The following is a 144179-nucleotide window of genomic DNA, read 5'->3' on the forward strand; positions in this document are numbered from 1 at the left end:
GTGGTGTAGGTATTTCCATATTTTAGAGATAGCGGTATAGATAGTTCCATGTTTATACACATGGCTGTTTAAATATTTCCATGTGTATACGGATGGCAGTGAAGATATTTCCATGTTTATACAGATGGAGTTGTAGATATTTCCAAGTTTATACAGATGACTGTGTAGATATTTCCATGTTTATACAGATGGCGGTGTAGATATTTCCATGTTTATACAGATGGCGGTGTAGATATTTAAATGTTCATACAGATGGTGGTGTAGATATTTCAATGTTTATACGGATGGCGGTGTAGATATTTCCATGTTTATGCAGAGGTCGGTGTAGATATTTCCATGTTTATGCAGATGGCGGTGTAGATATTCCCAAGTTTACAGAGATGGCGGTGCAGATATTTACATGTTTATACAGATACCGGTGTAGGTACTTCCATGTTTATACAGATAACGGTGTTGATATTTCCATGTTTATCGGGATAGCGGTGTAATTATTTCCATGTTTATAGAGATAGCGGTGTAGATATTTCCATGTTTATACAGAAGGCTCTGTAAATATTTCCGTGTTTATACAGATGGTGGTGTAGATATTTCCATATTTATTCAGATGACTGTGTAGGTATTTCCATCTGTATACAGATGGCAGTGTAGATATTTCCATGTTTATAGAGATGGCGTTGTAGATATGTCCATGTTTATACAGATAGCAGTGTAGACATTTCCGTGTTTATAGAGATAGCAGTGCAGATATTTCCTTGTTTATACAGATAGCAGGTGTAGATATTTCGATGTTTACAGAGATATCGTTATAGTTATTTCAATGTTTATACAGATAACGGTGTAGGTATTTGCATGTTTACACAGATAGCGGTGTAGATATTTCCATGTGTATATAGATGGCGGTGTAGGTATTTCCTTGTTTATACAGATAGCGGTGTAGATATTTTTATGTTTATAGAGGTAGCGGTGTAGATATTCCCAGGTTCATACAGATAGCGGTGTAGGTATTTCCATGTTTATAGACATAGAGGTGTAGATATTACCATGTTTATACAGATAGCGGTGTAGATATTTCCATGTATATACAGGTAGCGGTGTAGATATTTCCACGTTTATACAGATAGTGGTGTAGATATTTCCACGTTTATAGAGATAGCGGTGTAGATGTTTCCACATCTATACACATAGCGGTGTAGATATTTCCACATTTATACACATAGTGGTGTAGAAATTTCCTCGGATATAGAGATAGCGGTGTAGATATTTCAACGTTTGTTGACATAGCGGTGTAGATATTTCCACGTTTATACAGATAGCGGTTTAGATATTTCCATGTTTATAGAGACCGCGGTGTAGATATTTCCACGTTTATAGAGATAGCCGTGTAGATATTTCCATGTTTATGGAGGTAGCGTTGTAGATATTCCTATGTTCATACAAATAGCAGCGTATATGTATCCATGTTTATAGAGATAGCAGTGTAGATATTTCCATGTTTATAGAGACAGCGTTGTAGATATTTCCACGTTTATAGAGATAGTGGTTTAGGTATTTCCACATTTATACAGAAAGTGGTGTAGATATTTCCACGTATACAGAGATAGCGGTGTAGGTATTTCCACGTTTATACAGATAGCGGTGCAGATACTTCCACGTTTTTACAGATACCGGTGTAGATATTTCCACCTTTATAGAGATAGCAGTGTAGATATGTCCATGTTTATAGAGACAGCATTGTAGGTATTTCCACATTTATACTGAAAGTGGTGTAGATATTTCCACGTTTATACAGACATCTGTGTAGATATTTCCACGTTCATAGAGATAGCGGTGTAGTTATTTCCATGTTTATAGAGACAGTGGTGTAGATATTTCCACGTTTACAGAGATAGCGGTGTAGATATTTCCATGTTTATAGAGACAGCGATGTAGTTATTTCCATGTTTATGCAGATTGCTTTGAAGATATTACCATGTTTATAGAAGCAGCGGTGTAGATATTTCCATGTTTATACGGATAGCGGTGTAGATATTTCAATGTTTATATAGATAGCGGTGTAGATATTTCCATGTTTATATAGGTCGCGGTGTAGTTATTTCCATGTTTATAGAGATGACTGTGTATATATTTCCAAGTTTACACAGATTACGGTGGAGATATTTCCATGTTTATACAGATGGCGGTGTAGATATTACCATGTTTATACAGATAGCGGTTTAGATTTTTCCAAGTTTTTACAGAGAGTGGTGTAGATGTTTCCATATTGATACAGATAGCGGTGTAGGTATTTCCATATTTATATAGATACCGGTGTAGACCTTTCCATGTTTATACAGTTAGCGGTGTAGATATTTCCATGTTTATAGAGATAGCATTGTAGTTATTTCCATATTTATACATACAGCGGTGTAGGTATTTCCATGTTTATGCAGAGATCGGTGTAGATATTTCTATGTTTATACAGACAGTGGTGTAGGTATTTCCATGTTTATAGAGATAGCGGTGTAGATATTTCCATGTTTACAAAGATAGCGGTGTAGATATTTTCATGTGTATACAGTTGGCAGTGAAGATATTTCCATGTTTATACAGATGGAGGTGTAGATATTTCCATGTTTATACAGATGGAGGTGTAGTTATTTCCATGTTTATACAGATGACTGTGTAGGTATTTGCATGTTTTTACAGCTGGCGGTGTAGATCCTTCCATATGTATACATATAGAGGTGTAGATATTTCCATGTTTATACAGATAGCGGTGTAGATATTTCTATCTTTATACAGATAGTGGTGTAGGTATTTCCATATTTTAGAGATAGCGGTATAGATAGTTCCATGTTTATACACATGGCTGTTTAAATATTTCCATGTGTATACGGATGGCAGCGAAGATATTTCCATGTTTATACAGATGGAGTTGTAGATATTTCCAAGTTTATACAGATGACTGTGTAGATATTTCCATGTTTATACAGATGGCCGTGTAGATATTTCCATGTTTATACAGATGGCGGTGTAGATATTTAAATGTTCATACAGATGGTGGTGTAGATATTTCAATGTTTATACGGATGGCGGTGTAGATATTTCCATGTTTATGCAGAGGTCGGTGTAGATATTTCCATGTTTATGCAGATGGCGGTGTAGATATTCCCAAGTTTACAGAGATGGCGGTGCAGATATTTACATGTTTATACAGATACCGGTGTAGGTACTTCCATGTTTATACAGATAACGGTGTTGATATTTCCATGTTTATCGGGATAGCGGTGTAATTATTTCCATGTTTATAGAGATAGCGGTGTAGATATTTCCATGTTTATACAGAAGGCTCTGTAAATATTTCCGTGTTTATACAGATGGTGGTGTAGATATTTCCATATTTATTCAGATGACTGTGTAGGTATTTCCATCTGTATACAGATGGCAGTGTAGATATTTCCATGTTTATAGAGATGGCGTTGTAGATATGTCCATGTTTATACAGATAGCAGTGTAGACATTTCCGTGTTTATAGAGATAGCAGTGCAGATATTTCCTTGTTTATACAGATAGCAGGTGTAGATATTTCGATGTTTACAGAGATATCGTTATAGTTATTTCAATGTTTATACAGATAACAGTGTAGGTATTTGCATGTTTACACAGATAGCGGTGTAGATATTTCCATGTGTATATAGATGGCGGTGTAGGTATTTCCTTGTTTATACAGATAGCGGTGTAGATATTTTTATGTTTATAGAGGTAGCGGTGTAGATATTCCCAGGTTCATACAGATAGCGGTGTAGGTATTTCCATGTTTATAGACATAGAGGTGTAGATATTACCATGTTTATACAGATAGCGGTGTAGATATTTCCATGTATATACAGGTAGCGGTGTAGATATTTCCACGTTTATACAGATAGTGGTGTAGATATTTCCACGTTTATAGAGATAGCGGTGTAGATGTTTCCACATCTATACACATAGCGGTGTAGATATTTCCACATTTATACACATAGTGGTGTAGAAATTTCCTCGGATATAGAGATAGCGGTGTAGATATTTCAACGTTTGTTGACATAGCGGTGTAGATATTTCCACGTTTATACAGATAGCGGTTTAGATATTTCCATGTTTATAGAGACCGCGGTGTAGATATTTCCACGTTTATAGAGATAGCCGTGTAGATATTTCCATGTTTATGGAGGTAGCGTTGTAGATATTCCTATGTTCATACAAATAGCAGCGTATATGTATCCATGTTTATAGAGATAGCAGTGTAGATATTTCCATGTTTATAGAGACAGCGTTGTAGATATTTCCACGTTTATAGAGATAGTGGTTTAGGTATTTCCACATTTATACAGAAAGTGGTGTAGATATTTCCACGTTTACAGAGATAGCGGTGTAGGTATTTCCACGTTTATACAGATAGCGGTGCAGATACTTCCACGTTTTTACAGATACCGGTGTAGATATTTCCACCTTTATAGAGATAGCAGTGTAGATATGTCCATGTTTATAGAGACAGCATTGTAGGTATTTCCACATTTATACTGAAAGTGGTGTAGATATTTCCACGTTTATACAGACATCTGTGTAGATATTTCCACGTTCATAGAGATAGCGGTGTAGTTATTTCCATGTTTATAGAGACAGTGGTGTAGATATTTCCACGTTTACAGAGATAGCGGTGTAGATATTTCCATGTTTATAGAGACAGCGATGTAGTTATTTCCATGTTTATGCAGATTGCTTTGAAGATATTACCATGTTTATAGAAGCAGCGGTGTAGATATTTCCATGTTTATACGGATAGCGGTGTAGATATTTCAATGTTTATATAGATAGCGGTGTAGATATTTCCATGTTTATATAGGTCGCGGTGTAGTTATTTCCATGTTTATAGAGATGACTGTGTATATATTTCCAAGTTTACACAGATTACGGTGGAGATATTTCCATGTTTATACAGATGGCGGTGTAGATATTACCATGTTTATACAGATAGCGGTTTAGATTTTTCCAAGTTTTTACAGAGAGTGGTGTAGATGTTTCCATATTGATACAGATAGCGGTGTAGGTATTTCCATATTTATATAGATACCGGTGTAGACCTTTCCATGTTTATACAGTTAGCGGTGTAGATATTTCCATGTTTATAGAGATAGCATTGTAGTTATTTCCATATTTATACATACAGCGGTGTAGGTATTTCCATGTTTATGCAGAGAGCGGTGTAGATATTTCTATGTTTATACAGACAGTGGTGTAGGTATTTCCATGTTTATAGAGATAGCGGTGTAGATATTTCCATGTTTACAAAGATAGCGGTGTAGATATTTTCATGTGTATACAGTTGGCAGTGAAGATATTTCCATGTTTATACAGATGGAGGTGTAGATATTTCCATGTTTATACAGATGGAGGTGTAGTTATTTCCATGTTTATACAGATGACTGTGTAGGTATTTGCATGTTTTTACAGCTGGCGGTGTAGATCCTTCCATATGTATACATATAGAGGTGTAGATATTTCCATGTTTATACAGATAGCGGTGTAGATATTTCTATCTTTATACAGATAGTGGTGTAGGTATTTCCATATTTTAGAGATAGCGGTATAGATAGTTCCATGTTTATACACATGGCTGTTTAAATATTTCCATGTGTATACGGATGGCAGCGAAGATATTTCCATGTTTATACAGATGGAGTTGTAGATATTTCCAAGTTTATACAGATGACTGTGTAGATATTTCCATGTTTATACAGATGGCCGTGTAGATATTTCCATGTTTATACAGATGGCGGTGTAGATATTTAAATGTTCATACAGATGGTGGTGTAGATATTTCAATGTTTATACGGATGGCGGTGTAGATATTTCCATGTTTATGCAGAGGTCGGTGTAGATATTTCCATGTTTATGCAGATGGCGGTGTAGATATTCCCAAGTTTACAGAGATGGCGGTGCAGATATTTACATGTTTATACAGATACCGGTGTAGGTACTTCCATGTTTATACAGATAACGGTGTTGATATTTCCATGTTTATCGGGATAGCGGTGTAATTATTTCCATGTTTATAGAGATAGCGGTGTAGATATTTCCATGTTTATACAGAAGGCTCTGTAAATATTTCCGTGTTTATACAGATGGTGGTGTAGATATTTCCATATTTATTCAGATGACTGTGTAGGTATTTCCATCTGTATACAGATGGCAGTGTAGATATTTCCATGTTTATAGAGATGGCGTTGTAGATATGTCCATGTTTATACAGATAGCAGTGTAGACATTTCCGTGTTTATAGAGATAGCAGTGCAGATATTTCCTTGTTTATACAGATAGCAGGTGTAGATATTTCGATGTTTACAGAGATATCGTTATAGTTATTTCAATGTTTATACAGATAACGGTGTAGGTATTTGCATGTTTACACAGATAGCGGTGTAGATATTTCCATGTGTATATAGATGGCGGTGTAGGTATTTCCTTGTTTATACAGATAGCGGTGTAGATATTTTTATGTTTATAGAGGTAGCGGTGTAGATATTCCCAGGTTCATACAGATAGCGGTGTAGGTATTTCCATGTTTATAGACATAGAGGTGTAGATATTACCATGTTTATACAGATAGCGGTGTAGATATTTCCATGTATATACAGGTAGCGGTGTAGATATTTCCACGTTTATACAGATAGTGGTGTAGATATTTCCACGTTTATAGAGATAGCGGTGTAGATGTTTCCACATCTATACACATAGCGGTGTAGATATTTCCACATTTATACACATAGTGGTGTAGAAATTTCCTCGGATATAGAGATAGCGGTGTAGATATTTCAACGTTTGTTGACATAGCGGTGTAGATATTTCCACGTTTATACAGATAGCGGTTTAGATATTTCCATGTTTATAGAGACCGCGGTGTAGATATTTCCACGTTTATAGAGATAGCCGTGTAGATATTTCCATGTTTATGGAGGTAGCGTTGTAGATATTCCTATGTTCATACAAATAGCAGCGTATATGTATCCATGTTTATAGAGATAGCAGTGTAGATATTTCCATGTTTATAGAGACAGCGTTGTAGATATTTCCACGTTTATAGAGATAGTGGTTTAGGTATTTCCACATTTATACAGAAAGTGGTGTAGATATTTCCACGTTTACAGAGATAGCGGTGTAGGTATTTCCACGTTTATACAGATAGCGGTGCAGATACTTCCACGTTTTTACAGATACCGGTGTAGATATTTCCACCTTTATAGAGATAGCAGTGTAGATATGTCCATGTTTATAGAGACAGCATTGTAGATATTTCCACATTTATACTGAAAGTGGTGTAGATATTTCCACGTTTATACAGACATCTGTGTAGATATTTCCACGTTCATAGAGATAGCGGTGTAGTTATTTCCATGTTTATAGAGACAGTGGTGTAGATATTTCCACGTTTACAGAGATAGCGGTGTAGATATTTCCATGTTTATAGAGACAGCGATGTAGTTATTTCCATGTTTATGCAGATTGCTTTGAAGATATTACCATGTTTATAGAAGCAGCGGTGTAGATATTTCCATGTTTATACGGATAGCAGTGTAGATATTTCAATGTTTATATAGATAGCGGTGTAGATATTTCCATGTTTATATAGGTCGCGGTGTAGTTATTTCCATGTTTATAGAGATGACTGTGTATATATTTCCAAGTTTACACAGATTACGGTGGAGATATTTCCATGTTTATACAGATGGCGGTGTAGATATTACCATGTTTATACAGATAGCGGTTTAGATTTTTCCAAGTTTTTACAGAGAGTGGTGTAGATGTTTCCATATTGATACAGATAGCGGTGTAGGTATTTCCATATTTATATAGATACCGGTGTAGACCTTTCCATGTTTATACAGTTAGCGGTGTAGATATTTCCATGTTTATAGAGATAGCATTGTAGTTATTTCCATATTTATACATACAGCGGTGTAGATATTTCCATGTTTATACAGATAGCGGTGTAGATATTTCTATGTTTATACAGACAGTGGTGTAGGTATTTCCATGTTTATAGAGATAGCGGTGTAGATATTTCCATGTTTACAAAGATAGCGGTGTAGATATTTTCATGTGTATACAGTTGGCAGTGAAGATATTTCCATGTTTATACAGATGGAGGTGTAGATATTTCCATGTTTATACAGATGGAGGTGTAGTTATTTCCATGTTTATACAGATGACTGTGTAGGTATTTGCATGTTTTTACAGCTGGCGGTGTAGATCCTTCCATATTTATACATATAGAGGTGTAGATATTTCCATGTTTATACAGATAGCGGTGTAGATATTTCTATCTTTATACAGATAGTGGTGTAGGTATTTCCATATTTTAGAGATAGCGGTATAGATAGTTCCATGTTTATACACATGGCTGTTTAAATATTTCCATGTGTATACGGATGGCAGCGAAGATATTTCCATGTTTATACAGATGGAGTTGTAGATATTTCCAAGTTTATACAGATGACTGTGTAGATATTTCCATGTTTATACAGATGGCCGTGTAGATATTTCCATGTTTATACAGATGGCGGTGTAGATATTTAAATGTTCATACAGATGGTGGTGTAGATATTTCAATGTTTATACGGATGGCGGTGTAGATATTTCCATGTTTATGCAGAGGTCGGTGTAGATATTTCCATGTTTATGCAGATGGCGGTGTAGATATTCCCAAGTTTACAGAGATGGCGGTGCAGATATTTACATGTTTATACAGATACCGGTGTAGGTACTTCCATGTTTATACAGATAACGGTGTTGATATTTCCATGTTTATCGGGATAGCGGTGTAATTATTTCCATGTTTATAGAGATAGCGGTGTAGATATTTCCATGTTTATACAGAAGGCTCTGTAAATATTTCCGTGTTTATACAGATGGTGGTGTAGATATTTCCATATTTATTCAGATGACTGTGTAGGTATTTCCATCTGTATACAGATGGCAGTGTAGATATTTCCATGTTTATAGAGATGGCGTTGTAGATATGTCCATGTTTATACAGATAGCAGTGTAGACATTTCCGTGTTTATAGAGATAGCAGTGCAGATATTTCCTTGTTTATACAGATAGCAGGTGTAGATATTTCGATGTTTACAGAGATATCGTTATAGTTATTTCAATGTTTATACAGATAACGGTGTAGGTATTTGCATGTTTACACAGATAGCGGTGTAGATATTTCCATGTGTATATAGATGGCGGTGTAGGTATTTCCTTGTTTATACAGATAGCGGTGTAGATATTTTTATGTTTATAGAGGTAGCGGTGTAGATATTCCCAGGTTCATACAGATAGCGGTGTAGGTATTTCCATGTTTATAGACATAGAGGTGTAGATATTACCATGTTTATACAGATAGCGGTGTAGATATTTCCATGTATATACAGGTAGCGGTGTAGATATTTCCACGTTTATACAGATAGTGGTGTAGATATTTCCACGTTTATAGAGATAGCGGTGTAGATGTTTCCACATCTATACACATAGCGGTGTAGATATTTCCACATTTATACACATAGTGGTGTAGAAATTTCCTCGGATATAGAGATAGCGGTGTAGATATTTCAACGTTTGTTGACATAGCGGTGTAGATATTTCCACGTTTATACAGATAGCGGTTTAGATATTTCCATGTTTATAGAGACCGCGGTGTAGATATTTCCACGTTTATAGAGATAGCCGTGTAGATATTTCCATGTTTATGGAGGTAGCGTTGTAGATATTCCTATGTTCATACAAATAGCAGCGTATATGTATCCATGTTTATAGAGATAGCAGTGTAGATATTTCCATGTTTATAGAGACAGCGTTGTAGATATTTCCACGTTTATACAGATAGTGGTTTAGGTATTTCCACATTTATACAGAAAGTGGTGTAGATATTTCCACGTTTACAGAGATAGCGGTGTAGGTATTTCCACGTTTATACAGATAGCGGTGCAGATACTTCCACGTTTTTACAGATACCGGTGTAGATATTTCCACCTTTATAGAGATAGCAGTGTAGATATGTCCATGTTTATAGAGACAGCATTGTAGATATTTCCACATTTATACTGAAAGTGGTGTAGATATTTCCACGTTTATACAGACATCTGTGTAGATATTTCCACGTTCATAGAGATAGCGGTGTAGTTATTTCCATGTTTATAGAGACAGTGGTGTAGATATTTCCACGTTTACAGAGATAGCGGTGTAGATATTTCCATGTTTATAGAGACAGCGATGTAGTTATTTCCATGTTTATGCAGATTGCTTTGAAGATATTACCATGTTTATAGAAGCAGCGGTGTAGATATTTCCATGTTTATACGGATAGCGGTGTAGATATTTCAATGTTTATATAGATAGCGGTGTAGATATTTCCATGTTTATATAGGTCGCGGTGTAGTTATTTCCATGTTTATAGAGATGACTGTGTATATATTTCCAAGTTTACACAGATTACGGTGGAGATATTTCCATGTTTATACAGATGGCGGTGTAGATATTACCATGTTTATACAGATAGCGGTTTAGATTTTTCCAAGTTTTTACAGAGAGTGGTGTAGATGTTTCCATATTGATACAGATAGCGGTGTAGGTATTTCCATATTTATATAGATACCGGTGTAGACCTTTCCATGTTTATACAGTTAGCGGTGTAGATATTTCCATGTTTATAGAGATAGCATTGTAGTTATTTCCATATTTATACATACAGCGGTGTAGGTATTTCCATGTTTATGCAGTTAGCGGTGTAGATATTTCTATGTTTATACAGACTGTGGTGTAGGTATTTCCATGTTTATAGAGATAGCGGTGTAGATATTTCCATGTTTACAAAGATAGCGGTGTAGATATTTTCATGTGTATACAGTTGGCAGTGAAGATATTTCCATGTTTATACAGATGGAGGTGTAGATATTTCCATGTTTATACAGATGGAGGTGTAGTTATTTCCATGTTTATACAGATGACTGTGTAGGTATTTGCATGTTTTTACAGCTGGCGGTGTAGATCCTTCCATATTTATACATATAGAGGTGTAGATAATTCCTTGTTTATACAGATAGCGGTGTAGATATTTCTATCTTTATACAGATAGTGGTGTAGGTATTTCCATATTTTAGAGATAGCGGTATAGATAGTTCCATGTTTATACACATGGCTGTTTAAATATTTCCATGTGTATACGGATGGCAGTGAAGATATTTCCATGTTTATACAGATGGAGTTGTAGATATTTCCAAGTTTATACAGATGACTGTGTAGATATTTCCATGTTTATACAGATGGCCGTGTAGATATTTCCATGTTTATACAGATGGCGGTGTAGATATTTAAATGTTCATACAGATGGTGGTGTAGATATTTCAATGTTTATACGGATGGCGGTGTAGATATTTCCATGTTTATGCAGAGGTCGGTGTAGATATTTCCATGTTTATGCAGATGGCGGTGTAGATATTCCCAAGTTTACAGAGATGGCGGTGCAGATATTTACATGTTTATACAGATACCGGTGTAGGTACTTCCATGTTTATACAGATAACGGTGTTGATATTTCCATGTTTATCGGGATAGCGGTGTAATTATTTCCATGTTTATAGACATAGCGGTGTAGATATTTCCATGTTTATACAGAAGGCTCTGTAAATATTTCCGTGTTTATACAGATGGTGGTGTAGATATTTCCATATTTATTCAGATGACTGTGTAGGTATTTCCATCTGTATACAGATGGCAGTGTAGATATTTCCATGTTTATAGAGATGGCGTTGTAGATATGTCCATGTTTATACAGATAGCAGTGTAGACATTTCCGTGTTTATAGAGATAGCAGTGCAGATATTTCCTTGTTTATACAGATAGCAGGTGTAGATATTTCGATGTTTACAGAGATATCGTTATAGTTATTTCAATGTTTATACAGATAACGGTGTAGGTATTTGCATGTTTACACAGATAGCGGTGTAGATATTTCCATGTGTATATAGATGGCGGTGTAGGTATTTCCTTGTTTATACAGATAGCGGTGTAGATATTTTTATGTTTATAGAGGTAGCGGTGTAGATATTCCCAGGTTCATACAGATAGCGGTGTAGGTATTTCCATGTTTATAGACATAGAGGTGTAGATATTACCATGTTTATACAGATAGCGGTGTAGATATTTCCATGTATATACAGGTAGCGGTGTAGATATTTCCACGTTTATACAGATAGTGGTGTAGATATTTCCACGTTTATAGAGATAGCGGTGTAGATGTTTCCACATCTATACACATAGCGGTGTAGATATTTCCACATTTATACACATAGTGGTGTAGAAATTTCCTCGGATATAGAGATAGCGGTGTAGATATTTCAACGTTTGTTGACATAGCGGTGTAGATATTTCCACGTTTATACAGATAGCGGTTTAGATATTTCCATGTTTATAGAGACCGCGGTGTAGATATTTCCACGTTTATAGAGATAGCCGTGTAGATATTTCCATGTTTATGGAGGTAGCGTTGTAGATATTCCTATGTTCATACAAATAGCAGCGTATATGTATCCATGTTTATAGAGATAGCAGTGTAGATATTTCCATGTTTATAGAGACAGCGTTGTAGATATTTCCACGTTTATACAGATAGTGGTTTAGGTATTTCCACATTTATACAGAAAGTGGTGTAGATATTTCCACGTTTACAGAGATAGCGGTGTAGGTATTTCCACGTTTATACAGATAGCGGTGCAGATACTTCCACGTTTTTACAGATACCGGTGTAGATATTTCCACCTTTATAGAGATAGCAGTGTAGATATGTCCATGTTTATAGAGACAGCACTGTAGATATTTCCACATTTATACTGAAAGTGGTGTAGATATTTCCACGTTTATACAGACATCTGTGTAGATATTTCCACGTTTACAGAGATAGCGGTGTAGATATTTCCATGTTTATAGAGACAGCGATGTAGTTATTTCCATGTTTATGCAGATTGCTTTGAAGATATTACCATGTTTATAGAAGCAGCGGTGTAGATATTTCCATGTTTATACGGATAGCGGTGTAGATATTTCAATGTTTATATAGATAGCGGTGTAGATATTTCCATGTTTATATAGGTCGCGGTGTAGTTATTTCCATGTTTATAGAGATGACTGTGTATATATTTCCAAGTTTACACAGATTACGGTGGAGATATTTCCATGTTTATACAGATGGCGGTGTAGATATTACCATGTTTATACAGATAGCGGTTTAGATTTTTCCAAGTTTTTACAGAGAGTGGTGTAGATGTTTCCATATTGATACAGATAGCGGTGTAGGTATTTCCATATTTATATAGATACCGGTGTAGACCTTTCCATGTTTATACAGTTAGCGGTGTAGATATTTCCATGTTTATAGAGATAGCATTGTAGTTATTTCCATATTTATACATACAGCGGTGTAGGTATTTCCATGTTTATGCAGTTAGCGGTGTAGATATTTCTATGTTTATACAGACTGTGGTGTAGGTATTTCCATGTTTATAGAGATAGCGGTGTAGATATTTCCATGTTTACAAAGATAGCGGTGTAGATATTTTCATGTGTATACAGTTGGCAGTGAAGATATTTCCATGTTTATACAGATGGAGGTGTAGATATTTCCATGTTTATACAGATGGAGGTGTAGTTATTTCCATGTTTATACAGATGACTGTGTAGGTATTTGCATGTTTTTACAGCTGGCGGTGTAGATCCTTCCATATTTATACATATAGAGGTGTAGATATTTCCATGTTTATACAGATAGCGGTGTAGATATTTCTATCTTTATACAGATAGTGGTGTAGGTATTTCCATATTTTAGAGATAGCGGTATAGATAGTTCCATGTTTATACACATGGCTGTTTAAATATTTCCATGTGTATACGGATGGCAGTGAAGATATTTCCATGTTTATACAGATGGAGTTGTAGATATTTCCAAGTTTATACAGATGACTGTGTAGATATTTCCATGTTTATACAGATGGCCGTGTAGATATTTCCATGTTTATACAGATGGCGGTGTAGATATTTAAATGTTCATACAGATGGTGGTGTAGATATTTCAATGTTTATACGGATGGCGGTGTAGATATTTCCATGTTTATGCAGAGGTCGGTGTAGATATTTCCATGTTTATGCAGATGGCGGTGTAGATATTCCCAAGTTTACAGAGATGGCGGTGCAGATATTTACATGTTTATACAGATACCGGTGTAGGTACTTCCATGTTTATACAGATAACGGTGTTGATATTTCCATGTTTATCGGGATAGCGGTGTAATTATTTCCATGTTTATAGACATAGCGGTGTAGATATTTCCATGTTTATACAGAAGGCTCTGTAAATATTTCCGTGTTTATACAGATGGTGGTGTAGATATTTCCATATTTATTCAGATGACTGTGTAGGTATTTCCATCTGTATACAGATGGCAGTGTAGATATTTCCATGTTTATAGAGATGGCGTTGTAGATATGTCCATGTTTATACAGATAGCAGTGTAGACATTTCCGTGTTTATAGAGATAGCAGTGCAGATATTTCCTTGTTTATACAGATAGCAGGTGTAGATATTTCGATGTTTACAGAGATATCGTTATAGTTATTTCAATGTTTATACAGATAACGGTGTAGGTATTTGCATGTTTACACAGATAGCGGTGTAGATATTTCCATGTGTATATAGATGGCGGTGTAGGTATTTCCTTGTTTATACAGATAGCGGTGTAGATATTTTTATGTTTATAGAGGTAGCGGTGTAGATATTCCCAGGTTCATACAGATAGCGGTGTAGGTATTTCCATGTTTATAGACATAGAGGTGTAGATATTACCATGTTTATACAGATAGCGGTGTAGATATTTCCATGTATATACAGGTAGCGGTGTAGATATTTCCACGTTTATACAGATAGTGGTGTAGATATTTCCACGTTTATAGAGATAGCGGTGTAGATGTTTCCACATCTATACATATAGCGGTGTAGATATTTCCACATTTATACACATAGTGGTGTAGAAATTTCCTCGGATATAGAGATAGCGGTGTAGATATTTCAACGTTTGTTGACATAGCGGTGTAGATATTTCCACGTTTATACAGATAGCGGTTTAGATATTTCCATGTTTATAGAGACCGCGGTGTAGATATTTCCACGTTTATAGAGATAGCCGTGTAGATATTTCCATGTTTATGGAGGTAGCGTTGTAGATATTCCTATGTTCATACAAATAGCAGCGTATATGTATCCATGTTTATAGAGATAGCAGTGTAGATATTTCCATGTTTATAGAGACAGCGTTGTAGATATTTCCACGTTTATAGAGATAGTGGTTTAGGTATTTCCACATTTATACAGAAAGTGGTGTAGATATTTCCACGTTTACAGAGATAGCGGTGTAGGTATTTCCACGTTTATACAGATAGCGGTGCAGATACTTCCACGTTTTTACAGATACCGGTGTAGATATTTCCACCTTTATAGAGATAGCAGTGTAGATATGTCCATGTTTATAGAGACAGCATTGTAGATATTTCCACATTTATACTGAAAGTGGTGTAGATATTTCCACGTTTATACAGACATCTGTGTAGATATTTCCACGTTCATAGAGATAGCGGTGTAGTTATTTCCATGTTTATAGAGACACTGGTGTAGATATTTCCACGTTTACAGAGATAGCGGTGTAGATATTTCCATGTTTATAGAGACAGCGATGTAGTTATTTCCATGTTTATGCAGATTGCTTTGAAGATATTACCATGTTTATAGAAGCAGCGGTGTAGATATTTCCATGTTTATACGGATAGCGGTGTAGATATTTCAATGTTTATATAGATAGCGGTGTAGATATTTCCATGTTTATATAGGTCGCGGTGTAGTTATTTCCATGTTTATAGAGATGACTGTGTATATATTTCCAAGTTTACACAGATTACGGTGGAGATATTTCCATGTTTATACAGATGGCGGTGTAGATATTACCATGTTTATACAGATAGCGGTTTAGATTTTTCCAAGTTTTTACAGAGAGTGGTGTAGATGTTTCCATATTGATACAGATAGCGGTGTAGGTATTTCCATATTTATATAGATACCGGTGTAGACCTTTCCATGTTTATACAGTTAGCGGTGTAGATATTTCCATGTTTATAGAGATAGCATTGTAGTTATTTCCATATTTATACATACAGCGGTGTAGATATTTCCATGTTTATACAGATAGCGGTGTAGATATTTCTATGTTTATACAGACAGTGGTGTAGGTATTTCCATGTTTATAGAGATAGCGGTGTAGATATTTCCATGTTTACAAAGATAGCGGTGTAGATATTTTCATGTGTATACAGTTGGCAGTGAAGATATTTCCATGTTTATACAGATGGAGGTGTAGATATTTCCATGTTTATACAGATGGAGGTGTAGTTATTTCCATGTTTATACAGATGACTGTGTAGGTATTTGCATGTTTTTACAGCTGGCGGTGTAGATCCTTCCATATTTATACATATAGAGGTGTAGATATTTCCATGTTTATACAGATAGCGGTGTAGATATTTCTATCTTTATACAGATAGTGGTGTAGGTATTTCCATATTTTAGAGATAGCGGTATAGATATTTCCATGTTTATACACATGGCTGTTTAAATATTTCCATGTGTATACGGATGGCAGTGAAGATATTTCCATGTTTATACAGATGGAGTTGTAGATATTTCCAAGTTTATACAGATGACTGTGTAGATATTTCCATGTTTATACAGATGGCGGTGTAGATATTTCCATGTTTATACAGATGGCGGTGTAGATATTTAAATGTTCATACAGATGGTGGTGTAGATATTTCAATGTTTATACGGATGGCGGTGTAGATATTTCCATGTTTATGCAGAGGTCGGTGTAGATATTTCCATGTTTATGCAGATGGCGGTGTAGATATTCCCAAGTTTACAGAGATGGCGGTGCAGATATTTACATGTTTATACAGATACCGGTGTAGGTACTTCCATGTTTATACAGATAACGGTGTTGATATTTCCATGTTTATCGGGATAGCGGTGTAATTATTTCCATGTTTATAGAGATAGCGGTGTAGATATTTCCATGTTTATACAGAAGGCTCTGTAAATATTTCCGTGTTTATACAGATGGTGGTGTAGATATTTCCATATTTATTCAGATGACTGTGTAGGTATTTCCATCTGTATACAGATGGCAGTGTAGATATTTCCATGTTTATAGAGATGGCGTTGTAGATATGTCCATGTTTATACAGATAGCAGTGTAGACATTTCCGTGTTTATAGAGATAGCAGTGCAGATATTTCCTTGTTTATACAGATAGCAGGTGTAGATATTTCGATGTTTACAGAGATATCGTTATAGTTATTTCAATGTTTATACAGATAACGGTGTAGGTATTTGCATGTTTACACAGATAGCGGTGTAGATATTTCCATGTGTATATAGATGGCGGTGTAGGTATTTCCTTGTTTATACAGATAGCGGTGTAGATATTTTTATGTTCATAGAGGTAGCGGTGTAGATATTCCCAGGTTCATACAGATAGCGGTGTAGGTATTTTCATGTTTATAGACATAGAGGTGTAGATATTACCATGTTTATACAGATAGCGGTGTAGATATTTCCATGTATATACAGGTAGCGGTGTAGATATTTCCACGTTTATACAGATAGTGGTGTAGATATTTCCACGTTTATAGAGATAGCGGTGTAGATGTTTCCACATCTATACACATAGCGGTGTAGATATTTCCACATTTATACACATAGTGGTGTAGAAATTTCCTCGGATATAGAGATAGCGGTGTAGATATTTCAACGTTTGTTGACATAGCGGTGTAGATATTTCCACGTTTATACAGATAGCGGTTTAGATATTTCCATGTTTATAGAGACCGCGGTGTAGATATTTCCACGTTTATAGAGATAGCCGTGTAGATATTTCCATGTTTATGGAGGTAGCGTTGTAGATATTCCTATGTTCATACAAATAGCAGCGTATATGTATCCATGTTTATAGAGATAGCAGTGTAGATATTTCCATGTTTATAGAGACAGCGTTGTAGATATTTCCACGTTTATACAGATAGTGGTTTAGGTATTTCCACATTTATACAGAAAGTGGTGTAGATATTTCCACGTTTACAGAGATAGCGGTGTAGGTATTTCCACGTTTATACAGATAGCGGTGCAGATACTTCCACGTTTTTACAGATACCGGTGTAGATATTTCCACCTTTATAGAGATAGCAGTGTAGATATGTCCATGTTTATAGAGACAGCATTGTAGATATTTCCACATTTATACTGAAAGTGGTGTAGATATTTCCACGTTTATACAGACATCTGTGTAGATATTTCCACGTTCATAGAGATAGCGGTGTAGTTATTTCCATGTTTATAGAGACAGTGGTGTAGATATTTCCACGTTTACAGAGATAGCGGTGTAGATATTTCCATGTTTATAGAGACAGCGATGAAGTTATTTCCATGTTTATGCAGATAGCTTTGAAGATATTACCATGTTTATAGAAGCAGCGGTGTAGATATTTCCATGTTTATATAGGTCGCGGTGTAGTTATTTCCATGTTTATAGAGATGACTGTGTATATATTTCCAAGTTTACACAGATTACGGTGGAGATATTTCCGTGTTTATACAGATGGCGGTGTAGATATTACCATGTTTATACAGATAGCGGTTTAGATTTTTCCAAGTTTTTACAGAGAGTGGTGTAGATGTTTCCATATTGATACAGATAGCGGTGTAGGTATTTCCATATTTATATAGATACCGGTGTAGACCTTTCCATGTTTATACAGTTAGCGGTGTAGATATTTCCATGTTTATAGAGATAGCATTGTAGTTATTTCCATATTTATACATACAGCGGTGTAGGTATTTCCATGTTTATGCAGAGAGCGGTGTAGATATTTCTATGTTTATACAGACAGTGGTGTAGGTATTTCCATGTTTATAGAGATAGCGGTGTAGATATTTCCATGTTTACAAAGATAGCGGTGTAGATATTTTCATGTGTATACAGTTGGCAGTGAAGATATTTCCATGTTTATACAGATGGAGGTGTAGATATTTCCATGTTTATACAGATGGAGGTGTAGTTATTTCCATGTTTATACAGATGACTGTGTAGGTATTTGCATGTTTTTACAGCTGGCGGTGTAGATCCTTCCATATGTATACATATAGAGGTGTAGATATTTCCATGTTTATACAGATAGCGGTGTAGATATTTCTATCTTTATACAGATAGTGGTGTAGGTATTTCCATATTTTAGAGATAGCGGTATAGATAGTTCCATGTTTATACACATGGCTGTTTAAATATTTCCATGTGTATACGGATGGCAGTGAAGATATTTCCATGTTTATACAGATGGAGTTGTAGATATTTCCAAGTTTATACAGATGACTGTGTAGATATTTCCATGTTTATACAGATGGCCATGTAGATATTTCCATGTTTATACAGATGGCGGTGTAGATATTTAAATGTTCATACAGATGGTGGTGTAGATATTTCAATGTTTATACGGATGGCGGTGTAGATATTTCCATGTTTATGCAGAGGTCGGTGTAGATATTTCCATGTTTATGCAGATGGCGGTGTAGATATTCCCAAGTTTACAGAGATGGCGGTGCAGATATTTACATGTTTATACAGATACCGGTGTAGGTACTTCCATGTTTATACAGATAACGGTGTTGATATTTCCATGTTTATCGGGATAGCGGTGTAATTATTTCCATGTTTATAGAGATAGCGGTGTAGATATTTCCATGTTTATACAGAAGGCTCTGTAAATATTTCCGTGTTTATACAGATGGTGGTGTAGATATTTCCATATTTATTCAGATGACTGTGTAGGTATTTCCATCTGTATACAGATGGCAGTGTAGATATTTCCATGTTTATAGAGATGGCGTTGTAGATATGTCCATGTTTATACAGATAGCAGTGTAGACATTTCCGTGTTTATAGAGATAGCAGTGCAGATATTTCCTTGTTTATACAGATAGCAGGTGTAGATATTTCGATGTTTACAGAGATATCGTTATAGTTATTTCAATGTTTATACAGATAACGGTGTAGGTATTTGCATGTTTACACAGATAGCGGTGTAGATATTTCCATGTGTATATAGATGGCGGTGTAGGTATTTCCTTGTTTATACAGATAGCGGTGTAGATATTTTTATGTTTATAGAGGTAGCGGTGTAGATATTCCCAGGTTCATACAGATAGCGGTGTAGGTATTTCCATGTTTATAGACATAGAGGTGTAGATATTACCATGTTTATACAGATAGCGGTGTAGATATTTCCATGTATATACAGGTAGCGGTGTAGATATTTCCACGTTTATACAGATAGTGGTGTAGATATTTCCACGTTTATAGAGATAGCGGTGTAGATGTTTCCACATCTATACACATAGCGGTGTAGATATTTCCACATTTATACACATAGTGGTGTAGAAATTTCCTCGGATATAGAGATAGCGGTGTAGATATTTCAACGTTTGTTGACATAGCGGTGTAGATATTTCCACGTTTATACAGATAGCGGTTTAGATATTTCCATGTTTATAGAGACCGCGGTGTAGATATTTCCACGTTTATAGAGATAGCCGTGTAGATATTTCCATGTTTATGGAGGTAGCGTTGTAGATATTCCTATGTTCATACAAATAGCAGCGTATATGTATCCATGTTTATAGAGATAGCAGTGTAGATATTTCCATGTTTATAGAGACAGCGTTGTAGATATTTCCACGTTTATACAGATAGTGGTTTAGGTATTTCCACATTTATACAGAAAGTGGTGTAGATATTTCCACGTTTACAGAGATAGCGGTGTAGGTATTTCCACGTTTATACAGATAGCGGTGCAGATACTTCCACGTTTTTACAGATACCGGTGTAGATATTTCCACCTTTATAGAGATAGCAGTGTAGATATGTCCATGTTTATAGAGACAGCATTGTAGATATTTCCACATTTATACTGAAAGTGGTGTAGATATTTCCACGTTTATACAGACATCTGTGTAGATATTTCCACGTTCATAGAGATAGCGGTGTAGTTATTTCCATGTTTATAGAGACAGTGGTGTAGATATTTCCACGTTTACAGAGATAGCGGTGTAGATATTTCCATGTTTATAGAGACAGCGATGAAGTTATTTCCATGTTTATGCAGATAGCTTTGAAGATATTACCATGTTTATAGAAGCAGCGGTGTAGATATTTCCATGTTTATATAGGTCGCGGTGTAGTTATTTCCATGTTTATAGAGATGACTGTGTATATATTTCCAAGTTTACACAGATTACGGTGGAGATATTTCCGTGTTTATACAGATGGCGGTGTAGATATTACCATGTTTATACAGATAGCGGTTTAGATTTTTCCAAGTTTTTACAGAGAGTGGTGTAGATGTTTCCATATTGATACAGATAGCGGTGTAGGTATTTCCATATTTATATAGATACCGGTGTAGACCTTTCCATGTTTATACAGTTAGCGGTGTAGATATTTCCATGTTTATAGAGATAGCATTGTAGTTATTTCCATATTGATACATACAGCGGTGTAGATATTTCCATGTTTATACAGAGAGCGGTGTAGATATTTCTATGTTTATACAGACAGTGGTGTAGGTATTTCCATGTTTATAGAGATAGCGGTGTAGATATTTCCATGTTTACAAAGATAGCGGTGTAGCTATTTTCATGTGTATACAGTTGGCAGTGAAGATATTTCCATGTTTATACAGATGGAGGTGTAGATATTTCCATGTTTATACAGATGGAGGTGTAGTTATTTCCATGTTTATACAGATGACTGTGTAGGTATTTGCATGTTTTTACAGCTGGCGGTGTAGATCCTTCCATATTTATACATATAGAGGTGTAGATATTTCCATGTTTATACAGATAGCGGTGTAGATATTTCTATCTTTATACAGATAGTGGTGTAGGTATTTCCATATTTTAGAGATAGCGGTATAGATATTTCCATGTTTATACACATGGCTGTTTAAATATTTCCATGTGTATACGGATGGCAGTGAAGATATTTCCATGTTTATACAGATGGAGTTGTAGATATTTCCAAGTTTATACAGATGACTGTGTAGATATTTCCATGTTTATACAGATGGCGGTGTAGATATTTCCATGTTTATACAGATGGCGGTGTAGATATTTAAATGTTCATACAGATGGTGGTGTAGATATTTCAATGTTTATACGGATGGCGGTGTAGATATTTCCATGTTTATGCAGAGGTCGGTGTAGATATTTCCATGTTTATGCAGATGGCGGTGTAGATATTCCCAAGTTTACAGAGATGGCGGTGCAGATATTTACATGTTTATACAGATACCGGTGTAGGTACTTCCATGTTTATACAGATAACGGTGTTGATATTTCCATGTTTATCGGGATAGCGGTGTAATTATTTCCATGTTTATAGAGATAGCGGTGTAGATATTTCCATGTTTATACAGAAGGCTCTGTAAATATTTCCGTGTTTATACAGATGGTGGTGTAGATATTTCCATATTTATTCAGATGACTGTGTAGGTATTTCCATCTGTATACAGATGGCAGTGTAGATATTTCCATGTTTATAGAGATGGCGTTGTAGATATGTCCATGTTTATACAGATAGCAGTGTAGACATTTCCGTGTTTATAGAGATAGCAGTGCAGATATTTCCTTGTTTATACAGATAGCAGGTGTAGATATTTCGATGTTTACAGAGATATCGTTATAGTTATTTCAATGTTTATACAGATAACGGTGTAGGTATTTGCATGTTTACACAGATAGCGGTGTAGATATTTCCATGTGTATATAGATGGCGGTGTAGGTATTTCCTTGTTTATACAGATAGCGGTGTAGATATTTTTATGTTTATAGAGGTAGCGGTGTAGATATTCCCAGGTTCATACAGATAGCGGTGTAGGTATTTCCATGTTTATAGACATAGAGGTGTAGATATTACCATGTTTATACAGATAGCGGTGTAGATATTTCCATGTATATACAGGTAGCGGTGTAGATATTTCCACGTTTATACAGATAGTGGTGTAGATATTTCCACGTTTATAGAGATAGCGGTGTAGATGTTTCCACATCTATACACATAGCGGTGTAGATATTTCCACATTTATACACATAGTGGTGTAGAAATTTCCTCGGATATAGAGATAGCGGTGTAGATATTTCAACGTTTGTTGACATAGCGGTGTAGATATTTCCACGTTTATACAGATAGCGGTTTAGATATTTCCATGTTTATAGAGACCGCGGTGTAGATATTTCCACGTTTATAGAGATAGCCGTGTAGATATTTCCATGTTTATGGAGGTAGCGTTGTAGATATTCCTATGTTCATACAAATAGCAGCGTATATGTATCCATGTTTATAGAGATAGCAGTGTAGATATTTCCATGTTTATAGAGACAGCGTTGTAGATATTTCCACGTTTATACAGATAGTGGTTTAGGTATTTCCACATTTATACAGAAAGTGGTGTAGATATTTCCACGTTTACAGAGATAGCGGTGTAGGTATTTCCACGTTTATACAGATAGCGGTGCAGATACTTCCACGTTTTTACAGATACCGGTGTAGATATTTCCACCTTTATAGAGATAGCAGTGTAGATATGTCCATGTTTATAGAGACAGCATTGTAGATATTTCCACATTTATACTGAAAGTGGTGTAGATATTTCCACGTTTATACAGACATCTGTGTAGATATTTCCACGTTCATAGAGATAGCGGTGTAGTTATTTCCATGTTTATAGAGACAGTGGTGTAGATATTTCCACGTTTACAGAGATAGCGGTGTAGATATTTCCATGTTTATAGAGACAGCGATGAAGTTATTTCCATGTTTATGCAGATAGCTTTGAAGATATTACCATGTTTATAGAAGCAGCGGTGTAGATATTTCCATGTTTATATAGGTCGCGGTGTAGTTATTTCCATGTTTATAGAGATGACTGTGTATATATTTCCAAGTTTACACAGATTACGGTGGAGATATTTCCGTGTTTATACAGATGGCGGTGTAGATATTACCATGTTTATACAGATAGCGGTTTAGATTTTTCCAAGTTTTTACAGAGAGTGGTGTAGATGTTTCCATATTGATACAGATAGCGGTGTAGGTATTTCCATATTTATATAGATACCGGTGTAGACCTTTCCATGTTTATACAGTTAGCGGTGTAGATATTTCCATGTTTATAGAGATAGCATTGTAGTTATTTCCATATTTATACATACAGCGGTGTAGGTATTTCCATGTTTATGCAGAGAGCGGTGTAGATATTTCTATGTTTATACAGACAGTGGTGTAGGTATTTCCATGTTTATAGAGATAGCGGTGTAGATATTTCCATGTTTACAAAGATAGCGGTGTAGATATTTTCATGTGTATACAGTTGGCAGTGAAGATATTTCCATGTTTATACAGATGGAGGTGTAGATATTTCCATGTTTATACAGATGGAGGTGTAGTTATTTCCATGTTTATACAGATGACTGTGTAGGTATTTGCATGTTTTTACAGCTGGCGGTGTAGATCCTTCCATATGTATACATATAGAGGTGTAGATATTTCCATGTTTATACAGATAGCGGTGTAGATATTTCTATCTTTATACAGATAGTGGTGTAGGTATTTCCATATTTTAGAGATAGCGGTATAGATAGTTCCATGTTTATACACATGGCTGTTTAAATATTTCCATGTGTATACGGATGGCAGTGAAGATATTTCCATGTTTATACAGATGGAGTTGTAGATATTTCCAAGTTTATACAGATGACTGTGTAGATATTTCCATGTTTATACAGATGGCCATGTAGATATTTCCATGTTTATACAGATGGCGGTGTAGATATTTAAATGTTCATACAGATGGTGGTGTAGATATTTCAATGTTTATACGGATGGCGGTGTAGATATTTCCATGTTTATGCAGAGGTCGGTGTAGATATTTCCATGTTTATGCAGATGGCGGTGTAGATATTCCCAAGTTTACAGAGATGGCGGTGCAGATATTTACATGTTTATACAGATACCGGTGTAGGTACTTCCATGTTTATACAGATAACGGTGTTGATATTTCCATGTTTATCGGGATAGCGGTGTAATTATTTCCATGTTTATAGAGATAGCGGTGTAGATATTTCCATGTTTATACAGAAGGCTCTGTAAATATTTCCGTGTTTATACAGATGGTGGTGTAGATATTTCCATATTTATTCAGATGACTGTGTAGGTATTTCCATCTGTATACAGATGGCAGTGTAGATATTTCCATGTTTATAGAGATGGCGTTGTAGATATGTCCATGTTTATACAGATAGCAGTGTAGACATTTCCGTGTTTATAGAGATAGCAGTGCAGATATTTCCTTGTTTATACAGATAGCAGGTGTAGATATTTCGATGTTTACAGAGATATCGTTATAGTTATTTCAATGTTTATACAGATAACGGTGTAGGTATTTGCATGTTTACACAGATAGCGGTGTAGATATTTCCATGTGTATATAGATGGCGGTGTAGGTATTTCCTTGTTTATACAGATAGCGGTGTAGATATTTTTATGTTTATAGAGGTAGCGGTGTAGATATTCCCAGGTTCATACAGATAGCGGTGTAGGTATTTCCATGTTTATAGACATAGAGGTGTAGATATTACCATGTTTATACAGATAGCGGTGTAGATATTTCCATGTATATACAGGTAGCGGTGTAGATATTTCCACGTTTATACAGATAGTGGTGTAGATATTTCCACGTTTATAGAGATAGCGGTGTAGATGTTTCCACATCTATACACATAGCGGTGTAGATATTTCCACATTTATACACATAGTGGTGTAGAAATTTCCTCGGATATAGAGATAGCGGTGTAGATATTTCAACGTTTGTTGACATAGCGGTGTAGATATTTCCACGTTTATACAGATAGCGGTTTAGATATTTCCATGTTTATAGAGACCGCGGTGTAGATATTTCCACGTTTATAGAGATAGCCGTGTAGATATTTCCATGTTTATGGAGGTAGCGTTGTAGATATTCCTATGTTCATACAAATAGCAGCGTATATGTATCCATGTTTATAGAGATAGCAGTGTAGATATTTCCATGTTTATAGAGACAGCGTTGTAGATATTTCCACGTTTATACAGATAGTGGTTTAGGTATTTCCACATTTATACAGAAAGTGGTGTAGATATTTCCACGTTTACAGAGATAGCGGTGTAGGTATTTCCACGTTTATACAGATAGCGGTGCAGATACTTCCACGTTTTTACAGATACCGGTGTAGATATTTCCACCTTTATAGAGATAGCAGTGTAGATATGTCCATGTTTATAGAGACAGCATTGTAGATATTTCCACATTTATACTGAAAGTGGTGTAGATATTTCCACGTTTATACAGACATCTGTGTAGATATTTCCACGTTCATAGAGATAGCGGTGTAGTTATTTCCATGTTTATAGAGACAGTGGTGTAGATATTTCCACGTTTACAGAGATAGCGGTGTAGATATTTCCATGTTTATAGAGACAGCGATGAAGTTATTTCCATGTTTATGCAGATAGCTTTGAAGATATTACCATGTTTATAGAAGCAGCGGTGTAGATATTTCCATGTTTATATAGGTCGCGGTGTAGTTATTTCCATGTTTATAGAGATGACTGTGTATATATTTCCAAGTTTACACAGATTACGGTGGAGATATTTCCGTGTTTATACAGATGGCGGTGTAGATATTACCATGTTTATACAGATAGCGGTTTAGATTTTTCCAAGTTTTTACAGAGAGTGGTGTAGATGTTTCCATATTGATACAGATAGCGGTGTAGGTATTTCCATATTTATATAGATACCGGTGTAGACCTTTCCATGTTTATACAGTTAGCGGTGTAGATATTTCCATGTTTATAGAGATAGCATTGTAGTTATTTCCATATTTATACATACAGCGGTGTAGGTATTTCCATGTTTATGCAGAGAGCGGTGTAGATATTTCTATGTTTATACAGACAGTGGTGTAGGTATTTCCATGTTTATAGAGATAGCGGTGTAGATATTTCCATGTTTACAAAGATAGCGGTGTAGATATTTTCATGTGTATACAGTTGGCAGTGAAGATATTTCCATGTTTATACAGATGGAGGTGTAGATATTTCCATGTTTATACAGATGGAGGTGTAGTTATTTCCATGTTTATACAGATGACTGTGTAGGTATTTGCATGTTTTTACAGCTGGCGGTGTAGATCCTTCCATATGTATACATATAGAGGTGTAGATATTTCCATGTTTATACAGATAGCGGTGTAGATATTTCTATCTTTATACAGATAGTGGTGTAGGTATTTCCATATTTTAGAGATAGCGGTATAGATAGTTCCATGTTTATACACATGGCTGTTTAAATATTTCCATGTGTATACGGATGGCAGTGAAGATATTTCCATGTTTATACAGATGGAGTTGTAGATATTTCCAAGTTTATACAGATGACTGTGTAGATATTTCCATGTTTATACAGATGGCCGTGTAGATATTTCCATGTTTATACAGATGGCGGTGTAGATATTTAAATGTTCATACAGATGGTGGTGTAGATATTTCAATGTTTATACGGATGGCGGTGTAGATATTTCCATGTTTATGCAGAGGTCGGTGTAGATATTTCCATGTTTATGCAGATGGCGGTGTAGATATTCCCAAGTTTACAGAGATGGCGGTGCAGATATTTACATGTTTATACAGATACCGGTGTAGGTACTTCCATGTTTATACAGATAACGGTGTTGATATTTCCATGTTTATCGGGATAGCGGTGTAATTATTTCCATGTTTATAGAGATAGCGGTGTAGATATTTCCATGTTTATACAGAAGGCTCTGTAAATATTTCCGTGTTTATACAGATGGTGGTGTAGATATTTCCATATTTATTCAGATGACTGTGTAGGTATTTCCATCTGTATACAGATGGCAGTGTAGATATTTCCATGTTTATAGAGATGGCGTTGTAGATATGTCCATGTTTATACAGATAGCAGTGTAGACATTTCCGTGTTTATAGAGATAGCAGTGCAGATATTTCCTTGTTTATACAGATAGCAGGTGTAGATATTTCGATGTTTACAGAGATATCGTTATAGTTATTTCAATGTTTATACAGATAACGGTGTAGGTATTTGCATGTTTACACAGATAGCGGTGTAGATATTTCCATGTGTATATAGATGGCGGTGTAGGTATTTCCTTGTTTATACAGATAGCGGTGTAGATATTTTTATGTTTATAGAGGTAGCGGTGTAGATATTCCCAGGTTCATACAGATAGCGGTGTAGGTATTTCCATGTTTATAGACATAGAGGTGTAGATATTACCATGTTTATACAGATAGCGGTGTAGATATTTCCATGTATATACAGGTAGCGGTGTAGATATTTCCACGTTTATACAGATAGTGGTGTAGATATTTCCACGTTTATAGAGATAGCGGTGTAGATGTTTCCACATCTATACACATAGCGGTGTAGATATTTCCACATTTATACACATAGTGGTGTAGAAATTTCCTCGGATATAGAGATAGCGGTGTAGATATTTCAACGTTTGTTGACATAGCGGTGTAGATATTTCCACGTTTATACAGATAGCGGTTTAGATATTTCCATGTTTATAGAGACCGCGGTGTAGATATTTCCACGTTTATAGAGATAGCCGTGTAGATATTTCCATGTTTATGGAGGTAGCGTTGTAGATATTCCTATGTTCATACAAATAGCAGCGTATATGTATCCATGTTTATAGAGATAGCAGTGTAGATATTTCCATGTTTATAGAGACAGCGTTGTAGATATTTCCACGTTTATAGAGATAGTGGTTTAGGTATTTCCACATTTATACAGAAAGTGGTGTAGATATTTCCACGTTTACAGAGATAGCGGTGTAGGTATTTCCACGTTTATACAGATAGCGGTGCAGATACTTCCACGTTTTTACAGATACCGGTGTAGATATTTCCACCTTTATAGAGATAGCAGTGTAGATATGTCCATGTTTATAGAGACAGCATTGTAGATATTTCCACATTTATACTGAAAGTGGTGTAGATATTTCCACGTTTATACAGACATCTGTGTAGATATTTCCACGTTCATAGAGATAGCGGTGTAGTTATTTCCATGTTTATAGAGACAGTGGTGTAGATATTTCCACGTTTACAGAGATAGCGGTGTAGATATTTCCATGTTTATAGAGACAGCGATGTAGTTATTTCCATGTTTATGCAGATTGCTTTGAAGATATTACCATGTTTATAGAAGCAGCGGTGTAGATATTTCCATGTTTATACGGATAGCGGTGTAGATATTTCAATGTTTATATAGATAGCGGTGTAGATATCTCCATGTTTATATAGGTCGCGGTGTAGTTATTTCCATGTTTATAGAGATGACTGTGTATATATTTCCAAGTTTACACAGATTACGGTGGAGATATTTCCATGTTTATACAGATGGCGGTGTAGATATTACCATGTTTATACAGATAGCGGTTTAGATTTTTCCAAGTTTTTACAGAGAGTGGTGTAGATGTTTCCATATTGATACAGATAGCGGTGTAGGTATTTCCATATTTATATAGATACCGGTGTAGACCTTTCCATGTTTATACAGTTAGCGGTGTAGATATTTCCATGTTTATAGAGATAGCATTGTAGTTATTTCCATATTGATACATACAGCGGTGTAGATATTTCCATGTTTATACAGAGAGCGGTGTAGATATTTCTATGTTTATACAGACAGTGGTGTAGGTATTTCCATGTTTATAGAGATAGCGGTGTAGATATTTCCATGTTTACAAAGATAGCGGTGTAGCTATTTTCATGTGTATACAGTTGGCAGTGAAGATATTTCCATGTTTATACAGATGGAGGTGTAGATATTTCCATGTTTATACAGATGGAGGTGTAGTTATTTCCATGTTTATACAGATGACTGTGTAGGTATTTGCATGTTTTTACAGCTGGCGGTGTAGATCCTTCCATATTTATACATATAGAGGTGTAGATATTTCCATGTTTATACAGATAGCGGTGTAGATATTTCTATCTTTATACAGATAGTGGTGTAGGTATTTCCATATTTTAGAGATAGCGGTATAGATATTTCCATGTTTATACACATGGCTGTTTAAATATTTCCATGTGTATACGGATGGCAGTGAAGATATTTCCATGTTTATACAGATGGAGTTGTAGATATTTCCAAGTTTATACAGATGACTGTGTAGATATTTCCATGTTTATACAGATGGCGGTGTAGATATTTCCATGTTTATACAGATGGCGGTGTAGATATTTAAATGTTCATACAGATGGTGGTGTAGATATTTCAATGTTTATACGGATGGCGGTGTAGATATTTCCATGTTTATGCAGAGGTCGGTGTAGATATTTCCATGTTTATGCAGATGGCGGTGTAGATATTCCCAAGTTTACAGAGATGGCGGTGCAGATATTTACATGTTTATACAGATACCGGTGTAGGTACTTCCATGTTTATACAGATAACGGTGTTGATATTTCCATGTTTATCGGGATAGCGGTGTAATTATTTCCATGTTTATAGAGATAGCGGTGTAGATATTTCCATGTTTATACAGAAGGCTCTGTAAATATTTCCGTGTTTATACAGATGGTGGTGTAGATATTTCCATATTTATTCAGATGACTGTGTAGGTATTTCCATCTGTATACAGATGGCAGTGTAGATATTTCCATGTTTATAGAGATGGCGTTGTAGATATGTCCATGTTTATACAGATAGCAGTGTAGACATTTCCGTGTTTATAGAGATAGCAGTGCAGATATTTCCTTGTTTATACAGATAGCAGGTGTAGATATTTCGATGTTTACAGAGATATCGTTATAGTTATTTCAATGTTTATACAGATAACGGTGTAGGTATTTGCATGTTTACACAGATAGCGGTGTAGATATTTCCATGTGTATATAGATGGCGGTGTAGGTATTTCCTTGTTTATACAGATAGCGGTGTAGATATTTTTATGTTTATAGAGGTAGCGGTGTAGATATTCCCAGGTTCATACAGATAGCGGTGTAGGTATTTCCATGTTTATAGACATAGAGGTGTAGATATTACCATGTTTATACAGATAGCGGTGTAGATATTTCCATGTATATACAGGTAGCGGTGTAGATATTTCCACGTTTATACAGATAGTGGTGTAGATATTTCCACGTTTATAGAGATAGCGGTGTAGATGTTTCCACATCTATACACATAGCGGTGTAGATATTTCCACATTTATACACATAGTGGTGTAGAAATTTCCTCGGATATAGAGATAGCGGTGTAGATATTTCAACGTTTGTTGACATAGCGGTGTAGATATTTCCACGTTTATACAGATAGCGGTTTAGATATTTCCATGTTTATAGAGACCGCGGTGTAGATATTTCCACGTTTATAGAGATAGCCGTGTAGATATTTCCATGTTTATGGAGGTAGCGTTGTAGATATTCCTATGTTCATACAAATAGCAGCGTATATGTATCCATGTTTATAGAGATAGCAGTGTAGATATTTCCATGTTTATAGAGACAGCGTTGTAGATATTTCCACGTTTATAGAGATAGTGGTTTAGGTATTTCCACATTTATACAGAAAGTGGTGTAGATATTTCCACGTTTACAGAGATAGCGGTGTAGGTATTTCCACGTTTATACAGATAGCGGTGCAGATACTTCCACGTTTTTACAGATACCGGTGTAGATATTTCCACCTTTATAGAGATAGCAGTGTAGATATGTCCATGTTTATAGAGACAGCATTGTAGATATTTCCACATTTATACTGAAAGTGGTGTAGATATTTCCACGTTTATACAGACATCTGTGTAGATATTTCCACGTTCATAGAGATAGCGGTGTAGTTATTTCCATGTTTATAGAGACAGTGGTGTAGATATTTCCACGTTTACAGAGATAGCGGTGTAGATATTTCCATGTTTATAGAGACAGCGATGAAGTTATTTCCATGTTTATGCAGATAGCATTGAAGATATTACCATGTTTATAGAAGCAGCGGTGTAGATATTTCCATGTTTATATAGGTCGCGGTGTAGTTATTTCCATGTTTATAGAGATGACTGTGTATATATTTCCAAGTTTACACAGATTACGGTGGAGATATTTCCGTGTTTATACAGATGGCGGTGTAGATATTACCATGTTTATACAGATAGCGGTTTAGATTTTTCCAAGTTTTTACAGAGAGTGGTGTAGATGTTTCCATATTGATACAGATAGCGGTGTAGGTATTTCCATATTTATATAGATACCGGTGTAGACCTTTCCATGTTTATACAGTTAGCGGTGTAGATATTTCCATGTTTATAGAGATAGCATTGTAGTTATTTCCATATTTATACATACAGCGGTGTAGGTATTTCCATGTTTATGCAGAGAGCGGTGTAGATATTTCTATGTTTATACAGACAGTGGTGTAGGTATTTCCATGTTTATAGAGATAGCGGTGTAGATATTTCCATGTTTACAAAGATAGCGGTGTAGATATTTTCATGTGTATACAGTTGGCAGTGAAGATATTTCCATGTTTATACAGATGGAGGTGTAGATATTTCCATGTTTATACAGATGGAGGTGTAGTTATTTCCATGTTTATACAGATGACTGTGTAGGTATTTGCATGTTTTTACAGCTGGCGGTGTAGATCCTTCCATATTTATACATATAGAGGTGTAGATATTTCCATGTTTATACAGATAGCGGTGTAGATATTTCTATCTTTATACAGATAGTGGTGTAGGTATTTCCATATTTTAGAGATAGCGGTATAGATAGTTCCATGTTTATACACATGGCTGTTTAAATATTTCCATGTGTATACGGATGGCAGTGAAGATATTTCCATGTTTATACAGATGGAGTTGTAGATATTTCCAAGTTTATACAGATGACTGTGTAGATATTTCCATGTTTATACAGATGGCCATGTAGATATTTCCATGTTTATACAGATGGCGGTGTAGATATTTAAATGTTCATACAGATGGTGGTGTAGATATTTCAATGTTTATACGGATGGCGGTGTAGATATTTCCATGTTTATGCAGAGGTCGGTGTAGATATTTCCATGTTTATGCAGATGGCGGTGTAGATATTCCCAAGTTTACAGAGATGGCGGTGCAGATATTTACATGTTTATACAGATACCGGTGTAGGTACTTCCATGTTTATACAGATAACGGTGTTGATATTTCCATGTTTATCGGGATAGCGGTGTAATTATTTCCATGTTTATAGAGATAGCGGTGTAGATATTTCCATGTTTATACAGAAGGCTCTGTAAATATTTCCGTGTTTATACAGATGGTGGTGTAGATATTTCCATATTTATTCAGATGACTGTGTAGGTATTTCCATCTGTATACAGATGGCAGTGTAGATATTTCCATGTTTATAGAGATGGCGTTGTAGATATGTCCATGTTTATACAGATAGCAGTGTAGACATTTCCGTGTTTATAGAGATAGCAGTGCAGATATTTCCTTGTTTATACAGATAGCAGGTGTAGATATTTCGATGTTTACAGAGATATCGTTATAGTTATTTCAATGTTTATACAGATAACGGTGTAGGTATTTGCATGTTTACACAGATAGCGGTGTAGATATTTCCATGTGTATATAGATGGCGGTGTAGGTATTTCCTTGTTTATACAGATAGCGGTGTAGATATTTTTATGTTTATAGAGGTAGCGGTGTAGATATTCCCAGGTTCATACAGATAGCGGTGTAGGTATTTCCATGTTTATAGACATAGAGGTGTAGATATTACCATGTTTATACAGATAGCGGTGTAGATATTTCCATGTATATACAGGTAGCGGTGTAGATATTTCCACGTTTATACAGATAGTGGTGTAGATATTTCCACGTTTATAGAGATAGCGGTGTAGATGTTTCCACATCTATACACATAGCGGTGTAGATATTTCCACATTTATACACATAGTGGTGTAGAAATTTCCTCGGATATAGAGATAGCGGTGTAGATATTTCAACGTTTGTTGACATAGCGGTGTAGATATTTCCACGTTTATACAGATAGCGGTTTAGATATTTCCATGTTTATAGAGACCGCGGTGTAGATATTTCCACGTTTATAGAGATAGCCGTGTAGATATTTCCATGTTTATGGAGGTAGCGTTGTAGATATTCCTATGTTCATACAAATAGCAGCGTATATGTATCCATGTTTATAGAGATAGCAGTGTAGATATTTCCATGTTTATAGAGACAGCGTTGTAGATATTTCCACGTTTATAGAGATAGTGGTTTAGGTATTTCCACATTTATACAGAAAGTGGTGTAGATATTTCCACGTTTACAGAGATAGCGGTGTAGGTATTTCCACGTTTATACAGATAGCGGTGCAGATACTTCCACGTTTTTACAGATACCGGTGTAGATATTTCCACCTTTATAGAGATAGCAGTGTAGATATGTCCATGTTTATAGAGACAGCATTGTAGATATTTCCACATTTATACTGAAAGTGGTGTAGATATTTCCACGTTTATACAGACATCTGTGTAGATATTTCCACGTTCATAGAGATAGCGGTGTAGTTATTTCCATGTTTATAGAGACAGTGGTGTAGATATTTCCACGTTTACAGAGATAGCGGTGTAGATATTTCCATGTTTATAGAGACAGCGATGAAGTTATTTCCATGTTTATGCAGATAGCATTGAAGATATTACCATGTTTATAGAAGCAGCGGTGTAGATATTTCCATGTTTATATAGGTCGCGGTGTAGTTATTTCCATGTTTATAGAGATGACTGTGTATATATTTCCAAGTTTACACAGATTACGGTGGAGATATTTCCGTGTTTATACAGATGGCGGTGTAGATATTACCATGTTTATACAGATAGCGGTTTAGATTTTTCCAAGTTTTTACAGAGAGTGGTGTAGATGTTTCCATATTGATACAGATAGCGGTGTAGGTATTTCCATATTTATATAGATACCGGTGTAGACCTTTCCATGTTTATACAGTTAGCGGTGTAGATATTTCCATGTTTATAGAGATAGCATTGTAGTTATTTCCATATTTATACATACAGCGGTGTAGGTATTTCCATGTTTATGCAGAGAGCGGTGTAGATATTTCTATGTTTATACAGACAGTGGTGTAGGTATTTCCATGTTTATAGAGATAGCGGTGTAGATATTTCCATGTTTACAAAGATAGCGGTGTAGATATTTTCATGTGTATACAGTTGGCAGTGAAGATATTTCCATGTTTATACAGATGGAGGTGTAGATATTTCCATGTTTATACAGATGGAGGTGTAGTTATTTCCATGTTTATACAGATGACTGTGTAGGTATTTGCATGTTTTTACAGCTGGCGGTGTAGATCCTTCCATATTTATACATATAGAGGTGTAGATATTTCCATGTTTATACAGATAGCGGTGTAGATATTTCTATCTTTATACAGATAGTGGTGTAGGTATTTCCATATTTTAGAGATAGCGGTATAGATAGTTCCATGTTTATACACATGGCTGTTTAAATATTTCCATGTGTATACGGATGGCAGTGAAGATATTTCCATGTTTATACAGATGGAGTTGTAGATATTTCCAAGTTTATACAGATGACTGTGTAGATATTTCCATGTTTATACAGATGGCCATGTAGATATTTCCATGTTTATACAGATGGCGGTGTAGATATTTAAATGTTCATACAGATGGTGGTGTAGATATTTCAATGTTTATACGGATGGCGGTGTAGATATTTCCATGTTTATGCAGAGGTCGGTGTAGATATTTCCATGTTTATGCAGATGGCGGTGTAGATATTCCCAAGTTTACAGAGATGGCGGTGCAGATATTTACATGTTTATACAGATACCGGTGTAGGTACTTCCATGTTTATACAGATAACGGTGTTGATATTTCCATGTTTATCGGGATAGCGGTGTAATTATTTCCATGTTTATAGAGATAGCGGTGTAGATATTTCCATGTTTATACAGAAGGCTCTGTAAATATTTCCGTGTTTATACAGATGGTGGTGTAGATATTTCCATATTTATTCAGATGACTGTGTAGGTATTTCCATCTGTATACAGATGGCAGTGTAGATATTTCCATGTTTATAGAGATGGCGTTGTAGATATGTCCATGTTTATACAGATAGCAGTGTAGACATTTCCGTGTTTATAGAGATAGCAGTGCAGATATTTCCTTGTTTATACAGATAGCAGGTGTAGATATTTCGATGTTTACAGAGATATCGTTATAGTTATTTCAATGTTTATACAGATAACGGTGTAGGTATTTGCATGTTTACACAGATAGCGGTGTAGATATTTCCATGTGTATATAGATGGCGGTGTAGGTATTTCCTTGTTTATACAGATAGCGGTGTAGATATTTTTATGTTTATAGAGGTAGCGGTGTAGATATTCCCAGGTTCATACAGATAGCGGTGTAGGTATTTCCATGTTTATAGACATAGAGGTGTAGATATTACCATGTTTATACAGATAGCGGTGTAGATATTTCCATGTATATACAGGTAGCGGTGTAGATATTTCCACGTTTATACAGATAGTGGTGTAGATATTTCCACGTTTATAGAGATAGCGGTGTAGATGTTTCCACATCTATACACATAGCGGTGTAGATATTTCCACATTTATACACATAGTGGTGTAGAAATTTCCTCGGATATAGAGATAGCGGTGTAGATATTTCAACGTTTGTTGACATAGCGGTGTAGATATTTCCACGTTTATACAGATAGCGGTTTAGATATTTCCATGTTTATAGAGACCGCGGTGTAGATATTTCCACGTTTATAGAGATAGCCGTGTAGATATTTCCATGTTTATGGAGGTAGCGTTGTAGATATTCCTATGTTCATACAAATAGCAGCGTATATGTATCCATGTTTATAGAGATAGCAGTGTAGATATTTCCATGTTTATAGAGACAGCGTTGTAGATATTTCCACGTTTATACAGATAGTGGTTTAGGTATTTCCACATTTATACAGAAAGTGGTGTAGATATTTCCACGTTTACAGAGATAGCGGTGTAGGTATTTCCACGTTTATACAGATAGCGGTGCAGATACTTCCACGTTTTTACAGATACCGGTGTAGATATTTCCACCTTTATAGAGATAGCAGTGTAGATATGTCCATGTTTATAGAGACAGCATTGTAGATATTTCCACATTTATACTGAAAGTGGTGTAGATATTTCCACGTTTATACAGACATCTGTGTAGATATTTCCACGTTCATAGAGATAGCGGTGTAGTTATTTCCATGTTTATAGAGACAGTGGTGTAGATATTTCCACGTTTACAGAGATAGCGGTGTAGATATTTCCATGTTTATAGAGACAGCGATGTAGTTATTTCCATGTTTATGCAGATTGCTTTGAAGATATTACCATGTTTATAGAAGCAGCGGTGTAGATATTTCCATGTTTATACGGATAGCGGTGTAGATATTTCAATGTTTATATAGATAGCGGTGTAGATATCTCCATGTTTATATAGGTCGCGGTGTAGTTATTTCCATGTTTATAGAGATGACTGTGTATATATTTCCAAGTTTACACAGATTACGGTGGAGATATTTCCATGTTTATACAGATGGCGGTGTAGATATTACCATGTTTATACAGATAGCGGTTTAGATTTTTCCAAGTTTTTACAGAGAGTGGTGTAGATGTTTCCATATTGATACAGATAGCGGTGTAGGTATTTCCATATTTATATAGATACCGGTGTAGACCTTTCCATGTTTATACAGTTAGCGGTGTAGATATTTCCATGTTTATAGAGATAGCATTGTAGTTATTTCCATATTGATACATACAGCGGTGTAGATATTTCCATGTTTATACAGAGAGCGGTGTAGATATTTCTATGTTTATACAGACAGTGGTGTAGGTATTTCCATGTTTATAGAGATAGCGGTGTAGATATTTCCATGTTTACAAAGATAGCGGTGTAGATATTTTCATGTGTATACAGTTGGCAGTGAAGATATTTCCATGTTTATACAGATGGAGGTGTAGATATTTCCATGTTTATACAGATGGAGGTGTAGTTATTTCCATGTTTATACAGATGACTGTGTAGGTATTTGCATGTTTTTACAGCTGGCGGTGTAGATCCTTCCATATTTATACATATAGAGGTGTAGATATTTCCATGTTTATACAGATAGCGGTGTAGATATTTCTATCTTTATACAGATAGTGGTGTAGGTATTTCCATATTTTAGAGATAGCGGTATAGATATTTCCATGTTTATACACATGGCTGTTTAAATATTTCCATGTGTATACGGATGGCAGTGAAGATATTTCCATGTTTATACAGATGGAGTTGTAGATATTTCCAAGTTTATACAGATGACTGTGTAGATATTTCCATGTTTATACAGATGGCGGTGTAGATATTTCCATGTTTATACAGATGGCGGTGTAGATATTTAAATGTTCATACAGATGGTGGTGTAGATATTTCAATGTTTATACGGATGGCGGTGTAGATATTTCCATGTTTATGCAGAGGTCGGTGTAGATATTTCCATGTTTATGCAGATGGCGGTGTAGATATTCCCAAGTTTACAGAGATGGCGGTGCAGATATTTACATGTTTATACAGATACCGGTGTAGGTACTTCCATGTTTATACAGATAACGGTGTTGATATTTCCATGTTTATCGGGATAGCGGTGTAATTATTTCCATGTTTATAGAGATAGCGGTGTAGATATTTCCATGTTTATACAGAAGGCTCTGTAAATATTTCCGTGTTTATACAGATGGTGGTGTAGATATTTCCATATTTATTCAGATGACTGTGTAGGTATTTCCATCTGTATACAGATGGCAGTGTAGATATTTCCATGTTTATAGAGATGGCGTTGTAGATATGTCCATGTTTATACAGATAGCAGTGTAGACATTTCCGTGTTTATAGAGATAGCAGTGCAGATATTTCCTTGTTTATACAGATAGCAGGTGTAGATATTTCGATGTTTACAGAGATATCGTTATAGTTATTTCAATGTTTATACAGATAACGGTGTAGGTATTTGCATGTTTACACAGATAGCGGTGTAGATATTTCCATGTGTATATAGATGGCGGTGTAGGTATTTCCTTGTTTATACAGATAGCGGTGTAGATATTTTTATGTTTATAGAGGTAGCGGTGTAGATATTCCCAGGTTCATACAGATAGCGGTGTAGGTATTTCCATGTTTATAGACATAGAGGTGTAGATATTACCATGTTTATACAGATAGCGGTGTAGATATTTCCATGTATATACAGGTAGCGGTGTAGATATTTCCACGTTTATACAGATAGTGGTGTAGATATTTCCACGTTTATAGAGATAGCGGTGTAGATGTTTCCACATCTATACACATAGCGGTGTAGATATTTCCACATTTATACACATAGTGGTGTAGAAATTTCCTCGGATATAGAGATAGCGGTGTAGATATTTCAACGTTTGTTGACATAGCGGTGTAGATATTTCCACGTTTATACAGATAGCGGTTTAGATATTTCCATGTTTATAGAGACCGCGGTGTAGATATTTCCACGTTTATAGAGATAGCCGTGTAGATATTTCCATGTTTATGGAGGTAGCGTTGTAGATATTCCTATGTTCATACAAATAGCAGCGTATATGTATCCATGTTTATAGAGATAGCAGTGTAGATATTTCCATGTTTATAGAGACAGCGTTGTAGATATTTCCACGTTTATACAGATAGTGGTTTAGGTATTTCCACATTTATACAGAAAGTGGTGTAGATATTTCCACGTTTACAGAGATAGCGGTGTAGGTATTTCCACGTTTATACAGATAGCGGTGCAGATACTTCCACGTTTTTACAGATACCGGTGTAGATATTTCCACCTTTATAGAGATAGCAGTGTAGATATGTCCATGTTTATAGAGACAGCATTGTAGATATTTCCACATTTATACTGAAAGTGGTGTAGATATTTCCACGTTTATACAGACATCTGTGTAGATATTTCCACGTTCATAGAGATAGCGGTGTAGTTATTTCCATGTTTATAGAGACAGTGGTGTAGATATTTCCACGTTTACAGAGATAGCGGTGTAGATATTTCCATGTTTATAGAGACAGCGATGTAGTTATTTCCATGTTTATGCAGATTGCTTTGAAGATATTACCATGTTTATAGAAGCAGCGGTGTAGATATTTCCATGTTTATACGGATAGCGGTGTAGATATTTCAAGGTTTATATAGATAGCGGTGTAGATATCTCCATGTTTATATAGGTCGCGGTGTAGTTATTTCCATGTTTATAGAGATGACTGTGTATATATTTCCAAGTTTACACAGATTACGGTGGAGATATTTCCATGTTTATACAGATGGCGGTGTAGATATTACCATGTTTATACAGATAGCGGTTTAGATTTTTCCAAGTTTTTACAGAGAGTGGTGTAGATGTTTCCATATTGATACAGATAGCGGTGTAGGTATTTCCATATTTATATAGATACCGGTGTAGACCTTTCCATGTTTATACAGTTAGCGGTGTAGATATTTCCATGTTTATAGAGATAGCATTGTAGTTATTTCCATATTGATACATACAGCGGTGTAGATATTTCCATGTTTATACAGAGAGCGGTGTAGATATTTCTATGTTTATACAGACAGTGGTGTAGGTATTTCCATGTTTATAGAGATAGCGGTGTAGATATTTCCATGTTTACAAAGATAGCGGTGTAGATATTTTCATGTGTATACAGTTGGCAGTGAAGATATTTCCATGTTTATACAGATGGAGGTGTAGATATTTCCATGTTTATACAGATGGAGGTGTAGTTATTTCCATGTTTATACAGATGACTGTGTAGGTATTTGCATGTTTTTACAGCTGGCGGTGTAGATCCTTCCATATTTATACATATAGAGGTGTAGATATTTCCATGTTTATACAGATAGCGGTGTAGATATTTCTATCTTTATACAGATAGTGGTGTAGGTATTTCCATATTTTAGAGATAGCGGTATAGATATTTCCATGTTTATACACATGGCTGTTTAAATATTTCCATGTGTATACGGATGGCAGTGAAGATATTTCCATGTTTATACAGATGGAGTTGTAGATATTTCCAAGTTTATACAGATGACTGTGTAGATATTTCCATGTTTATACAGATGGCGGTGTAGATATTTCCATGTTTATACAGATGGCGGTGTAGATATTTAAATGTTCATACAGATGGTGGTGTAGATATTTCAATGTTTATACGGATGGCGGTGTAGATATTTCCATGTTTATGCAGAGGTCGGTGTAGATATTTCCATGTTTATGCAGATGGCGGTGTAGATATTCCCAAGTTTACAGAGATGGCGGTGCAGATATTTACATGTTTATACAGATACCGGTGTAGGTACTTCCATGTTTATACAGATAACGGTGTTGATATTTCCATGTTTATCGGGATAGCGGTGTAATTATTTCCATGTTTATAGAGATAGCGGTGTAGATATTTCCATGTTTATACAGAAGGCTCTGTAAATATTTCCGTGTTTATACAGATGGTGGTGTAGATATTTCCATATTTATTCAGATGACTGTGTAGGTATTTCCATCTGTATACAGATGGCAGTGTAGATATTTCCATGTTTATAGAGATGGCGTTGTAGATATGTCCATGTTTATACAGATAGCAGTGTAGACATTTCCGTGTTTATAGAGATAGCAGTGCAGATATTTCCTTGTTTATACAGATAGCAGGTGTAGATATTTCGATGTTTACAGAGATATCGTTATAGTTATTTCAATGTTTATACAGATAACGGTGTAGGTATTTGCATGTTTACACAGATAGCGGTGTAGATATTTCCATGTGTATATAGATGGCGGTGTAGGTATTTCCTTGTTTATACAGATAGCGGTGTAGATATTTTTATGTTTATAGAGGTAGCGGTGTAGATATTCCCAGGTTCATACAGATAGCGGTGTAGGTATTTCCATGTTTATAGACATAGAGGTGTAGATATTACCATGTTTATACAGATAGCGGTGTAGATATTTCCATGTATATACAGGTAGCGGTGTAGATATTTCCACGTTTATACAGATAGTGGTGTAGATATTTCCACGTTTATAGAGATAGCGGTGTAGATGTTTCCACATCTATACACATAGCGGTGTAGATATTTCCACATTTATACACATAGTGGTGTAGAAATTTCCTCGGATATAGAGATAGCGGTGTAGATATTTCAACGTTTGTTGACATAGCGGTGTAGATATTTCCACGTTTATACAGATAGCGGTTTAGATATTTCCATGTTTATAGAGACCGCGGTGTAGATATTTCCACGTTTATAGAGATAGCCGTGTAGATATTTCCATGTTTATGGAGGTAGCGTTGTAGATATTCCTATGTTCATACAAATAGCAGCGTATATGTATCCATGTTTATAGAGATAGCAGTGTAGATATTTCCATGTTTATAGAGACAGCGTTGTAGATATTTCCACGTTTATAGAGATAGTGGTTTAGGTATTTCCACATTTATACAGAAAGTGGTGTAGATACTTCCACGTTTACAGAGATAGCGGTGTAGGTATTTCCACGTTTATACAGATAGCGGTGCAGATACTTCCACGTTTTTACAGATACCGGTGTAGATATTTCCACCTTTATAGAGATAGCAGTGTAGATATGTCCATGTTTATAGAGACAGCATTGTAGATATTTCCACATTTATACTGAAAGTGGTGTAGATATTTCCACGTTTATACAGACATCTGTGTAGATATTTCCACGTTCATAGAGATAGCGGTGTAGTTATTTCCATGTTTATAGAGACAGTGGTGTAGATATTTCCACGTTTACAGAGATAGCGGTGTAGATATTTCCATGTTTATAGAGACAGCGATGAAGTTATTTCCATGTTTATGCAGATAGCTTTGAAGATATTACCATGTTTATAGAAGCAGCGGTGTAGATATTTCCATGTTTATATAGGTCGCGGTGTAGTTATTTCCATGTTTATAGAGATGACTGTGTATATATTTCCAAGTTTACACAGATTACGGTGGAGATATTTCCGTGTTTATACAGATGGCGGTGTAGAGATTACCATGTTTATACAGATAGCGGTTTAGATTTTTCCAAGTTTTTACAGAGAGTGGTGTAGATGTTTCCATATTGATACAGATAGCGGTGTAGGTATTTCCATATTTATATAGATACCGGTGTAGACCTTTCCATGTTTATACAGTTAGCGGTGTAGATATTTCCATGTTTATAGAGATAGCATTGTAGTTATTTCCATATTTATACATACAGCGGTGTAGGTATTTCCATGTTTATGCAGAGAGCGGTGTAGATATTTCTATGTTTATACAGACAGTGGTGTAGGTATTTCCATGTTTATAGAGATAGCGGTGTAGATATTTCCATGTTTACAAAGATAGCGGTGTAGATATTTTCATGTGTATACAGTTGGCAGTGAAGATATTTCCATGTTTATACAGATGGAGGTGTAGATATTTCCATGTTTATACAGATGGAGGTGTAGTTATTTCCATGTTTATACAGATGACTGTGTAGGTATTTGCATGTTTTTACAGCTGGCGGTGTAGATCCTTCCATATTTATACATATAGAGGTGTAGATATTTCCATGTTTATACAGATAGCGGTGTAGATATTTCTATCTTTATACAGATAGTGGTGTAGGTATTTCCATATTTTAGAGATAGCGGTATAGATAGTTCCATGTTTATACACATGGCTGTTTAAATATTTCCATGTGTATACGGATGGCAGTGAAGATATTTCCATGTTTATACAGATGGAGTTGTAGATATTTCCAAGTTTATACAGATGACTGTGTAGATATTTCCATGTTTATACAGATGGCCGTGTAGATATTTCCATGTTTATACAGATGGCGGTGTAGATATTTAAATGTTCATACAGATGGTGGTGTAGATATTTCAATGTTTATACGGATGGCGGTGTAGATATTTCCATGTTTATGCAGAGGTCGGTGTAGATATTTCCATGTTTATGCAGATGGCGGTGTAGATATTCCCAAGTTTACAGAGATGGCGGTGCAGATATTTACATGTTTATACAGATACCGGTGTAGGTACTTCCATGTTTATACAGATAACGGTGTTGATATTTCCATGTTTATCGGGATAGCGGTGTAATTATTTCCATGTTTATAGAGATAGCGGTGTAGATATTTCCATGTTTATACAGAAGGCTCTGTAAATATTTCCGTGTTTATACAGATGGTGGTGTAGATATTTCCATATTTATTCAGATGACTGTGTAGGTATTTCCATCTGTATACAGATGGCAGTGTAGATATTTCCATGTTTATAGAGATGGCGTTGTAGATATGTCCATGTTTATACAGATAGCAGTGTAGACATTTCCGTGTTTATAGAGATAGCAGTGCAGATATTTCCTTGTTTATACAGATAGCAGGTGTAGATATTTCGATGTTTACAGAGATATCGTTATAGTTATTTCAATGTTTATACAGATAACGGTGTAGGTATTTGCATGTTTACACAGATAGCGGTGTAGATATTTCCATGTGTATATAGATGGCGGTGTAGGTATTTCCTTGTTTATACAGATAGCGGTGTAGATATTTTTATGTTTATAGAGGTAGCGGTGTAGATATTCCCAGGTTCATACAGATAGCGGTGTAGGTATTTCCATGTTTATAGACATAGAGGTGTAGATATTACCATGTTTATACAGATAGCGGTGTAGATATTTCCATGTATATACAGGTAGCGGTGTAGATATTTCCACGTTTATACAGATAGTGGTGTAGATATTTCCACGTTTATAGAGATAGCGGTGTAGATGTTTCCACATCTATACACATAGCGGTGTAGATATTTCCACATTTATACACATAGTGGTGTAGAAATTTCCTCGGATATAGAGATAGCGGTGTAGATATTTCAACGTTTGTTGACATAGCGGTGTAGATATTTCCACGTTTATACAGATAGCGGTTTAGATATTTCCATGTTTATAGAGACCGCGGTGTAGATATTTCCACGTTTATAGAGATAGCCGTGTAGATATTTCCATGTTTATGGAGGTAGCGTTGTAGATATTCCTATGTTCATACAAATAGCAGCGTATATGTATCCATGTTTATAGAGATAGCAGTGTAGATATTTCCATGTTTATAGAGACAGCGTTGTAGATATTTCCACGTTTATACAGATAGTGGTTTAGGTATTTCCACATTTATACAGAAAGTGGTGTAGATATTTCCACGTTTACAGAGATAGCGGTGTAGGTATTTCCACGTTTATACAGATAGCGGTGCAGATACTTCCACGTTTTTACAGATACCGGTGTAGATATTTCCACCTTTATAGAGATAGCAGTGTAGATATGTCCATGTTTATAGAGACAGCATTGTAGATATTTCCACATTTATACTGAAAGTGGTGTAGATATTTCCACGTTTATACAGACATCTGTGTAGATATTTCCACGTTCATAGAGATAGCGGTGTAGTTATTTCCATGTTTATAGAGACAGTGGTGTAGATATTTCCACGTTTACAGAGATAGCGGTGTAGATATTTCCATGTTTATAGAGACAGCGATGTAGTTATTTCCATGTTTATGCAGATTGCTTTGAAGATATTACCATGTTTATAGAAGCAGCGGTGTAGATATTTCCATGTTTATACGGATAGCGGTGTAGATATTTCAATGTTTATATAGATAGCGGTGTAGATATCTCCATGTTTATATAGGTCGCGGTGTAGTTATTTCCATGTTTATAGAGATGACTGTGTATATATTTCCAAGTTTACACAGATTACGGTGGAGATATTTCCATGTTTATACAGATGGCGGTGTAGATATTACCATGTTTATACAGATAGCGGTTTAGATTTTTCCAAGTTTTTACAGAGAGTGGTGTAGATGTTTCCATATTGATACAGATAGCGGTGTAGGTATTTCCATATTTATATAGATACCGGTGTAGACCTTTCCATGTTTATAAAGTTAGCGGTGTAGATATTTCCATGTTTATAGAGATAGCATTGTAGTTATTTCCATATTGATACATACAGCGGTGTAGATATTTCCATGTTTATACAGAGAGCGGTGTAGATATTTCTATGTTTATACAGACAGTGGTGTAGGTATTTCCATGTTTATAGAGATAGCGGTGTAGATATTTCCATGTTTACAAAGATAGCGGTGTAGCTATTTTCATGTGTATACAGTTGGCAGTGAAGATATTTCCATGTTTATACAGATGGAGGTGTAGATTTTCCATGTTTATACAGATGGAGGTGTAGTTATTTCCATGTTTATACAGATGACTGTGTAGGTATTTGCATGTTTTTACAGCTGGCGGTGTAGATCCTTCCATATTTATACATATAGAGGTGTAGATATTTCCATGTTTATACAGATAGCGGTGTAGATATTTCTATCTTTATACAGATAGTGGTGTAGGTATTTCCATATTTTAGAGATAGCGGTATAGATATTTCCATGTTTATACACATGGCTGTTTAAATATTTCCATGTGTATACGGATGGCAGTGAAGATATTTCCATGTTTATACAGATGGAGTTGTAGATATTTCCAAGTTTATACAGATGACTGTGTAGATATTTCCATGTTTATACAGATGGCGGTGTAGATATTTCCATGTTTATACAGATGGCGGTGTAGATATTTAAATGTTCATACAGATGGTGGTGTAGATATTTCAATGTTTATACGGATGGCGGTGTAGATATTTCCATGTTTATGCAGAGGTCGGTGTAGATATTTCCATGTTTATGCAGATGGCGGTGTAGATATTCCCAAGTTTACAGAGATGGCGGTGCAGATATTTACATGTTTATACAGATACCGGTGTAGGTACTTCCATGTTTATACAGATAACGGTGTTGATATTTCCATGTTTATCGGGATAGCGGTGTAATTATTTCCATGTTTATAGAGATAGCGGTGTAGATATTTCCATGTTTATACAGAAGGCTCTGTAAATATTTCCGTGTTTATACAGATGGTGGTGTAGATATTTCCATATTTATTCAGATGACTGTGTAGGTATTTCCATCTGTATACAGATGGCAGTGTAGATATTTCCATGTTTATAGAGATGGCGTTGTAGATATGTCCATGTTTATACAGATAGCAGTGTAGACATTTCCGTGTTTATAGAGATAGCAGTGCAGATATTTCCTTGTTTATACAGATAGCAGGTGTAGATATTTCGATGTTTACAGAGATATCGTTATAGTTATTTCAATGTTTATACAGATAACGGTGTAGGTATTTGCATGTTTACACAGATAGCGGTGTAGATATTTCCATGTGTATATAGATGGCGGTGTAGGTATTTCCTTGTTTATACAGATAGCGGTGTAGATATTTTTATGTTTATAGAGGTAGCGGTGTAGATATTCCCAGGTTCATACAGATAGCGGTGTAGGTATTTCCATGTTTATAGACATAGAGGTGTAGATATTACCATGTTTATACAGATAGCGGTGTAGATATTTCCATGTATATACAGGTAGCGGTGTAGATATTTCCACGTTTATACAGATAGTGGTGTAGATATTTCCACGTTTATAGAGATAGCGGTGTAGATGTTTCCACATCTATACACATAGCGGTGTAGATATTTCCACATTTATACACATAGTGGTGTAGAAATTTCCTCGGATATAGAGATAGCGGTGTAGATATTTCAACGTTTGTTGACATAGCGGTGTAGATATTTCCACGTTTATACAGATAGCGGTTTAGATATTTCCATGTTTATAGAGACCGCGGTGTAGATATTTCCACGTTTATAGAGATAGCCGTGTAGATATTTCCATGTTTATGGAGGTAGCGTTGTAGATATTCCTATGTTCATACAAATAGCAGCGTATATGTATCCATGTTTATAGAGATAGCAGTGTAGATATTTCCATGTTTATAGAGACAGCGTTGTAGATATTTCCACGTTTATACAGATAGTGGTTTAGGTATTTCCACATTTATACAGAAAGTGGTGTAGATATTTCCACGTTTACAGAGATAGCGGTGTAGGTATTTCCACGTTTATACAGATAGCGGTGCAGATACTTCCACGTTTTTACAGATACCGGTGTAGATATTTCCACCTTTATAGAGATAGCAGTGTAGATATGTCCATGTTTATAGAGACAGCATTGTACATATTTCCACATTTATACTGAAAGTGGTGTAGATATTTCCACGTTTATACAGACATCTGTGTAGATATTTCCACGTTCATAGAGATAGCGGTGTAGTTATTTCCATGTTTATAGAGACAGTGGTGTAGATATTTCCACGTTTACAGAGATAGCGGTGTAGATATTTCCATGTTTATAGAGACAGCGATGAAGTTATTTCCATGTTTATGCAGATAGCTTTGAAGATATTACCATGTTTATAGAAGCAGCGGTGTAGATATTTCCATGTTTATATAGGTCGCGGTGTAGTTATTTCCATGTTTATAGAGATGACTGTGTATATATTTCCAAGTTTACACAGATTACGGTGGAGATATTTCCGTGTTTATACAGATGGCGGTGTAGATATTACCATGTTTATACAGATAGCGGTTTAGATTTTTCCAAGTTTTTACAGAGAGTGGTGTAGATGTTTCCATATTGATACAGATAGCGGTGTAGGTATTTCCATATTTATATAGATACCGGTGTAGACCTTTCCATGTTTATACAGTTAGCGGTGTAGATATTTCCATGTTTATAGAGATAGCATTGTAGTTATTTCCATATTTATACATACAGCGGTGTAGGTATTTCCATGTTTATGCAGAGAGCGGTGTAGATATTTCTATGTTTATACAGACAGTGGTGTAGGTATTTCCATGTTTATAGAGATAGCGGTGTAGATATTTCCATGTTTACAAAGATAGCGGTGTAGATATTTTCATGTGTATACAGTTGGCAGTGAAGATATTTCCATGTTTATACAGATGGAGGTGTAGATATTTCCATGTTTATACAGATGGAGGTGTAGTTATTTCCATGTTTATACAGATGACTGTGTAGGTATTTGCATGTTTTTACAGCTGGCGGTGTAGATCCTTCCATATTTATACATATAGAGGTGTAGATATTTCCATGTTTATACAGATAGCGGTGTAGATATTTCTATCTTTATACAGATAGTGGTGTAGGTATTTCCATATTTTAGAGATAGCGGTATAGATAGTTCCATGTTTATACACATGGCTGTTTAAATATTTCCATGTGTATACGGATGGCAGTGAAGATATTTCCATGTTTATACAGATGGAGTTGTAGATATTTCCAAGTTTATACAGATGACTGTGTAGATATTTCCATGTTTATACAGATGGCCATGTAGATATTTCCATGTTTATACAGATGGCGGTGTAGATATTTAAATGTTCATACAGATGGTGGTGTAGATATTTCAATGTTTATACGGATGGCGGTGTAGATATTTCCATGTTTATGCAGAGGTCGGTGTAGATATTTCCATGTTTATGCAGATGGCGGTGTAGATATTCCCAAGTTTACAGAGATGGCGGTGCAGATATTTACATGTTTATACAGATACCGGTGTAGGTACTTCCATGTTTATACAGATAACGGTGTTGATATTTCCATGTTTATCGGGATAGCGGTGTAATTATTTCCATGTTTATAGAGATAGCGGTGTAGATATTTCCATGTTTATACAGAAGGCTCTGTAAATATTTCCGTGTTTATACAGATGGTGGTGTAGATATTTCCATATTTATTCAGATGACTGTGTAGGTATTTCCATCTGTATACAGATGGCAGTGTAGATATTTCCATGTTTATAGAGATGGCGTTGTAGATATGTCCATGTTTATACAGATAGCAGTGTAGACATTTCCGTGTTTATAGAGATAGCAGTGCAGATATTTCCTTGTTTATACAGATAGCAGGTGTAGATATTTCGATGTTTACAGAGATATCGTTATAGTTATTTCAATGTTTATACAGATAACGGTGTAGGTATTTGCATGTTTACACAGATAGCGGTGTAGATATTTCCATGTGTATATAGATGGCGGTGTAGGTATTTCCTTGTTTATACAGATAGCGGTGTAGATATTTTTATGTTTATAGAGGTAGCGGTGTAGATATTCCCAGGTTCATACAGATAGCGGTGTAGGTATTTCCATGTTTATAGACATAGAGGTGTAGATATTACCATGTTTATACAGATAGCGGTGTAGATATTTCCATGTATATACAGGTAGCGGTGTAGATATTTCCACGTTTATACAGATAGTGGTGTAGATATTTCCACGTTTATAGAGATAGCGGTGTAGATGTTTCCACATCTATACACATAGCGGTGTAGATATTTCCACATTTATACACATAGTGGTGTAGAAATTTCCTCGGATATAGAGATAGCGGTGTAGATATTTCAACGTTTGTTGACATAGCGGTGTAGATATTTCCACGTTTATACAGATAGCGGTTTAGATATTTCCATGTTTATAGAGACCGCGGTGTAGATATTTCCACGTTTATAGAGATAGCCGTGTAGATATTTCCATGTTTATGGAGGTAGCGTTGTAGATATTCCTATGTTCATACAAATAGCAGCGTATATGTATCCATGTTTATAGAGATAGCAGTGTAGATATTTCCATGTTTATAGAGACAGCGTTGTAGATATTTCCACGTTTATAGAGATAGTGGTTTAGGTATTTCCACATTTATACAGAAAGTGGTGTAGATATTTCCACGTTTACAGAGATAGCGGTGTAGGTATTTCCACGTTTATACAGATAGCGGTGCAGATACTTCCACGTTTTTACAGATACCGGTGTAGATATTTCCACCTTTATAGAGATAGCAGTGTAGATATGTCCATGTTTATAGAGACAGCATTGTAGATATTTCCACATTTATACTGAAAGTGGTGTAGATATTTCCACGTTTATACAGACATCTGTGTAGATATTTCCACGTTCATAGAGATAGCGGTGTAGTTATTTCCATGTTTATAGAGACAGTGGTGTAGATATTTCCACGTTTACAGAGATAGCGGTGTAGATATTTCCATGTTTATAGAGACAGCGATGTAGTTATTTCCATGTTTATGCAGATTGCTTTGAAGATATTACCATGTTTATAGAAGCAGCGGTGTAGATATTTCCATGTTTATACGGATAGCGGTGTAGATATTTCAATGTTTATATAGATAGCGGTGTAGATATCTCCATGTTTATATAGGTCGCGGTGTAGTTATTTCCATGTTTATAGAGATGACTGTGTATATATTTCCAAGTTTACACAGATTACGGTGGAGATATTTCCATGTTTATACAGATGGCGGTGTAGATATTACCATGTTTATACAGATAGCGGTTTAGATTTTTCCAAGTTTTTACAGAGAGTGGTGTAGATGTTTCCATATTGATACAGATAGCGGTGTAGGTATTTCCATATTTATATAGATACCGGTGTAGACCTTTCCATGTTTATACAGTTAGCGGTGTAGATATTTCCATGTTTATAGAGATAGCATTGTAGTTATTTCCATATTTATACATACAGCGGTGTAGATATTTCCATGTTTATACAGATAGCGGTGTAGATATTTCTATGTTTATACAGACAGTGGTGTAGGTATTTCCATGTTTATAGAGATAGCGGTGTAGATATTTCCATGTTTACAAAGATAGCGGTGTAGATATTTTCATGTGTATACAGTTGGCAGTGAAGATATTTCCATGTTTATACAGATGGAGGTGTAGATATTTCCATGTTTATACAGATGGAGGTGTAGTTATTTCCATGTTTATACAGATGACTGTGTAGGTATTTGCATGTTTTTACAGCTGGCGGTGTAGATCCTTCCATATGTATACATATAGAGGTGTAGATATTTCCATGTTTATACAGATAGCGGTGTAGATATTTCTATCTTTATACAGATAGTGGTGTAGGTATTTCCATATTTTAGAGATAGCGGTATAGATATTCCCATGTTTATACACATGGCTGTTTAAATATTTCCATGTGTATACGGATGGCAGTGAAGATATTTCCATGTTTATACAGATGGAGTTGTAGATATTTCCAAGTTTATACAGATGACTGTGTAGATATTTCCATGTTTATACAGATGGCGGTGTAGATATTTCCATGTTTATACAGATGGCGGTGTAGATATTTAAATGTTCATACAGATGGTGGTGTAGATATTTCAATGTTTATACGGATGGCGGTGTAGATATTTCCATGTTTATGCAGAGGTCGGTGTAGATATTTCCATGTTTATGCAGATGGCGGTGTAGATATTCCCAAGTTTACAGAGATGGCGGTGCAGATATTTACATGTTTATACAGATACCGGTGTAGGTACTTCCATGTTTATACAGATAACGGTGTTGATATTTCCATGTTTATCGGGATAGCGGTGTAATTATTTCCATGTTTATAGAGATAGCGGTGTAGATATTTCCATGTTTATACAGAAGGCTCTGTAAATATTTCCGTGTTTATACAGATGGTGGTGTAGATATTTCCATATTTATTCAGATGACTGTGTAGGTATTTCCATCTGTATACAGATGGCAGTGTAGATATTTCCATGTTTATAGAGATGGCGTTGTAGATATGTCCATGTTTATACAGATAGCAGTGTAGACATTTCCATGTTTATAGAGATAGCAGTGCAGATATTTCCTTGTTTATACAGATAGCAGGTGTAGATATTTCGATGTTTACAGAGATATCGTTATAGTTATTTCAATGTTTATACAGATAACGGTGTAGGTATTTGCATGTTTACACAGATAGCGGTGTAGATATTTCCATGTGTATATAGATGGCGGTGTAGGTATTTCCTTGTTTATACAGATAGCGGTGTAGATATTTTTATGTTTATAGAGGTAGCGGTGTAGATATTCCCAGGTTCATACAGATAGCGGTGTAGGTATTTCCATGTTTATAGACATAGAGGTGTAGATATTACCATGTTTATACAGATAGCGGTGTAGATATTTCCATGTATATACAGGTAGCGGTGTAGATATTTCCACGTTTATACAGATAGTGGTGTAGATATTTCCACGTTTATAGAGATAGCGGTGTAGATGTTTCCACATCTATACACATAGCGGTGTAGATATTTCCACATTTATACACATAGTGGTGTAGAAATTTCCTCGGATATAGAGATAGCGGTGTAGATATTTCAACGTTTGTTGACATAGCGGTGTAGATATTTCCACGTTTATACAGATAGCGGTTTAGATATTTCCATGTTTATAGAGACCGCGGTGTAGATATTTCCACGTTTATAGAGATAGCCGTGTAGATATTTCCATGTTTATGGAGGTAGCGTTGTAGATATTCCTATGTTCATACAAATAGCAGCGTATATGTATCCATGTTTATAGAGATAGCAGTGTAGATATTTCCATGTTTATAGAGACAGCGTTGTAGATATTTCCACGTTTATAGAGATAGTGGTTTAGGTATTTCCACATTTATACAGAAAGTGGTGTAGATATTTCCACGTTTACAGAGATAGCGGTGTAGGTATTTCCACGTTTATACAGATAGCGGTGCAGATACTTCCACGTTTTTACAGATACCGGTGTAGATATTTCCACCTTTATAGAGATAGCAGTGTAGATATGTCCATGTTTATAGAGACAGCATTGTAGATATTTCCACATTTATACTGAAAGTGGTGTAGATATTTCCACGTTTATACAGACATCTGTGTAGATATTTCCACGTTCATAGAGATAGCGGTGTAGTTATTTCCATGTTTATAGAGACAGTGGTGTAGATATTTCCACGTTTACAGAGATAGCGGTGTAGATATTTCCATGTTTATAGAGACAGCGACGTAGTTATTTCCATGTTTATGCAGATTGCTTTGAAGATATTACCATGTTTATAGAAGCAGCGGTGTAGATATTTCCATGTTTATACAGATAGCGGTGTAGATATTTCAATGTTTATATAGATAGCGGTGTAGATATTTCCATGTTTATATAGGTCGCGGTGTAGTTATTTCCATGTTTATAGAGATGACTGTGTATATATTTCCAAGTTTACACAGATTACGGTGGAGATATTTCCATGTTTATACAGATGGCGGTGTAGATATTACCATGTTTATACAGATAGCGGTTTAGATTTTTCCAAGTTTTTACAGAGAGTGGTGTAGATGTTTCCATATTGATACAGATAGCGGTGTAGGTATTTCCATATTTATATAGATACCGGTGTAGACCTTTCCATGTTTATACAGTTAGCGGTGTAGATATTTCCATGTTTATAGAGATAGCATTGTAGTTATTTCCATATTTATACATACAGCGGTGTAGGTATTTCCATGTTTATGCAGATAGCGGTGTAGATATTTCTATGTTTATACAGACTGTGGTGTAGGTATTTCCATGTTTATAGAGATAGCGGTGTAGATATTTCCATGTTTACAAAGATAGCGGTGTAGATATTTTCATGTGTATACAGTTGGCAGTGAAGATATTTCCATGTTTATACAGATGGAGGTGTAGATATTTCCATGTTTATACAGATGGAGGTGTAGTTATTTCCATGTTTATACAGATGACTGTGTAGGTATTTGCATGTTTTTACAGCTGGCGGTGTAGATCCTTCCATATGTATACATATAGAGGTGTAGATATTTCCATGTTTATACAGATAGCGGTGTAGATATTTCTATCTTTATACAGATAGTGGTGTAGGTATTTCCATATTTTAGAGATAGCGGTATAGATATTTCCATGTTTATACACATGGCTGTTTAAATATTTCCATGTGTATACGGATGGCAGTGAAGATATTTCCATGTTTATACAGATGGAGTTGTAGATATTTCCAAGTTTATACAGATGACTGTGTAGATATTTCCATGTTTATACAGATGGCGGTGTAGATATTTCCATGTTTATACAGATGGCGGTGTAGATATTTAAATGTTCATACAGATGGTGGTGTAGATATTTCAATGTTTATACGGATGGCGGTGTAGATATTTCCATGTTTATGCAGAGGTCGGTGTAGATATTTCCATGTTTATGCAGATGGCGGTGTAGATATTCCCAAGTTTACAGAGATGGCGGTGCAGATATTTACATGTTTATACAGATACCGGTGTAGGTACTTCCATGTTTATACAGATAACGGTGTTGATATTTCCATGTTTATCGGGATAGCGGTGTAAATATTTCCGTGTTTATACAGATGGTGGTGTAGATATTTCCATATTTATTCAGATGACTGTGTAGGTATTTCCATCTGTATACAGATGGCAGTGTAGATATTTCCATGTTTATAGAGATGGCGTTGTAGATATGTCCATGTTTATACAGATAGCAGTGTAGACATTTCCGTGTTTATAGAGATAGCAGTGCAGATATTTCCTTGTTTATACAGATAGCAGGTGTAGATATTTCGATGTTTACAGAGATATCGTTATAGTTATTTCAATGTTTATACAGATAACGGTGTAGGTATTTGCATGTTTACACAGATAGCGGTGTAGATATTTCCATGTGTATATAGATGGCGGTGTAGGTATTTCCTTGTTTATACAGATAGCGGTGTAGATATTTTTATGTTTATAGAGGTAGCGGTGTAGATATTCCCAGGTTCATACAGATAGCGGTGTAGGTATTTCCATGTTTATAGACATAGAGGTGTAGATATTACCATGTTTATACAGATAGCGGTGTAGATATTTCCATGTATATACAGGTAGCGGTGTAGATATTTCCACGTTTATACAGATAGTGGTGTAGATATTTCCACGTTTATAGAGATAGCGGTGTAGATGTTTCCACATCTATACACATAGCGGTGTAGATATTTCCACATTTATACACATAGTGGTGTAGAAATTTCCTCGGATATAGAGATAGCGGTGTAGATATTTCAACGTTTGTTGACATAGCGGTGTAGATATTTCCACGTTTATACAGATAGCGGTTTAGATATTTCCATGTTTATAGAGACCGCGGTGTAGATATTTCCACGTTTATAGAGATAGCCGTGTAGATATTTCCATGTTTATGGAGGTAGCGTTGTAGATATTCCTATGTTCATACAAATAGCAGCGTATATGTATCCATGTTTATAGAGATAGCAGTGTAGATATTTCCATGTTTATAGAGACAGCGTTGTAGATATTTCCACGTTTATACAGATAGTGGTTTAGGTATTTCCACATTTATACAGAAAGTGGTGTAGATATTTCCACGTTTACAGAGATAGCGGTGTAGGTATTTCCACGTTTATACAGATAGCGGTGCAGATACTTCCACGTTTTTACAGATACCGGTGTAGATATTTCCACCTTTATAGAGATAGCAGTGTAGATATGTCCATGTTTATAGAGACAGCATTGTAGATATTTCCACATTTATACTGAAAGTGGTGTAGATATTTCCACGTTTATACAGACATCTGTGTAGATATTTCCACGTTCATAGAGATAGCGGTGTAGTTATTTCCATGTTTATAGAGACAGTGGTGTAGATATTTCCACGTTTACAGAGATAGCGGTGTAGATATTTCCATGTTTATAGAGACAGCGATGTAGTTATTTCCATGTTTATGCAGATTGCTTTGAAGATATTACCATGTTTATAGAAGCAGCGGTGTAGATATTTCCATGTTTATACGGATAGCGGTGTAGATATTTCAATGTTTATATAGATAGCGGTGTAGATATCTCCATGTTTATATAGGTCGCGGTGTAGTTATTTCCATGTTTATAGAGATGACTGTGTATATATTTCCAAGTTTACACAGATTACGGTGGAGATATTTCCATGTTTATACAGATGGCGGTGTAGATATTACCATGTTTATACAGATAGCGGTTTAGATTTTTCCAAGTTTTTACAGAGAGTGGTGTAGATGTTTCCATATTGATACAGATAGCGGTGTAGGTATTTCCATATTTATATAGATACCGGTGTAGACCTTTCCATGTTTATACAGTTAGCGGTGTAGATATTTCCATGTTTATAGAGATAGCATTGTAGTTATTTCCATATTTATACATACAGCGGTGTAGGTATTTCCATGTTTATGCAGATAGCGGTGTAGATATTTCTATGTTTATACAGACTGTGGTGTAGGTATTTCCATGTTTATAGAGATAGCGGTGTAGATATTTCCATGTTTACAAAGATAGCGGTGTAGATATTTTCATGTGTATACAGTTGGCAGTGAAGATATTTCCATGTTTATACAGATGGAGGTGTAGATATTTCCATGTTTATACAGATGGAGGTGTAGTTATTTCCATGTTTATACAGATGACTGTGTAGGTATTTGCATGTTTTTACAGCTGGCGGTGTAGATCCTTCCATATTTATACATATAGAGGTGTAGATATTTCCATGTTTATACAGATAGCGGTGTAGATATTTCTATCTTTATACAGATAGTGGTGTAGGTATTTCCATATTTTAGAGATAGCGGTATAGATATTTCCATGTTTATACACATGGCTGTTTAAATATTTCCATGTGTATACGGATGGCAGTGAAGATATTTCCATGTTTATACAGATGGAGTTGTAGATATTTCCAAGTTTATACAGATGACTGTGTAGATATTTCCATGTTTATACAGATGGCGGTGTAGATATTTCCATGTTTATACAGATGGCGGTGTAGATATTTAAATGTTCATACAGATGGTGGTGTAGATATTTCAATGTTTATACGGATGGCGGTGTAGATATTTCCATGTTTATGCAGAGGTCGGTGTAGATATTTCCATGTTTATGCAGATGGCGGTGTAGATATTCCCAAGTTTACAGAGATGGCGGTGCAGATATTTACATGTTTATACAGATACCGGTGTAGGTACTTCCATGTTTATACAGATAACGGTGTTGATATTTCCATGTTTATCGGGATAGCGGTGTAATTATTTCCATGTTTATAGAGATAGCGGTGTAGATATTTCCATGTTTATACAGAAGGCTCTGTAAATATTTCCGTGTTTATACAGATGGTGGTGTAGATATTTCCATATTTATTCAGATGACTGTGTAGGTATTTCCATCTGTATACAGATGGCAGTGTAGATATTTCCATGTTTATAGAGATGGCGTTGTAGATATGTCCATGTTTATACAGATAGCAGTGTAGACATTTCCGTGTTTATAGAGATAGCAGTGCAGATATTTCCTTGTTTATACAGATAGCAGGTGTAGATATTTCGATGTTTACAGAGATATCGTTATAGTTATTTCAATGTTTATACAGATAACGGTGTAGGTATTTGCATGTTTACACAGATAGCGGTGTAGATATTTCCATGTGTATATAGATGGCGGTGTAGGTATTTCCTTGTTTATACAGATAGCGGTGTAGATATTTTTATGTTTATAGAGGTAGCGGTGTAGATATTCCCAGGTTCATACAGATAGCGGTGTAGGTATTTCCATGTTTATAGTCATAGAGGTGTAGATATTACCATGTTTATACAGATAGCGGTGTAGATATTTCCATGTATATACAGGTAGCGGTGTAGATATTTCCACGTTTATACAGATAGTGGTGTAGATATTTCCACGTTTATAGAGATAGCGGTGTAGATGTTTCCACATCTATACACATAGCGGTGTAGATATTTCCACATTTATACACATAGTGGTGTAGAAATTTCCTCGGATATAGAGATAGCGGTGTAGATATTTCAACGTTTGTTGACATAGCGGTGTAGATATTTCCACGTTTATACAGATAGCGGTTTAGATATTTCCATGTTTATAGAGACCGCGGTGTAGATATTTCCACGTTTATAGAGATAGCCGTGTAGATATTTCCATGTTTATGGAGGTAGCGTTGTAGATATTCCTATGTTCATACAAATAGCAGCGTATATGTATCCATGTTTATAGAGATAGCAGTGTAGATATTTCCATGTTTATAGAGACAGCGTTGTAGATATTTCCACGTTTATACAGATAGTGGTTTAGGTATTTCCACATTTATACAGAAAGTGGTGTAGATATTTCCACGTTTACAGAGATAGCGGTGTAGGTATTTCCACGTTTATACAGATAGCGGTGCAGATACTTCCACGTTTTTACAGATACCGGTGTAGATATTTCCACCTTTATAGAGATAGCAGTGTAGATATGTCCATGTTTATAGAGACAGCATTGTAGATATTTCCACATTTATACTGAAAGTGGTGTAGATATTTCCACGTTTATACAGACATCTGTGTAGATATTTCCACGTTCATAGAGATAGCGGTGTAGTTATTTCCATGTTTATAGAGACAGTGGTGTAGATATTTCCACGTTTACAGAGATAGCGGTGTAGATATTTCCATGTTTATAGAGACAGCGATGTAGTTATTTCCATGTTTATGCAGATTGCTTTGAAGATATTACCATGTTTATAGAAGCAGCGGTGTAGATATTTCCATGTTTATACGGATAGCGGTGTAGATATTTCAATGTTTATATAGATAGCGGTGTAGATATTTCCATGTTTATATAGGTCGCGGTGTAGTTATTTCCATGATTATAGAGATGACTGTGTATATATTTCCAAGTTTACACAGATTACGGTGGAGATATTTCCATGTTTATACAGATGGCGGTGTAGATATTACCATGTTTATACAGATAGCGGTTTAGATTTTTCCAAGTTTTTACAGAGAGTGGTGTAGATGTTTCCATATTGATACAGATAGCGGTGTAGGTATTTCCATATTTATATAGATACCGGTGTAGACCTTTCCATGTTTATACAGTTAGCGGTGTAGATATTTCCATGTTTATAGAGATAGCATTGTAGTTATTTCCATATTTATACATACAGCGGTGTAGATATTTCCATGTTTATACAGATAGCGGTGTAGATATTTCTATGTTTATACAGACAGTGGTGTAGGTATTTCCATGTTTATAGAGATAGCGGTGTAGATATTTCCATGTTTACAAAGATAGCGGTGTAGATATTTTCATGTGTATACAGTTGGCAGTGAAGATATTTCCATGTTTATACAGATGGAGGTGTAGATATTTCCATGTTTATACAGATGGAGGTGTAGTTATTTCCATGTTTATACAGATGACTGTGTAGGTATTTGCATGTTTTTACAGCTGGCGGTGTAGATCCTTCCATATGTATACATATAGAGGTGTAGATATTTCCATGTTTATACAGATAGCGGTGTAGATATTTCTATCTTTATACAGATAGTGGTGTAGGTATTTCCATATTTTAGAGATAGCGGTATAGATAGTTCCATGTTTATACACATGGCTGTTTAAATATTTCCATGTGTATACGGATGGCAGTGAAGATATTTCCATGTTTATACAGATGGAGTTGTAGATATTTCCAAGTTTATACAGATGACTGTGTAGATATTTCCATGTTTATACAGATGGCGGTGTAGATATTTCCATGTTTATACAGATGGCGGTGTAGATATTTAAATGTTCATACAGATGGTGGTGTAGATATTTCAATGTTTATACGGATGGCGGTGTAGATATTTCCATGTTTATGCAGAGGTCGGTGTAGATATTTCCATGTTTATGCAGATGGCGGTGTAGATATTCCCAAGTTTACAGAGATGGCGGTGCAGATATTTACATGTTTATACAGATACCGGTGTAGGTACTTCCATGTTTATACAGATAACGGTGTTGATATTTCCATGTTTATCGGGATAGCGGTGTAATTATTTCCATGTTTATAGAGATAGCGGTGTAGATATTTCCATGTTTATACAGAAGGCTCTGTAAATATTTCCGTGTTTATACAGATGGTGGTGTAGATATTTCCATATTTATTCAGATGACTGTGTAGGTATTTCCATCTGTATACAGATGGCAGTGTAGATATTTCCATGTTTATAGAGATGGCGTTGTAGATATGTCCATGTTTATACAGATAGCAGTGTAGACATTTCCGTGTTTATAGAGATAGCAGTGCAGATATTTCCTTGTTTATACAGATAGCAGGTGTAGATATTTCGATGTTTACAGAGATATCGTTATAGTTATTTCAATGTTTATACAGATAACGGTGTAGGTATTTGCATGTTTACACAGATAGCGGTGTAGATATTTCCATGTGTATATAGATGGCGGTGTAGGTATTTCCTTGTTTATACAGATAGCGGTGTAGATATTTTTATGTTTATAGAGGTAGCGGTGTAGATATTCCCAGGTTCATACAGATAGCGGTGTAGGTATTTCCATGTTTATAGACATAGAGGTGTAGATATTACCATGTTTATACAGATAGCGGTGTAGATATTTCCATGTATATACAGGTAGCGGTGTAGATATTTCCACGTTTATACAGATAGTGGTGTAGATATTTCCACGTTTATAGAGATAGCGGTGTAGATGTTTCCACATCTATACACATAGCGGTGTAGATATTTCCACATTTATACACATAGTGGTGTAGAAATTTCCTCGGATATAGAGATAGCGGTGTAGATATTTCAACGTTTGTTGACATAGCGGTGTAGATATTTCCACGTTTATACAGATAGCGGTTTAGATATTTCCATGTTTATAGAGACCGCGGTGTAGATATTTCCACGTTTATAGAGATAGCCGTGTAGATATTTCCATGTTTATGGAGGTAGTGTTGTAGATATTCCTATGTTCATACAAATAGCAGCGTATATGTATCCATGTTTATAGAGATAGCAGTGTAGATATTTCCATGTTTATAGAGACAGCGTTGTAGATATTTCCACGTTTATACAGATAGTGGTTTAGGTATTTCCACATTTATACAGAAAGTGGTGTAGATATTTCCACGTTTACAGAGATAGCGGTGTAGGTATTTCCACGTTTATACAGATAGCGGTGCAGATACTTCCACGTTTTTACAGATACCGGTGTAGATATTTCCACCTTTATAGAGATAGCAGTGTAGATATGTCCATGTTTATAGAGACAGCATTGTAGATATTTCCACATTTATACTGAAAATGGTGTAGATATTTCCACGTTTATACAGACATCTGTGTAGATATTTCCACGTTCATAGAGATAGCGGTGTAGTTATTTCCATGTTTATAGAGACAGTGGTGTAGATATTTCCACGTTTACAGAGATAGCGGTGTAGATATTTCCATGTTTATAGAGACAGCGATGTAGTTATTTCCATGTTTATGCAGATTGCTTTGAAGATATTACCATGTTTATAGAAGCAGCGGTGTAGATATTTCCATGTTTATACGGATAGCGGTGTAGATATTTCAATGTTTATATAGATAGCGGTGTAGATATTTCCATGTTTATATAGGTCGCGGTGTAGTTATTTCCATGTTTATAGAGATGACTGTGTATATATTTCCAAGTTTACACAGATTACGGTGGAGATATTTCCATGTTTATACAGATGGCGGTGTAGATATTACCATGTTTATACAGATAGCGGTTTAGATTTTTCCAAGTTTTTACAGAGAGTGGTGTAGATGTTTCCATATTGATACAGATAGCGGTGTAGGTATTTCCATATTTATATAGATACCGGTGTAGACCTTTCCATGTTTATACAGTTAGCGGTGTAGATATTTCCATGTTTATAGAGATAGCATTGTAGTTATTTCCATATTTATACATACAGCGGTGTAGGTATTTCCATGTTTATGCAGATAGCGGTGTAGATATTTCTATGTTTATACAGACTGTGGTGTAGGTATTTCCATGTTTATAGAGATAGCGGTGTAGATATTTCCATGTTTACAAAGATAGCGGTGTAGATATTTTCATGTGTATACAGTTGGCAGTGAAGATATTTCCATGTTTATACAGATGGAGGTGTAGATATTTCCATGTTTATACAGATGGAGGTGTAGTTATTTCCATGTTTATACAGATGACTGTGTAGGTATTTGCATGTTTTTACAGCTGGCGGTGTAGATCCTTCCATATGTATACATATAGAGGTGTAGATATTTCCATGTTTATACAGATAGCGGTGTAGATATTTCTATCTTTATACAGATAGTGGTGTAGGTATTTCCATATTTTAGAGATAGCGGTATAGATATTTCCATGTTTATACACATGGCTGTTTAAATATTTCCATGTGTATACGGATGGCAGTGAAGATATTTCCATGTTTATACAGATGGAGTTGTAGATATTTCCAAGTTTATACAGATGACTGTGTAGATATTTCCATGTTTATACAGATGGCGGTGTAGATATTTCCATGTTTATACAGATGGCGGTGTAGATATTTAAATGTTCATACAGATGGTGGTGTAGATATTTCAATGTTTATACGGATGGCGGTGTAGATATTTCCATGTTTATGCAGAGGTCGGTGTAGATATTTCCATGTTTATGCAGATGGCGGTGTAGATATTCCCAAGTTTACAGAGATGGCGGTGCAGATATTTACATGTTTATACAGATACCGGTGTAGGTACTTCCATGTTTATACAGATAACGGTGTTGATATTTCCATGTTTATCGGGATAGCGGTGTAAATATTTCCGTGTTTATACAGATGGTGGTGTAGATATTTCCATATTTATTCAGATGACTGTGTAGGTATTTCCATCTGTATACAGATGGCAGTGTAGATATTTCCATGTTTATAGAGATGGCGTTGTAGATATGTCCATGTTTATACAGATAGCAGTGTAGACATTTCCGTGTTTATAGAGATAGCAGTGCAGATATTTCCTTGTTTATACAGATAGCAGGTGTAGATATTTCGATGTTTACAGAGATATCGTTATAGTTATTTCAATGTTTATACAGATAACGGTGTAGGTATTTGCATGTTTACACAGATAGCGGTGTAGATATTTCCATGTGTATATAGATGGCGGTGTAGGTATTTCCTTGTTTATACAGATAGCGGTGTAGATATTTTTATGTTTATAGAGGTAGCGGTGTAGATATTCCCAGGTTCATACAGATAGCGGTGTAGGTATTTCCATGTTTATAGACATAGAGGTGTAGATATTACCATGTTTATACAGATAGCGGTGTAGATATTTCCATGTATATACAGGTAGCGGTGTAGATATTTCCACGTTTATACAGATAGTGGTGTAGATATTTCCACGTTTATAGAGATAGCGGTGTAGATGTTTCCACATCTATACACATAGCGGTGTAGATATTTCCACATTTATACACATAGTGGTGTAGAAATTTCCTCGGATATAGAGATAGCGGTGTAGATATTTCAACGTTTGTTGACATAGCGGTGTAGATATTTCCACGTTTATACAGATAGCGGTTTAGATATTTCCATGTTTATAGAGACCGCGGTGTAGATATTTCCACGTTTATAGAGATAGCCGTGTAGATATTTCCATGTTTATGGAGGTAGCGTTGTAGATATTCCTATGTTCATACAAATAGCAGCGTATATGTATCCATGTTTATAGAGATAGCAGTGTAGATATTTCCATGTTTATAGAGACAGCGTTGTAGATATTTCCACGTTTATAGAGATAGTGGTTTAGGTATTTCCACATTTATACAGAAAGTGGTGTAGATATTTCCACGTTTACAGAGATAGCGGTGTAGATATTTCCATGTTTATAGAGACAGCGATGTAGTTATTTCCATGTTTATGCAGATTGCTTTGAAGATATTACCATGTTTATAGAAGCAGCGGTGTAGATATTTCCATGTTTATACGGATAGCGGTGTAGATATTTCAATGTTTATATAGATAGCGGTGTAGATATCTCCATGTTTATATAGGTCGCGGTGTAGTTATTTCCATGTTTATAGAGATGACTGTGTATATATTTCCAAGTTTACACAGATTACGGTGGAGATATTTCCATGTTTATACACATGGCGGTGTAGATATTACCATGTTTATACAGATAGCGGTTTAGATTTTTCCAAGTTTTTACAGAGAGTGGTGTAGATGTTTCCATATTGATACAGATAGCGGTGTAGGTATTTCCATATTTATATAGATACCGGTGTAGACCTTTCCATGTTTATACAGTTAGCGGTGTAGATATTTCCATGTTTATAGAGATAGCATTGTAGTTATTTCCATATTTATACATACAGCGGTGTAGGTATTTCCATGTTTATGCAGATAGCGGTGTAGATATTTCTATGTTTATACAGACTGTGGTGTAGGTATTTCCATGTTTATAGAGATAGCGGTGTAGATATTTCCATGTTTACAAAGATAGCGGTGTAGATATTTTCATGTGTATACAGTTGGCAGTGAAGATATTTCCATGTTTATACAGATGGAGGTGTAGATATTTCCATGTTTATACAGATGGAGGTGTAGTTATTTCCATGTTTATACAGATGACTGTGTAGGTATTTGCATGTTTTTACAGCTGGCGGTGTAGATCCTTCCATATTTATACATATAGAGGTGTAGATATTTCCATGTTTATACAGATAGCGGTGTAGATATTTCTATCTTTATACAGATAGTGGTGTAGGTATTTCCATATTTTAGAGATAGCGGTATAGATATTTCCATGTTTATACACATGGCTGTTTAAATATTTCCATGTGTATACGGATGGCAGTGAAGATATTTCCATGTTTATACAGATGGAGTTGTAGATATTTCCAAGTTTATACAGATGACTGTGTAGATATTTCCATGTTTATACAGATGGCGGTGTAGATATTTCCATGTTTATACAGATGGCGGTGTAGATATTTAAATGTTCATACAGATGGTGGTGTAGATATTTCAATGTTTATACGGATGGCGGTGTAGATATTTCCATGTTTATGCAGAGGTCGGTGTAGATATTTCCATGTTTATGCAGATGGCGGTGTAGATATTCCCAAGTTTACAGAGATGGCGGTGCAGATATTTACATGTTTATACAGATACCGGTGTAGGTACTTCCATGTTTATACAGATAACGGTGTTGATATTTCCATGTTTATCGGGATAGCGGTGTAATTATTTCCATGTTTATAGAGATAGCGGTGTAGATATTTCCATGTTTATACAGAAGGCTCTGTAAATATTTCCGTGTTTATACAGATGGTGGTGTAGATATTTCCATATTTATTCAGATGACTGTGTAGGTATTTCCATCTGTATACAGATGGCAGTGTAGATATTTCCATGTTTATAGAGATGGCGTTGTAGATATGTCCATGTTTATACAGATAGCAGTGTAGACATTTCCGTGTTTATAGAGATAGCAGTGCAGATATTTCCTTGTTTATACAGATAGCAGGTGTAGATATTTCGATGTTTACAGAGATATCGTTATAGTTATTTCAATGTTTATACAGATAACGGTGTAGGTATTTGCATGTTTACACAGATAGCGGTGTAGATATTTCCATGTGTATATAGATGGCGGTGTAGGTATTTCCTTGTTTATACAGATAGCGGTGTAGATATTTTTATGTTTATAGAGGTAGCGGTGTAGATATTCCCAGGTTCATACAGATAGCGGTGTAGGTATTTCCATGTTTATAGTCATAGAGGTGTAGATATTACCATGTTTATACAGATAGCGGTGTAGATATTTCCATGTATATACAGGTAGCGGTGTAGATATTTCCACGTTTATACAGATAGTGGTGTAGATATTTCCACGTTTATAGAGATAGCGGTGTAGATGTTTCCACATCTATACACATAGCGGTGTAGATATTTCCACATTTATACACATAGTGGTGTAGAAATTTCCTCGGATATAGAGATAGCGGTGTAGATATTTCAACGTTTGTTGACATAGCGGTGTAGATATTTCCACGTTTATACAGATAGCGGTTTAGATATTTCCATGTTTATAGAGACCGCGGTGTAGATATTTCCACGTTTATAGAGATAGCCGTGTAGATATTTCCATGTTTATGGAGGTAGCGTTGTAGATATTCCTATGTTCATACAAATAGCAGCGTATATGTATCCATGTTTATAGAGATAGCAGTGTAGATATTTCCATGTTTATAGAGACAGCGTTGTAGATATTTCCACGTTTATACAGATAGTGGTTTAGGTATTTCCACATTTATACAGAAAGTGGTGTAGATATTTCCACGTTTACAGAGATAGCGGTGTAGGTATTTCCACGTTTATACAGATAGCGGTGCAGATACTTCCACGTTTTTACAGATACCGGTGTAGATATTTCCACCTTTATAGAGATAGCAGTGTAGATATGTCCATGTTTATAGAGACAGCATTGTAGATATTTCCACATTTATACTGAAAGTGGTGTAGATATTTCCACGTTTATACAGACATCTGTGTAGATATTTCCACGTTCATAGAGATAGCGGTGTAGTTATTTCCATGTTTATAGAGACAGTGGTGTAGATATTTCCACGTTTACAGAGATAGCGGTGTAGATATTTCCATGTTTATAGAGACAGCGATGTAGTTATTTCCATGTTTATGCAGATTGCTTTGAAGATATTACCATGTTTATAGAAGCAGCGGTGTAGATATTTCCATGTTTATATAGGTCGCGGTGTAGTTATTTCCATGTTTATAGAGATGACTGTGTATATATTTCCAAGTTTACACAGATTACGGTGGAGATATTTCCATGTTTATACAGATGGCGGTGTAGATATTACCATGTTTATACAGATAGCGGTTTAGATTTTCCAAGTTTTTACAGAGAGTGGTGTAGATGCTTCCATATTGATACAGATAGCGGTGTAGGTATTTCCATATTTATATAGATAGCGGTGTAGACCTTTCCATGTTTATACAGTTAGCGGTGTAGATATTTCCATGTTTATAGAGATAGCATTGTAGTTATTTCCATATTTATACATACAGCGGTGTAGGTATTTCCATGTTTATGCAGAGAGCGGTGTAGATATTTCTATGTTTATACAGACAGTGGTGTAGGTATTTCCATGTTTATAGAGATAGCGGTGTAGATATTTCCATGTTTACAAAGATAGCGGTGTAGATATTTTCATGTGTATACAGTTGGCAGTGAAGATATTTCCATGTTTATACAGATGGAGGTGTAGATATTTCCATGTTTATACAGATGGAGGTGTAGTTATTTCCATGTTTATACAGATGACTGTGTAGGTATTTGCATGTTTTTACAGCTGGCGGTGTAGATCCTTCCATATGTATACATATAGAGGTGTAGATATTTCCATGTTTATACAGATAGCGGTGTAGATATTTCTATCTTTATACAGATAGTGGTGTAGGTATTTCCATATTTTAGAGATAGCGGTATAGATATTTCCATGTTTATACACATGGCTGTTTAAATATTTCCATGTGTATACGGATGGCAGTGAAGATATTTCCATGTTTATACAGATGGAGTTGTAGATATTTCCAAGTTTATACAGATGACTGTGTAGATATTTCCATGTTTATACAGATGGCGGTGTAGATATTTCCATGTTTATACAGATGGCGGTGTAGATATTTAAATGTTCATACAGATGGTGGTGTAGATATTTCAATGTTTATACGGATGGCGGTGTAGATATTTCCATGTTTATGCAGAGGTCGGTGTAGATATTTCCATGTTTATGCAGATGGCGGTGTAGATATTCCCAAGTTTACAGAGATGGCGGTGCAGATATTTACATGTTTATACAGATACCGGTGTAGGTACTTCCATGTTTATACAGATAACGGTGTTGATATTTCCATGTTTATCGGGATAGCGGTGTAATTATTTCCATGTTTATAGAGATAGCGGTGTAGATATTTCCATGTTTATACAGAAGGCTCTGTAAATATTTCCGTGTTTATACAGATGGTGGTGTAGATATTTCCATATTTATTCAGATGACTGTGTAGGTATTTCCATCTGTATACAGATGGCAGTGTAGATATTTCCATGTTTATAGAGATGGCGTTGTAGATATGTCCATGTTTATACAGATAGCAGTGTAGACATTTCCGTGTTTATAGAGATAGCAGTGCAGATATTTCCTTGTTTATACAGATAGCAGGTGTAGATATTTCGATGTTTACAGAGATATCGTTATAGTTATTTCAATGTTTATACAGATAACGGTGTAGGTATTTGCATGTTTACACAGATAGCGGTGTAGATATTTCCATGTGTATATAGATGGCGGTGTAGGTATTTCCTTGTTTATACAGATAGCGGTGTAGATATTTTTATGTTTATAGAGGTAGCGGTGTAGATATTCCCAGGTTCATACAGATAGCGGTGTAGGTATTTCCATGTTTATAGACATAGAGGTGTAGATATTACCATGTTTATACAGATAGCGGTGTAGATATTTCCATGTATATACAGGTAGCGGTGTAGATATTTCCACGTTTATACAGATAGTGGTGTAGATATTTCCACGTTTATAGAGATAGTGGTGTAGATGTTTCCACATCTATACACATAGCGGTGTAGATATTTCCACATTTATACACATAGTGGTGTAGAAATTTCCTCGGATATAGAGATAGTGGTGTAGATATTTCAACGTTTGTTGACATAGCAGTGTAGATATTTCCACGTTTATACAGATAGCGGTTTAGATATTTCCATGTTTATAGAGACCGCGGTGTAGATATTTCCACGTTTATAGAGATAGCCGTGTAGATATTTCCATGTTTATGGAGGTAGCGTTGTAGATATTCCTATGTTCATACAAATAGCAGCGTATATGTATCCATGTTTATAGAGATAGCAGTGTAGATATTTCCATGTTTATAGCAACCGCGGTGTAGATATTTCCACGTTTATAGAGATAGCCGTGTAGATATTTCCATGTTTATGGAGGTAGCGTTGTAGATATTCCTATGTTCATACAAATAGCAGCGTATATGTATCCATGTTTATAGAGATAGCAGTGTAGATATTTCCATGTTTATAGAGACAGCGTTGTAGATATTTCCACGTTTATAGAGATAGTGGTTTAGGTATTTCCACATTTATACAGAAAGTGGTGTAGATATTTCCACGTTTACAGAGATAGCGGTGTAGGTATTTCCACGTTTATACAGATAGCGGTGCAGATACTTCCACGTTTTTACAGATACCGGTGTAGATATTTCCACCTTTATAGAGATAGCAGTGTAGATATGTCCATGTTTATAGAGACAGCATTGTAGATATTTCCACATTTATACTGAAAGTGGTGTAGATATTTCCACGTTTATACAGACATCTGTGTAGATATTTCCACGTTCATAGAGATAGCGGTGTAGTTATTTCCATGTTTATAGAGACAGTGGTGTAGATATTTCCACGTTTACAGAGATAGCGGTGTAGATATTTCCATGTTTATAGAGACAGCGATGTAGTTATTTCCATGTTTATGCAGATTGCTTTGAAGATATTACCATGTTTATAGAAGCAGCGGTGTAGATATTTCCATGTTTATACGGATAGCGGTGTAGATATTTCAATGTTTATATAGATAGCGGTGTAGATATTTCCATGTTTATATAGGTCGCGGTGTAGTTATTTCCATGATTATAGAGATGACTGTGTATATATTTCCAAGTTTACACAGATTACGGTGGAGATATTTCCATGTTTATACAGATGGCGGTGTAGATATTACCATGTTTATACAGATAGCGGTTTAGATTTTTCCAAGTTTTTACAGAGAGTGGTGTAGATGTTTCCATATTGATACAGATAGCGGTGTAGGTATTTCCATATTTATATAGATACCGGTGTAGACCTTTCCATGTTTATACAGTTAGCGGTGTAGATATTTCCATGTTTATAGAGATAGCATTGTAGTTATTTCCATATTTATACATACAGCGGTGTAGATATTTCCATGTTTATACAGATAGCGGTGTAGATATTTCTATGTTTATACAGACAGTGGTGTAGGTATTTCCATGTTTATAGAGATAGCGGTGTAGATATTTCCATGTTTACAAAGATAGCGGTGTAGATATTTTCATGTGTATACAGTTGGCAGTGAAGATATTTCCATGTTTATACAGATGGAGGTGTAGATATTTCCATGTTTATACAGATGGAGGTGTAGTTATTTCCATGTTTATACAGATGACTGTGTAGGTATTTGCATGTTTTTACAGCTGGCGGTGTAGATCCTTCCATATGTATACATATAGAGGTGTAGATATTTCCATGTTTATACAGATAGCGGTGTAGATATTTCTATCTTTATACAGATAGTGGTGTAGGTATTTCCATATTTTAGAGATAGCGGTATAGATAGTTCCATGTTTATACACATGGCTGTTTAAATATTTCCATGTGTATACGGATGGCAGTGAAGATATTTCCATGTTTATACAGATGGAGTTGTAGATATTTCCAAGTTTATACAGATGACTGTGTAGATATTTCCATGTTTATACAGATGGCCGTGTAGATATTTCCATGTTTATACAGATGGCGGTGTAGATATTTAAATGTTCATACAGATGGTGGTGTAGATATTTCAATGTTTATACGGATGGCGGTGTAGATATTTCCATGTTTATGCAGAGGTCGGTGTAGATATTTCCATGTTTATGCAGATGGCGGTGTAGATATTCCCAAGTTTACAGAGATGGCGGTGCAGATATTTACATGTTTATACAGATACCGGTGTAGGTACTTCCATGTTTATACAGATAACGGTGTTGATATTTCCATGTTTATCGGGATAGCGGTGTAATTATTTCCATGTTTATAGAGATAGCGGTGTAGATATTTCCATGTTTATACAGAAGGCTCTGTAAATATTTCCGTGTTTATACAGATGGTGGTGTAGATATTTCCATATTTATTCAGATGACTGTGTAGGTATTTCCATCTGTATACAGATGGCAGTGTAGATATTTCCATGTTTATAGAGATGGCGTTGTAGATATGTCCATGTTTATACAGATAGCAGTGTAGACATTTCCGTGTTTATAGAGATAGCAGTGCAGATATTTCCTTGTTTATACAGATAGCAGGTGTAGATATTTCGATGTTTACAGAGATATCGTTATAGTTATTTCAATGTTTATACAGATAACGGTGTAGGTATTTGCATGTTTACACAGATAGCGGTGTAGATATTTCCATGTGTATATAGATGGCGGTGTAGGTATTTCCTTGTTTATACAGATAGCGGTGTAGATATTTTTATGTTTATAGAGGTAGCGGTGTAGATATTCCCAGGTTCATACAGATAGCGGTGTAGGTATTTCCATGTTTATAGACATAGAGGTGTAGATATTACCATGTTTATACAGATAGCGGTGTAGATATTTCCATGTATATACAGGTAGCGGTGTAGATATTTCCACGTTTATACAGATAGTGGTGTAGATATTTCCACGTTTATAGAGATAGCGGTGTAGATGTTTCCACATCTATACACATAGCGGTGTAGATATTTCCACATTTATACACATAGTGGTGTAGAAATTTCCTCGGATATAGAGATAGCGGTGTAGATATTTCAACGTTTGTTGACATAGCGGTGTAGATATTTCCACGTTTATACAGATAGCGGTTTAGATATTTCCATGTTTATAGAGACCGCGGTGTAGATATTTCCACGTTTATAGAGATAGCCGTGTAGATATTTCCATGTTTATGGAGGTAGTGTTGTAGATATTCCTATGTTCATACAAATAGCAGCGTATATGTATCCATGTTTATAGAGATAGCAGTGTAGATATTTCCATGTTTATAGAGACAGCGTTGTAGATATTTCCACGTTTATACAGATAGTGGTTTAGGTATTTCCACATTTATACAGAAAGTGGTGTAGATATTTCCACGTTTACAGAGATAGCGGTGTAGGTATTTCCACGTTTATACAGATAGCGGTGCAGATACTTCCACGTTTTTACAGATACCGGTGTAGATATTTCCACCTTTATAGAGATAGCAGTGTAGATATGTCCATGTTTATAGAGACAGCATTGTAGATATTTCCACATTTATACTGAAAATGGTGTAGATATTTCCACGTTTATACAGACATCTGTGTAGATATTTCCACGTTCATAGAGATAGCGGTGTAGTTATTTCCATGTTTATAGAGACAGTGGTGTAGATATTTCCACGTTTACAGAGATAGCGGTGTAGATATTTCCATGTTTATAGAGACAGCGATGTAGTTATTTCCATGTTTATGCAGATTGCTTTGAAGATATTACCATGTTTATAGAAGCAGCGGTGTAGATATTTCCATGTTTATACGGATAGCGGTGTAGATATTTCAATGTTTATATAGATAGCGGTGTAGATATTTCCATGTTTATATAGGTCGCGGTGTAGTTATTTCCATGTTTATAGAGATGACTGTGTATATATTTCCAAGTTTACACAGATTACGGTGGAGATATTTCCATGTTTATACAGATGGCGGTGTAGATATTACCATGTTTATACAGATAGCGGTTTAGATTTTTCCAAGTTTTTACAGAGAGTGGTGTAGATGTTTCCATATTGATACAGATAGCGGTGTAGGTATTTCCATATTTATATAGATACCGGTGTAGACCTTTCCATGTTTATACAGTTAGCGGTGTAGATATTTCCATGTTTATAGAGATAGCATTGTAGTTATTTCCATATTTATACATACAGCGGTGTAGATATTTCCATGTTTATACAGATAGCGGTGTAGATATTTCTATGTTTATACAGACAGTGGTGTAGGTATTTCCATGTTTATAGAGATAGCGGTGTAGATATTTCCATGTTTACAAAGATAGCGGTGTAGATATTTTCATGTGTATACAGTTGGCAGTGAAGATATTTCCATGTTTATACAGATGGAGGTGTAGATATTTCCATGTTTATACAGATGGAGGTGTAGTTATTTCCATGTTTATACAGATGACTGTGTAGGTATTTGCATGTTTTTACAGCTGGCGGTGTAGATCCTTCCATATGTATACATATAGAGGTGTAGATATTTCCATGTTTATACAGATAGCGGTGTAGATATTTCTATCTTTATACAGATAGTGGTGTAGGTATTTCCATATTTTAGAGATAGCGGTATAGATAGTTCCATGTTTATACACATGGCTGTTTAAATATTTCCATGTGTATACGGATGGCAGTGAAGATATTTCCATGTTTATACAGATGGAGTTGTAGATATTTCCAAGTTTATACAGATGACTGTGTAGATATTTCCATGTTTATACAGATGGCGGTGTAGATATTTCCATGTTTATACAGATGGCGGTGTAGATATTTAAATGTTCATACAGATGGTGGTGTAGATATTTCAATGTTTATACGGATGGCGGTGTAGATATTTCCATGTTTATGCAGAGGTCGGTGTAGATATTTCCATGTTTATGCAGATGGCGGTGTAGATATTCCCAAGTTTACAGAGATGGCGGTGCAGATATTTACATGTTTATACAGATACCGGTGTAGGTACTTCCATGTTTATACAGATAACGGTGTTGATATTTCCATGTTTATCGGGATAGCGGTGTAATTATTTCCATGTTTATAGAGATAGCGGTGTAGATATTTCCATGTTTATACAGAAGGCTCTGTAAATATTTCCGTGTTTATACAGATGGTGGTGTAGATATTTCCATATTTATTCAGATGACTGTGTAGGTATTTCCATCTGTATACAGATGGCAGTGTAGATATTTCCATGTTTATAGAGATGGCGTTGTAGATATGTCCATGTTTATACAGATAGCAGTGTAGACATTTCCGTGTTTATAGAGATAGCAGTGCAGATATTTCCTTGTTTATACAGATAGCAGGTGTAGATATTTCGATGTTTACAGAGATATCGTTATAGTTATTTCAATGTTTATACAGATAACGGTGTAGGTATTTGCATGTTTACACAGATAGCGGTGTAGATATTTCCATGTGTATATAGATGGCGGTGTAGGTATTTCCTTGTTTATACAGATAGCGGTGTAGATATTTTTATGTTTATAGAGGTAGCGGTGTAGATATTCCCAGGTTCATACAGATAGCGGTGTAGGTATTTCCATGTTTATAGACATAGAGGTGTAGATATTACCATGTTTATACAGATAGCGGTGTAGATATTTCCATGTATATACAGGTAGCGGTGTAGATATTTCCACGTTTATACAGATAGTGGTGTAGATATTTCCACGTTTATAGAGATAGCGGTGTAGATGTCTCCACATCTATACACATAGCGGTGTAGATATTTCCACATTTATACACATAGTGGTGTAGAAATTTCCTCGGATATAGAGATAGCGGTGTAGATATTTCAACGTTTGTTGACATAGCGGTGTAGATATTTCCACGTTTATACAGATAGCGGTTTAGATATTTCCATGTTTATAGAGACCGCGGTGTAGATATTTCCACGTTTATAGAGATAGCCGTGTAGATATTTCCATGTTTATGGAGGTAGCGTTGTAGATATTCCTATGTTCATACAAATAGCAGCGTATATGTATCCATGTTTATAGAGATAGCAGTGTAGATATTTCCATGTTTATAGAGACAGCGTTGTAGATATTTCCACGTTTATAGAGATAGTGGTTTAGGTATTTCCACATTTATACAGAAAGTGGTGTAGATATTTCCACGTTTACAGAGATAGCGGTGTAGGTATTTCCACGTTTATACAGATAGCGGTGCAGATACTTCCACGTTTTTACAGATACCGGTGTAGATATTTCCACCTTTATAGAGATAGCAGTGTAGATATGTCCATGTTTATAGAGACAGCATTGTAGATATTTCCACATTTATACTGAAAGTGGTGTAGATATTTCCACGTTTATACAGACATCTGTGTAGATATTTCCACGTTCATAGAGATAGCGGTGTAGTTATTTCCATGTTTATAGAGACAGTGGTGTAGATATTTCCACGTTTACAGAGATAGCGGTGTAGATATTTCCATGTTTATAGAGACAGCGATGTAGTTATTTCCATGTTTATGCAGATTGCTTTGAAGATATTACCATGTTTATAGAAGCAGCGGTGTAGATATTTCCATGTTTATACAGATAGCGGTGTAGATATTTCAATGTTTATATAGATAGCGGTGTAGATATTTCCATGTTTATATAGGTCGCGGTGTAGTTATTTCCATGTTTATAGAGATGACTGTGTATATATTTCCAAGTTTACACAGATTACGGTGGAGATATTTCCATGTTTATACAGATGGCGGTGTAGATATTACCATGTTTATACAGATAGCGGTTTAGATTTTTCCAAGTTTTTACAGAGAGTGGTGTAGATGTTTCCATATTGATACAGATAGCGGTGTAGGTATTTCCATATTTATATAGATACCGGTGTAGACCTTTCCATGTTTATACAGTTAGCGGTGTAGATATTTCCATGTTTATAGAGATAGCATTGTAGTTATTTCCATATTTATACATACAGCGGTGTAGGTATTTCCATGTTTATGCAGATAGCGGTGTAGATATTTCTATGTTTATACAGACTGTGGTGTAGGTATTTCCATGTTTATAGAGATAGCGGTGTAGATATTTCCATGTTTACAAAGATAGCGGTGTAGATATTTTCATGTGTATACAGTTGGCAGTGAAGATATTTCCATGTTTATACAGATGGAGGTGTAGATATTTCCATGTTTATACAGATGGAGGTGTAGTTATTTCCATGTTTATACAGATGACTGTGTAGGTATTTGCATGTTTTTACAGCTGGCGGTGTAGATCCTTCCATATGTATACATATAGAGGTGTAGATATTTCCATGTTTATACAGATAGCGGTGTAGATATTTCTATCTTTATACAGATAGTGGTGTAGGTATTTCCATATTTTAGAGATAGCGGTATAGATATTTCCATGTTTATACACATGGCTGTTTAAATATTTCCATGTGTATACGGATGGCAGTGAAGATATTTCCATGTTTATACAGATGGAGTTGTAGATATTTCCAAGTTTATACAGATGACTGTGTAGATATTTCCATGTTTATACAGATGGCGGTGTAGATATTTCCATGTTTATACAGATGGCGGTGTAGATATTTAAATGTTCATACAGATGGTGGTGTAGATATTTCAATGTTTATACGGATGGCGGTGTAGATATTTCCATGTTTATGCAGAGGTCGGTGTAGATATTTCCATGTTTATGCAGATGGCGGTGTAGATATTCCCAAGTTTACAGAGATGGCGGTGCAGATATTTACATGTTTATACAGATACCGGTGTAGGTACTTCCATGTTTATACAGATAACGGTGTTGATATTTCCATGTTTATCGGGATAGCGGTGTAAATATTTCCGTGTTTATACAGATGGTGGTGTAGATATTTCCATATTTATTCAGATGACTGTGTAGGTATTTCCATCTGTATACAGATGGCAGTGTAGATATTTCCATGTTTATAGAGATGGCGTTGTAGATATGTCCATGTTTATACAGATAGCAGTGTAGACATTTCCGTGTTTATAGAGATAGCAGTGCAGATATTTCCTTGTTTATACAGATAGCAGGTGTAGATATTTCGATGTTTACAGAGATATCGTTATAGTTATTTCAATGTTTATACAGATAACGGTGTAGGTATTTGCATGTTTACACAGATAGCGGTGTAGATATTTCCATGTGTATATAGATGGCGGTGTAGGTATTTCCTTGTTTATACAGATAGCGGTGTAGATATTTTTATGTTTATAGAGGTAGCGGTGTAGATATTCCCAGGTTCATACAGATAGCGGTGTAGGTATTTCCATGTTTATAGACATAGAGGTGTAGATATTACCATGTTTATACAGATAGCGGTGTAGATATTTCCATGTATATACAGGTAGCGGTGTAGATATTTCCACGTTTATACAGATAGTGGTGTAGATATTTCCACGTTTATAGAGATAGCGGTGTAGATGTCTCCACATCTATACACATAGCGGTGTAGATATTTCCACATTTATACACATAGTGGTGTAGAAATTTCCTCGGATATAGAGATAGCGGTGTAGATATTTCAACGTTTGTTGACATAGCGGTGTAGATATTTCCACGTTTATACAGATAGCGGTTTAGATATTTCCATGTTTATAGAGACCGCGGTGTAGATATTTCCACGTTTATAGAGATAGCCGTGTAGATATTTCCATGTTTATGGAGGTAGCGTTGTAGATATTCCTATGTTCATACAAATAGCAGCGTATATGTATCCATGTTTATAGAGATAGCAGTGTAGATATTTCCATGTTTATAGAGACAGCGTTGTAGATATTTCCACGTTTATAGAGATAGTGGTTTAGGTATTTCCACATTTATACAGAAAGTGGTGTAGATATTTCCACGTTTACAGAGATAGCGGTGTAGGTATTTCCACGTTTATACAGATAGCGGTGCAGATACTTCCACGTTTTTACAGATACCGGTGTAGATATTTCCACCTTTATAGAGATAGCAGTGTAGATATGTCCATGTTTATAGAGACAGCATTGTAGATATTTCCACATTTATACTGAAAGTGGTGTAGATATTTCCACGTTTATACAGACATCTGTGTAGATATTTCCACGTTCATAGAGATAGCGGTGTAGTTATTTCCATGTTTATAGAGACAGTGGTGTAGATATTTCCACGTTTACAGAGATAGCGGTGTAGATATTTCCATGTTTATAGAGACAGCGATGTAGTTATTTCCATGTTTATGCAGATTGCTTTGAAGATATTACCATGTTTATAGAAGCAGCGGTGTAGATATTTCCATGTTTATACAGATAGCGGTGTAGATATTTCAATGTTTATATAGATAGCGGTGTAGATATTTCCATGTTTATATAGGTCGCGGTGTAGTTATTTCCATGTTTATAGAGATGACTGTGTATATATTTCCAAGTTTACACAGATTACGGTGGAGATATTTCCATGTTTATACAGATGGCGGTGTAGATATTACCATGTTTATACAGATAGCGGTTTAGATTTTTCCAAGTTTTTACAGAGAGTGGTGTAGATGTTTCCATATTGATACAGATAGCGGTGTAGGTATTTCCATATTTATATAGATACCGGTGTAGACCTTTCCATGTTTATACAGTTAGCGGTGTAGATATTTCCATGTTTATAGAGATAGCATTGTAGTTATTTCCATATTTATACATACAGCGGTGTAGGTATTTCCATGTTTATGCAGATAGCGGTGTAGATATTTCTATGTTTATACAGACTGTGGTGTAGGTATTTCCATGTTTATAGAGATAGCGGTGTAGATATTTCCATGTTTACAAAGATAGCGGTGTAGATATTTTCATGTGTATACAGTTGGCAGTGAAGATATTTCCATGTTTATACAGATGGAGGTGTAGATATTTCCATGTTTATACAGATGGAGGTGTAGTTATTTCCATGTTTATACAGATGACTGTGTAGGTATTTGCATGTTTTTACAGCTGGCGGTGTAGATCCTTCCATATGTATACATATAGAGGTGTAGATATTTCCATGTTTATACAGATAGCGGTGTAGATATTTCTATCTTTATACAGATAGTGGTGTAGGTATTTCCATATTTTAGAGATAGCGGTATAGATATTTCCATGTTTATACACATGGCTGTTTAAATATTTCCATGTGTATACGGATGGCAGTGAAGATATTTCCATGTTTATACAGATGGAGTTGTAGATATTTCCAAGTTTATACAGATGACTGTGTAGATATTTCCATGTTTATACAGATGGCGGTGTAGATATTTCCATGTTTATACAGATGGCGGTGTAGATATTTAAATGTTCATACAGATGGTGGTGTAGATATTTCAATGTTTATACGGATGGCGGTGTAGATATTTCCATGTTTATGCAGAGGTCGGTGTAGATATTTCCATGTTTATGCAGATGGCGGTGTAGATATTCCCAAGTTTACAGAGATGGCGGTGCAGATATTTACATGTTTATACAGATACCGGTGTAGGTACTTCCATGTTTATACAGATAACGGTGTTGATATTTCCATGTTTATCGGGATAGCGGTGTAAATATTTCCGTGTTTATACAGATGGTGGTGTAGATATTTCCATATTTATTCAGATGACTGTGTAGGTATTTCCATCTGTATACAGATGGCAGTGTAGATATTTCCATGTTTATAGAGATGGCGTTGTAGATATGTCCATGTTTATACAGATAGCAGTGTAGACATTTCCGTGTTTATAGAGATAGCAGTGCAGATATTTCCTTGTTTATACAGATAGCAGGTGTAGATATTTCGATGTTTACAGAGATATCGTTATAGTTATTTCAATGTTTATACAGATAACGGTGTAGGTATTTGCATGTTTACACAGATAGCGGTGTAGATATTTCCATGTGTATATAGATGGCGGTGTAGGTATTTCCTTGTTTATACAGATAGCGGTGTAGATATTTTTATGTTTATAGAGGTAGCGGTGTAGATATTCCCAGGTTCATACAGATAGCGGTGTAGGTATTTCCATGTTTATAGACATAGAGGTGTAGATATTACCATGTTTATACAGATAGCGGTGTAGATATTTCCATGTATATACAGGTAGCGGTGTAGATATTTCCACGTTTATACAGATAGTGGTGTAGATATTTCCACGTTTATAGAGATAGCGGTGTAGATGTTTCCACATCTATACACATAGCGGTGTAGATATTTCCACATTTATACACATAGTGGTGTAGAAATTTCCTCGGATATAGAGATAGCGGTGTAGATATTTCAACGTTTGTTGACATAGCGGTGTAGATATTTCCACGTTTATACAGATAGCGGTTTAGATATTTCCATGTTTATAGAGACCGCGGTGTAGATATTTCCACGTTTATAGAGATAGCCGTGTAGATATTTCCATGTTTATGGAGGTAGCGTTGTAGATATTCCTATGTTCATACAAATAGCAGCGTATATGTATCCATGTTTATAGAGATAGCAGTGTAGATATTTCCATGTTTATAGAGACAGCGTTGTAGATATTTCCACGTTTATACAGATAGTGGTTTAGGTATTTCCACATTTATACAGAAAGTGGTGTAGATATTTCCACGTTTACAGAGATAGCGGTGTAGGTATTTCCACGTTTATACAGATAGCGGTGCAGATACTTCCACGTTTTTACAGATACCGGTGTAGATATTTCCACCTTTATAGAGATAGCAGTGTAGATATGTCCATGTTTATAGAGACAGCATTGTAGATATTTCCACATTTATACTGAAAGTGGTGTAGATATTTCCACGTTTATACAGACATCTGTGTAGATATTTCCACGTTCATAGAGATAGCGGTGTAGTTATTTCCATGTTTATAGAGACAGTGGTGTAGATATTTCCACGTTTACAGAGATAGCGGTGTAGATATTTCCATGTTTATAGAGACAGCGATGTAGTTATTTCCATGTTTATGCAGATTGCTTTGAAGATATTACCATGTTTATAGAAGCAGCGGTGTAGATATTTCCATGTTTATACGGATAGCGGTGTAGATATTTCAATGTTTATATAGATAGCGGTGTAGATATCTCCATGTTTATATAGGTCGCGGTGTAGTTATTTCCATGTTTATAGAGATGACTGTGTATATATTTCCAAGTTTACACAGATTACGGTGGAGATATTTCCATGTTTATACAGATGGCGGTGTAGATATTACCATGTTTATACAGATAGCGGTTTAGATTTTTCCAAGTTTTTACAGAGAGTGGTGTAGATGTTTCCATATTGATACAGATAGCGGTGTAGGTATTTCCATATTTATATAGAGACCGGTGTAGACCTTTCCATGTTTATACAGTTAGCGGTGTAGATATTTCCATGTTTATAGAGATAGCATTGTAGTTATTTCCATATTTATACATACAGCGGTGTAGGTATTTCCATGTTTATGCAGATAGCGGTGTAGATATTTCTATGTTTATACAGACTGTGGTGTAGGTATTTCCATGTTTATAGAGATAGCGGTGTAGATATTTCCATGTTTACAAAGATAGCGGTGTAGATATTTTCATGTGTATACAGTTGGCAGTGAAGATATTTCCATGTTTATACAGATGGAGGTGTAGATATTTCCATGTTTATACAGATGGAGGTGTAGTTATTTCCATGTTTATACAGATGACTGTGTAGGTATTTGCATGTTTTTACAGCTGGCGGTGTAGATCCTTCCATATTTATACATATAGAGGTGTAGATATTTCCATGTTTATACAGATAGCGGTGTAGATATTTCTATCTTTATACAGATAGTGGTGTAGGTATTTCCATATTTTAGAGATAGCGGTATAGATATTTCCATGTTTATACACATGGCTGTTTAAATATTTCCATGTGTATACGGATGGCAGTGAAGATATTTCCATGTTTATACAGATGGAGTTGTAGATATTTCCAAGTTTATACAGATGACTGTGTAGATATTTCCATGTTTATACAGATGGCGGTGTAGATATTTCCATGTTTATACAGATGGCGGTGTAGATATTTAAATGTTCATACAGATGGTGGTGTAGATATTTCAATGTTTATACGGATGGCGGTGTAGATATTTCCATGTTTATGCAGAGGTCGGTGTAGATATTTCCATGTTTATGCAGATGGCGGTGTAGATATTCCCAAGTTTACAGAGATGGCGGTGCAGATATTTACATGTTTATACAGATACCGGTGTAGGTACTTCCATGTTTATACAGATAACGGTGTTGATATTTCCATGTTTATCGGGATAGCGGTGTAATTATTTCCATGTTTATAGAGATAGCGGTGTAGATATTTCCATGTTTATACAGAAGGCTCTGTAAATATTTCCGTGTTTATACAGATGGTGGTGTAGATATTTCCATATTTATTCAGATGACTGTGTAGGTATTTCCATCTGTATACAGATGGCAGTGTAGATATTTCCATGTTTATAGAGATGGCGTTGTAGATATGTCCATGTTTATACAGATAGCAGTGTAGACATTTCCGTGTTTATAGAGATAGCAGTGCAGATATTTCCTTGTTTATACAGATAGCAGGTGTAGATATTTCGATGTTTACAGAGATATCGTTATAGTTATTTCAATGTTTATACAGATAACGGTGTAGGTATTTGCATGTTTACACAGATAGCGGTGTAGATATTTCCATGTGTATATAGATGGCGGTGTAGGTATTTCCTTGTTTATACAGATAGCGGTGTAGATATTTTTATGTTTATAGAGGTAGCGGTGTAGATATTCCCAGGTTCATACAGATAGCGGTGTAGGTATTTCCATGTTTATAGTCATAGAGGTGTAGATATTACCATGTTTATACAGATAGCGGTGTAGATATTTCCATGTATATACAGGTAGCGGTGTAGATATTTCCACGTTTATACAGATAGTGGTGTAGATATTTCCACGTTTATAGAGATAGCGGTGTAGATGTTTCCACATCTATACACATAGCGGTGTAGATATTTCCACATTTATACACATAGTGGTGTAGAAATTTCCTCGGATATAGAGATAGCGGTGTAGATATTTCAACGTTTGTTGACATAGCGGTGTAGATATTTCCACGTTTATACAGATAGCGGTTTAGATATTTCCATGTTTATAGAGACCGCGGTGTAGATATTTCCACGTTTATAGAGATAGCCGTGTAGATATTTCCATGTTTATGGAGGTAGCGTTGTAGATATTCCTATGTTCATACAAATAGCAGCATATATGTATCCATGTTTATAGAGATAGCAGTGTAGATATTTCCATGTTTATAGAGACAGCGTTGTAGATATTTCCACGTTTATACAGATAGTGGTTTAGGTATTTCCACATTTATACAGAAAGTGGTGTAGATATTTCCACGTTTACAGAGATAGCGGTGTAGGTATTTCCACGTTTATACAGATAGCGGTGCAGATACTTCCACGTTTTTACAGATACCGGTATAGATATTTCCACCTTTATAGAGATAGCAGTGTAGATATGTCCATGTTTATAGAGACAGCATTGTAGATATTTCCACATTTATACTGAAAGTGGTGTAGATATTTCCACGTTTATACAGACATCTGTGTAGATATTTCCACGTTCATAGAGATAGCGGTGTAGTTATTTCCATGTTTATAGAGACAGTGGTGTAGATATTTCCACGTTTACAGAGATAGCGGTGTAGATATTTCCATGTTTATAGAGACAGCGATGTAGTTATTTCCATGTTTATGCAGATTGCTTTGAAGATATTACCATGTTTATAGAAGCAGCGGTGTAGATATTTCCATGTTTATATAGGTCGCGGTGTAGTTATTTCCATGTTTATAGAGATGACTGTGTATATATTTCCAAGTTTACACAGATTACGGTGGAGATATTTCCATGTTTATACAGATGGCGGTGTAGATATTACCATGTTTATACAGATAGCGGTTTAGATTTTCCAAGTTTTTACAGAGAGTGGTGTAGATGCTTCCATATTGATACAGATAGCGGTGTAGGTATTTCCATATTTATATAGATAGCGGTGTAGACCTTTCCATGTTTATACAGTTAGCGGTGTAGATATTTCCATGTTTATAGAGATAGCATTGTAGTTATTTCCATATTTATACATACAGCGGTGTAGGTATTTCCATGTTTATGCAGAGAGCGGTGTAGATATTTCTATGTTTATACAGACAGTGGTGTAGGTATTTCCATGTTTATAGAGATAGCGGTGTAGATATTTCCATGTTTACAAAGATAGCGGTGTAGATATTTTCATGTGTATACAGTTGGCAGTGAAGATATTTCCATGTTTATACAGATGGAGGTGTAGATATTTCCATGTTTATACAGATGGAGGTGTAGTTATTTCCATGTTTATACAGATGACTGTGTAGGTATTTGCATGTTTTTACAGCTGGCGGTGTAGATCCTTCCATATTTATACATATAGAGGTGTAGATATTTCCATGTTTATACAGATAGCGGTGTAGATATTTCTATCTTTATACAGATAGTGGTGTAGGTATTTCCATATTTTAGAGATAGCGGTATAGATATTTCCATGTTTATACACATGGCTGTTTAAATATTTCCATGTGTATACGGATGGCAGTGAAGATATTTCCATGTTTATACAGATGGAGTTGTAGATATTTCCAAGTTTATACAGATGACTGTGTAGATATTTCCATGTTTATACAGATGGCGGTGTAGATATTTCCATGTTTATACAGATGGCGGTGTAGATATTTAAATGTTCATACAGATGGTGGTGTAGATATTTCAATGTTTATACGGATGGCGGTGTAGATATTTCCATGTTTATGCAGAGGTCGGTGTAGATATTTCCATGTTTATGCAGATGGCGGTGTAGATATTCCCAAGTTTACAGAGATGGCGGTGCAGATATTTACATGTTTATACAGATACCGGTGTAGGTACTTCCATGTTTATACAGATAACGGTGTTGATATTTCCATGTTTATCGGGATAGCGGTGTAATTATTTCCATGTTTATAGAGATAGCGGTGTAGATATTTCCATGTTTATACAGAAGGCTCTGTAAATATTTCCGTGTTTATACAGATGGTGGTGTAGATATTTCCATATTTATTCAGATGACTGTGTAGGTATTTCCATCTGTATACAGATGGCAGTGTAGATATTTCCATGTTTATAGAGATGGCGTTGTAGATATGTCCATGTTTATACAGATAGCAGTGTAGACATTTCCGTGTTTATAGAGATAGCAGTGCAGATATTTCCTTGTTTATACAGATAGCAGGTGTAGATATTTCGATGTTTACAGAGATATCGTTATAGTTATTTCAATGTTTATACAGATAACGGTGTAGGTATTTGCATGTTTACACAGATAGCGGTGTAGATATTTCCATGTGTATATAGATGGCGGTGTAGGTATTTCCTTGTTTATACAGATAGCGGTGTAGATATTTTTATGTTTATAGAGGTAGCGGTGTAGATATTCCCAGGTTCATACAGATAGCGGTGTAGGTATTTCCATGTTTATAGACATAGAGGTGTAGATATTACCATGTTTATACAGATAGCGGTGTAGATATTTCCATGTATATACAGGTAGCGGTGTAGATATTTCCACGTTTATACAGATAGTGGTGTAGATATTTCCACGTTTATAGAGATAGCGGTGTAGATGTTTCCACATCTATACACATAGCGGTGTAGATATTTCCACATTTATACACATAGTGGTGTAGAAATTTCCTCGGATATAGAGATAGCGGTGTAGATATTTCAACGTTTGTTGACATAGCGGTGTAGATATTTCCACGTTTATACAGATAGCGGTTTAGATATTTCCATGTTTATAGAGACCGCGGTGTAGATATTTCCACGTTTATAGAGATAGCCGTGTAGATATTTCCATGTTTATGGAGGTAGCGTTGTAGATATTCCTATGTTCATACAAATAGCAGCGTATATGTATCCATGTTTATAGAGATAGCAGTGTAGATATTTCCATGTTTATAGAGACAGCGTTGTAGATATTTCCACGTTTATAGAGATAGTGGTTTAGGTATTTCCACATTTATACAGAAAGTGGTGTAGATATTTCCACGTTTACAGAGATAGCGGTGTAGGTATTTCCACGTTTATACAGATAGCGGTGCAGATTCTTCCACGTTTTTACAGATACCCGTGTAGATATTTCCACCTTTATAGAGATAGCAGTGTAGATATTTCCATGTTTATAGAGACAGCATTGTAGATATTTCCACATTTATACTGAAAGTGGTGTAGATATTTTCACGTTTATACAGACATCTGTGTAGATATTTCCACGTTCATAGAGATAGCGGTGTAGTTATTTCCATGTTTATAGAGACAGTGGTGTAGATATTTCCACGTTTACAGAGATAGCAGTGTAGATATTTCCATGTTTATAGAGACAGCGATGTAGTTATTTCCATGTTTATGCAGATTGCTTTGAAGATATTACCATGTTTATAGAAGCAGCGGTGTAGATATTTCCATGTTTATACGGATAGCGGTGTAGATATTTCAATGTTTATATAGATAGCGGTGTAGATATTTCCATGTTTATATAGGTCGCGGTGTAGTTATTTCCATGTTTATAGAGATGACTGTGTATATATTTCCAAGTTTACACAGATTACGGTGGAGATATTTCCATGTTTATACAGATGGCGGTGTAGATATTAGCATGTTTATACAGATAGCGGTTTAGATTTTTCCAAGTTTTTACAGAGAGTGGTGTAGATGTTTCCATATTGATACAGATAGCGGTGTAGGTATTTCCATATTTATATAGATACCGGTGTAGACCTTTCCATGTTTATACAGTTAGCGGTGTAGATATTTCCATGTTTATAGAGATAGCATTGTAGTTATTTCCATATTGATACATACAGCGGTGTAGATATTTCCATGTTTATACAGAGAGCGGTGTAGATATTTCTATGTTTATACAGACAGTGGTGTAGGTATTTCCATGTTTATAGAGATAGCGGTGTAGATATTTCCATGTTTACAAAGATAGCGGTGTAGCTATTTTCATGTGTATACAGTTGGCAGTGAAGATATTTCCATGTTTATACAGATGGAGGTGTAGATATTTCCATGTTTATACAGATGGAGGTGTAGTTATTTCCATGTTTATACAGATGACTGTGTAGGTATTTGCATGTTTTTACAGCTTGCGGTGTAGATCCTTCCATATTTATACATATAGAGGTGTAGATATTTCCATGTTTATACAGATAGCGGTGTAGATATTTCTATCTTTATACAGATAGTGGTGTAGGTATTTCCATATTTTAGAGATAGCGGTATAGATATTTCCATGTTTATACACATGGCTGTTTAAATATTTCCATGTGTATACGGATGGCAGTGAAGATATTTCCATGTTTATACAGATGGAGTTGTAGATATTTCCAAGTTTATACAGATGACTGTGTAGATATTTCCATGTTTATACAGATGGCCGTGTAGATATTTCCATGTTTATACAGATGGCGGTGTAGATATTTAAATGTTCATACAGATGGTGGTGTAGATATTTCAATGTTTATACGGATGGCGGTGTAGATATTTCCATGTTTATGCAGAGGTCGGTGTAGATATTTCCATGTTTATGCAGATGGCGGTGTAGATATTCCCAAGTTTACAGAGATGGCGGTGCAGATATTTACATGTTTATACAGATACCGGTGTAGGTACTTCCATGTTTATACAGATAACGGTGTTGATATTTCCATGTTTATCGGGATAGCGGTGTAATTATTTCCATGTTTATAGAGATAGCGGTGTAGATATTTCCATGTTTATACAGAAGGCTCTGTAAATATTTCCGTGTTTATACAGATGGTGGTGTAGATATTTCCATATTTATTCAGATGACTGTGTAGGTATTTCCATCTGTATACAGATGGCAGTGTAGATATTTCCATGTTTATAGAGATGGCGTTGTAGATATGTCCATGTTTATACAGATAGCAGTGTAGACATTTCCGTGTTTATAGAGATAGCAGTGCAGATATTTCCTTGTTTATACAGATAGCAGGTGTAGATATTTCGATGTTTACAGAGATATCGTTATAGTTATTTCAATGTTTATACAGATAACGGTGTAGGTATTTGCATGTTTACACAGATAGCGGTGTAGATATTTCCATGTGTATATAGATGGCGGTGTAGGTATTTCCTTGTTTATACAGATAGCGGTGTAGATATTTTTATGTTTATAGAGGTAGCGGTGTAGATATTCCCAGGTTCATACAGATAGCGGTGTAGGTATTTCCATGTTTATAGACATAGAGGTGTAGATATTACCATGTTTATACAGATAGCGGTGTAGATATTTCCATGTATATACAGGTAGCGGTGTAGATATTTCCACGTTTATACAGATAGTGGTGTAGATATTTCCACGTTTATAGAGATAGCGGTGTAGATGTTTCCACATCTATACACATAGCGGTGTAGATATTTCCACATTTATACACATAGTGGTGTAGAAATTTCCTCGGATATAGAGATAGCGGTGTAGATATTTCAACGTTTGTTGACATAGCGGTGTAGATATTTCCACGTTTATACAGATAGCGGTTTAGATATTTCCATGTTTATAGAGACCGCGGTGTAGATATTTCCACGTTTATAGAGATAGCCGTGTAGATATTTCCATGTTTATGGAGGTAGCGTTGTAGATATTCCTATGTTCATACAAATAGCAGCGTATATGTATCCATGTTTATAGAGATAGCAGTGTAGATATTTCCATGTTTATAGAGACAGCGTTGTAGATATTTCCACGTTTATAGAGATAGTGGTTTAGGTATTTCCACATTTATACAGAAAGTGGTGTAGATATTTCCACGTTTACAGAGATAGCGGTGTAGGTATTTCCACGTTTATACAGATAGCGGTGCAGATTCTTCCACGTTTTTACAGATACCCGTGTAGATATTTCCACCTTTATAGAGATAGCAGTGTAGATATTTCCATGTTTATAGAGACAGCATTGTAGATATTTCCACATTTATACTGAAAGTGGTGTAGATATTTCCACGTTTATACAGACATCTGTGTAGATATTTCCACGTTCATAGAGATAGCGGTGTAGTTATTTCCATGCTTATAGAGACAGTGGTGTAGATATTTCCACGTTTACAGAGATAGCAGTGTAGATATTTCCATGTTTATAGAGACAGCGATGTAGTTATTTCCATGTTTATGCAGATTGCTTTGAAGATATTACCATGTTTATAGAAGCAGCGGTGTAGATATTTCCATGTTTATACGGATAGCGGTGTAGATATTTCAATGTTTATATAGATAGCGGTGTAGATATTTCCATGTTTATATAGGTCGCGGTGTAGTTATTTCCATGTTTATAGAGATGACTGTGTATATATTTCCAAGTTTACACAGATTACGGTGGAGATATTTCCATGTTTATACAGATGGCGGTGTAGATATTACCATGTTTATACAGATAGCGGTTTAGATTTTTCCAAGTTTTTACAGAGAGTGGTGTAGATGTTTCCATATTGATACAGATAGCGGTGTAGGTATTTCCATATTTATATAGATACCGGTGTAGACCTTTCCATGTTTATACAGTTAGCGGTGTAGATATTTCCATGTTTATAGAGATAGCATTGTAGTTATTTCCATATTTATACATACAGCGGTGTAGATATTTCCATGTTTATACAGAGAGCGGTGTAGATATTTCTATGTTTATACAGACAGTGGTGTAGGTATTTCCATGTTTATAGAGATAGCGGTGTAGATATTTCCATGTTTACAAAGATAGCGGTGTAGATATTTTCATGTGTATACAGTTGGCAGTGAAGATATTTCCATGTTTATACAGATGGAGGTGTAGATATTTCCATGTTTATACAGATGGAGGTGTAGTTATTTCCATGTTTATACAGATGACTGTGTAGGTATTTGCATGTTTTTACAGCTGGCGGTGTAGATCCTTCCATATTTATACATATAGAGGTGTAGATATTTCCATGTTTATACAGATAGCGGTGTAGATATTTCTATCTTTATACAGATAGTGGTGTAGGTATTTCCATATTTTAGAGATAGCGGTATAGATATTTCCATGTTTATACACATGGCTGTTTAAATATTTCCATGTGTATACGGATGGCAGTGAAGATATTTCCATGTTTATACAGATGGAGTTGTAGATATTTCCAAGTTTATACAGATGACTGTGTAGATATTTCCATGTTTATACAGATGGTGGTGTAGATATTTCCATGTTTATGCAGAGGTCGGTGTAGATATTTCCATGTTTATGCAGATGGCGGTGTAGATATTCCCAAGTTTACAGAGATGGCGGTGCAGATATTTACATGTTTATACAGATACCGGTGTAGGTACTTCCATGTTTATACAGATAACGGTGTTGATATTTCCATGTTTATCGGGATAGCGGTGTAATTATTTCCATGTTTATAGAGATAGCGGTGTAGATATTTCCATGTTTATACAGAAGGCTCTGTAAATATTTCCGTGTTTATACAGATGGTGGTGTAGATATTTCCATATTTATTCAGATGACTGTGTAGGTATTTCCATCTGTATACAGATGGCAGTGTAGATATTTCCATGTTTATAGAGATGGCGTTGTAGATATGTCCATGTTTATACAGATAGCAGTGTAGACATTTCCGTGTTTATAGAGATAGCAGTGCAGATATTTCCTTGTTTATACAGATAGCAGGTGTAGATATTTCGATGTTTACAGAGATATCGTTATAGTTATTTCAATGTTTATACAGATAACGGTGTAGGTATTTGCATGTTTACACAGATAGCGGTGTAGATATTTCCATGTGTATATAGATGGCGGTGTAGGTATTTCCTTGTTTATACAGATAGCGGTGTAGATATTTTTATGTTTATAGAGGTAGCGGTGTAGATATTCCCAGGTTCATACAGATAGCGGTGTAGGTATTTCCATGTTTATAGACATAGAGGTGTAGATATTACCATGTTTATACAGATAGCGGTGTAGATATTTCCATGTATATACAGGTAGCGGTGTAGATATTTCCACGTTTATACAGATAGTGGTGTAGATATTTCCACGTTTATAGAGATAGCGGTGTAGATGTTTCCACATCTATACACATAGCGGTGTAGATATTTCCACATTTATACACATAGTGGTGTAGAAATTTCCTCGGATATAGAGATAGCGGTGTAGATATTTCAACGTTTGTTGACATAGCGGTGTAGATATTTCCACGTTTATACAGATAGCGGTTTAGATATTTCCATGTTTATAGAGACCGCGGTGTAGATATTTCCACGTTTATAGAGATAGCCGTGTAGATATTTCCATGTTTATGGAGGTAGCGTTGTAGATATTCCTATGTTCATACAAATAGCAGCGTATATGTATCCATGTTTATAGAGATAGCAGTGTAGATATTTCCATGTTTATAGAGACAGCGTTGTAGATATTTCCACGTTTATAGAGATAGTGGTTTAGGTATTTCCACATTTATACAGAAAGTGGTGTAGATATTTCCACGTTTACAGAGATAGCGGTGTAGGTATTTCCACGTTTATACAGATAGCGGTGCAGATACTTCCACGTTTTTACAGATACCGGTGTAGATATTTCCACCTTTATAGAGATAGCAGTGTAGATATGTCCATGTTTATAGAGACAGCATTGTAGATATTTCCACATTTATACTGAAAGTGGTGTAGATATTTCCACGTTTATACAGACATCTGTGTAGATATTTCCACGTTCATAGAGATAGCGGTGTAGTTATTTCCATGTTTATAGAGAGAGTGGTGTAGATATTTCCACGTTTACAGAGATAGCGGTGTAGATATTTCCATGTTTATAGAGACAGCGATGTAGTTATTTCCATGTTTATGCAGATTGCTTTGAAGATATTACCATGTTTATAGAAGCAGCGGTGTAGATATTTCCATGTTTATACGGATAGCGGTGTAGATATTTCAATGTTTATATAGATAGCGGTGTAGATATTTCCATGTATATATAGGTCGCGGTGTAGTTATTTCCATGTTTATAGAGATGACTGTGTATATATTTCCAAGTTTACACAGATTACGGTGGAGATATTTCCATGTTTATACAGATGGCGGTGTAGATATTACCATGTTTATACAGATAGCGGTTTAGATTTTTCCAAGTTTTTACAGAGAGTGGTGTAGATGTTTCCATATTGATACAGATAGCGGTGTAGGTATTTCCATATTTATATAGATACCGGTGTAGACCTTTCCGTGTTTACACAGTTAGCGGTGTAGATATTTCCATGTTTATAGAGATAGCATTGTAGTTATTTCCATATTTATACATACAGCGGTGTAGGTATTTCCATGTTTATGCAGATAGCGGTGTAGATATTTCTATGTTTATACAGACAGTGATGTAGGTATTTCCATGTTTATAGAGATAGCGGTGTAGATATTTCCATGTTTACAAAGATAGCGGTGTAGATATTTTCATGTGTATACAGTTGGCAGTGAAGATATTTCCATGTTTATACAGATGGAGGTGTAGATATTTCCATGTTTATACAGATGGAGGTGTAGTTATTTCCATGTTTATACAGATGACTGTGTAGGTATTTGCATGTTTTTACAGCTGGCGGTGTAGATCCTTCCATATTTATACATATAGAGGTGTAGATATTTCCATGTTTATACAGATAGCGGTGTAGATATTTCTATCTTTATACAGATAGTGGTGTAGGTATTTCCATATTTTAGAGATAGCGGTATAGATATTTCCATGTTTATACACATGGCTGTTTAAATATTTCCATGTGTATACGGATGGCAGTGAAGATATTTCCATGTTTATACAGATGGAGTTGTAGATATTTCCAAGTTTATACAGATGACTGTGTAGATATTTCCATGTTTATACAGATGGCGGTGTAGATATTTCCATGTTTATACAGATGGCAGTGTAGATATTTAAATGTTCATACAGATGGTGGTGTAGATATTTCAATGTTTATACGGATGGCGGTGTAGATATTTCCATGTTTATGCAGAGGTCGGTGTAGATATTTCCATGTTTATGCAGATGGCGGTGTAGATATTCCCAAGTTTACAGAGATGGCGGTGCAGATATTTACATGTTTATACAGATACCGGTGTAGGTACTTCCATGTTTATACAGATAACGGTGTTGATATTTCCATGTTTATCGGGATAGCGGTGTAATTATTTCCATGTTTATAGAGATAGCGGTGTAGATATTTCCATGTTTATACAGAAGGCTCTGTAAATATTTCCGTGTTTATACAGATGGTGGTGTAGATATTTCCATATTTATTCAGATGACTGTGTAGGTATTTCCATCTGTATACAGATGGCAGTGTAGATATTTCCATGTTTATAGAGATGGCGTTGTAGATATGTCCATGTTTATACAGATAGCAGTGTAGACATTTCCGTGTTTATAGAGATAGCAGTGCAGATATTTCCTTGTTTATACAGATAGCAGGTGTAGATATTTCGATGTTTACAGAGATATCGTTATAGTTATTTCAATGTTTATACAGATAACGGTGTAGGTATTTGCATGTTTACACAGATAGCGGTGTAGATATTTCCATGTGTATATAGATGGCGGTGTAGGTATTTCCTTGTTTATACAGATAGCGGTGTAGATATTTTTATGTTTATAGAGGTAGCGGTGTAGATATTCCCAGGTTCATACAGATAGCGGTGTAGGTATTTCCATGTTTATAGACATAGAGGTGTAGATATTACCATGTTTATACAGATAGCGGTGTAGATATTTCCATGTATATACAGGTAGCGGTGTAGATATTTCCACGTTTATACAGATAGTGGTGTAGATATTTCCACGTTTATAGAGATAGCGGTGTAGATGTTTCCACATCTATACACATAGCGGTGTAGATATTTCCACATTTATACACATAGTGGTGTAGAAATTTCCTCGGATATAGAGATAGCGGTGTAGATATTTCAACGTTTGTTGACATAGCGGTGTAGATATTTCCACGTTTATACAGATAGCGGTTTAGATATTTCCATGTTTATAGAGACCGCGGTGTAGATATTTCCACGTTTATAGAGATAGCCGTGTAGATATTTCCATGTTTATGGAGGTAGCGTTGTAGATATTCCTATGTTCATACAAATAGCAGCGTATATGTATCCATGTTTATAGAGATAGCAGTGTAGATATTTCCATGTTTATAGAGACAGCGTTGTAGATATTTCCACGTTTATAGAGATAGTGGTTTAGGTATTTCCACATTTATACAGAAAGTGGTGTAGATATTTCCACGTTTACAGAGATAGCGGTGTAGGTATTTCCACGTTTATACAGATAGCGGTGCAGATACTTCCACGTTTTTACAGATACCCGTGTAGATATTTCCACCTTTATAGAGATAGCAGTGTAGATATTTCCATGTTTATAGAGACAGCATTGTAGATATTTCCACATTTATACTGAAAGTGGTGTAGATATTTCCACGTTTATACAGACATCTGTGTAGATATTTCCACGTTCATAGAGATAGCGGTGTAGTTATTTCCATGTTTATAGAGACAGTGGTGTAGATATTTCCACGTTTACAGAGATAGCAGTGTAGATATTTCCATGTTTATAGAGACAGCGATGTAGTTATTTCCATGTTTATGCAGATTGCTTTGAAGATATTACCATGTTTATAGAAGCAGCGGTGTAGATATTTCCATGTTTATACGGATAGCGGTGTAGATATTTCAATGTTTATATAGATAGCGGTGTAGATATTTCCATGTTTATATAGGTCGCGGTGTAGTTATTTCCATGTTTATAGAGATGACTGTGTATATATTTCCAAGTTTACACAGATTACGGTGGAGATATTTCGATGTTTATACAGATGGCGGTGTAGATATTAGCATGTTTATACAGATAGCGGTTTAGATTTTTCCAAGTTTTTACAGAGAGTGGTGTAGATGTTTCCATATTGATACAGATAGCGGTGTAGGTATTTCCATATTTATATAGATACCGGTGTAGACCTTTCCATGTTTATACAGTTAGCGGTGTAGATATTTCCATGTTTATAGAGATAGCATTGTAGTTATTTCCATATTGATACATACAGCGGTGTAGATATTTCCATGTTTATACAGATAGCGGTGTAGATATTTCTATGTTTATACAGACAGTGGTGTAGGTATTTCCATGTTTATAGAGATAGCGGTGTAGATATTTCCATGTTTACAAAGATAGCGGTGTAGCTATTTTCATGTGTATACAGTTGGCAGTGAAGATATTTCCATGTTTATACAGATGGAGGTGTAGATATTTCCATGTTTATACAGATGGAGGTGTAGTTATTTCCATGTTTATACAGATGACTGTGTAGGTATTTGCATGTTTTTACAGCTGGCGGTGTAGATCCTTCCATATTTATACATATAGAGGTGTAGATATTTCCATGTTTATACAGATAGCGGTGTAGATATTTCTATCTTTATACAGATAGTGGTGTAGGTATTTCCATATTTTAGAGATAGCGGTATAGATATTTCCATGTTTATACACATGGCTGTTTAAATATTTCCATGTGTATACGGATGGCAGTGAAGATATTTCCATGTTTATACAGATGGAGTTGTAGATATTTCCAAGTTTATACAGATGACTGTGTAGATATTTCCATGTTTATACAGATGGCGGTGTAGATATTTCCATGTTTATACAGATGGCGGTGTAGATATTTAAATGTTCATACAGATGGTGGTGTAGATATTTCAATGTTTATACGGATGGCGGTGTAGATATTTCCATGTTTATGCAGAGGTCGGTGTAGATATTTCCATGTTTATGCAGATGGCGGTGTAGATATTCCCAAGTTTACAGAGATGGCGGTGCAGATATTTACATGTTTATACAGATACCGGTGTAGGTACTTCCATGTTTATACAGATAACGGTGTTGATATTTCCATGTTTATCGGGATAGCGGTGTAATTATTTCCATGTTTATAGAGATAGCGGTGTAGATATTTCCATGTTTATACAGAAGGCTCTGTAAATATTTCCGTGTTTATACAGATGGTGGTGTAGATATTTCCATATTTATTCAGATGACTGTGTAGGTATTTCCATCTGTATACAGATGGCAGTGTAGATATTTCCATGTTTATAGAGATGGCGTTGTAGATATGTCCATGTTTATACAGATAGCAGTGTAGACATTTCCGTGTTTATAGAGATAGCAGTGCAGATATTTCCTTGTTTATACAGATAGCAGGTGTAGATATTTCGATGTTTACAGAGATATCGTTATAGTTATTTCAATGTTTATACAGATAACGGTGTAGGTATTTGCATGTTTACACAGATAGCGGTGTAGATATTTCCATGTGTATATAGATGGCGGTGTAGGTATTTCCTTGTTTATACAGATAGCGGTGTAGATATTTTTATGTTTATAGAGGTAGCGGTGTAGATATTCCCAGGTTCATACAGATAGCGGTGTAGGTATTTCCATGTTTATAGACATAGAGGTGTAGATATTACCATGTTTATACAGATAGCGGTGTAGATATTTCCATGTATATACAGGTAGCGGTGTAGATATTTCCACGTTTATACAGATAGTGGTGTAGATATTTCCACGTTTATAGAGATAGCGGTGTAGATGTTTCCACATCTATACACATAGCGGTGTAGATATTTCCACATTTATACACATAGTGGTGTAGAAATTTCCTCGGATATAGAGATAGCGGTGTAGATATTTCAACGTTTGTTGACATAGCGGTGTAGATATTTCCACGTTTATACAGATAGCGGTTTAGATATTTCCATGTTTATAGAGACCGCGGTGTAGATATTTCCACGTTTATAGAGATAGCCGTGTAGATATTTCCATGTTTATGGAGGTAGCGTTGTAGATATTCCTATGTTCATACAAATAGCAGCGTATATGTATCCATGTTTATAGAGATAGCAGTGTAGATATTTCCATGTTTATAGAGACAGCGTTGTAGATATTTCCACGTTTATAGAGATAGTGGTTTAGGTATTTCCACATTTATACAGAAAGTGGTGTAGATATTTCCACGTTTACAGAGATAGCGGTGTAGGTATTTCCACGTTTATACAGATAGCGGTGCAGATTCTTCCACGTTTTTACAGATACCCGTGTAGATATTTCCACCTTTATAGAGATAGCAGTGTAGATATTTCCATGTTTATAGAGACAGCATTGTAGATATTTCCACATTTATACTGAAAGTGGTGTAGATATTTCCACGTTTATACAGACATCTGTGTAGATATTTCCACGTTCATAGAGATAGCGGTGTAGTTATTTCCATGCTTATAGAGACAGTGGTGTAGATATTTCCACGTTTACAGAGATAGCAGTGTAGATATTTCCATGTTTATAGAGACAGCGATGTAGTTATTTCCATGTTTATGCAGATTGCTTTGAAGATATTACCATGTTTATAGAAGCAGCGGTGTAGATATTTCCATGTTTATACGGATAGCGGTGTAGATATTTCAATGTTTATATAGATAGCGGTGTAGATATTTCCATGTTTATATAGGTCGCGGTGTAGTTATTTCCATGTTTATAGAGATGACTGTGTATATATTTCCAAGTTTACACAGATTACGGTGGAGATATTTCCATGTTTATACAGATGGCGGTGTAGATATTACCATGTTTATACAGATAGCGGTTTAGATTTTTCCAAGTTTTTACAGAGAGTGGTGTAGATGTTTCCATATTGATACAGATAGCGGTGTAGGTATTTCCATATTTATATAGATACCGGTGTAGACCTTTCCATGTTTATACAGTTAGCGGTGTAGATATTTCCATGTTTATAGAGATAGCATTGTAGTTATTTCCATATTTATACATACAGCGGTGTAGATATTTCCATGTTTATACAGAGAGCGGTGTAGATATTTCTATGTTTATACAGACAGTGGTGTAGGTATTTCCATGTTTATAGAGATAGCGGTGTAGATATTTCCATGTTTACAAAGATAGCGGTGTAGATATTTTCATGTGTATACAGTTGGCAGTGAAGATATTTCCATGTTTATACAGATGGAGGTGTAGATATTTCCATGTTTATACAGATGGAGGTGTAGTTATTTCCATGTTTATACAGATGACTGTGTAGGTATTTGCATGTTTTTACAGCTGGCGGTGTAGATCCTTCCATATTTATACATATAGAGGTGTAGATATTTCCATGTTTATACAGATAGCGGTGTAGATATTTCTATCTTTATACAGATAGTGGTGTAGGTATTTCCATATTTTAGAGATAGCGGTATAGATATTTCCATGTTTATACACATGGCTGTTTAAATATTTCCATGTGTATACGGATGGCAGTGAAGATATTTCCATGTTTATACAGATGGAGTTGTAGATATTTCCAAGTTTATACAGATGACTGTGTAGATATTTCCATGTTTATACAGATGGCGGTGTAGATATTTCCATGTTTATACAGATGGCGGTGTAGATATTTAAATGTTCATACAGATGGTGGTGTAGATATTTCAATGTTTATACGGATGGCGGTGTAGATATTTCCATGTTTATGCAGAGGTCGGTGTAGATATTTCCATGTTTATGCAGATGGCGGTGTAGATATTCCCAAGTTTACAGAGATGGCGGTGCAGATATTTACATGTTTATACAGATACCGGTGTAGGTACTTCCATGTTTATACAGATAACGGTGTTGATATTTCCATGTTTATCGGGATAGCGGTGTAATTATTTCCATGTTTATAGAGATAGCGGTGTAGATATTTCCATGTTTATACAGAAGGCTCTGTAAATATTTCCGTGTTTATACAGATGGTGGTGTAGATATTTCCATATTTATTCAGATGACTGTGTAGGTATTTCCATCTGTATACAGATGGCAGTGTAGATATTTCCATGTTTATAGAGATGGCGTTGTAGATATGTCCATGTTTATACAGATAGCAGTGTAGACATTTCCGTGTTTATAGAGATAGCAGTGCAGATATTTCCTTGTTTATACAGATAGCAGGTGTAGATATTTCGATGTTTACAGAGATATCGTTATAGTTATTTCAATGTTTATACAGATAACGGTGTAGGTATTTGCATGTTTACACAGATAGCGGTGTAGATATTTCCATGTGTATATAGATGGCGGTGTAGGTATTTCCTTGTTTATACAGATAGCGGTGTAGATATTTTTATGTTTATAGAGGTAGCGGTGTAGATATTCCCAGGTTCATACAGATAGCGGTGTAGGTATTTCCATGTTTATAGACATAGAGGTGTAGATATTACCATGTTTATACAGATAGCGGTGTAGATATTTCCATGTATATACAGGTAGCGGTGTAGATATTTCCACGTTTATACAGATAGTGGTGTAGATATTTCCACGTTTATAGAGATAGCGGTGTAGATGTTTCCACATCTATACACATAGCGGTGTAGATATTTCCACATTTATACACATAGTGGTGTAGAAATTTCCTCGGATATAGAGATAGCGGTGTAGATATTTCAATGTTTGTTGACATAGCGGTGTAGATATTTCCACGTTTATACAGATAGCGGTTTAGATATTTCCATGTTTATAGAGACCGCGGTGTAGATATTTCCACGTTTATAGAGATAGCCGTGTAGTTATTTCCATGTTTATGGAGGTAGCGTTGTAGATATTCCTATGTTCATACAAATAGCAGCGTATATGTATCCATGTTTATAGAGATAGCAGTGTAGATATTTCCATGTTTATAGAGACAGCGTTGTAGATATTTCCACGTTTATAGAGATAGTGGTTTAGGTATTTCCACATTTATACAGAAAGTGGTGTAGATATTTCCACGTTTACAGAGATAGCGGTGTAGGTATTTCCACGTTTATACAGATAGCGGTGCAGATACTTCCACGTTTTTACAGATACCGGTGTAGATATTTCCACCTTTATAGAGATAGCAGTGTAGATATGTCCATGTTTATAGAGACAGCATTGTAGATATTTCCACATTTATACTGAAAGTGGTGTAGATATTTCCACGTTTATACAGACATCTGTGTAGATATTTCCACGTTCATAGAGATAGCGGTGTAGTTATTTCCATGTTTATAGAGACAGTGGTGTAGATATTTCCACGTTTACAGAGATAGCGGTGTAGATATTTCCATGTTTATAGAGACAGCGATGTAGTTATTTCCATGTTTATGCAGATTGCTTTGAAGATATTACCATGTTTATAGAAGCAGCGGTGTAGATATTTCCATGTTTATACGGATAGCGGTGTAGATATTTCAATGTTTATATAGATAGCGGTGTAGATATTTCCATGTTTATATAGGTCGCGGTGTAGTTATTTCCATGTTTATAGAGATGACTGTGTATATATTTCCAAGTTTACACAGATTACGGTGGAGATATTTCCATGTTTATACAGATGGCGGTGTAGATATTACCATGTTTATACAGATAGCGGTTTAGATTTTTCCAAGTTTTTACAGAGAGTGGTGTAGATGTTTCCATATTGATACAGATAGCGGTGTAGGTATTTCCATATTTATATAGATACCGGTGTAGACCTTTCCATGTTTATACAGTTAGCGGTGTAGATATTTCCATGTTTATAGAGATAGCATTGTAGTTATTTCCATATTTATACATACAGCGGTGTAGGTATTTCCATGTTTATGCAGATAGCGGTGTAGATATTTCTATGTTTATACAGACAGTGGTGTAGGTATTTCCATGTTTACAGAGATAGCGGTGTAGATATTTCCATGTTTACAAAGATAGCGGTGTAGATATTTTCATGTGTATACAGTTGGCAGTGAAGATATTTCCATGTTTATACAGATGGAGGTGTAGATATTTCCATGTTTATACAGATGGAGGTGTAGTTATTTCCATGTTTATACAGATGACTGTGTAGGTATTTGCATGTTTTTACAGCTGGCGGTGTAGATCCTTCCATATTTATACATATAGAGGTGTAGATATTTCCATGTTTATACAGATAGCGGTGTAGATATTTCTATCTTTATACAGATAGTGGTGTAGGTATTTCCATATTTTAGAGATAGCGGTATAGATATTTCCATGTTTATACACATGGCTGTTTAAATATTTCCATGTGTATACGGATGGCAGTGAAGATATTTCCATGTTTATACAGATGGAGTTGTAGATATTTCCAAGTTTATACAGATGACTGTGTAGATATTTCCATGTTTATACAGATGGCGGTGTAGATATTTCCATGTTTATACAGATGGCGGTGTAGATATTTAAATGTTCATACAGATGGTGGTGTAGATATTTCAATGTTTATACGGATGGCGGTGTAGATATTTCCATGTTTATGCAGAGGTCGGTGTAGATATTTCCATGTTTATGCAGATGGCGGTGTAGATATTCCCAAGTTTACAGAGATGGCGGTGCAGATATTTACATGTTTATACAGATACCGGTGTAGGTACTTCCATGTTTATACAGATAACGGTGTTGATATTTCCATGTTTATCGGGATAGCGGTGTAATTATTTCCATGTTTATAGAGATAGCGGTGTAGATATTTCCATGTTTATACAGAAGGCTCTGTAAATATTTCCGTGTTTATACAGATGGTGGTGTAGATATTTCCATATTTATTCAGATGACTGTGTAGGTATTTCCATCTGTATACAGATGGCAGTGTAGATATTTCCATGTTTATAGAGATGGCGTTGTAGATATGTCCATGTTTATACAGATAGCAGTGTAGACATTTCCGTGTTTATAGAGATAGCAGTGCAGATATTTCCTTGTTTATACAGATAGCAGGTGTAGATATTTCGATGTTTACAGAGATATCGTTATAGTTATTTCAATGTTTATACAGATAACGGTGTAGGTATTTGCATGTTTACACAGATAGCGGTGTAGATATTTCCATGTGTATATAGATGGCGGTGTAGGTATTTCCTTGTTTATACAGATAGCGGTGTAGATATTTTTATGTTTATAGAGGTAGCGGTGTAGATATTCCCAGGTTCATACAGATAGCGGTGTAGGTATTTCCATGTTTATAGACATAGAGGTGTAGATATTACCATGTTTATACAGATAGCGGTGTAGATATTTCCATGTATATACAGGTAGCGGTGTAGATATTTCCACGTTTATACAGATAGTGGTGTAGATATTTCCACGTTTATAGAGATAGCGGTGTAGATGTTTCCACATCTATACACATAGCGGTGTAGATATTTCCACATTTATACACATAGTGGTGTAGAAATTTCCTCGGATATAGAGATAGCGGTGTAGATATTTCAATGTTTGTTGACATAGCGGTGTAGATATTTCCACGTTTATACAGATAGCGGTTTAGATATTTCCATGTTTATAGAGACCGCGGTGTAGATATTTCCACGTTTATAGAGATAGCCGTGTAGATATTTCCATGTTTATGGAGGTAGCGTTGTAGATATTCCTATGTTCATACAAATAGCAGCGTATATGTATCCATGTTTATAGAGATAGCAGTGTAGATATTTCCATGTTTATAGAGACAGCGTTGTAGATATTTCCACGTTTATAGAGATAGTGGTTTAGGTATTTCCACATTTATACAGAAAGTGGTGTAGATATTTCCACGTTTACAGAGATAGCGGTGTAGGTATTTCCACGTTTATACAGATAGCGGTGCAGATACTTCCACGTTTTTACAGATACCGGTGTAGATATTTCCACCTTTATAGAGATAGCAGTGTAGATATGTCCATGTTTATAGAGACAGCATTGTAGATATTTCCACATTTATACTGAAAGTGGTGTAGATATTTCCACGTTTATACAGACATCTGTGTAGATATTTCCACGTTCATAGAGATAGCGGTGTAGTTATTTCCATGTTTATAGAGACAGTGGTGTAGATATTTCCACGTTTACAGAGATAGCGGTGTAGATATTTCCATGTTTATAGAGACAGCGATGTAGTTATTTCCATGTTTATGCAGATTGCTTTGAAGATATTACCATGTTTATAGAAGCAGCGGTGTAGATATTTCCATGTTTATACGGATAGCGGTGTAGATATTTCAATGTTTATATAGATAGCGGTGTAGATATTTCCATGTTTATATAGGTCGCGGTGTAGTTATTTCCATGTTTATAGAGATGACTGTGTATATATTTCCAAGTTTACACAGATTACGGTGGAGATATTTCCATGTTTATACAGATGGCGGTGTAGATATTACCATGTTTATACAGATAGCGGTTTAGATTTTTCCAAGTTTTTACAGAGAGTGGTGTAGATGTTTCCATATTGATACAGATAGCGGTGTAGGTATTTCCATATTTATATAGATACCGGTGTAGACCTTTCCATGTTTATACAGTTAGCGGTGTAGATATTTCCATGTTTATAGAGATAGCATTGTAGTTATTTCCATATTTATACATACAGCGGTGTAGGTATTTCCATGTTTATGCAGATAGCGGTGTAGATATTTCTATGTTTATACAGACAGTGGTGTAGGTATTTCCATGTTTACAGAGATAGCGGTGTAGATATTTCCATGTTTACAAAGATAGCGGTGTAGATATTTTCATGTGTATACAGTTGGCAGTGAAGATATTTCCATGTTTATACAGATGGAGGTGTAGATATTTCCATGTTTATACAGATGGAGGTGTAGTTATTTCCATGTTTATACAGATGACTGTGTAGGTATTTGCATGTTTTTACAGCTGGCGGTGTAGATCCTTCCATATGTATACATATAGAGGTGTAGATATTTCCATGTTTATACAGATAGCGGTGTAGATATTTCTATCTTTATACAGATAGTGGTGTAGGTATTTCCATATTTTAGAGATAGCGGTATAGATATTTCCATGTTTATACACATGGCTGTTTAAATATTTCCATGTGTATACGGATGGCAGTGAAGATATTTCCATGTTTATACAGATGGAGTTGTAGATATTTCCAAGTTTATACAGATGACTGTGTAGATATTTCCATGTTTATACAGATGGCGGTGTAGATATTTCCATGTTTATACAGATGGCGGTGTAGATATTTAAATGTTCATACAGATGGTGGTGTAGATATTTCAATGTTTATACGGATGGCGGTGTAGATATTTCCATGTTTATGCAGAGGTCGGTGTAGATATTTCCATGTTTATGCAGATGGCGGTGTAGATATTCCCAAGTTTACAGAGATGGCGGTGCAGATATTTACATGTTTATACAGATACCGGTGTAGGTACTTCCATGTTTATACAGATAACGGTGTTGATATTTCCATGTTTATCGGGATAGCGGTGTAATTATTTCCATGTTTATAGAGATAGCGGTGTAGATATTTCCATGTTTATACAGAAGGCTCTGTAAATATTTCCGTGTTTATACAGATGGTGGTGTAGATATTTCCATATTTATTCAGATGACTGTGTAGGTATTTCCATCTGTATACAGATGGCAGTGTAGATATTTCCATGTTTATAGAGATGGCGTTGTAGATATGTCCATGTTTATACAGATAGCAGTGTAGACATTTCCGTGTTTATAGAGATAGCAGTGCAGATATTTCCTTGTTTATACAGATAGCAGGTGTAGATATTTCGATGTTTACAGAGATATCGTTATAGTTATTTCAATGTTTATACAGATAACGGTGTAGGTATTTGCATGTTTACACAGATAGCGGTGTAGATATTTCCATGTGTATATAGATGGCGGTGTAGGTATTTCCTTGTTTATACAGATAGCGGTGTAGATATTTTTATGTTTATAGAGGTAGCGGTGTAGATATTCCCAGGTTCATACAGATAGCGGTGTAGGTATTTCCATGTTTATAGACATAGAGGTGTAGATATTACCATGTTTATACAGATAGCGGTGTAGATATTTCCATGTATATACAGGTAGCGGTGTAGATATTTCCACGTTTATACAGATAGTGGTGTAGATATTTCCACGTTTATAGAGATAGCGGTGTAGATGTTTCCACATCTATACACATAGCGGTGTAGATATTTCCACATTTATACACATAGTGGTGTAGAAATTTCCTCGGATATAGAGATAGCGGTGTAGATATTTCAACGTTTGTTGACATAGCGGTGTAGATATTTCCACGTTTATACAGATAGCGGTTTAGATATTTCCATGTTTATAGAGACCGCGGTGTAGATATTTCCACGTTTATAGAGATAGCCGTGTAGATATTTCCATGTTTATGGAGGTAGCGTTGTAGATATTCCTATGTTCATACAAATAGCAGCGTATATGTATCCATGTTTATAGAGATAGCAGTGTAGATATTTCCATGTTTATAGAGACAGCGTTGTAGATATTTCCACGTTTATAGAGATAGTGGTTTAGGTATTTCCACATTTATACAGAAAGTGGTGTAGATATTTCCACGTTTACAGAGATAGCGGTGTAGGTATTTCCACGTTTATACAGATAGCGGTGCAGATACTTCCACGTTTTTACAGATACCGGTGTAGATATTTCCACCTTTATAGAGATAGCAGTGTAGATATGTCCATGTTTATAGAGACAGCATTGTAGATATTTCCACATTTATACTGAAAGTGGTGTAGATATTTCCACGTTTATACAGACATCTGTGTAGATATTTCCACGTTCATAGAGATAGCGGTGTAGTTATTTCCATGTTTATAGAGACAGTGGTGTAGATATTTCCACGTTTACAGAGATAGCGGTGTAGATATTTCCATGTTTATAGAGACAGCGATGTAGTTATTTCCATGTTTATGCAGATTGCTTTGAAGATATTACCATGTTTATAGAAGCAGCGGTGTAGATATTTCCATGTTTATACGGATAGCGGTGTAGATATTTCAATGTTTATATAGATAGCGGTGTAGATATCTCCATGTTTACATAGGTCGCGGTGTAGTTATTTCCATGTTTATAGAGATGACTGTGTATATATTTCCAAGTTTACACAGATTACGGTGGAGATATTTCCATGTTTATACAGATGGCGGTGTAGATATTACCATGTTTATACAGATAGCGGTTTAGATTTTTCCAAGTTTTTACAGAGAGTGGTGTAGATGTTTCCATATTGATACAGATAGCGGTGTAGGTATTTCCATATTTATATAGATACCGGTGTAGACCTTTCCATGTTTATACAGTTAGCGGTGTAGATATTTCCATGTTTATAGAGATAGCATTGTAGTTATTTCCATATTTATACATACAGCGGTGTAGATATTTCCATGTTTATACAGAGAGCGGTGTAGATATTTCTATGTTTATACAGACAGTGGTGTAGGTATTTCCATGTTTATAGAGATAGCGGTGTAGATATTTCCATGTTTACAAAGATAGCGGTGTAGATATTTTCATGTGTATACAGTTGGCAGTGAAGATATTTCCATGTTTATACAGATGGAGGTGTAGATATTTCCATGTTTATACAGATGGAGGTGTAGTTATTTCCATGTTTATACAGATGACTGTGTAGGTATTTGCATGTTTTTACAGCTGGCGGTGTAGATCCTTCCATATGTATACATATAGAGGTGTAGATATTTCCATGTTTATACAGATAGCGGTGTAGATATTTCTATCTTTATACAGATAGTGGTGTAGGTATTTCCATATTTTAGAGATAGCGGTATAGATATTTCCATGTTTATACACATGGCTGTTTAAATATTTCCATGTGTATACGGATGGCAGTGAAGATATTTCCATGTTTATACAGATGGAGTTGTAGATATTTCCAAGTTTATACAGATGACTGTGTAGATATTTCCATGTTTATACAGATGGCCGTGTAGATATTTCCATGTTTATACAGATGGCGGTGTAGATATTTAAATGTTCATACAGATGGTGGTGTAGATATTTCAATGTTTATACGGATGGCGGTGTAGATATTTCCATGTTTATGCAGAGGTCGGTGTAGATATTTCCATGTTTATGCAGATGGCGGTGTAGATATTCCCAAGTTTACAGAGATGGCGGTGCAGATATTTACATGTTTATACAGATACCGGTGTAGGTACTTCCATGTTTATACAGATAACGGTGTTGATATTTCCATGTTTATCGGGATAGCGGTGTAATTATTTCCATGTTTATAGAGATAGCGGTGTAGATATTTCCATGTTTATACAGAAGGCTCTGTAAATATTTCCGTGTTTATACAGATGGTGGTGTAGATATTTCCATATTTATTCAGATGACTGTGTAGGTATTTCCATCTGTATACAGATGGCAGTGTAGATATTTCCATGTTTATAGAGATGGCGTTGTAGATATGTCCATGTTTATACAGATAGCAGTGTAGACATTTCCGTGTTTATAGAGATAGCAGTGCAGATATTTCCTTGTTTATACAGATAGCAGGTGTAGATATTTCGATGTTTACAGAGATATCGTTATAGTTATTTCAATGTTTATACAGATAACGGTGTAGGTATTTGCATGTTTACACAGATAGCGGTGTAGATATTTCCATGTGTATATAGATGGCGGTGTAGGTATTTCCTTGTTTATACAGATAGCGGTGTAGATATTTTTATGTTTATAGAGGTAGTGGTGTAGATATTCCCAGGTTCATACAGATAGCGGTGTAGGTATTTCCATGTTTATAGACATAGAGGTGTAGATATTACCATGTTTATACAGATAGCGGTGTAGATATTTCCATGTATATACAGGTAGCGGTGTAGATATTTCCACGTTTATACAGATAGTGGTGTAGATATTTCCACGTTTATAGAGATAGCGGTGTAGATGTTTCCACATCTATACACATAGCGGTGTAGATATTTCCACATTTATACACATAGTGGTGTAGAAATTTCCTCGGATATAGAGATAGCGGTGTAGATATTTCAACGTTTGTTGACATAGCGGTGTAGATATTTCCACGTTTATACAGATAGCGGTTTAGATATTTCCATGTTTATAGAGACCGCGGTGTAGATATTTCCACGTTTATAGAGATAGCCGTGTAGATATTTCCATGTTTATGGAGGTAGCGTTGTAGATATTCCTATGTTCATACAAATAGCAGCGTATATGTATCCATGTTTATAGAGATAGCAGTGTAGATATTTCCATGTTTATAGAGACAGCGTTGTAGATATTTCCACGTTTATAGAGATAGTGGTTTAGGTATTTCCACATTTATACAGAAAGTGGTGTAGATATTTCCACGTTTACAGAGATAGCGGTGTAGGTATTTCCACGTTTATACAGATAGCGGTGCAGATACTTCCACGTTTTTACAGATACCGGTGTAGATATTTCCACCTTTATAGAGATAGCAGTGTAGATATGTCCATGTTTATAGAGACAGCATTGTAGATATTTCCACATTTATACTGAAAGTGGTGTAGATATTTCCACGTTTATACAGACATCTGTGTAGATATTTCCACGTTCATAGAGATAGCGGTGTAGTTATTTCCATGTTTATAGAGACAGTGGTGTAGATATTTCCACGTTTACAGAGATAGCGGTGTAGATATTTCCATGTTTATAGAGACAGCGATGTAGTTATTTCCATGTTTATGCAGATTGCTTTGAAGATATTACCATGTTTATAGAAGCAGCGGTGTAGATATTTCCATGTTTATACGGATAGCGGTGTAGATATTTCAATGTTTATATAGATAGCGGTGTAGATATTTCCATGTTTATATAGGTCGCGGTGTAGTTATTTCCATGTTTATAGAGATGACTGTGTATATATTTCCAAGTTTACACAGATTACGGTGGAGATATTTCCATGTTTATACAGATGGCGGTGTAGATATTACCATGTTTATACAGATAGCGGTTTAGATTTTTCCAAGTTTTTACAGAGAGTGGTGTAGATGTTTCCATATTGATACAGATAGCGGTGTAGGTATTTCCATATTTATATAGATACCGGTGTAGACCTTTCCATGTTTATACAGTTAGCGGTGTAGATATTTCCATGTTTATAGAGATAGCATTGTAGTTATTTCCATATTTATACATACAGCGGTGTAGGTATTTCCATGTTTATGCAGATAGCGGTGTAGATATTTCTATGTTTATACAGACAGTGGTGTAGGTATTTCCATGTTTACAGAGATAGCGGTGTAGATATTTCCATGTTTACAAAGATAGCGGTGTAGATATTTTCATGTGTATACAGTTGGCAGTGAAGATATTTCCATGTTTATACAGATGGAGGTGTAGATATTTCCATGTTTATACAGATGGAGGTGTAGTTATTTCCATGTTTATACAGATGACTGTGTAGGTATTTGCATGTTTTTACAGCTGGCGGTGTAGATCCTTCCATATTTATACATATAGAGGTGTAGATATTTCCATGTTTATACAGATAGCGGTGTAGATATTTCTATCTTTATACAGATAGTGGTGTAGGTATTTCCATATTTTAGAGATAGCGGTATAGATATTTCCATGTTTATACACATGGCTGTTTAAATATTTCCATGTGTATACGGATGGCAGTGAAGATATTTCCATGTTTATACAGATGGAGTTGTAGATATTTCCAAGTTTATACAGATGACTGTGTAGATATTTCCATGTTTATACAGATGGCGGTGTAGATATTTCCATGTTTATACAGATGGCGGTGTAGATATTTAAATGTTCATACAGATGGTGGTGTAGATATTTCAATGTTTATACGGATGGCGGTGTAGATATTTCCATGTTTATGCAGAGGTCGGTGTAGATATTTCCATGTTTATGCAGATGGCGGTGTAGATATTCCCAAGTTTACAGAGATGGCGGTGCAGATATTTACATGTTTATACAGATACCGGTGTAGGTACTTCCATGTTTATACAGATAACGGTGTTGATATTTCCATGTTTATCGGGATAGCGGTGTAATTATTTCCATGTTTATAGAGATAGCGGTGTAGATATTTCCATGTTTATACAGAAGGCTCTGTAAATATTTCCGTGTTTATACAGATGGTGGTGTAGATATTTCCATATTTATTCAGATGACTGTGTAGGTATTTCCATCTGTATACAGATGGCAGTGTAGATATTTCCATGTTTATAGAGATGGCGTTGTAGATATGTCCATGTTTATACAGATAGCAGTGTAGACATTTCCGTGTTTATAGAGATAGCAGTGCAGATATTTCCTTGTTTATACAGATAGCAGGTGTAGATATTTCGATGTTTACAGAGATATCGTTATAGTTATTTCAATGTTTATACAGATAACGGTGTAGGTATTTGCATGTTTACACAGATAGCGGTGTAGATATTTCCATGTGTATATAGATGGCGGTGTAGGTATTTCCTTGTTTATACAGATAGCGGTGTAGATATTTTTATGTTTATAGAGGTAGCGGTGTAGATATTCCCAGGTTCATACAGATAGCGGTGTAGGTATTTCCATGTTTATAGACATAGAGGTGTAGATATTACCATGTTTATACAGATAGCGGTGTAGATATTTCCATGTATATACAGGTAGCGGTGTAGATATTTCCACGTTTATACAGATAGTGGTGTAGATATTTCCACGTTTATAGAGATAGCGGTGTAGATGTTTCCACATCTATACACATAGCGGTGTAGATATTTCCACATTTATACACATAGTGGTGTAGAAATTTCCTCGGATATAGAGATAGCGGTGTAGATATTTCAACGTTTGTTGACATAGCGGTGTAGATATTTCCACGTTTATACAGATAGCGGTTTAGATATTTCCATGTTTATAGAGACCGCGGTGTAGATATTTCCACGTTTATAGAGATAGCCGTGTAGATATTTCCATGTTTATGGAGGTAGCGTTGTAGATATTCCTATGTTCATACAAATAGCAGCGTATATGTATCCATGTTTATAGAGATAGCAGTGTAGATATTTCCATGTTTATAGAGACAGCGTTGTAGATATTTCCACGTTTATACAGATAGTGGTTTAGGTATTTCCACATTTATACAGAAAGTGGTGTAGATATTTCCACGTTTACAGAGATAGCGGTGTAGGTATTTCCACGTTTATACAGATAGCGGTGCAGATACTTCCACGTTTTTACAGATACCGGTGTAGATATTTCCACCTTTATAGAGATAGCAGTGTAGATATGTCCATGTTTATAGAGACAGCATTGTAGATATTTCCACATTTATACTGAAAGTGGTGTAGATATTTCCACGTTTATACAGACATCTGTGTAGATATTTCCACGTTCATAGAGATAGCGGTGTAGTTATTTCCATGTTTATAGAGACAGTGGTGTAGATATTTCCACGTTTACAGAGATAGCGGTGTAGATATTTCCATGTTTATAGAGACAGCGATGTAGTTATTTCCATGTTTATGCAGATTGCTTTGAAGATATTACCATGTTTATAGAAGCAGCGGTGTAGATATTTCCATGTTTATACGGATAGCGGTGTAGATATTTCAATGTTTATATAGATAGCGGTGTAGATATCTCCATGTTTATATAGGTCGCGGTGTAGTTATTTCCATGTTTATAGAGATGACTGTGTATATATTTCCAAGTTTACACAGATTACGGTGGAGATATTTCCATGTTTATACAGATGGCGGTGTAGATATTACCATGTTTATACAGATAGCGGTTTAGATTTTTCCAAGTTTTTACAGAGAGTGGTGTAGATGTTTCCATATTGATACAGATAGCGGTGTAGGTATTTCCATATTTATATAGATACCGGTGTAGACCTTTCCATGTTTATACAGTTAGCGGTGTAGATATTTCCATGTTTATAGAGATAGCATTGTAGTTATTTCCATATTTATACATACAGCGGTGTAGATATTTCCATGTTTATACAGAGAGCGGTGTAGATATTTCTATGTTTATACAGACAGTGGTGTAGGTATTTCCATGTTTATAGAGATAGCGGTGTAGATATTTCCATGTTTACAAAGATAGCGGTGTAGCTATTTTCATGTGTATACAGTTGGCAGTGAAGATATTTCCATGTTTATACAGATGGAGGTGTAGATATTTCCATGTTTATACAGATGGAGGTGTAGTTATTTCCATGTTTATACAGATGACTGTGTAGGTATTTGCATGTTTTTACAGCTGGCGGTGTAGATCCTTCCATATTTATACATATAGAGGTGTAGATATTTCCATGTTTATACAGATAGCGGTGTAGATATTTCTATCTTTATACAGATAGTGGTGTAGGTATTTCCATATTTTAGAGATAGCGGTATAGATATTTCCATGTTTATACACATGGCTGTTTAAATATTTCCATGTGTATACGGATGGCAGTGAAGATATTTCCATGTTTATACAGATGGAGTTGTAGATATTTCCAAGTTTATACAGATGACTGTGTAGATATTTCCATGTTTATACAGATGGCGGTGTAGATATTTCCATGTTTATACAGATGGCGGTGTAGATATTTAAATGTTCATACAGATGGTGGTGTAGATATTTCAATGTTTATACGGATGGCGGTGTAGATATTTCCATGTTTATGCAGAGGTCGGTGTAGATATTTCCATGTTTATGCAGATGGCGGTGTAGATATTCCCAAGTTTACAGAGATGGCGGTGCAGATATTTACATGTTTATACAGATACCGGTGTAGGTACTTCCATGTTTATACAGATAACGGTGTTGATATTTCCATGTTTATCGGGATAGCGGTGTAATTATTTCCATGTTTATAGAGATAGCGGTGTAGATATTTCCATGTTTATACAGAAGGCTCTGTAAATATTTCCGTGTTTATACAGATGGTGGTGTAGATATTTCCATATTTATTCAGATGACTGTGTAGGTATTTCCATCTGTATACAGATGGCAGTGTAGATATTTCCATGTTTATAGAGATGGCGTTGTAGATATGTCCATGTTTATACAGATAGCAGTGTAGACATTTCCGTGTTTATAGAGATAGCAGTGCAGATATTTCCTTGTTTATACAGATAGCAGGTGTAGATATTTCGATGTTTACAGAGATATCGTTATAGTTATTTCAATGTTTATACAGATAACGGTGTAGGTATTTGCATGTTTACACAGATAGCGGTGTAGATATTTCCATGTGTATATAGATGGCGGTGTAGGTATTTCCTTGTTTATACAGATAGCGGTGTAGATATTTTTATGTTTATAGAGGTAGCGGTGTAGATATTCCCAGGTTCATACAGATAGCGGTGTAGGTATTTCCATGTTTATAGACATAGAGGTGTAGATATTACCATGTTTATACAGATAGCGGTGTAGATATTTCCATGTATATACAGGTAGCGGTGTAGATATTTCCACGTTTATACAGATAGTGGTGTAGATATTTCCACGTTTATAGAGATAGCGGTGTAGATGTTTCCACATCTATACACATAGCGGTGTAGATATTTCCACATTTATACACATAGTGGTGTAGAAATTTCCTCGGATATAGAGATAGCGGTGTAGATATTTCAACGTTTGTTGACATAGCGGTGTAGATATTTCCACGTTTATACAGATAGCGGTTTAGATATTTCCATGTTTATAGAGACCGCGGTGTAGATATTTCCACGTTTATAGAGATAGCCGTGTAGATATTTCCATGTTTATGGAGGTAGCGTTGTAGATATTCCTATGTTCATACAAATAGCAGCGTATATGTATCCATGTTTATAGAGATAGCAGTGTAGATATTTCCATGTTTATAGAGACAGCGTTGTAGATATTTCCACGTTTATAGAGATAGTGGTTTAGGTATTTCCACATTTATACAGAAAGTGGTGTAGATATTTCCACGTTTACAGAGATAGCGGTGTAGGTATTTCCACGTTTATACAGATAGCGGTGCAGATACTTCCACGTTTTTACAGATACCGGTGTAGATATTTCCACCTTTATAGAGATAGCAGTGTAGATATGTCCATGTTTATAGAGACAGCATTGTAGATATTTCCACATTTATACTGAAAGTGGTGTAGATATTTCCACGTTTATACAGACATCTGTGTAGATATTTCCACGTTCATAGAGATAGCGGTGTAGTTATTTCCATGTTTATAGAGACAGTGGTGTAGATATTTCCACGTTTACAGAGATAGCGGTGTAGATATTTCCATGTTTATAGAGACAGCGATGTAGTTATTTCCATGTTTATGCAGATTGCTTTGAAGATATTACCATGTTTATAGAAGCAGCGGTGTAGATATTTCCATGTTTATACGGATAGCGGTGTAGATATTTCAATGTTTATATAGATAGCGGTGTAGATATCTCCATGTTTATATAGGTCGCGGTGTAGTTATTTCCATGTTTATAGAGATGACTGTGTATATATTTCCAAGTTTACACAGATTACGGTGGAGATATTTCCATGTTTATACAGATGGCGGTGTAGATATTACCATGTTTATACAGATAGCGGTTTAGATTTTTCCAAGTTTTTACAGAGAGTGGTGTAGATGTTTCCATATTGATACAGATAGCGGTGTAGGTATTTCCATATTTATATAGATACCGGTGTAGACCTTTCCATGTTTATACAGTTAGCGGTGTAGATATTTCCATGTTTATAGAGATAGCATTGTAGTTATTTCCATATTTATACATACAGCGGTGTAGATATTTCCATGTTTATACAGAGAGCGGTGTAGATATTTCTATGTTTATACAGACAGTGGTGTAGGTATTTCCATGTTTATAGAGATAGCGGTGTAGATATTTCCATGTTTACAAAGATAGCGGTGTAGCTATTTTCATGTGTATACAGTTGGCAGTGAAGATATTTCCATGTTTATACAGATGGAGGTGTAGATATTTCCATGTTTATACAGATGGAGGTGTAGTTATTTCCATGTTTATACAGATGACTGTGTAGGTATTTGCATGTTTTTACAGCTGGCGGTGTAGATCCTTCCATATTTATACATATAGAGGTGTAGATATTTCCATGTTTATACAGATAGCGGTGTAGATATTTCTATCTTTATACAGATAGTGGTGTAGGTATTTCCATATTTTAGAGATAGCGGTATAGATATTTCCATGTTTATACACATGGCTGTTTAAATATTTCCATGTGTATACGGATGGCAGTGAAGATATTTCCATGTTTATACAGATGGAGTTGTAGATATTTCCAAGTTTATACAGATGACTGTGTAGATATTTCCATGTTTATACAGATGGCGGTGTAGATATTTCCATGTTTATACAGATGGCGGTGTAGATATTTAAATGTTCATACAGATGGTGGTGTAGATATTTCAATGTTTATACGGATGGCGGTGTAGATATTTCCATGTTTATGCAGAGGTCGGTGTAGATATTTCCATGTTTATGCAGATGGCGGTGTAGATATTCCCAAGTTTACAGAGATGGCGGTGCAGATATTTACATGTTTATACAGATACCGGTGTAGGTACTTCCATGTTTATACAGATAACGGTGTTGATATTTCCATGTTTATCGGGATAGCGGTGTAATTATTTCCATGTTTATAGAGATAGCGGTGTAGATATTTCCATGTTTATACAGAAGGCTCTGTAAATATTTCCGTGTTTATACAGATGGTGGTGTAGATATTTCCATATTTATTCAGATGACTGTGTAGGTATTTCCATCTGTATACAGATGGCAGTGTAGATATTTCCATGTTTATAGAGATGGCGTTGTAGATATGTCCATGTTTATACAGATAGCAGTGTAGACATTTCCGTGTTTATAGAGATAGCAGTGCAGATATTTCCTTGTTTATACAGATAGCAGGTGTAGATATTTCGATGTTTACAGAGATATCGTTATAGTTATTTCAATGTTTATACAGATAACGGTGTAGGTATTTGCATGTTTACACAGATAGCGGTGTAGATATTTCCATGTGTATATAGATGGCGGTGTAGGTATTTCCTTGTTTATACAGATAGCGGTGTAGATATTTTTATGTTTATAGAGGTAGCGGTGTAGATATTCCCAGGTTCATACAGATAGCGGTGTAGGTATTTCCATGTTTATAGACATAGAGGTGTAGATATTACCATGTTTATACAGATAGCGGTGTAGATATTTCCATGTATATACAGGTAGCGGTGTAGATATTTCCACGTTTATACAGATAGTGGTGTAGATATTTCCACGTTTATAGAGATAGCGGTGTAGATGTTTCCACATCTATACACATAGCGGTGTAGGTATTTCCACATTTATACACATAGTGGTGTAGAAATTTCCTCGGATATAGAGATAGCGGTGTAGATATTTCAACGTTTGTTGACATAGCGGTGTAGATATTTCCACGTTTATACAGATAGCGGTTTAGATATTTCCATGTTTATAGAGACCGCGGTGTAGATATTTCCACGTTTATAGAGATAGCCGTGTAGATATTTCCATGTTTATGGAGGTAGCGTTGTAGATATTCCTATGTTCATACAAATAGCAGCGTATATGTATCCATGTTTATAGAGATAGCAGTGTAGATATTTCCATGTTTATAGAGACAGCGTTGTAGATATTTCCACGTTTATAGAGATAGTGGTTTAGGTATTTCCACATTTATACAGAAAGTGGTGTAGATATTTCCACGTTTACAGAGATAGCGGTGTAGGTATTTCCACGTTTATACAGATAGCGGTGCAGATACTTCCACGTTTTTACAGATACCGGTGTAGATATTTCCACCTTTATAGAGATAGCAGTGTAGATATGTCCATGTTTATAGAGACAGCATTGTAGATATTTCCACATTTATACTGAAAGTGGTGTAGATATTTCCACGTTTATACAGACATCTGTGTAGATATTTCCACGTTCATAGAGATAGCGGTGTAGTTATTTCCATGTTTATAGAGACAGTGGTGTAGATATTTCCACGTTTACAGAGATAGCGGTGTAGATATTTCCATGTTTATAGAGACAGCGATGTAGTTATTTCCATGTTTATGCAGATTGCTTTGAAGATATTACCATGTTTATAGAAGCAGCGGTGTAGATATTTCCATGTTTATACGGATAGCGGTGTAGATATTTCAATGTTTATATAGATAGCGGTGTAGATATCTCCATGTTTATATAGGTCGCGGTGTAGTTATTTCCATGTTTATAGAGATGACTGTGTATATATTTCCAAGTTTACACAGATTACGGTGGAGATATTTCCATGTTTATACAGATGGCGGTGTAGATATTACCATGTTTATACAGATAGCGGTTTAGATTTTTCCAAGTTTTTACAGAGAGTGGTGTAGATGTTTCCATATTGATACAGATAGCGGTGTAGGTATTTCCATATTTATATAGATACCGGTGTAGACCTTTCCATGTTTATACAGTTAGCGGTGTAGATATTTCCATGTTTATAGAGATAGCATTGTAGTTATTTCCATATTTATACATACAGCGGTGTAGATATTTCCATGTTTATACAGAGAGCGGTGTAGATATTTCTATGTTTATACAGACAGTGGTGTAGGTATTTCCATGTTTATAGAGATAGCGGTGTAGATATTTCCATGTTTACAAAGATAGCGGTGTAGCTATTTTCATGTGTATACAGTTGGCAGTGAAGATATTTCCATGTTTATACAGATGGAGGTGTAGATATTTCCATGTTTATACAGATGGAGGTGTAGTTATTTCCATGTTTATACAGATGACTGTGTAGGTATTTGCATGTTTTTACAGCTGGCGGTGTAGATCCTTCCATATTTATACATATAGAGGTGTAGATATTTCCATGTTTATACAGATAGCGGTGTAGATATTTCTATCTTTATACAGATAGTGGTGTAGGTATTTCCATATTTTAGAGATAGCGGTATAGATATTTCCATGTTTATACACATGGCTGTTTAAATATTTCCATGTGTATACGGATGGCAGTGAAGATATTTCCATGTTTATACAGATGGAGTTGTAGATATTTCCAAGTTTATACAGATGACTGTGTAGATATTTCCATGTTTATACAGATGGCGGTGTAGATATTTCCATGTTTATACAGATGGCGGTGTAGATATTTAAATGTTCATACAGATGGTGGTGTAGATATTTCAATGTTTATACGGATGGCGGTGTAGATATTTCCATGTTTATGCAGAGGTCGGTGTAGATATTTCCATGTTTATGCAGATGGCGGTGTAGATATTCCCAAGTTTACAGAGATGGCGGTGCAGATATTTACATGTTTATACAGATACCGGTGTAGGTACTTCCATGTTTATACAGATAACGGTGTTGATATTTCCATGTTTATCGGGATAGCGGTGTAATTATTTCCATGTTTATAGAGATAGCGGTGTAGATATTTCCATGTTTATACAGAAGGCTCTGTAAATATTTCCGTGTTTATACAGATGGTGGTGTAGATATTTCCATATTTATTCAGATGACTGTGTAGGTATTTCCATCTGTATACAGATGGCAGTGTAGATATTTCCATGTTTATAGAGATGGCGTTGTAGATATGTCCATGTTTATACAGATAGCAGTGTAGACATTTCCGTGTTTATAGAGATAGCAGTGCAGATATTTCCTTGTTTATACAGATAGCAGGTGTAGATATTTCGATGTTTACAGAGATATCGTTATAGTTATTTCAATGTTTATACAGATAACGGTGTAGGTATTTGCATGTTTACACAGATAGCGGTGTAGATATTTCCATGTGTATATAGATGGCGGTGTAGGTATTTCCTTGTTTATACAGATAGCGGTGTAGATATTTTTATGTTTATAGAGGTAGCGGTGTAGATATTCCCAGGTTCATACAGATAGCGGTGTAGGTATTTCCATGTTTATAGACATAGAGGTGTAGATATTACCATGTTTATACAGATAGCGGTGTAGATATTTCCATGTATATACAGGTAGTGGTGTAGATATTTCCACGTTTATACAGATAGTGGTGTAGATATTTCCACGTTTATAGAGATAGCGGTGTAGATGTTTCCACATCTATACACATAGCGGTGTAGATATTTCCACATTTATACACATAGTGGTGTAGAAATTTCCTCGGATATAGAGATAGCGGTGTAGATATTTCAACGTTTGTTGACATAGCGGTGTAGATATTTCCACGTTTATACAGATAGCGGTTTAGATATTTCCATGTTTATAGAGACCGCGGTGTAGATATTTCCACGTTTATAGAGATAGCCGTGTAGATATTTCCATGTTTATGGAGGTAGCGTTGTAGATATTCCTATGTTCATACAAATAGCAGCGTATATGTATCCATGTTTATAGAGATAGCAGTGTAGATATTTCCATGTTTATAGAGACAGCGTTGTAGATATTTCCACGTTTATAGAGATAGTGGTTTAGGTATTTCCACATTTATACAGAAAGTGGTGTAGATATTTCCACGTTTACAGAGATAGCGGTGTAGGTATTTCCACGTTTATACAGATAGCGGTGCAGATACTTCCACGTTTTTACAGATACCGGTGTAGATATTTCCACCTTTATAGAGATAGCAGTGTAGATATGTCCATGTTTATAGAGACAGCATTGTAGATATTTCCACATTTATACTGAAAGTGGTGTAGATATTTCCACGTTTATACAGACATCTGTGTAGATATTTCCACGTTCATAGAGATAGCGGTGTAGTTATTTCCATGTTTATAGAGACAGTGGTGTAGATATTTCCACGTTTACAGAGATAGCGGTGTAGATATTTCCATGTTTATAGAGACAGCGATGTAGTTATTTCCATGTTTATGCAGATTGCTTTGAAGATATTACCATGTTTATAGAAGCAGCGGTGTAGATATTTCCATGTTTATACGGATAGCGGTGTAGATATTTCAATGTTTATATAGATAGCGGTGTAGATATCTCCATGTTTATATAGGTCGCGGTGTAGTTATTTCCATGTTTATAGAGATGACTGTGTATATATTTCCAAGTTTACACAGATTACGGTGGAGATATTTCCATGTTTATACAGATGGCGGTGTAGATATTACCATGTTTATACAGATAGCGGTTTAGATTTTTCCAAGTTTTTACAGAGAGTGGTGTAGATGTTTCCATATTGATACAGATAGCGGTGTAGGTATTTCCATATTTATATAGATACCGGTGTAGACCTTTCCATGTTTATACAGTTAGCGGTGTAGATATTTCCATGTTTATAGAGATAGCATTGTAGTTATTTCCATATTTATACATACAGCGGTGTAGATATTTCCATGTTTATACAGATAGCGGTGTAGATATTTCTATGTTTATACAGACAGTGGTGTAGGTATTTCCATGTTTATAGAGATAGCGGTGTAGATATTTCCATGTTTACAAAGATAGCGGTGTAGCTATTTTCATGTGTATACAGTTGGCAGTGAAGATATTTCCATGTTTATACAGATGGAGGTGTAGATATTTCCATGTTTATACAGATGGAGGTGTAGTTATTTCCATGTTTATACAGATGACTGTGTAGGTATTTGCATGTTTTTACAGCTGGCGGTGTAGATCCTTCCATATTTATACATATAGAGGTGTAGATATTTCCATGTTTATACAGATAGCGGTGTAGATATTTCTATCTTTATACAGATAGTGGTGTAGGTATTTCCATATTTTAGAGATAGCGGTATAGATATTTCCATGTTTATACACATGGCTGTTTAAATATTTCCATGTGTATACGGATGGCAGTGAAGATATTTCCATGTTTATACAGATGGAGTTGTAGATATTTCCAAGTTTATACAGATGACTGTGTAGATATTTCCATGTTTATACAGATGGCGGTGTAGATATTTCCATGTTTATACAGATGGCGGTGTAGATATTTAAATGTTCATACAGATGGTGGTGTAGATATTTCAATGTTTATACGGATGGCGGTGTAGATATTTCCATGTTTATGCAGAGGTCGGTGTAGATATTTCCATGTTTATGCAGATGGCGGTGTAGATATTCCCAAGTTTACAGAGATGGCGGTGCAGATATTTACATGTTTATACAGATACCGGTGTAGGTACTTCCATGTTTATACAGATAACGGTGTTGATATTTCCATGTTTATCGGGATAGCGGTGTAATTATTTCCATGTTTACAGAGATAGCGGTGTAGATATTTCCATGTTTATACAGAAGGCTCTGTAAATATTTCCGTGTTTATACAGATGGTGGTGTAGATATTTCCATATTTATTCAGATGACTGTGTAGGTATTTCCATCTGTATACAGATGGCAGTGTAGATATTTCCATGTTTATAGAGATGGCGTTGTAGATATGTCCATGTTTATACAGATAGCAGTGTAGACATTTCCGTGTTTATAGAGATAGCAGTGCAGATATTTCCTTGTTTATACAGATAGCAGGTGTAGATATTTCGATGTTTACAGAGATATCGTTATAGTTATTTCAATGTTTATACAGATAACGGTGTAGGTATTTGCATGTTTACACAGATAGCGGTGTAGGTATTTCCATGTGTATATAGATGGCGGTGTAGGTATTTCCTTGTTTATACAGATAGCGGTGTAGATATTTTTATGTTTATAGAGGTAGCGGTGTAGATATTCCCAGGTTCATACAGATAGCGGTGTAGGTATTTCCATGTTTATAGACATAGAGGTGTAGATATTACCATGTTTATACAGATAGCGGTGTAGATATTTCCATGTATATACAGGTAGCGGTGTAGATATTTCCACGTTTATACAGATAGTGGTGTAGATATTTCCACGTTTATAGAGATAGCGGTGTAGATGTTTCCACATCTATACACATAGCGGTGTAGATATTTCCACATTTATACACATAGTGGTGTAGAAATTTCCTCGGATATAGAGATAGCGGTGTAGATATTTCAACGTTTGTTGACATAGCGGTGTAGATATTTCCACGTTTATACAGATAGCGGTTTAGATATTTCCATGTTTATAGAGACCGCGGTGTAGATATTTCCACGTTTATAGAGATAGCCGTGTAGATATTTCCATGTTTATGGAGGTAGCGTTGTAGATATTCCTATGTTCATACAAATAGCAGCGTATATGTATCCATGTTTATAGAGATAGCAGTGTAGATATTTCCATGTTTATAGAGACAGCGTTGTAGATATTTCCACGTTTATACAGATAGTGGTTTAGGTATTTCCACATTTATACAGAAAGTGGTGTAGATATTTCCACGTTTACAGAGATAGCGGTGTAGGTATTTCCACGTTTATACAGATAGCGGTGCAGATACTTCCACGTTTTTACAGATACCGGTGTAGATATTTCCACCTTTATAGAGATAGCAGTGTAGATATGTCCATGTTTATAGAGACAGCATTGTAGATATTTCCACATTTATACTGAAAGTGGTGTAGATATTTCCACGTTTATACAGACATCTGTGTAGATATTTCCACGTTCATAGAGATAGCGGTGTAGTTATTTCCATGTTTATAGAGACAGTGGTGTAGATATTTCCACGTTTACAGAGATAGCGGTGTAGATATTTCCATGTTTATAGAGACAGCGATGTAGTTATTTCCATGTTTATGCAGATTGCTTTGAAGATATTACCATGTTTATAGAAGCAGCGGTGTAGATATTTCCATGTTTATACGGATAGCGGTGTAGATATTTCAATGTTTATATAGATAGCGGTGTAGATATCTCCATGTTTACATAGGTCGCGGTGTAGTTATTTCCATGTTTATAGAGATGACTGTGTATATATTTCCAAGTTTACACAGATTACGGTGGAGATATTTCCATGTTTATACAGATGGCGGTGTAGATATTACCATGTTTATACAGATAGCGGTTTAGATTTTTCCAAGTTTTTACAGAGAGTGGTGTAGATGTTTCCATATTGATACAGATAGCGGTGTAGGTATTTCCATATTTATATAGATACCGGTGTAGACCTTTCCATGTTTATACAGTTAGCGGTGTAGATATTTCCATGTTTATAGAGATAGCATTGTAGTTATTTCCATATTTATACATACAGCGGTGTAGATATTTCCATGTTTATACAGAGAGCGATGTAGATATTTCTATGTTTATACAGACAGTGGTGTAGGTATTTCCATGTTTATAGAGATAGCGGTGTAGATATTTCCATGTTTACAAAGATAGCGGTGTAGCTATTTTCATGTGTATACAGTTGGCAGTGAAGATATTTCCATGTTTATACAGATGGAGGTGTAGATATTTCCATGTTTATACAGATGGAGGTGTAGTTATTTCCATGTTTATACAGATGACTGTGTAGGTATTTGCATGTTTTTACAGCTTGCGGTGTAGATCCTTCCATATTTATACATATAGAGGTGTAGATATTTCCATGTTTATACAGATAGCGGTGTAGCTATTTCTATCTTTATACAGATAGTGGTGTAGGTATTTCCATATTTTAGAGATAGCGGTATAGATATTTCCATGTTTATACACATGGCTGTTTAAATATTTCCATGTGTATACGGATGGCAGTGAAGATATTTCCATGTTTATACAGATGGAGTTGTAGATATTTCCAAGTTTATACAGATGACTGTGTAGATATTTCCATGTTTATACAGATGGCGGTGTAGATATTTCCATGTTTATACAGATGGCGGTGTAGATATTTAAATGTTCATACAGATGGTGGTGTAGATATTTCAATGTTTATACGGATGGCGGTGTAGATATTTCCATGTTTATGCAGAGGTCGGTGTAGATATTTCCATGTTTATGCAGATGGCGGTGTAGATATTCCCAAGTTTACAGAGATGGCGGTGCAGATATTTACATGTTTATACAGATACCGGTGTAGGTACTTCCATGTTTATACAGATAACGGTGTTGATATTTCCATGTTTATCGGGATAGCGGTGTAATTATTTCCATGTTTATAGAGATAGCGGTGTAGATATTTCCATGTTTATACAGAAGGCTCTGTAAATATTTCCGTGTTTATACAGATGGTGGTGTAGATATTTCCATATTTATTCAGATGACTGTGTAGGTATTTCCATCTGTATACAGATGGCAGTGTAGATATTTCCATGTTTATAGAGATGGCGTTGTAGATATGTCCATGTTTATACAGATAGCAGTGTAGACATTTCCGTGTTTATAGAGATAGCAGTGCAGATATTTCCTTGTTTATACAGATAGCAGGTGTAGATATTTCGATGTTTACAGAGATATCGTTATAGTTATTTCAATGTTTATACAGATAACGGTGTAGGTATTTGCATGTTTACACAGATAGCGGTGTAGATATTTCCATGTGTATATAGATGGCGGTGTAGGTATTTCCTTGTTTATACAGATAGCGGTGTAGATATTTTTATGTTTATAGAGGTAGCGGTGTAGATATTCCCAGGTTCATACAGATAGCGGTGTAGGTATTTCCATGTTTATAGACATAGAGGTGTAGATATTACCATGTTTATACAGATAGCGGTGTAGATATTTCCATGTATATACAGGTAGCGGTGTAGATATTTCCACGTTTATACAGATAGTGGTGTAGATATTTCCACGTTTATAGAGATAGCGGTGTAGATGTTTCCACATCTATACACATAGCGGTGTAGATATTTCCACATTTATACACATAGTGGTGTAGAAATTTCCTCGGATATAGAGATAGCGGTGTAGATATTTCAACGTTTGTTGACATAGCGGTGTAGATATTTCCACGTTTATACAGATAGCGGTTTAGATATTTCCATGTTTATAGAGACCGCGGTGTAGATATTTCCACGTTTATAGAGATAGCCGTGTAGATATTTCCATGTTTATGGAGGTAGCGTTGTAGATATTCCTATGTTCATACAAATAGCAGCGTATATGTATCCATGTTTATAGAGATAGCAGTGTAGATATTTCCATGTTTATAGAGACAGCGTTGTAGATATTTCCACGTTTATAGAGATAGTGGTTTAGGTATTTCCACATTTATACAGAAAGTGGTGTAGATATTTCCACGTTTACAGAGATAGCGGTGTAGGTATTTCCACGTTTATACAGATAGCGGTGCAGATACTTCCACGTTTTTACAGATACCGGTGTAGATATTTCCACCTTTATAGAGATAGCAGTGTAGATATGTCCATGTTTATAGAGACAGCATTGTAGATATTTCCACATTTATACTGAAAGTGGTGTAGATATTTCCACGTTTATACAGACATCTGTGTAGATATTTCCACGTTCATAGAGATAGCGGTGTAGTTATTTCCATGTTTATAGAGACAGTGGTGTAGATATTTCCACGTTTACAGAGATAGCGGTGTAGATATTTCCATGTTTATAGAGACAGCGATGTAGTTATTTCCATGTTTATGCAGATTGCTTTGAAGATATTACCATGTTTATAGAAGCAGCGGTGTAGATATTTCCATGTTTATACGGATAGCGGTGTAGATATTTCAATGTTTATATAGATAGCGGTGTAGATATCTCCATGTTTACATAGGTCGCGGTGTAGTTATTTCCATGTTTATAGAGATGACTGTGTATATATTTCCAAGTTTACACAGATTACGGTGGAGATATTTCCATGTTTATACAGATGGCGGTGTAGATATTACCATGTTTATACAGATAGCGGTTTAGATTTTTCCAAGTTTTTACAGAGAGTGGTGTAGATGTTTCCATATTGATACAGATAGCGGTGTAGGTATTTCCATATTTATATAGATACCGGTGTAGACCTTTCCATGTTTATACAGTTAGCGGTGTAGATATTTCCATGTTTATAGAGATAGCATTGTAGTTATTTCCATATTTATACATACAGCGGTGTAGATATTTCCATGTTTATACAGAGAGCGGTGTAGATATTTCTATGTTTATACAGACAGTGGTGTAGGTATTTCCATGTTTATAGAGATAGCGGTGTAGATATTTCCATGTTTACAAAGATAGCGGTGTAGCTATTTTCATGTGTATACAGTTGGCAGTGAAGATATTTCCATGTTTATACAGATGGAGGTGTAGATATTTCCATGTTTATACAGATGGAGGTGTAGTTATTTCCATGTTTATACAGATGACTGTGTAGGTATTTGCATGTTTTTACAGCTTGCGGTGTAGATCCTTCCATATTTATACATATAGAGGTGTAGATATTTCCATGTTTATACAGATAGCGGTGTAGATATTTCTATCTTTATACAGATAGTGGTGTAGGTATTTCCATATTTTAGAGATAGCGGTATAGATATTTCCATGTTTATACACATGGCTGTTTAAATATTTCCATGTGTATACGGATGGCAGTGAAGATATTTCCATGTTTATACAGATGGAGTTGTAGATATTTCCAAGTTTATACAGATGACTGTGTAGATATTTCCATGTTTATACAGATGGCGGTGTAGATATTTCCATGTTTATACAGATGGCGGTGTAGATATTTAAATGTTCATACAGATGGTGGTGTAGATATTTCAATGTTTATACGGATGGCGGTGTAGATATTTCCATGTTTATGCAGAGGTCGGTGTAGATATTTCCATGTTTATGCAGATGGCGGTGTAGATATTCCCAAGTTTACAGAGATGGCGGTGCAGATATTTACATGTTTATACAGATACCGGTGTAGGTACTTCCATGTTTATACAGATAACGGTGTTGATATTTCCATGTTTATCGGGATAGCGGTGTAATTATTTCCATGTTTATAGAGATAGCGGTGTAGATATTTCCATGTTTATACAGAAGGCTCTGTAAATATTTCCGTGTTTATACAGATGGTGGTGTAGATATTTCCATATTTATTCAGATGACTGTGTAGGTATTTCCATCTGTATACAGATGGCAGTGTAGATATTTCCATGTTTATAGAGATGGCGTTGTAGATATGTCCATGTTTATACAGATAGCAGTGTAGACATTTCCGTGTTTATAGAGATAGCAGTGCAGATATTTCCTTGTTTATACAGATAGCAGGTGTAGATATTTCGATGTTTACAGAGATATCGTTATAGTTATTTCAATGTTTATACAGATAACGGTGTAGGTATTTGCATGTTTACACAGATAGCGGTGTAGATATTTCCATGTGTATATAGATGGCGGTGTAGGTATTTCCTTGTTTATACAGATAGCGGTGTAGATATTTTTATGTTTATAGAGGTAGCGGTGTAGATATTCCCAGGTTCATACAGATAGCGGTGTAGGTATTTCCATGTTTATAGACATAGAGGTGTAGATATTACCATGTTTATACAGATAGCGGTGTAGATATTTCCATGTATATACAGGTAGCGGTGTAGATATTTCCACGTTTATACAGATAGTGGTGTAGATATTTCCACGTTTATAGAGATAGCGGTGTAGATGTTTCCACATCTATACACATAGCGGTGTAGATATTTCCACATTTATACACATAGTGGTGTAGAAATTTCCTCGGATATAGAGATAGCGGTGTAGATATTTCAACGTTTGTTGACATAGCGGTGTAGATATTTCCACGTTTATACAGATAGCGGTTTAGATATTTCCATGTTTATAGAGACCGCGGTGTAGATATTTCCACGTTTATAGAGATAGCCGTGTAGATATTTCCATGTTTATGGAGGTAGCGTTGTAGATATTCCTATGTTCATACAAATAGCAGCGTATATGTATCCATGTTTATAGAGATAGCAGTGTAGATATTTCCATGTTTATAGAGACAGCGTTGTAGATATTTCCACGTTTATAGAGATAGTGGTTTAGGTATTTCCACATTTATACAGAAAGTGGTGTAGATATTTCCACGTTTACAGAGATAGCGGTGTAGGTATTTCCACGTTTATACAGATAGCGGTGCAGATACTTCCACGTTTTTACAGATACCGGTGTAGATATTTCCACCTTTATAGAGATAGCAGTGTAGATATGTCCATGTTTATAGAGACAGCATTGTAGATATTTCCACATTTATACTGAAAGTGGTGTAGATATTTCCACGTTTATACAGACATCTGTGTAGATATTTCCACGTTCATAGAGATAGCGGTGTAGTTATTTCCATGTTTATAGAGACAGTGGTGTAGATATTTCCACGTTTACAGAGATAGCGGTGTAGATATTTCCATGTTTATAGAGACAGCGATGTAGTTATTTCCATGTTTATGCAGATTGCTTTGAAGATATTACCATGTTTATAGAAGCAGCGGTGTAGATATTTCCATGTTTATACGGATAGCGGTGTAGATATTTCAATGTTTATATAGATAGCGGTGTAGATATCTCCATGTTTACATAGGTCGCGGTGTAGTTATTTCCATGTTTATAGAGATGACTGTGTATATATTTCCAAGTTTACACAGATTACGGTGGAGATATTTCCATGTTTATACAGATGGCGGTGTAGATATTACCATGTTTATACAGATAGCGGTTTAGATTTTTCCAAGTTTTTACAGAGAGTGGTGTAGATGTTTCCATATTGATACAGATAGCGGTGTAGGTATTTCCATATTTATATAGATACCGGTGTAGACCTTTCCATGTTTATACAGTTAGCGGTGTAGATATTTCCATGTTTATAGAGATAGCATTGTAGTTATTTCCATATTTATACATACAGCGGTGTAGATATTTCCATGTTTATACAGAGAGCGGTGTAGATATTTCTATGTTTATACAGACAGTGGTGTAGGTATTTCCATGTTTATAGAGATAGCGGTGTAGATATTTCCATGTTTACAAAGATAGCGGTGTAGCTATTTTCATGTGTATACAGTTGGCAGTGAAGATATTTCCATGTTTATACAGATGGAGGTGTAGATATTTCCATGTTTATACAGATGGAGGTGTAGTTATTTCCATGTTTATACAGATGACTGTGTAGGTATTTGCATGTTTTTACAGCTTGCGGTGTAGATCCTTCCATATTTATACATATAGAGGTGTAGATATTTCCATGTTTATACAGATAGCGGTGTAGATATTTCTATCTTTATACAGATAGTGGTGTAGGTATTTCCATATTTTAGAGATAGCGGTATAGATATTTCCATGTTTATACACATGGCTGTTTAAATATTTCCATGTGTATACGGATGGCAGTGAAGATATTTCCATGTTTATACAGATGGAGTTGTAGATATTTCCAAGTTTATACAGATGACTGTGTAGATATTTCCATGTTTATACAGATGGCGGTGTAGATATTTCCATGTTTATACAGATGGCGGTGTAGATATTTAAATGTTCATACAGATGGTGGTGTAGATATTTCAATGTTTATACGGATGGCGGTGTAGATATTTCCATGTTTATGCAGAGGTCGGTGTAGATATTTCCATGTTTATGCAGATGGCGGTGTAGATATTCCCAAGTTTACAGAGATGGCGGTGCAGATATTTACATGTTTATACAGATACCGGTGTAGGTACTTCCATGTTTATACAGATAACGGTGTTGATATTTCCATGTTTATCGGGATAGCGGTGTAATTATTTCCATGTTTATAGAGATAGCGGTGTAGATATTTCCATGTTTATACAGAAGGCTCTGTAAATATTTCCGTGTTTATACAGATGGTGGTGTAGATATTTCCATATTTATTCAGATGACTGTGTAGGTATTTCCATCTGTATACAGATGGCAGTGTAGATATTTCCATGTTTATAGAGATGGCGTTGTAGATATGTCCATGTTTATACAGATAGCAGTGTAGACATTTCCGTGTTTATAGAGATAGCAGTGCAGATATTTCCTTGTTTATACAGATAGCAGGTGTAGATATTTCGATGTTTACAGAGATATCGTTATAGTTATTTCAATGTTTATACAGATAACGGTGTAGGTATTTGCATGTTTACACAGATAGCGGTGTAGATATTTCCATGTGTATATAGATGGCGGTGTAGGTATTTCCTTGTTTATACAGATAGCGGTGTAGATATTTTTATGTTTATAGAGGTAGCGGTGTAGATATTCCCAGGTTCATACAGATAGCGGTGTAGGTATTTCCATGTTTATAGACATAGAGGTGTAGATATTACCATGTTTATACAGATAGCGGTGTAGATATTTCCATGTATATACAGGTAGCGGTGTAGATATTTCCACGTTTATACAGATAGTGGTGTAGATATTTCCACGTTTATAGAGATAGCGGTGTAGATGTTTCCACATCTATACACATAGCGGTGTAGATATTTCCACATTTATACACATAGTGGTGTAGAAATTTCCTCGGATATAGAGATAGCGGTGTAGATATTTCAACGTTTGTTGACATAGCGGTGTAGATATTTCCACGTTTATACAGATAGCGGTTTAGATATTTCCATGTTTATAGAGACCGCGGTGTAGATATTTCCACGTTTATAGAGATAGCCGTGTAGATATTTCCATGTTTATGGAGGTAGCGTTGTAGATATTCCTATGTTCATACAAATAGCAGCGTATATGTATCCATGTTTATAGAGATAGCAGTGTAGATATTTCCATGTTTATAGAGACAGCGTTGTAGATATTTCCACGTTTATAGAGATAGTGGTTTAGGTATTTCCACATTTATACAGAAAGTGGTGTAGATATTTCCACGTTTACAGAGATAGCGGTGTAGGTATTTCCACGTTTATACAGATAGCGGTGCAGATACTTCCACGTTTTTACAGATACCGGTGTAGATATTTCCACCTTTATAGAGATAGCAGTGTAGATATGTCCATGTTTATAGAGACAGCATTGTAGATATTTCCACATTTATACTGAAAGTGGTGTAGATATTTCCACGTTTATACAGACATCTGTGTAGATATTTCCACGTTCATAGAGATAGCGGTGTAGTTATTTCCATGTTTATAGAGACAGTGGTGTAGATATTTCCACGTTTACAGAGATAGCGGTGTAGATATTTCCATGTTTATAGAGACAGCGATGTAGTTATTTCCATGTTTATGCAGATTGCTTTGAAGATATTACCATGTTTATAGAAGCAGCGGTGTAGATATTTCCATGTTTATACGGATAGCGGTGTAGATATTTCAATGTTTATATAGATAGCGGTGTAGATATCTCCATGTTTACATAGGTCGCGGTGTAGTTATTTCCATGTTTATAGAGATGACTGTGTATATATTTCCAAGTTTACACAGATTACGGTGGAGATATTTCCATGTTTATACAGATGGCGGTGTAGATATTACCATGTTTATACAGATAGCGGTTTAGATTTTTCCAAGTTTTTACAGAGAGTGGTGTAGATGTTTCCATATTGATACAGATAGCGGTGTAGGTATTTCCATATTTATATAGATACCGGTGTAGACCTTTCCATGTTTATACAGTTAGCGGTGTAGATATTTCCATGTTTATAGAGATAGCATTGTAGTTATTTCCATATTTATACATACAGCGGTGTAGATATTTCCATGTTTATACAGAGAGCGGTGTAGATATTTCTATGTTTATACAGACAGTGGTGTAGGTATTTCCATGTTTATAGAGATAGCGGTGTAGATATTTCCATGTTTACAAAGATAGCGGTGTAGCTATTTTCATGTGTATACAGTTGGCAGTGAAGATATTTCCATGTTTATACAGATGGAGGTGTAGATATTTCCATGTTTATACAGATGGAGGTGTAGTTATTTCCATGTTTATACAGATGACTGTGTAGGTATTTGCATGTTTTTACAGCTTGCGGTGTAGATCCTTCCATATTTATACATATAGAGGTGTAGATATTTCCATGTTTATACAGATAGCGGTGTAGATATTTCTATCTTTATACAGATAGTGGTGTAGGTATTTCCATATTTTAGAGATAGCGGTATAGATATTTCCATGTTTATACACATGGCTGTTTAAATATTTCCATGTGTATACGGATGGCAGTGAAGATATTTCCATGTTTATACAGATGGAGTTGTAGATATTTCCAAGTTTATACAGATGACTGTGTAGATATTTCCATGTTTATACAGATGGCGGTGTAGATATTTCCATGTTTATACAGATGGCGGTGTAGATATTTAAATGTTCATACAGATGGTGGTGTAGATATTTCAATGTTTATACGGATGGCGGTGTAGATATTTCCATGTTTATGCAGAGGTCGGTGTAGATATTTCCATGTTTATGCAGATGGCGGTGTAGATATTCCCAAGTTTACAGAGATGGCGGTGCAGATATTTACATGTTTATACAGATACCGGTGTAGGTACTTCCATGTTTATACAGATAACGGTGTTGATATTTCCATGTTTATCGGGATAGCGGTGTAATTATTTCCATGTTTATAGAGATAGCGGTGTAGATATTTCCATGTTTATACAGAAGGCTCTGTAAATATTTCCGTGTTTATACAGATGGTGGTGTAGATATTTCCATATTTATTCAGATGACTGTGTAGGTATTTCCATCTGTATACAGATGGCAGTGTAGATATTTCCATGTTTATAGAGATGGCGTTGTAGATATGTCCATGTTTATACAGATAGCAGTGTAGACATTTCCGTGTTTATAGAGATAGCAGTGCAGATATTTCCTTGTTTATACAGATAGCAGGTGTAGATATTTCGATGTTTACAGAGATATCGTTATAGTTATTTCAATGTTTATACAGATAACGGTGTAGGTATTTGCATGTTTACACAGATAGCGGTGTAGATATTTCCATGTGTATATAGATGGCGGTGTAGGTATTTCCTTGTTTATACAGATAGCGGTGTAGATATTTTTATGTTTATAGAGGTAGCGGTGTAGATATTCCCAGGTTCATACAGATAGCGGTGTAGGTATTTCCATGTTTATAGACATAGAGGTGTAGATATTACCATGTTTATACAGATAGCGGTGTAGATATTTCCATGTATATACAGGTAGCGGTGTAGATATTTCCACGTTTATACAGATAGTGGTGTAGATATTTCCACGTTTATAGAGATAGCGGTGTAGATGTTTCCACATCTATACACATAGCGGTGTAGATATTTCCACATTTATACACATAGTGGTGTAGAAATTTCCTCGGATATAGAGATAGCGGTGTAGATATTTCAACGTTTGTTGACATAGCGGTGTAGATATTTCCACGTTTATACAGATAGCGGTTTAGATATTTCCATGTTTATAGAGACCGCGGTGTAGATATTTCCACGTTTATAGAGATAGCCGTGTAGATATTTCCATGTTTATGGAGGTAGCGTTGTAGATATTCCTATGTTCATACAAATAGCAGCGTATATGTATCCATGTTTATAGAGATAGCAGTGTAGATATTTCCATGTTTATAGAGACAGCGTTGTAGATATTTCCACGTTTATAGAGATAGTGGTTTAGGTATTTCCACATTTATACAGAAAGTGGTGTAGATATTTCCACGTTTACAGAGATAGCGGTGTAGGTATTTCCACGTTTATACAGATAGCGGTGCAGATACTTCCACGTTTTTACAGATACCGGTGTAGATATTTCCACCTTTATAGAGATAGCAGTGTAGATATGTCCATGTTTATAGAGACAGCATTGTAGATATTTCCACATTTATACTGAAAGTGGTGTAGATATTTCCACGTTTATACAGACATCTGTGTAGATATTTCCACGTTCATAGAGATAGCGGTGTAGTTATTTCCATGTTTATAGAGACAGTGGTGTAGATATTTCCACGTTTACAGAGATAGCGGTGTAGATATTTCCATGTTTATAGAGACAGCGATGTAGTTATTTCCATGTTTATGCAGATTGCTTTGAAGATATTACCATGTTTATAGAAGCAGCGGTGTAGATATTTCCATGTTTATACGGATAGCGGTGTAGATATTTCAATGTTTATATAGATAGCGGTGTAGATATCTCCATGTTTATATAGGTCGCGGTGTAGTTATTTCCATGTTTATAGAGATGACTGTGTATATATTTCCAAGTTTACACAGATTACGGTGGAGATATTTCCATGTTTATACAGATGGCGGTGTAGATATTACCATGTTTATACAGATAGCGGTTTAGATTTTTCCAAGTTTTTACAGAGAGTGGTGTAGATGTTTCCATATTGATACAGATAGCGGTGTAGGTATTTCCATATTTATATAGATACCGGTGTAGACCTTTCCATGTTTATACAGTTAGCGGTGTAGATATTTCCATGTTTATAGAGATAGCATTGTAGTTATTTCCATATTTATACATACAGCGGTGTAGATATTTCCATGTTTATACAGATAGCGGTGTAGATATTTCTATGTTTATACAGACAGTGGTGTAGGTATTTCCATGTTTATAGAGATAGCGGTGTAGATATTTCCATGTTTACAAAGATAGCGGTGTAGCTATTTTCATGTGTATACAGTTGGCAGTGAAGATATTTCCATGTTTATACAGATGGAGGTGTAGATATTTCCATGTTTATACAGATGGAGGTGTAGTTATTTCCATGTTTATACAGATGACTGTGTAGGTATTTGCATGTTTTTACAGCTGGCGGTGTAGATCCTTCCATATTTATACATATAGAGGTGTAGATATTTCCATGTTTATACAGATGGAGTTGTAGATATTTCCAAGTTTATACAGATGACTGTGTAGATATTTCCATGTTTATACAGATGGCGGTGTAGATATTTCCATGTTTATACAGATGGCGGTGTAGATATTTAAATGTTCATACAGATGGTGGTGTAGATATTTCAATGTTTATACGGATGGCGGTGTAGATATTTCCATGTTTATGCAGAGGTCGGTGTAGATATTTCCATGTTTATGCAGATGGCGGTGTAGATATTCCCAAGTTTAAAGAGATGGCGGTGCAGATATTTACATGTTTATACAGATACCGGTGTAGGTACTTCCATGTTTATACAGATAACGGTGTTGATATTTCCATGTTTATCGGGATAGCGGTGTAATTATTTCCATGTTTATAGAGATAGCGGTGTAGATATTTCCATGTTTATACAGAAGGCTCTGTAAATATTTCCGTGTTTATACAGATGGTGGTGTAGATATTTCCATATTTATTCAGATGACTGTGTAGGTATTTCCATCTGTATACAGATGGCAGTGTAGATATTTCCATGTTTATAGAGATGGCGTTGTAGATATGTCCATGTTTATACAGATAGCAGTGTAGACATTTCCGTGTTTATAGAGATAGCAGTGCAGATATTTCCTTGTTTATACAGATAGCAGGTGTAGATATTTCGATGTTTACAGAGATATCGTTATAGTTATTTCAATGTTTATACAGATAACGGTGTAGGTATTTGCATGTTTACACAGATAGCGGTGTAGATATTTCCACGTGTATATAGATGGCGGTGTAGGTATTTCCTTGTTTATACAGATAGCGGTGTAGATATTTTTATGTTTATAGAGGTAGCGGTGTAGATATTCCCAGGTTCATACAGATAGCGGTGTAGGTATTTCCATGTTTATAGACATAGAGGTGTAGATATTACCATGTTTATACAGATAGCGGTGTAGATATTTCCATGTATATACAGGTAGCGGTGTAGATATTTCCACGTTTATACAGATAGTGGTGTAGATATTTCCACGTTTATAGAGATAGCGGTGTAGATGTTTCCACATCTATACACATAGCGGTGTAGATATTTCCACATTTATACACATAGTGGTGTAGAAATTTCCTCGGATATAGAGATAGCGGTGTAGATATTTCAACGTTTGTTGACATAGCGGTGTAGATATTTCCACGTTTATACAGATAGCGGTTTAGATATTTCCATGTTTATAGAGACCGCGGTGTAGATATTTCCACGTTTATAGAGATAGCCGTGTAGATATTTCCATGTTTATGGAGGTAGCGTTGTAGATATTCCTATGTTCATACAAATAGCAGCGTATATGTATCCATGTTTATAGAGATAGCAGTGTAGATATTTCCATGTTTATAGAGACAGCGTTGTAGATATTTCCACGTTTATAGAGATAGTGGTTTAGGTATTTCCACATTTATACAGAAAGTGGTGTAGATATTTCCACGTTTACAGAGATAGCGGTGTAGGTATTTCCACGTTTATACAGATAGCGGTGCAGATACTTCCACGTTTTTACAGATACCGGTGTAGATATTTCCACCTTTATAGAGATAGCAGTGTAGATATGTCCATGTTTATAGAGACAGCATTGTAGATATTTCCACATTTATACTGAAAGTGGTGTAGATATTTCCACGTTTATACAGACATCTGTGTAGATATTTCCACGTTCATAGAGATAGCGGTGTAGTTATTTCCATGTTTATAGAGACACTGGTGTAGATATTTCCACGTTTACAGAGATAGCGGTGTAGATATTTCCATGTTTATAGAGACAGCGATGTAGTTATTTCCATGTTTATGCAGATTGCTTTGAAGATATTACCATGTTTATAGAAGCAGCGGTGTAGATATTTCCATGTTTATACGGATAGCGGTGTAGATATTTCAATGTTTATATAGATAGCGGTGTAGATATCTCCATGTTTACATAGGTCGCGGTGTAGTTATTTCCATGTTTATAGAGATGACTGTGTATATATTTCCAAGTTTACACAGATTACGGTGGAGATATTTCCATGTTTATACAGATGGCGGTGTAGATATTACCATGTTTATACAGATAGCGGTTTAGATTTTTCCAAGTTTTTACAGAGAGTGGTGTAGATGTTTCCATATTGATACAGATAGCGGTGTAGGTATTTCCATATTTATATAGATACCGGTGTAGACCTTTCCATGTTTACACAGTTAGTGCTGTAGATATTTCCATGTTTATAAAGATAGCATTGTAGTTATTTCCATATTTATACATACAGCGGTGTAGGTATTTCCATGTTTATGCAGATAGCGGTGTAGATATTTCTATGTTTATACAGACAGTGGTGTAGGTATTTCCATGTTTATAGAGATAGCGGTGTAGATATTTCCATGTTTACAAAGATAGCGGTGTAGATATTTTCATGTGTATACAGTTGGCAGTGAAGATATTTCCATGTTTATACAGATGGAGGTGTAGATATTTCCATGTTTATACAGATGGAGGTGTAGTTATTTCCATGTTTATACAGATGACTGTGTAGGTATTTGCATGTTTTTACAGCTGGCGGTGTAGATCCTTCCATATTTATACATATAGAGGTGTAGATATTTCCATGTTTATACAGATAGCGGTGTAGATATTTCTATCTTTATACAGATAGTGGTGTAGGTATTTCCATATTTTAGAGATAGCGGTATAGATAGTTCCATGTTTATACACATGGCTGTTTAAATATTTCCATGTGTATACGGATGGCAGTGAAGATATTTCCATGTTTATACAGATGGAGTTGTAGATATTTCCAAGTTTATACAGATGACTGTGTAGATATTTCCATGTTTATACAGATGGCGGTGTAGATATTTCCATGTTTATACAGATGGCCGTGTAGATATTTCCATGTTTATACAGATGGCGGTGTAGATATTTAAATGTTCATACAGATGGTGGTGTAGATATTTCAATGTTTATACGGATGGCGGTGTAGATATTTCCATGTTTATGCAGAGGTCGGTGTAGATATTTCCATGTTTATGCAGATGGCGGTGTAGATATTCCCAAGTTTACAGAGATGGCGGTGCAGATATTTACATGTTTATACAGATACCGGTGTAGGTACTTCCATGTTTATACAGATAACGGTGTTGATATTTCCATGTTTATCGGGATAGCGGTGTAATTATTTCCATGTTTATAGAGATAGCGGTGTAGATATTTCCATGTTTATACAGAAGGCTCTGTAAATATTTCCGTGTTTATACAGATGGTGGTGTAGATATTTCCATATTTATTCAGATGACTGTGTAGGTATTTCCATCTGTATACAGATGGCAGTGTAGATATTTCCATGTTTATAGAGATGGCATTGTAGATATGTCCATGTTTATACAGATAGCAGTGTAGACATTTCCGTGTTTATAGAGATAGCAGTGCAGATATTTCCTTGTTTATACAGATAGCAGGTGTAGATATTTCGATGTTTACAGAGATATCGTTATAGTTATTTCAATGTTTATACAGATAACGGTGTAGGTATTTGCATGTTTACACAGATAGCGGTGTAGATATTTCCATGTGTATATAGATGGCGGTGTAGGTATTTCCTTGTTTATACAGATAGCGGTGTAGATATTTTTATGTTTATAGAGGTAGCGGTGTAGATATTCCCAGGTTCATACAGATAGCGGTGTAGGTATTTCCATGTTTATAGACATAGAGGTGTAGATATTACCATGTTTATACAGATAGCGGTGTAGATATTTCCATGTATATACAGGTAGCGGTGTAGATATTTCCACGTTTATACAGATAGTGGTGTAGATATTTCCACGTTTATAGAGATAGCGGTGTAGATGTTTCCACATCTATACACATAGCGGTGTAGATATTTCCACATTTATACACATAGTGGTGTAGAAATTTCCTCGGATATAGAGATAGCGGTGTAGATATTTCAACGTTTGTTGACATAGCGGTGTAGATATTTCCACGTTTATACAGATAGCGGTTTAGATATTTCCATGTTTATAGAGACCGCGGTGTAGATATTTCCACGTTTATAGAGATAGCCGTGTAGATATTTCCATGTTTATGGAGGTAGCGTTGTAGATATTCCTATGTTCATACAAATAGCAGCGTATATGTATCCATGTTTATAGAGATAGCAGTGTAGATATTTCCATGTTTATAGAGACAGCGTTGTAGATATTTCCACGTTTATAGAGATAGTGGTTTAGGTATTTCCACATTTATACAGAAAGTGGTGTAGATATTTCCACGTTTACAGAGATAGCGGTGTAGGTATTTCCACGTTTATACAGATAGCGGTGCAGATACTTCCACGTTTTTACAGATACCGGTGTAGATATTTCCACCTTTATAGAGATAGCAGTGTAGATATGTCCATGTTTATAGAGACAGCATTGTAGATATTTCCACATTTATACTGAAAGTGGTGTAGATATTTCCACGTTTATACAGACATCTGTGTAGATATTTCCACGTTCATAGAGATAGCGGTGTAGTTATTTCCATGTTTATAGAGACAGTGGTGTAGATATTTCCACGTTTACAGAGATAGCGGTGTAGATATTTCCATGTTTATAGAGACAGCGATGTAGTTATTTCCATGTTTATGCAGATTGCTTTGAAGATATTACCATGTTTATAGAAGCAGCGGTGTAGATATTTCCATGTTTATACGGATAGCGGTGTAGATATTTCAATGTTTATATAGATAGCGGTGTAGATATCTCCATGTTTACATAGGTCGCGGTGTAGTTATTTCCATGTTTATAGAGATGACTGTGTATATATTTCCAAGTTTACACAGATTACGGTGGAGATATTTCCATGTTTATACAGATGGCGGTGTAGATATTACCATGTTTATACAGATAGCGGTTTAGATTTTTCCAAGTTTTTACAGAGAGTGGTGTAGATGTTTCCATATTGATACAGATAGCGGTGTAGGTATTTCCATATTTATATAGATACCGGTGTAGACCTTTCCATGTTTATACAGTTAGCGGTGTAGATATTTCCATGTTTATAGAGATAGCATTGTAGTTATTTCCATATTTATACATACAGCGGTGTAGATATTTCCATGTTTATACAGAGAGCGGTGTAGATATTTCTATGTTTATACAGACAGTGGTGTAGGTATTTCCATGTTTATAGAGATAGCGGTGTAGATATTTCCATGTTTACAAAGATAGCGGTGTAGATATTTTCATGTGTATACAGTTGGCAGTGAAGATATTTCCATGTTTATACAGATGGAGGTGTAGATATTTCCATGTTTATACAGATGGAGGTGTAGTTATTTCCATGTTTATACAGATGACTGTGTAGGTATTTGCATGTTTTTACAGCTGGCGGTGTAGATCCTTCCATATTTATACATATAGAGGTGTAGATATTTCCATGTTTATACAGATAGCGGTGTAGATATTTCTATCTTTATACAGATAGTGGTGTAGGTATTTCCATATTTTAGAGATAGCGGTATAGATATTTCCATGTTTATACACATGGCTGTTTAAATATTTCCATGTGTATACGGATGGCAGTGAAGATATTTCCATGTTTATACAGATGGAGTTGTAGATATTTCCAAGTTTATACAGATGACTGTGTAGATATTTCCATGTTTATACAGATGGCGGTGTAGATATTTCCATGTTTATACAGATGGCGGTGTAGATATTTAAATGTTCATACAGATGGTGGTGTAGATATTTCAATGTTTATACGGATGGCGGTGTAGATATTTCCATGTTTATGCAGAGGTCGGTGTAGATATTTCCATGTTTATGCAGATGGCGGTGTAGATATTCCCAAGTTTACAGAGATGGCGGTGCAGATATTTACATGTTTATACAGATACCGGTGTAGGTACTTCCATGTTTATACAGATAACGGTGTTGATATTTCCATGTTTATCGGGATAGCGGTGTAATTATTTCCATGTTTATAGAGATAGCGGTGTAGATATTTCCATGTTTATACAGAAGGCTCTGTAAATATTTCCGTGTTTATACAGATGGTGGTGTAGATATTTCCATATTTATTCAGATGACTGTGTAGGTATTTCCATCTGTATACAGATGGCAGTGTAGATATTTCCATGTTTATAGAGATGGCGTTGTAGATATGTCCATGTTTATACAGATAGCAGTGTAGACATTTCCGTGTTTATAGAGATAGCAGTGCAGATATTTCCTTGTTTATACAGATAGCAGGTGTAGATATTTCGATGTTTACAGAGATATCGTTATAGTTATTTCAATGTTTATACAGATAACGGTGTAGGTATTTGCATGTTTACACAGATAGCGGTGTAGATATTTCCATGTGTATATAGATGGCGGTGTAGGTATTTCCTTGTTTATACAGATAGCGGTGTAGATATTTTTATGTTTATAGAGGTAGCGGTGTAGATATTCCCAGGTTCATACAGATAGCGGTGTAGGTATTTCCATGTTTATAGACATAGAGGTGTAGATATTACCATGTTTATACAGATAGCGGTGTAGATATTTCCATGTATATACAGGTAGCGGTGTAGATATTTCCACGTTTATACAGATAGTGGTGTAGATATTTCCACGTTTATAGAGATAGCGGTGTAGATGTTTCCACATCTATACACATAGCGGTGTAGATATTTCCACATTTATACACATAGTGGTGTAGAAATTTCCTCGGATATAGAGATAGCGGTGTAGATATTTCAACGTTTGTTGACATAGCGGTGTAGATATTTCCACGTTTATACAGATAGCGGTTTAGATATTTCCATGTTTATAGAGACCGCGGTGTAGATATTTCCACGTTTATAGAGATAGCCGTGTAGATATTTCCATGTTTATGGAGGTAGCGTTGTAGATATTCCTATGTTCATACAAATAGCAGCGTATATGTATCCATGTTTATAGAGATAGCAGTGTAGATATTTCCATGTTTATAGAGACAGCGTTGTAGATATTTCCACGTTTATAGAGATAGTGGTTTAGGTATTTCCACATTTATACAGAAAGTGGTGTAGATATTTCCACGTTTACAGAGATAGCGGTGTAGGTATTTCCACGTTTATACAGATAGCGGTGCAGATACTTCCACGTTTTTACAGATACCGGTGTAGATATTTCCACCTTTATAGAGATAGCAGTGTAGATATGTCCATGTTTATAGAGACAGCATTGTAGATATTTCCACATTTATACTGAAAGTGGTGTAGATATTTCCACGTTTATACAGACATCTGTGTAGATATTTCCACGTTCATAGAGATAGCGGTGTAGTTATTTCCATGTTTATAGAGACAGTGGTGTAGATATTTCCACGTTTACAGAGATAGCGGTGTAGATATTTCCATGTTTATAGAGACAGCGATGTAGTTATTTCCATGTTTATGCAGATTGCTTTGAAGATATTACCATGTTTATAGAAGCAGCGGTGTAGATATTTCCATGTTTATACGGATAGCGGTGTAGATATTTCAATGTTTATATAGATAGCGGTGTAGATATCTCCATGTTTACATAGGTCGCGGTGTAGTTATTTCCATGTTTATAGAGATGACTGTGTATATATTTCCAAGTTTACACAGATTACGGTGGAGATATTTCCATGTTTATACAGATGGCGGTGTAGATATTACCATGTTTATACAGATAGCGGTTTAGATTTTTCCAAGTTTTTACAGAGAGTGGTGTAGATGTTTCCATATTGATACAGATAGCGGTGTAGGTATTTCCATATTTATATAGATACCGGTGTAGACCTTTCCATGTTTATACAGTTAGCGGTGTAGATATTTCCATGTTTATAGAGATAGCATTGTAGTTATTTCCATATTTATACATACAGCGGTGTAGATATTTCCATGTTTATACAGAGAGCGGTGTAGATATTTCTATGTTTATACAGACAGTGGTGTAGGTATTTCCATGTTTATAGAGATAGCGGTGTAGATATTTCCATGTTTACAAAGATAGCGGTGTAGATATTTTCATGTGTATACAGTTGGCAGTGAAGATATTTCCATGTTTATACAGATGGAGGTGTAGATATTTCCATGTTTATACAGATGGAGGTGTAGTTATTTCCATGTTTATACAGATGACTGTGTAGGTATTTGCATGTTTTTACAGCTGGCGGTGTAGATCCTTCCATATGTATACATATAGAGGTGTAGATATTTCCATGTTTATACAGATAGCGGTGTAGATATTTCTATCTTTATACAGATAGTGGTGTAGGTATTTCCATATTTTAGAGATAGCGGTATAGATATTTCCATGTTTATACACATGGCTGTTTAAATATTTCCATGTGTATACGGATGGCAGTGAAGATATTTCCATGTTTATACAGATGGAGTTGTAGATATTTCCAAGTTTATACAGATGACTGTGTAGATATTTCCATGTTTATACAGATGGCGGTGTAGATATTTCCATGTTTATACAGATGGCGGTGTAGATATTTAAATGTTCATACAGATGGTGGTGTAGATATTTCAATGTTTATACGGATGGCGGTGTAGATATTTCCATGTTTATGCAGAGGTCGGTGTAGATATTTCCATGTTTATGCAGATGGCGGTGTAGATATTCCCAAGTTTACAGAGATGGCGGTGCAGATATTTACATGTTTATACAGATACCGGTGTAGGTACTTCCATGTTTATACAGATAACGGTGTTGATATTTCCATGTTTATCGGGATAGCGGTGTAATTATTTCCATGTTTATAGAGATAGCGGTGTAGATATTTCCATGTTTATACAGAAGGCTCTGTAAATATTTCCGTGTTTATACAGATGGTGGTGTAGATATTTCCATATTTATTCAGATGACTGTGTAGGTATTTCCATCTGTATACAGATGGCAGTGTAGATATTTCCATGTTTATAGAGATGGCGTTGTAGATATGTCCATGTTTATACAGATAGCAGTGTAGACATTTCCGTGTT

This window comes from Pan paniscus, chromosome X (assembly GCF_029289425.2).
Source record: "Pan paniscus chromosome X, NHGRI_mPanPan1-v2.0_pri, whole genome shotgun sequence".
NCBI classification, from domain to species: domain Eukaryota; kingdom Metazoa; phylum Chordata; class Mammalia; order Primates; family Hominidae; genus Pan; species Pan paniscus.